Source organism: Scardinius erythrophthalmus, assembly GCF_964197995.2.
Source record: "Scardinius erythrophthalmus genome assembly, chromosome: 7".
NCBI classification, from domain to species: domain Eukaryota; kingdom Metazoa; phylum Chordata; class Actinopteri; order Cypriniformes; family Leuciscidae; genus Scardinius; species Scardinius erythrophthalmus.
Window position 1 is genome coordinate 28,330,206 of NC_138227.1, and position 144,179 is coordinate 28,474,384.

A 144,179-nucleotide genomic window follows, 5' to 3' on the forward strand; every position below is an offset into this window, starting at 1 on the left:
CACTGCTCTGCTGATTCCACTTCCAACAATTTGATCAATAAATTAGGCCTAACAGTTTTTGTTTCCGATGTTTATCTCCTGAGAACTCTCAGGTATTGAAGCCTATACTGCCCTAGAGAAAGATTAGGCTAGTGCATATGGGCAAATAACTTTTTTTTTGCCCTCTTCAGTTTGTCCAGTCCAGCATGGGTGTACAGGCAGGAGTTCTTCTCTGCTGGCTTCACGGTTAGATTTTAAATTTTCAAAAATTATATGAATTAATTATTTTTACATTTTGTGAGGTTACTTCTTTAAAACGATTAGTATTCATATGTTAACTTCTTTAAATGTAAATTCATATATATATATTTATTTTTAAGTTTATTATTTTTCAATTATTTTATCATTATTATTTTGCAGTTCTTTGTGCTGTCGTGTTTGGTGATGTTTGGAAGGTGGAGGTAGAGTCTAAAATTAACGCTCTGGTCTCATCTTGTGTCGTGTTGCCCTGTACATTCAAATACCCTGCTCAAGAACAGCCCTCCAGTCGTATTAAAGGCATGTGGCACATGAAGGACAAACGGGAGGATTACATCTATCACAATGATCCTACAAGGGTTCTAGACAATTTCAAGGGTCGTACAAGACTGATTGGTTCACTGGGTGATTTAAACTGCTCCTTGGAGATTGATGATGTCAAAAACCATGACAACGGCCCGTATTGTTTCAGGGTGGAATTAGAGACGTCTAAAATAGACAAGTTCTCCTTTGTGGATAACTGTGTGACAATTAAAATGATTGGTAAGTGTGCTTTTGAGCTGTCAACCTGTCATTACAAATAAGAAAGCAGACTAAAACATGGAAAGAGTCCAAATTATATTTTTGTAACTAAATAAATAATCTTGTTTTTGCTTTTATTTACTATGTGAAATATGTGTTTTGTAATTCAAAATATATGTACAGCGCAAGCATCAAAACCAGAGTTGCTGGCTGAGACGTCTGTGAAAGAGGGTCGACCTGCAACCTTCAAATGCTCTGCCCGTCACACCTGTCCGTCCCATCAGCCCACTCTCAGCTGGAACCACCCTGGAAAAACCATCATGATCTACAAGAACATTGATCATGGAAATTGGGAAGCAGAGTCAATCCTTACCTTCACCCCAACAAAAGAGGATGATCACTCCTCTGTCACATGCACAGTCAAGTACCACGGGAGTGTTGAGGGTGAAATGCAAGCCACTCACCAAATCTTTGTGAAAGGTATAACAATACTACTCTTCTGTGTGTACATATTGTGATAATTTGAAGTAAGTAAATGTTTTTTTTTTTTTTTTTTTTACTAGAACAAGCAACTCTTAGCCAGTTCATCATACCAACCATCTCTGGTCTTGGAGCTGCTCTTTTGGTTGGATTACTGTGTTTAATCGTTGTCATAAAATATAAGTGAGTCGGGATCTGACTACAAAATAAATATCAATGAGTAATATTATAGAAAACATTCCTGAAAACGGTTTGTAAAATTGCTATAAAAAAAAAACTGCACTTATGTGAGCATTTGAGAATACATTGTGACATTCTGGTATCTTTCAGTATTTTGTTTTAAATCACTAAAATCTTTCCCAGGAAGCGCATTGCAGATCTCCAATCCAGAAACGACAATACGTGAGTAAATCATAAGTTAGCATTTAGTTCAGCAGTTTTGAATCTACATGAGAACATTATTGTGCCTCAGTCTTTCTTTCTAATTATTTTTTTATACGTTTTGTGGCTTTGAATCCATTTCTGCAAACTTTGTCATCATCTATAAAGTAGTGTACCATTAAAAGGTGTATATATATCCCATAATGACTTCTTTTTTCAAGAACAATGTGTCAACTCATGAGAGAAAACAGATATGTTTAAAATATATAATAATTAGTGCTGTCAATTTATATATATATATTAAAAAAAAAAGAATTATTGCAAAATTTTCTTTAATTAATCGTGATTAATTGTATCTAACATTAAAGTTTTTAATTTGTGTCTGCAGTGTGTGTACACAACCACTGTGGTAAAAATCCACTCCATTTATTATTTTCCCCATAAATCTGAAAACGTGTCTCAAAATGAGACATTCAGGAATGTGCTCCAATGTGACGTCACATTGGAACTGGCCCCGCCAAGGATTGGCAACGGAATATGCCCTATTGGTGCATTCAAGTCCTCCTGAGAATTTGGGAAGTCATGTTTACAGCATCTGGTATGTTAAAATCACTCTCGTCAGAGCAAAATGGCGCCCTTTCTTAATTAACTTAATTTCTGAAGCCATTGTAAACTTTATTGTTACATATCATGTTGTTATATTACAATGCTATCATATTTTGAGCAGGCAATCAGCTTACTTCATAGTAAATAGAAAAGCCTGACACTATCACTGCTAAATATGTTTTATCGCCATGTTTCTCACTGACTCGCCCCCAACTCGTAAACATCAGTGCTTAAAGAAAATCCCAAGCTTCCCACTTATATAAACGACATTGTGGTGGCATTCATGTGCGTTCAACTTGTAAATACGATTAGGGGTGGGCGATATGACCAAAATATTATATCATGGTATGAGTAATTTAATTTCACGATAACGATATATTTTACAATATAGTTATTTTTGGTTTAAATAAGGTTTTTATGATATCAAAAATGTTGATACCATTGAAATTTCATTATTCTTATCACCATTTTTAATACAATAAAAAAAAACTAATTGGCTTCTAGCCTAAAAAATACTCTCAAGCTTACTGAAGACAATTAGAGGCAGGGTAGGTAGGATTTTTCTAAAAAACATTTCAAATTTGTTTAAACTGTCTTTATATACCAATACATAATTAAAATGTAAGTACTCTGAAAAAGAGAGTATAAAAATCGAGTGTCTGTAGACCTCTCACGACTGTTGTAAACACAGCTAATTATTTCCATTCACTCCACCCCCTCCCTTCTGAGCTCCTTCCAAAGCCACGCCCCCAAAACACATGAACGCGCGACGCCAAACGCTCAGGCTCAGCTGGAAGACGCATTTATTTACCTGAGACGAGTGGAGAGGAAGGAGCATGCAGTGACATCATGTCAGAATCACATGTAATAAAATACCTAACTTTATCACTATAAATATAAACAAATAAGATTTCTTTTAGTACTCACTATCAAGCTAGCATATCGATACTGGTAAAGTTTAAAATATACTTTGTTTGATTCGGTAACAAGCTATATTTATAGGTAACGAGCTATATTTATAAGGCAAAGCTAAAAACAGGTTGCATTGATACACGTTTGTCCATTACCATCAGTTAAACTGTGATAAAGGTGAATTTTGTGTAAGATTCATAACATATACGGTGTTTTGCGAGTTTCCATGATGAAAACATTGTTGACTCTAATGAGGACTACACTCCGGAGACAAGTACCGCTTCGTCGGTTCGAGGACAGGCCTGGGGTCGAGGGCGAAGCAGAGGAGGTAGTTCAAGAGTGCGGGCAACCAGGGTCCGAGGAAGTAGTTTTTGCCTTGTTTGCCTTCGCTGACTGAATATGCAGGTGCTTTGAATTTTGAATGCTCTTTCTCTGCCATAATTTTACTCTTCGTAGGTTCCGCGCCTCTCTTGCACTCCTCAAATCAAACGGATGCGCGCTCATATGGGCAGATCTAGCAACAGTGGTGGTAGCCATGGTTGTGACAGTCGCCCAAACCAATCAATTGTTTCGTCCCGAATGGAAATAATGAGCTGTGTTTATTGCAGATTAAAAGGTCTACAGTCACTCGATTTTTATACTCTCTTTTTTTCAGAGCACTTACATTTTAATTATGTATTGGTATATAAAGACAGTTTAAACAAATTTGAAAAAAACCTTTAAACAGTGATAAAGAAAGAGCAAAGAAAACAAACTACAATAAAACAAAGACTCTAAAGAAATGAACCTACCAGAAAAAACTTCAAGCACTAGAAATACTAGGCCTAAATAAAATGTATTAAAAAATCAAATGTATAAAAAAACAATGCATAGTCTTTACTGTGTAAATTAAATCTACATTTATTCTTATTAAAGTTACAAAAAGTGATTCAGTCAAGAGCAGTGAGAGATTTTCTCTCTTTTTTGTTGTTAAAAATAATGACAGCAGGTAAATTTGGATGCTGACACTTTAAGATGCAGTTTTTTTTTCCTCAACTGTTTATGTTCACTTAAAACATAAATTACTCTGTTTACTCTTGCAAATACATTGTCACTTTGACTCATAAGTATGTGTATTTAACCGCTCAAGCCCAATTAGGTGGCAAAAAGCATTCAGTTCAGTTCTAATACTGTATATTAAGCTGCTGTCACTTTAATACACAGATCTAATATACACATGTGATTTCTTTCCCTGCTGTTCGCATTCAGAGACATAACTGAATGTGTTTATGTGAACTTTGTTTGTTTTTGAAAACCTTGTGTTTACTTGACAGTTCTCTTACGAGAGGTTCTCTCGTATTGCGTAAGTTTAGCTTACGCTACAGGAAAGTTGTCTTTTCTCGAGATCTGAAGCCAACAAATTATCCTTAATTTTGTATTTATTGTCAACGCAGTGTGACGGCCGGCAGACCATGGCAAGCTACATAAGCGTGCTCACTGGCTGTCCAGCGGCAACTGCTCGAGCCTGCCAGTGAGCCCTATGTGACGTCACGCTCAATGAGGGCGCTTTGCGCCCCTCTTACCGTCAGGGTGGGCGTGGCTAGCGTGTATATAAGCAAGGGCTTGTAGGCTGAATATCTGATTTTCTTGTCTTCAGCGAAGCTCTTCGCATCGCTGGATCTTGAGAGCCGCCGCCGTTGAAACCAGCGACCAGCAAGCTTAGGAGTGCCTGAGGAAGCCGGCCGCCTTCGCCGCCTTCAGCCATCCGTGCCTGCTACGCCATCCGGCGACATATCCTTTTCATTGCTGTGTGTGCTCGCCCCTGCGTCACACACCTCTCTCACTCTCTAAAAGAGCATGAGGCGTTTTTCTCAAAATGCCTCGTTTTTCCTGTGCCTCGTGCCGCGCCCCGCTCAGCAACAGAGACCGCCACCTCATCTGCGCTCTCTGCCTGGGCCGCGAGCACGCCGCCACCGCACTCTCTACGGGCGGCTGCCCTGAGTGCGAAGAACTTTCAATGTCGACCCTGCGGGCTCGACTTGAAGTTTTTGCTCAACTGCCGGCTGTAACCGCCCGCGCCGCTGCCGTGTCAGGGGATGAAGTGGATGAGCTTGACGATGCCACCGCTGACAGCTGTTCCATCCTGGCTTCTGACAGCGAGAACTGGTCCACCGCTTCCTCGTCAGTCCAGGATTCCGGATTCCAGATAATACCCCGTCACAGGCCATTCTTGAGATTCGCCTTCGACGGTCAGGTATATCAATACACCGTCCTGCCGTTCGGCCTGTCTTTAGCACCCCGTACATTCACGAAGTGCATGGACACGGCTCTCGCTCCCCTGAGGGGTCAGGGAATGCGAATTCTGAACTATCTGGACGATTGGCTCATTCTAGTACAGTCAGAGGAAGAGCTTATCGCTCACAGAACAGTGCTTCTCAGCCACCTGGAAAGCCTGGGTCTCACGGTCAACTGGACCAAGAGCTCTTTACTGCCCAGTCAGTCAACCTCCTTCCTGGGTATGGAACTGGACTCTGTGGCAATGACGGTCCACCTGTCGACACAGCGCGCGCGCTGTATCCGACACCTGGCCGCGTCTTTCCAGTCGGGCAGCACCGCACCTCTCAAGACATTTCAGAGGATGCTGGGATGTATGGCTTCAGCTGCAGCAGTGCTTCAGCTGGGTCTACTGCATATGCGCCCGTTGCAATGCTGGTTGAACGCCCGAGTGCCTCACAGAGCATGGGCCTCCGGCAGCATTCGAATCAGAGTGACTCAGAGCTGCGTTTCAGCACTGAAGCCCTGGTTAGCGGCCGACTGGTACCAGCGGGGAGTGACAATGGGAGCCGTCTCGCACCGCAAAGTTATCTCGACGGACGCATCCAACTTAGGTTGGGGCGCTCTTTTCGGGGGCAAACCGGTCTTTGGCCTGTGGTCAGACCAGGAGAAATGCCTCCACATAAACTGTTTGGGGATGATTGCGGTCGAGAACGCGCTCAAGCTCTTCCTCCCACTCATACGGGATCACCACGTGCTAGTCCGTTCGAACAAAACATGTCCGTGGTGTCCTATGTGAACAGACAGGGCGGTGTCAGATCCAGGAACCTCTGCAAGCTGACAGAACGCCTTCTCGTGTGGGCTCATCACTCGTTGCGCTCACTGAGACCTGCGCACGTGCTGGACCACCTGAACGTCGGCCCAGACAGACTGTCCAGAGACAACATTCCCCGGGGAGAATGGTCTCTGCACCCTCAGACAGTCCAGTCACTCTGGCGCCTATTCGGCAGGGCGAAGGTCGACCTCTTTGCGTCAAAAGACAACGCCCACTGCCCGATGTTCTTCTCGAAAAGCGAGGACGTGCTGGCCCAGACCTGGCCCAGCCTCCCGCTGTATGCTTTCCCTCCGATCTTCCTGTTACCACAGGTCATCAAGAGGATCAGGGAAACGCGCCACCCAGTGCTGCTTATAGCCCCGCGATGGGAAAACCAAATCTTAGCCCCATGGCCGATCCCGCTGAGAAAGGATCTCCTCTCTCAAGCCGGTGGATCATTCTGGCATCCCCATCCAGAGCGCTGGTCTCTGCATGCGTGGTTAATCAACGGATACCCGTTGATCTACCAGAAGGAGTCATAAACACGATCACGCAGTCTAGAGCCCCTGCCACAAGAAGGCTCTATGCGTCTAAATGGTCTGTGTTCTCTGAATGGTGCGCTACTAAGTGCCTGGATCCACGTACATATGGGGTCCCACGGGTGCTCTCCTTCCTACAAGAGCTGTTGGACAAGGGCAGGTCCCCCTCCACGCTCAAAGTATATGCTGCAGCTATCGCAGCGTTCGCAGAGACGACGCGCGGCCGCGCAAAAGGAAGAGACGAGCTTATCATCCGCTTCCTCAGAGGAGCCAGACGGATGAATCCCCCGCGGCCCCCCTCGGTTCCTATTTGGGATCTGTCCTTGGTCCTGGAGGCCCTGAAGGCTTTTCCCTTTGAACCGCTTGAATCCGTGGATCTGAAATACCTCTCGTTCAAACCCGTTTTTCTGATAGCTCTGTCTTCAGTAAAACGCGTGGGGGATCTACACGCGCTGTCTGTTAGCCCCGCGTGTCTTGAGTTCGGACCTAATGACTCTAAAGTCATCCTCAAACCGAGATACGGTTACATCCCCAAAGCGATTGGTACTCCCTTTAGGGCGCAAATCATCTCCCTGTCGGCTCTGCCAGTACCCGATAGTGAGGACGGTGATAACCTCCTATGCCCCGTCAGGGCGCTGAGGGTTTACATCACGTGCTCCGCCGCCTTTAGGCGTTCTGAGCAGCTCTTTGTTTCGTTTGGTGGACGCACCAAGGGTCTCGCCGCCTCGAAACAGAGTTTGTCCAGGTGGATAGTGGACGCGATCGCGCCAGCTTACGCCTCCAAACACCTGCAGTGCCCTATGGGCATCAGAGCCCACTCCACTAGAGGCATGGCCTCGTCGTGGGCTTGGTCCAGGGGGATTTTTATTCACGATATTTGTATGGTGGCGGGCTGGGCCTCCCCATCTACATTTGTGAGGTTTTATAACCTGGAAGTTCCCGCTTTGCAGGCTAAACTGTTATCAGTATAAGTGATATGTATGTTCTGCCCAGTCACGCATGTGCAGACTACGTTCATGTACTGTTAATATATTTCTGGTAATGACACCAAGGGAAGAGCCTTTTGTACACAGACCGGCTGGGCCGCTCTGTCTTTTTTGCCCCCTTGTGCACACGTGTATTAGTGCGGGCCCGCGCTGCTGGCCGCCTATTCTTCACTCGGTTGCGCTGGGGATTATTCTCTCTATACATAGATCGGCGAGACCGCTCTATTTTCCCCTATAATGTGCTTATGTATTATGCTGGCCCGCGCTGCTGGCCACATCGAATGAATTGATATATAGACCGGCAGTGCCGCTCTATCTTATATGAAGTGCTTTTTACATGTGCTGGCCCGTCTCTCCGACTGGCCACCTGTTCTAGCATGTGATTTTCCCCGGTTCCCCTGGGACTCATGCACTGATGCCCATGCACTGATGCTCGGCGCACACGGCGTTGACAAGGGGTTCCCGTAGCGTAAGCTAAACTTACGCAATACGAGAGAACCTCTCGTAAGAGAACGTACTCGGTTACCTAATGTAACCTCGGTTCTCTCTAGAAGAGGAAACGAGTATTGCGTAACCTGCCGTGTTGTGCCACGAGCTTTTGTGCTTCAGACTGTGAAAACCAGATATTCAGCCTACGAGCCCTTGCTTATATACACTCTAGCCACGCCCACCCTGACGGTTAGAGGGGCGCGGAGTGTGACGTCACATAGGGCTCACTGGTAGGCTCGAGCAGTTGCCGCTGGACAGCCAATGAGCACGCTTATGTAGCTTGCCATGGTCTGCCGGTCGTCACACTGCGTTGACAATAAATACAAAATTACGACCATTTTATCTCCCGCGGGAATTTGGCCAGATTACGGTCATATTCACATATGTACGTGGGCCTAATTTCATGGCAGCAGGGGAGAGAATAGCGGAAAGCTACAATGATGCTCTTACTCGCTCTGCAGATCAACCTGTTCTAATTCTTGGGGATTTTAATTCATGTGATTTATTGGAATACTTGCCCACTCTCCAGCAGTATGTGGAATGCTCCACCCGTCTAAACCGGACTATTGATCGTTGCTATGGTAATATTCCCAATGCCTATAAAGCAGTATGTAGACCCCCCCTTGGGAAATCGGACCATAATGTAATACATCTTCTACCCAAATATAAGACTGTAGTGAAGAGGACAAAGCCTATTGTTAAGGAAACACAGGTGTGGACTGATAGGAGTAAAGAGCAACTAATGGACTGCTTTGAAGAAACCAACTGGGACATTTTCTTTCAATCTTGTCATGATGCTGATGAGCTCACAGATACCATTACGTCATATATTAACTTTTGTGAAGACATTGTGTCTGAAACTAAAACTGTTAAAATTTTTCCAAATAATAAGCCTTGGGTATCGAAAAAGCTGAAAAGCTGTCTCAATGAAAAGAAGGTTGCCTTTTGTTCTGGTAATACAGATTTACTGTGTGAGAAAAGGAGACAGTTAAGGGGAGACATTTTTAAAGCAAAAAATGATTATAAAAATAAGATAGAGGGAAAATTCTTAACTGGTGATATAAGACAGGCTTGGGAGGGATTAAATAGATTAATGGGTAGGTCAAATAAAAAGGATGATAATTGTGTAAGTAAAAGCTTTATTAATGATTTAAATAACTTTTATTGTAGATTTGACACTGTGGAAAGTAAGACTGAATGTGATGAGATATGTAATAATCTCCCTGCAGAAACATCAAAAGTTATCACTGAGGCCGATGTCATGGCAAGCCTTGGTAAACTAAGGCCAAATAAGACCACTGGCCCAGATGGTTTAAAAGCATGACTTCTTAAAGACTGCGCTCCTCAACTAAAAGGAGTTTTTGCAAGGTTGTTCCAACTACTTTTGGACACAGGTAAAGTGCCAAAATTATGGAAGTATTCAATAATTAGGCCTGTGCCAAAAAAGCCAAGGGCGAGTATGCCAAATGACTTCCGTCCCATTGCAATAACTTCTATATTGTGTAAAACTATGGAACGTGTTTTAACTAATCATCTAACTTCGACTGTTGCCTCTAGGTTAGATTCACTTCAGTTTGCATATAAGAGTAACAGAGGTACAGATGATGCTGTACTGACACTGCTTAATACAGTTACAAAACATCTCATGCATCCCAAAGCATATGTCAGGGTTTTATTCGTGGATTTTAGCTCGGCTTTTAATTCAATGAAGACACATATTCTCTTAACGAGACTGGTTGATCTTGATGTTAATACAGGTTTAGTCCGCTGGATTAGAAATTTTCTTTCTTGCCGTACACAAAGGGTTTGTGTTCGAGGGACTGTGTCTGATATGCTAACTTTAAGTACAGGTTGTCCACAAGGCTGTGTCCTTTCCCCTGTGCTCTTTTCTCTTTTTACTAACGAGTTTACAATTAAAGAAGAACATTTCAGATTATTCAAATATGCTGATGATATGGCCTTAGTGGGCCTATTGGACAAAACTAATTCTTTACATGATGTTGCCTATTTGGCTCACATTAAGGCCTTGGAGAATTGGTGTCACCTTAGCCAACTAGAAATTAACGTGGCAAAGACAAAATAATTGATTATTTGCCCAAAAGTAGATATGTCAATCCAGCCAATTTCACTTGTGGGTCAACAAGTTGAAATTGTGGAGAAGTTTAAATATTTAGGCTCAATTCTTGATTCGCACATAAATTTTGTTGATAATTCAGACTATCTTTTTAAAAAGTGTTCGCAACGGTTATTTCTTCTTAGACAACTTAGTGGCCTTGGAGTTAGTCAGCATATTTTAGAACTTGTGTACAAATCCATAGTAGAGAGTGTATTAACTTTTCATCTCACAGCCTGGTATGATCATTTAAACTGCAGATCTAAGAACAAACTTGCCAGAATTGTGACAATGGCAAGTAGAATAGTTGGCAGTCAACAGAGGCCATTAGTACAACTATATGCTGAAAGGGTGAAGAAGAAGGCAGGGATTATTCTTGCAGATTGTTCTCATCCTCTATTCAGTCAATTTGAGCCCATGAAATCAGGTAGACGCTATAGAATCCCTCTAGCAAATAAAAATGTGTTTAAGAGGTCTTTTATTCCAAATGCTGTTAAAATTCTCAACTCTGCAAGTAACTGATAATCCAAATGATTATAGTATGAAATTTGATTATTTATTTATTTCCTATGAAATGCGATCTGTCTGTTTTATGTTTCTGTTTTTTTTTTTTTTTTTTTTTGTTATTGTCTGTATATTTATTTGAATGGCTGGTGAGCCAAAGACAATTTTCCACCTCGGTGGACAATAAAGGTATTACAAGTATAATTTTTTGGCTTCAGATCTCGAGAAAAGACAAGTTTCCCGTAGCGTAAGCTAAACTTACGCAATACTCGTTCCCTCTTCTAGAGAGAACCGAGGTTACATTAGGTAACCGAGTACGTTTAAGCGCAATACGGGACACGCCATCTGACATTATGACGGAAAACTGCAATGCCACCTGAGCGTGACCATGATAGAGATGATAATCAAAACCAAACAGATGTTTTGTTTTTGGCAGAGTATCTGAGGCACACAGGCTCCGCGCTCTACTGGAAAGCAGGGTGGGGAGCAGCAGCTAATTTGCATTTAAAGATACATGCATGAAAACGGTATGTTTTTCCTTGTATTTACAAGATGGTATAATAAATTATCAGTGGGGTATTTTGAGCTGAAACTTCACAGACACATTCTGAGGACACCCAAGACTTATTTTACATCTTGTTTAAAGGGGCATGATAGGTCCCTTTAATATATTTTTTATATTGTAATATTTTCACATTGAATCTCCCCCCCAAAAAAATTTAGAAACAACATAAAGACAGTATATTTTAAAGTGATGGAAATCAAAGCATTTCATGTTGTTTATATGTCTATGTGGTTTGTTTAATATGCTTTTAAGACAAACCATGTGCAAATTCATAAGTCAGCACCATTTCTGAGTATTTTCTCCTTAACTCCAGTGAACCAAAGACAGTCTCAAAATCATGGTTGGTGTTTCTGACGTCACAAGCTACCATGTAACCAGTTACTTGTGGATCAGAGATTGGATATTTTAAGGCATGAATACATTTTTTTTTTTTTTATTTAAGTGAACTTAAAGCAGTCTACACATAAACCCATTGTAATAAATGTCACCTTTTGCTGGGCCTTTAATATATCAGGGCTCAATGCTTTGTCTTTTTTTCTTTGATTAACATTAATGACAGACAGCAGCAGGGTTTATGAGGCTATGCCATTAAAACATTCCTGTCCCATCAGCCGTTATACTGTGCTCACGGCGCGCACTCTTGAATTGCGTGCTGTATATCACTTCATTATAAATTAAGCACAAAAAAAAACTATGAGCATGCATCGTTGTAGTTATCTTGTAAATTAAGTCATGAAATGACCAAAAAATGCCTCAAAACTATGCATGCATGCATGTATTTGTTATATATTTGTGACATTATGACCCATAAAGGGTAAATGGTAACCAGGTGAAAGGTGGTAGTGCGGCTTTAATAAACAGGCACATTTTTTTTTATTCAAATAGTTCAACATGTCTGCACCGATAGCCTCGTGGACAAGTGCGCTGACATGTAGCACCGTTATGCTTCAGGCGACCCGAGTTCGAGTACTGGCTTGTGGACCGTTCCTGATCCTGTCCCCCCCTCTCTCTCCCACCTCACTTCCTGTCTAGCTACTGTCCTATCCTAATAAAACGGCAAGAATAAATAAAAAAAAAATAAAAAAAATAATAATAACAATGATTCAACATACTAAAAATGTAGCAGACCTTCAATGCAAACAAAATAAAAAAAATATTTAAGAAAACAAAAAACAACCCACGGATGGTCGCAGGTTAATATATAGTGAAGGAGTGCTCTCACCTCAATCAACCAAAAATTCTCAAATTCACTCAATATTACTTTATCTAATTCACTACTATCTCAATTACAATTAAGTACAAATTAATTGTATTCAGTGTTGAAGGCATTAAAATAGCCCAGTACTTTATAGTCAAATATTTATTTATTTATTTTTTTGAAAATGTTGAAATAGTTTGTAATAATTGTTTTTAATTGTTTTGAAATAACTGTTTTTAGATTATGGAATTTACTATCAAGAATGTCTCACAGGTAGTTATTATACTTTTGATTATTTTTTTTTATTTTTTTTATTATATTCAATTAACCTCCATCAGTTATGAATGAACTTGAACTAAATTAAACAAATCTCTCTCTCTCTCTCTGTGTGTGTGTGTGTGTGTGTGTGTGTGTGTGAGGTCCAGGTATAGAGAGCAGAGGCAAATACACAACAGCTTCTAATGCACTCTTCTGCAACAAACCAGGACAAAACAAATCCTCTAGTGGAAATATACAGAATCTATGGCATGTTTTTGTATTTTATTCGTGGTATATCGTGGTTCGTGGAGTGATCAGCATAAATTGAAGGTGCTTGATTGGATATTTGTAATCCATAATTTGTATAATAAATGCTGTGTGTGTCAAAAGTTTATGTAGGCCTAACAAGGAATTATTTTAGATGAATCTGTTATATATATATTAAATTTTATATATATATATATATATATATATATATATATATATATATATATATACTGTATACTGTATATATACTTTTGTTGTGTATTTACGAAACAAGAATTCATATTTCTGTTTTCTTACTCCCTCTTACTGTATGTTACGTTATGTGAGGGATAATAAACATCCAGCCGGTTATCGCAGAAAAAAAAACGACATGGTGATCAGGGTCTTGCATCAGCCTAAAGGGGTTTATTCTGCAATAACAACCGGCTGGATGTACATTATCAGCAACTGCTTTCTCCACAGAAGTTTTGTGTTTAAAGAGCTAATAAAATATTTAGAAAAATATTTCATGTTTAATTATTTACTTAGACTAATAATATTTGTCATTTTCACAGGCCCGTGTGAACTGGGATCGTTTTGACAATGGTGTTGTCTATGCGAAAACTGCAAAGGAAAAACGTTTCCGTTTTTAGTACATTGTTGTCATGTAAACTTACCATTAGTTATTGAAAAGGTAACCTACTGTTTCATATTAACACACTACTACCACTCTGATGCTTCAAAAAGTTCATTAAAAGATCGTAAAACTAATCCATATGAATTGAGCGGTTGAGCCAAATTTTCTGAAGAGACATAATTACGTTAAATGATGAACAGATTGAATTTATGCTTTTATTCGCATAGAACGAATTTTTGACAGTGTTTTTGCACCCCTGAAGGGCACTTTGGGAAGGGGCTGATCATTTGTAGGGCTGTTCCAAACGAAAGTGAACACCTGAGTCACTTCATGAAGGGCACTTTCACAAGTTCGTTAGTAAGGGTAAACGTGATGGTCACTTCAAGAAAGTAATTTTATCATTTATGGTCATGTGATGGCGAATCCTTGCGATTCATTTTAAAGCTAGATATGGCAGGAGTGTTCAAGTTAATGTATAGCCTAAACAGAATAATTCAAGTTTTTGTTTTTTTTTTTTTTTTTTATATATTACACACATTTTCATCATGCATTTCATAAGTAGTTTAAATATGTTTTATAGGTAAGAAATGTGTTTAATATTAGATATGTAGATAAATGTGACTATACTTGCAGGGTTCAAAGAAGAGATGGCATACATATATAAAGCATATATTAAAAACAATTATAAAATGTATATTTATTTGCAACATATTAACACTTATAACAAGTTATTCCTGTTGTCGCCATAGATGTGTAGATGAGTGTTGGCACTCACATTAAGAATAAATAAATACACAACATCAAACATTAAATTCCAGAAGACATGGGATAACCATTCACATGTGAGAATGTGTTGGTTTGTGTTTTTAGATGTATTAACTCAATATTACAGTGTCAAGGCTTGGCAGATAAAGGTAATTTCCAATGGTGATAAGTTTTAATAAAACAAGCAGGTTTAATAGAATGCAACAACTTGTCCACAAGATATGCATACACAAACAATAACCGACAGGGATTGAACTGAACCGGGAGAATACATATGGTAAACGAGGGAACTAACTAGCAGGTGGATGAAGGTTAACTAATCAGGGACTATCAAGAACAGGTGCAGACAAGACAGAACATAATTGTGACATACAGGTTTTTACCTATAGCTGATGCCTGATGCCTTCATCTTGTTCTATTGTGTTAGTTTAGCAAAATAATCTGCTCTCAAGTGTTCACGGACCGGTGTTGACCGTTCCAATATGGCAATATGGTTCCAATATAATCAAATAGATAACAAATAGATACCATCAGCGTTTTACATTACAGTATGTATGCCATTGCCACTCGTGATACTGTAAACAGATTACCATGGTAGAGACTGCCACCTTGCTGTAACTCACCCTTATAAAGGTCAACTACAGTATAGATTCAGCCATATGGTATACAGTGAGATACTGTATTGACAGCAATCAGAACCTCATGGCCATTTCATAACTTCATCACCTTTTGATAACACACCGAATAGATATGGATTTTGTTACGTAAGGTTTAATTGAATTTTCTAATGTGGCAACTGTAGCCTGTGTTACTATAATTAATTCAACAAAAAGGGTGATTTAAATAATCTATATCGCATGCACTGTAAAAAATCCAACTTGCAAATTGTTTACTCACCTTAAGATTATAAGTTGAGTGGGCAAATGTTTGAGCGCAATGTTGAGTTAACTTATAAAAATCTATTTAACTGCATGTTTACTACTATTTTTCCAATGAACACAAAAAAATAAGTTGAGAAAACTTAATGTTTTGATTTCTGCGCTGGAACGTTTAACTTCCCACCATCGCGCATGCGCAGTCTGTCTCTATGTACGTTACACGGGGTTTCCTCCTTCAACCACGCTATCGAAGGGACTGGATTCATCTCTGAGGTAAGTTTTATTTTGTTTTATGAATGAAAATAAGCTACATTGATTGCAGACATATGTTGGTAAAATATAGTATTATGTTAAAAGATATTTTCTGTGGAGACGATAAGTGTCTATTGTTAGAGATTATCCGCGTAGCACATGGCTAACTTACTTAACTATTGACACCTAGACTAACGTTAAAGCGAGGAAACATGCTTGAATGAGAAAAGACAAGAACGTGCACGAAGTTTAAAATGTTAAGCGCAGTAAGTCGTTAGAAAAAGACTCAAATCTGGTGCTTGCGCTGATTGAGACAGAAGAGAGCTGTTTATCTCAGACAGAATGTGAGTGCGAATTCAGTTATCTTTCACGGCTTATTGCTAATTAATAGTGAAATACACATAATTATTTAAAAAAAAACCACTGTGTGTGTAGTATTCATGTAATACAGTCGGCTATGTCTTAAGTGAACAAACAATGTTGTAAAATCCAGATGTTTCAGTATTAAATTTGTGCAATAGCTCTTAAAGTGACATTAGTCTATTCGATTTAAATTCAATTTCAAGTTTATTTGTTGTATGGCCTATATACAAATGTCAGTGACAATTTATACATGCTTAGGTTGAGGCTCAGGCATTCTACAGTAGTGCAATATAATTCAATATAATACAATTTAGAGGGGAAAAATATAGGCCTATATATGCAAAACAAATGTTATGTTAAAAATACGCATGTTTGCTTTGTATATTAAATAATGTTTAAAGTGAAAATATGTTATCTGCCGCTGTCAGTGTCCTTCCTGTTAATCAACGAAAGACAAAATCACTCACTGCTCTTTATAACTTTTGTATTTTTAAGGAAAAAATGAATAAATTTTTTTCACATTTGATTATTCCATTTCTGTAGTATTTTTACTATATGTAAATTAACCTACTGTAACTGTTTTTTTTGTTTTGTTTTTTTGTTTAATATGAATCTTTGTTATGTTGTATTTGTCCCTTTTAGACTAAAGAACATCAGTACAGCAACAAGAACCTCTGATGTGCTAAAACAGTGGCCTTTGTTTTTGAAAGATCAGGTGAGTTTATCATTTTTAGTTAGTAGAACTGAATTAACGTGTAGGCCTACACTTAATTCTTACTGTTTTAACAGTGTTTTTTTTTTTTTTTCAGGGTCTGTGCTGAGTATTACAGGTTTACACAAACTAATCAGAAGAGCACCTTTTTCTCTTAGTTAGATGAATACACATCTAATTGTACAAAACAAGTGGTGGAGTGTATCCGATGAGATGAAGATCCTCCTAGACCAACTTAATCATCAGGTAATTATTTTGCATGTGGTCATATCTCTCTGGTTAAAGGCTGAATTTTGCCATCTCCTTTTCAAGGTAATTCCCATGCTTCTCTTTGGATATAACATGCATAGATTGTTCCATATTTGTTTTCTGTCTTTCAGACACAGAAACTGCAATGTGCTGCAATATACACTCACACTTGATATAATTTCACCTGTTCACCAGATCCCCATGATGTTGTGCCACGTGTAACTATATTAAAGGAATAGTTCACCCAAAAATGAAAATTAGCCCATGATTTACTCACCCTGAAGTCATTAGGTGTATATGGCATTCTTCTTTCAGACAAATACATTTGGAGTTATATTAAAACGATTCCTGGCTCTTCCAAGCTTTATAAGGGCAGTGATATAGTGGCAGACTTGAGGGTGAGTAAATCATGGGCTAATTTTCATTTTTGGGTAAACTATCCCTTTAATACTGATATGGCATCTAACAGCACAGGTGCAGGAAATTGGGAGATGTATTCTGTTTATCAGTTTTAGTTCTATGGCTGAATTTGAACAAGCTTAAAAACATGACCACCTTTACTTTTCAAGTGAAGGTACATGAGCACATGTTTAGGGTCACTCTGTGGTTTAACAATTCAAAATAAAAAAAAGTTATGTCAATTTATTTTCTACTGCAGGACACAGAGCCAGAAGACATTCACAAGGGGAGAAGATGAGGATCTTAACTATCATTGAAGATGATGTTGCAACTGTTCCACTCCAACCCAATTATAAGGTGCCTCTCTGTAGTACTATAAGAGCAGATTGGGCTAGATAATGTGCAAGAACTTTGCCACAGCTGTTACTCTCATCTTTGGCTTGATTTATGCCCTCAATGTGAACTGTCCTAAACAATTAAAATGCATACAATACACTTTTGACTAAATTAAAAATTGTTTATTGGTCTTGACTTAAAGTGCTCAGCAAGAGTCCGGTCCTTCAAAAATATTTTTGTTCAAGTAGCTGCAATCCATATGGATAATTGTCAGATTGAGCATTTATTTGTTCCAGTTTGTACTCTTATTTAGTGCATAGTCTTTTTATGGCTTCATTTATTCTCTAGAACATAAATATATAAATGTAAACCATGTTTTATATAAATGTAACACATATGATTTAATCCATGTCTTCTGAATACAATCGGATATCAAGATTTAAAAAGAATTGTTAGTTTATTGTTTCTCCCAAAACTGTATTACTTCAGAAAATACAAATTACAGCTGCATGTCTTTGTGTCTTGCATAGAAGAAAATAGTCCTATGAGTTTGAGACAGAAAAAAGTAAATAATTATAATTTTGGGGTAATATATTCCTTTGAATAAAAAAAGAAAATTCTTGTCATGATGACAGCTAATTGAAATGACATTTTTATTTGCCTTCAACATGCTTCTGAATAAATGTTTTGTTAACATTGACTCACTGTTTTCAGTTTTTGACTTGGGCAAAGTTATTTTAGTTTCCAGTCTTAACATATTATTACTTAGTACCAATTTCCTTTAGGATTTTTTTGTTCACTCAACTTCAGACATTGAGACAATTTTTTTTGAATTGGCTCAACTTAAAAAGTTTTGTTAAAAAATAGTTGCACCTCTCCAGAAAACTAACAATCTTAAGTTAACCCAATAAAAAAAAAATTGTAAGACTTACAACTTAATTTCAGTCAGTCTAACTGTTATTTACAAAAGTTGAGTAAACGAAAAAAAGCTGAAGGAAATTAGTACTAAGATTTTTTTTGTTGTACTGGCTTAAAATTTTTTACAGTGTGCTTGCTATTGAATAAACTGATTGTTAAAAGTACTAAATCATAATCTGTTGTGTTTAGGTATAATCCAAATGTTCTCATTACATATTACAATAATCTTGTGTTTTGAAACAATGATTATGTAGAATGAAACTATGTACAACTAAATGAAAGCATGGGATCAGGAGGATTTTTGTTCTAAGAGTTTTGAAAATGTACACCTTACTTGTGAAAATATAGAGCGAATAAAAAAACAGTAAAAATAGTTTGACTAACTAGCAGTTGGGGAACTCACGCTACACACAGCCTACGATGTGTTCATGTAGGTGTCAGGCATGATGCACACCTTTTATATTTTTTATATTAATTCAAATAAATTGAAGTTTGCTATTGAAGTTAGAAACGTGTATACCAATGTCGTATGTAACTTTAGAGACGGTCCCTAACTGTGCGAATGTCCAACATCAAGCCAACTTATGCCAATATATCACTGTGTAATGACCCGTGCAATTAGGACGGGCTTGACGTGAACTTTTGCTGTTGGTAAAAAGGAAACCAGCCCCAGCCGACAGATCACCAAAGACAATTCTAAGTTCCACAAAAAGTATAATTTATTTAAGGTGTAAAAAGTAATTGAGTTAAGGAGCAATTGCTTCAGGGTGCCCCAAGGCAGAAATAATAAACAAAATAGACTTATAAACAAACATGTATAAATTACCATCAGGGAATAAATAAAATTACAATGAAACTTCCCTAACTCCCTAAAAATAAACAAATCACAAACAAAGTAAAAATAAATGGCAGGACACCCCTACGCTCCTAAAACATAAAACAGAACTGAATTAAATCGTCAATGTTGAATTTACTGTTGAATTTGAACCACTGAATTTGTGGAAGCGAAATAAAATGGACCGAAAATTGCCTGTTGAATATTATAGGTTGTATTTTTAAACAGTTTGAATATTTTGGAAGTGAAATATGAAAGGTGAATTTTTAATAATTAAAATGTGTTTGAAATGTTTTGAAATAATATATTCACAGCTTAAATATTCAACCATGTTAAATGTCAGCCAATAAAAAAATGCAAGTCCTAAAAATACAATGCATTAAAATGCAAGCTTGGTTAACGCAATGCATATTTTTTTCAAGTAGTGCAATTCAACAGGCTTTTTTGTTTCAAAAGCATTTAGCCATTATACAGCTGTTTCTTCAACAGGACCACAAAATGAGCAAGTTTCGTCAATATCAAGATATTTACACCTACAGTCAGGGTTCTAAATTAACACCCAATTAACAACAGGGTTCTAAAATAACAGGGTGTTAATAAAAATGTATAGCCAGTTTGGTCGGTGATGCATGAGACATTACATGCATGATACATAAGGCTCTGTTGCGCTCTGTTCTCGGTCATTTATCCTCCTGGCAGTACTTCCTACATTTCCCATGAACACTGTGCCGTAATTCTACGTGATGACGTTTCATACGCCCATTGGCTGCGCGCAGTTTGCAGTGAAACCAGCGCGAGAAACCATGGAAACGAACGGACACAGAAAACAAGAAATAAGACGAACGGAGTTGGCTAGTAAAGTAGGTTAATTTTAAACGAAATGCGGTGGTGGTTGGGACAGACTTCTGGGGGCGAGAAGAGGAACGAGGCAGGGGATGAGGAGAGTATCGACATAGAAACTAAGAAAAGAAAATTTAATGCCAAATGGCCTGGCGCGGATTACTGCACAGGCTTGCGTAGGCTGCAGCCTAGGGGCCCCACGTGTGCAGGGGCCTCGGATTGGCAGACAATTTTTTTCTTTTTTTATTATTTACTTAAGCGCGGATGGGCCAGACCAATTGTGGGTGGGCCTTAAATTAAAAACGTCAAAAACCTTATCCAATCACTGTTTAACCTAATAAAAATTACTGACTAATAGGTCTATACTGTTATCAGATTTTAATAGCTTGATGCTCTTTAAATATTTTGTTGCATTGTAAAAAGTTTTGGTGCATAGGACGGACCTATCCGCGATCGCTCTCCATGGTTCTGACCAAAGAAGAGCGCTTTGGAATCTCCATTACGCATCATACCTGGGCTGCGTTTCCCGATAACATTGTCTCTTAGCGCGCTACGAAGACTTTTAAGGTATAACTTAACTAAAGGTATACTACCACTAAAGGTATATCATTGCTAGGCGTCTTCAGGGATATCATACACTCGCGAGGCAGAGGCGCTGGCGCCCTCCTAGCAACGGCGCTGGTCGCGCTAGCACCCTGGGGTGGCAGAGACGAAGATATGATAAGTGATGTGGATCACAGCTCTTTTCATCTCCTGGTTTCAGCGATGAATTCGAGACTGTGCGTGTTTAAGGTTGCCTACCTAAACAACGACTGTTGCAACAGGGCTGAGGGCTGGGTTGGAAAATATGTGACGTCATTGTTTTTTCATTTAATCAATGTTAATTTTGAAAGTGAGCGTGCAGCATGAGAAAGATATGATACATCATGAGATGCGCAATATCGTCTGGAGACACAAGTCTGGCAAAACATGATTTTGACCACTTCATTGAGTTTTGTTTTGTTTTGTAGAAAGTCTCTTTTTAAAAGATTTGCGTTTTGTATAAATTGTATCTTAATTTTGATCAATGTTTTATCAACCAGTAAGCAAATATATAGCAGGCAATATAATAAGGCGCTGACACGATCACTTGCATTGCACGTGAACTGGAGGGCGCCGAAACTCAGCTTGTGCCTCACAGATTTGAGAAATATAGGCTATCTATTATAGAAAGCTTGAAATGTGTACTTTTAAACGAAAATATTCAAAACCAAAAGAAATAGGCTACTAGTCTGAATATGTAATGAAATGTGCATTTCTCTCTGGCGTTGGCGAGTCCGCATCGTCAACTTCATCTTGGCAGCGACACAGAAAACACCAGTTTATTAATAAATAATTCAATGTCTCCTTGCTATTTTAGACACATTCATAATCATTACTTTTACCGGTTCTTTGCGGCAAGCTTTATGCGTGCGTTCGTGCGCTTGAGTGCGGCTATATTACGAAACGCTCATTATCCTAGGGTATCCTAATTAAATTAATGTAAAGGGGCGATTTGTCCACAAATGGTTCAAATGAACAACTGCTAGTCGACTAGAAAAAAATTTAGTTTGAGGCAGCCCTTATTCCACACAACCTTATTCCGCGAGCGACCCTGCGGAATGAACTAAATGCGGAATATTCAGAAATGCGCTCTCTGCTCACGATCTCTAAATCGGAACAAACCCGAACCACTGTCTGCTGAACTTGCGCAGAAATATCCAAATAGACATATCTTTTTAAAATAGTTTTTAAAACTAAACATTTAGACTATTTTAGCACAAATTATGAGCTTATTGCCGATTTCTTTTAATTCTTGACAAAATTTTAATGTATTAAATTTTTTTTTTTTTTTTGAAGAAAAGTTTTGGGTGGCCCATAACGCCATGCCTGCCCCGAACAAAAAAAAGATAGATGTGGTAGATGTGAATTGGCCACCACTTGAAGGAATGTAAAGAAAACACTGTAGTGTTGTCTCAGTGTGTGTATCCCAGTTCACCGTAGTTGCGTGTGGACCATGTATGGCACTAAATAATTTTTAGGGGGGGCCTCACACAAAGAGCAGCCTGGGGGCCCCTGACCACCTTAAGCCGCCCCTGCAAATGGCTGACGGGTTGTGAATGGCTAACGGAAGGATTAAAACTGCCAAGACAGGTCGTATTGAAGAAGAAGAGCTCTGAAGACATGCGATTCAAATGATAGATAGATAGATCCCAAACTTGAAATTAAACGTTTGCACTTTCTGTGTATATTTTGTTGTATTGTACTTTGTGTTTTTCATGCCAGCAATTCTAATAAAATGATCAAATGCATTCAGTGGCACTCATAATTTGTCTTATTTTCACCTGAAAAAATTTGGCTAATGGATATTCTGATTGGCTGGTAACTTTAGAACGTTACCAGCCACATTGGCTGGTGATCAAAAAAGTTCATTTAGAACCCTGCTTACAGTTAGATGAGTTAAACCTGTCGCTCATATCTTTTAAGTTGTTGTGCTTGTGATAACATCCTAGGTCACATGAAAACGTCAACATGGCGGATGATGTATGACTCGCATTCATACTTAACGAGATCAGGCTATAAAGTACCTACTCTTTTAGCGCTTGTTAAGTAAGTACTTATTGAAATTAAGGAACTACTCAGTGAGTACACTGTAAAACCCAACAAGTTAACTCAACTCAAACCGATTGAGGAAACTGATTGCGGCAAACCATTTAAGTTTACAAATAAATACATATGAGTATTGTGAACTTATATATATATATATATATATATATATATATATATATATATAAGTTCACAAAACTCATATGTATTTATTTTTAAACTTAAATGGTTTACCGCAATCACTTTCCTCAATCGGTTTGAGTTGAGTTAACTTGTTGGGTTTTACAGTGATGTGGTTTCGGACGCAGCCCATGAGACTGTGCGTGTCCCATTTGTCACTTAGATTCAGAAGGGTGCTCGCAAGCACCCTTTTTGCTGTCGATATGCGCCCTTGATTAGCACTTTTCCACAGCAGACTTCTTGTGTGGATGCGTAGGAAGACCGTACGTGTTTAGGGTTCCATTTGGGACAGGGCCGCTGACAGGCAGGCTGGACATCGTATTGTGTTAGATGATTGATGATCATTGCAATGACTGGATGATTTTTTTTATCCTGAGACTTCCACAGAAGCTATATTTACATTTTTTTTATTTATTTATTTTTTATTTAGACCACTTCTTTTATTGAATGCTATCTGGGTGCAAAGACAGTTTCAACCAGAATAATATTAAGTGTTCATGAAAAAAATGCCTACCTTACCTTTAACCTTTAAGATCCACTGAGTGAAAGAGAAATACCAGTGAGAGATGAGTAGATCAACTAGCTTCTCACATAAGATGTGAGAGGGTGTTTTCCTGTGAGACTCACTGTATTGGTGTTAAAGTGCTAGCTAGATTGTGGCTTCTGCATTTTCATGCAGTTTTTTAAGATGCTTTGAGTGATGTTAATGTATCACGGTGGCTGCTATATTTTAGGTGGTTTCTAGGGGGTGGATTAAGTCTTTCTTTGTACATTTGTGGTATTTAACCCTGTTTTATTTGCTGTGGGTGCAATTACACACCAGAATTTAATACTAAGAGTCTGATGAAACCCTATTTGAGATACTGTATATATGATATATAACCCTATATGAGCAATAGTAATAGTGATGCGTATAAAACCAATGCGTATCTTTTTTTTTTTTGTCAATATGCACCACTAGTGGCCTGACTGTGACCATTATGTGGCATGAACTTGATCTCTTCATATGAACAGGATGTGGGTTATAAGTCTGACTTTAGCAAATGATATTCATAGGGATGACCTTTTACTTGGAAAAAGTGACACTTCATTATCATTATTTGTCGGTTAATTACTAAACATCTCGACTGCTAAAACAAACTTTGTAAGGTTTACTTATGAATTTGATCATGACCTCAATTTATCACCATTCATCTCCATTGTCTCCTGTGTTTGAGATACTGTGTAAAAGAAATGGAATATATTAGAGTCTAAAATTTTTACATTTATATTTTTGTTGTACTTGTTTATATATTATAGCAAAATATTAAACAAGTGACTTTTTTTTTAAGAAAGTTTTATGCAAAAAAATGCAAAAAAAAATACATTATCTTTTTAGAACTAACATCACTCAGGAAAGTTAGATGTGAGAAAATTCTAGCATCATGTGTATGCAGATACATGGTTTGATATGTAATTCATACCATTTTATGAATCTTTTTAAGATGATATTTTATTCACATTATACTTAGATATTATTTGATGTAATAGTTTTATACAAAAGCTGCATATTTGAAATTCTGCTTTGGCCTTGTGACAGACATAATTTGCAGTAATGCAGTTCATCAAAATTTATGGCTACTGCACTGAAAATGAAAAAAAAAGGGGAAGTTACATTTTAAGGACAAACAGGAACTACCCCGGAATGATTTAACCCTTTCATGCATGAATTATGATAACCTTAGTCAGGTTTTATTTTTTTTCCTATGTGTTTTTATTGCTCTTAGGGCATGAAAAACAAGAATTGATTTTTATTTTTTATTTTTTCCAAATTTTTCAAAGAGATCTTCAGATGTCTTGAGTGGACAGCATGCGGTTATGGTTTAAACTTAAGATATACTATATTAAATATAAGAAAATAATCAAACAGATAAAGTATGTGAATTTAACAAACTAATCAATACAATTATATCAAATCATGTGAAATTAGACAAATCATGTCAAATTTTATTGACTATAAAATATATAAAAAAATAAATGCAAAATATTGCAAAGGCTTCATACAACTTCATACAAGTTGCACTTCGCGTATCTATGATATCAGAACATGAGGACGTGATCCCATCAGAATTTTCTTCAGCCTGTCAAGGTACAACTGTGGAAACCACTCAGATGCTCCCTCCAGTGCACCAGAGTTGCAACTTGGCATGTCTGACTGACCCTTGGCCATCTTGGTTTGGAGGGGGAAAAAATTGAAACACAAAGGCTTGCCACTTGATTGCAAATTACAGGATGATGCACCAGGGTCCAATGAAGAGGATGATGTGCAACTTTGCCATAAAAACCCGTGCAAATTCAAGAAAATGCTTTTTTAATAGCTGTCCACTGTAGTGACCACTATGCGTGAAAGGGTTAAAGAAACAGACTATGTTATAAATCACACAAAGCTACAGTTTCAAGAGATCCTGACATTCTCCACTAGAAGTCAGTATACACATTGCTTTATGGTTTGTTCTCCTCCACAAAGACAGGGTTGCATATTTCCCAGTTCTGCACTGAAAATTGTTCCTGCTCAGGCTCCAGTGCTGACGGCAGATGGTAGTAACGGATGTGATTCCCTCTCGTAAGGTTTAGTTTTGCCACACTGAAGTCTTTCTTTGACAGTACTTTCCAATTCTTGTTTTTCCTCAGGGCATCCTTGTAAGGGACTTTGTTGTCTGGGAAATCCTCAGTGAGCTTTTCATTTCTCCAAATGTTTCTTCCTGGGTCCTGGGTCAACAGAGGCCTTGATATTCCATTGCCCATGATATATGTTGAGATGTGATGCACTAAAAAAAAAATGAAGACTTAAAAGTATAAAAGTATTATTATTTAAATTTAAGTTAAGTTTATGTACTTTCTAGAACAATAATTATAAAACCTGTAGCCTACATGCATAAACCATTCACTATGTTCACAGACACATTACATGCAAAAGTAAAAAAAAAGAAAAAAAGAAAAAAGAAAAGTATTCATTGACTTTACCTGAGTTGATTTTGAATGGGTCTCATTTGGTTTGAAACCCGATTTGGATTTAAATAGTGATGAGTGCCTGTGGTTGTCTCAGCTCTCAGAGAGTGGTATGAACAGCTATGTGTTAGATAGGTGTTTCTGTTCTTTGAATGGATTGTGGAAATTAGATGAGAAATAGGATTACTGAGCACAATGGATTCTCAGATCCTTGGTCAGTGATGAAACATTATTCTCACAACCCTTGATAGTAGGCTATCTAATTGAACTGATGTTGATTCAATAAGCTCCGTCTAAACACTGATTGCATCTGAATATCTTTCAAAGATTGATTTATTCAACATTTACTTGATCAAAAAGATTAGATCAAGAATAACTATAAAATAACTCCTTAAAATTATGCAAATAAATGTTTGCTAATATTTCATTGAATTGTACAATGCATTGGTTTTATATCAGGTCATACGTTACTCAAAAGATCATAGAAATGAAACTGAATGAAAACGCAAAATTGACCAATCTACACCAGATTATGCTGGTTTTTATAAGTTTTCACCTAGCCACTATGCTTGAACATAAAAAATAAAAAAATAAATAAAAAATATTCATCTCTTTTATATTTGGTTACAAGCCATATTCTTTTTTCAAACATTTCCTTTAAAATTATGATGCCTATAGCCTTAAACTTTTTAAGGTGATTTCTCGTTTCCATTATCACAAACTTATTTACAGTATATGGAGTTTAAATGGGCTTTTTAAAACGTTAAAACTACCGCTTTTAGTTATGGCGACGTAACGGGAAAAATCAGGTTTGTTGTCAATAAATGTACTTTTTGGTTTCCGTTTTTATTTCCATAAACTGGCCGCAGTGGCCCGTCAAAGTATCGTGAGAAATCGCTACCCTGATGGCACAAGTACATCTCGGAGATGCCTATTTGATGTCTGCATTTACATCTGCAAGATGTATTTTTTAGAGTGTTTGCTCATCTGCAATACATCTCTAGGACGTTTTCTGTTAGATGTCATATGGACATTTAAGATGTCTTTAAAGGTGCATTGTGTAATATTTAGGAGGATCTGTTGACAGAAATGCAATATCATTTACATAAATATGTTTTAGGTGTATAAAGACCTTACATAATGAACCGTTATGTTTTTATAACCACAGAATGAGCCATTTCTATCTACATACACTGCGTGTCCCCTTACATTGAAACAGTATCTTAACGGACAAAAGCGTTATGTTGTCCTTCGTGCAAAGACGCAAGCTTATGTCAGCGAATAAAACACAGACACAATGATGAACAAGTAGGCTAACAATAATATTCACAATAATATATATTTTTACTGAATAATTAAGTAAACATATTTTCTTAATTTATCTTTGTAAAGAAACCTCATTGCTTAACTGTCTCTGCTGTCTCAGCCGATGAAATCACTTGCTGTTGGTTGTAATTCACAACCTCACCATTAGATGCCGCTAAAAATCACACACTGCAGCTGTATTAGCTATAGATTGTCTTTTTCATCCATGATCTAAGTGGTTACATGTTTTCTGAATAAAAAATAATATATTTTCACAATTTCTTTTTTTCTCTCCACTTCAAGGTTTTTAACATCACAGGGAAATTTTATGAAGCAGTAATTTTCCATTGTATAAGATAACTTGTTAAATCTGTTCTGGTCAGTCAAAGTCTGCTCATTTTTACCACTTCATCTCCTGATTCCTGCTGTTTCTCTGTCTCTTGGCCTGTCAGAGGACTTAACATGATCATTCTCTTCTTCGTATGAACTTTTCCCTGATGCTCAGAATCCGACAAGGGATGCATGAGAAAATGAGAAATGAAATAAAGGTCTTAATGAATTCTCAGAAATCTGTGGGGAACAATATACTTCCTGTTGTTTTTTTTTTAGGTAGTGTATATCTCTGGTTTGCATTAGAATTCAGTCAGTCTTTCAGTCAGTAAAGGCACACCAGTCACACACTGAAAAATAAGGTAGGCTCCCTTTCTTTTTATATATACATATTATCATCGATAAATCATCATGATTAGAAGCATGGTGATAATATTTCGATCTAAAAACAAATGCCTGTGTATATGAAATTTTACGTGATGAATGAGAAAATTCCAAATATACATAAAAAGAGTTATTGCCTTGTATTACTTCATATATTTAATATGTTATTCTGTCAATATGTAAGTTAATTTCCATTATTATTTATTTCATATTTGACTGATCATTGCAAGATGTTTTATCTGTATGATTCATATTAGATGCATATGTAGCACAATATTATTTTTAATTTTATTTTTATTTTGCAGATGTAAAGGTCATTTTGCTCTTATAGTATAGAGAACTAAAAACAGGTCGTATTAACCTCAATAAAAAAAAAAAAAAAAAAAAAAAACCTTGCTTCCCCACCTAAGCGAGGCCCATCTATCTTAACTTTTTTTCAGTTTATCCACTGTTGCTTGTGATTGTGAACTAGTAAGCACAGGAAAATGTCATGATTAGAAAAATATTAGACTTGTGCATCGTTCTCTTCTGCTTGACTCTCTGAATTTCATATTGAAGCCTTTGCATTTTCTTCAAGTAATCATTGATTCAATTTGTTATTCCTTTATTAACAAATATCATTGTCCAACAACCTTGTCTTCGGATTCTACTTGCATAAATATGATCAATTAATTATACATTTTTATCTCCTGAGAACTATCAGGTTGATAATATATATATATATATATATATATATATAATGAACACTATAATTGAAGCCTATCCAGTGCCTTAGATAAAGATTGTTGTATGCAGTAACATTTTTTGATCAATTGCTATGTTTTTCCTCGTCAGTCCAGTCCAGCATGGGTGTACGGGCACGGGTTCTTCTCTGCTGGCTTCAGGGTATGACATTTTTCCATACATTATAAATAAATGATTAAATTTAATTTGTGAGATTATAAATATATATATATATATATATATATATATATATATATATATATATATATATATATATATATATAATTTAATTGTTTAATTAAAAAAAAAAGTTTATTAACTTTCACTTTTTTGTTAATATTTTGCAGTTCTTTGTGCTGTCGTGTTTGGTGATGTTTGGAAGGTGGAGGTAGAGTCTAAAATGGATGCTCTGGTCTCATCTTGTGTCGTGTTGCCCTGTACATTCAAATACCCTGCTCAAGAACAGCCCTCCAGTCGTATTAAAGGCATGTGGCACATGAAGGACAAATGGGAGGAGTACATCTATCACAATGATCAAACAAGGGTTCTAGACAATTTCAAGGGTCGTACAAGACTGATTGGTTCACTGGGTGAATTAAACTGCTCCTTGGAGATTGATGATGTCAAAAACCATGACAACGGCCCGTATTGTTTCAGGGTGGAATTAGAGACATCTAAAATAGACAAGTTCTCCTTTGTGGATAACTGTGTGACAATTAAAATGATTGGTAAGTGTGTATTTGAGCTGTCAACCTGTAATTTACAATAGGATACAAAACAAGAAAACATACAACAACAACAACAACAAAAAATGGAAAGATTCCAAATGATGTTTTTGTGACAAAATAATTAGTAAATAAGCTAGTTTTTACTATGGGAAATATGTGTTCTGTCATTCAAAATATATGTACAGAGAAAGCATCAAAACCAGAGTTGCTGGCTGAGACGTCTGTAGAAGAGGGTCAACCTGCAACCTTCAAATGCTCCGTCCGTCACACCTGTCCGTCCCATCAGCCCACTCTCAGTTGGAGCCAACCTGGAAAACCCATCATGATCTACAAGAACATTGGTCATGGAAATTGGGAAGTAGAGTCAATCCTTACCTTCACCCCAACAAAAGAGGATGATCACTCCTCTGTCACATGCACAGTCAAGTACCACGGGAGTGTTGAGGGTGAAATGCAAGCCACTCACCAAATCTTTGTGAAAGGTATAACAATAAGACTATACTGTGTATATATTGTTATACGTGATAATTTTTAGTAATTAAGTGATTTGTTTTTTTACCAGAACAAGCAACTCTCAACCACATTCTCATACCAACCATCTCTGGTCTTGGAGCTGCTCTTTTGGTTGGATTACTGTGTTTCTTCGTTATCAAGAGATACAAGTGAGTCTGGGTCTGAATTAAGCATAAGATCATTGACTAATAATAAGAAATGCATTCCTAAAAACATTTGATATTTGTGTAAATTACTTTTAATTTTATGTATAATTGGTTTATTTTAACACGCACACACACACACACACACACACACACACACACACACACACACACACACACACACACACACACACACACACACACACACACACACAAAGGAAACCGCACACCAAACAAATTCAAAGTTCAAGATACATTGAAAAGTAGAATTTTACTGAAGATCTTCATAAGTGACAAAATAAGCAGTTTTCTAATGTTTTTTAAGGCCCCGTTTACACGTACATGGTTATTTTGAAAAACGGAGACATTTCCCTTCGTTTGCGCCCTTCGTTTACACGCAAACGGAGGATTCGCCAATGAAACCGATTCTTTCTAAAAACTCCGGCCAGAGTGGAGATTTTGAAAATCTTCGTTTGCACGTTTGCATGTAAACAGAGAAAACCGGAGTTTTAGGTAGCGACGTCACAGAATGTGACTATTTTCGGGATTCTGATTGGCTAAGGTGGGCTTGAGCTTCTCGTTACACTGCCACCTACAGTTTTGGCATGCTCTTGACAGCATATACACAGGTTCGTGTGCACGATGTTATTTTTGAAAACGAAGAGGGGTGAAATATCCGTTTATGAAAATAGCCACCTACGTGTAAACGTAGCCTAAGATATAAGCACTGAAGATATTCAAAGACGAACTGAAAGTTTTGTTTTTTGCTTTGCTTTTTGTACAGTCACTTTTTTGTTAGTGTTTTTTAGTATTCTGTTGTCACTGTCTGTGAGTCTTCAGTAAAATACTAATTTTGAATTTGTTTGAATTTTGATTTTTCATGTTTTGTAAACTGAATCTATGCACCCAGAAAAAAAAATAAATAAATGTTGCAGGACTTTTTCTTATTCTTTTAAAACCCTGCACTTATTTGTGAGCATTTGAGAATGCATTATGACAGTATTACTCAACTCCAGTCCTCGGGACCCACATGCCAGAATGATTTAGATGTCTCCCTAGATGTTTAACACGCTAAGATGCTGATGAGTTGACTCATGTGTTTTAATTTGGTAGTTGAGTGAAGACATTGGAGGGCTGAGAAACACTGCATTAAGACATTCTGGTATCTTTCAGTAATAATTTGTTTTAAATCACTAAAATCTTTCCCAGAAAGCGCATTGCAGATCTCCAATCCAGAAACGACAATGGGTGAGTATTAACAGCAATTTTACCTCAGAACATTAATAGTGACTGATTTTACAATTTGTGGCTTTAAGTTTGTGGACTTTGAGTTATCTATAATAGTGTACTCTCAAAAGCTGAAAAACTTGTGGCATATATATATATAGACTTCATCAAGCCCTCATAAATCAGTACCACATTTGTTCGTCCCATACAACTTAATTTGCTTTTATGAGACAGCCAAACAGCTAACTTTTCCTGTCCGAAAATGAAATTGAGTATATGATAAATCTCCCTCTTATTATACTCCCTCTTACTTCATATATTTAGGTCCATAAATAAACAATTCAGATGTAAAAACCTAACCTCTGGCACCACCCACTAATAAGGTCAAAAAGAGGCATCAACCTACTACAATTGAGAAACAAATGAAAAACTGTCTCCTGTTGTTCACAGAAAGGACATCCCATCCCTACTAGTGGATCAAAATGTGCTCTGAATCTGTTTGTAGCTTTGATGCCATGTACAACTCGCCATTGCAGGTCTCCAGACCTTTTTTCAATGGGAGGTTTGTACAAGGTCTTACAGTTACCTTTTGGGGAAGAGTCTGGTCCAAAAAACTCTGTCCATTTAGACTCCTTTACAATTTCAAGGACATGAAGATGAACCTTTATACACAATGCATAAAATGCTTTTTTTCCCAACGTCTCTGAAATTCCCCAGTTGAAACATCTGAAGTGAGTGCCCAGAAAGCCATGAATACTGCATTGAATTCTCATTCAAACTTGAACTGATGAATTCACACAAAGTTATGTAAAAACGCCAGTCTTGGCGAGTATCCTAGTAAACATTGCTGGTAATGTCTTAAAGGTGCTGTATGTAGATTTTCTACCAAAACGAATCCTTTTTTTATTGCCTGTGTGTGAAGGGGTTGTAACTTATGACTTATGCAACTTATGACATGTCTGATAAAACTAAGAAACTACCTGCGCCCAGCAAAACACAGACTCCAACACAAACTCCACATATTGATAAAAAACTAAAAAAAAAAGTTTTTTTTCTGCTGAAGCTCGTAAGGCCAGACGTGAATCGGATGAACTTCGGGTAAAAAACACGGATCAACATCGGCAGGGCATTTGAATAATGGAGAAACCTTATCTACAAACCTAGAATGTACATTTCCTGAAGAAAATGTGAAGTGGTGCTTGCAGTGGCAAAATTCGGCACGGTTGATAGGGTTCCATACTTATCATGGTACTTATCATGGAGCATTAGTTCAACGTCAAGCTGATAAAAGTAGCCTATTATTTTAACATTGCAGTGGGAGTTTACCTGAGTTTCCAGCATGTTGTGGGATGCTTTGTGTGTTACGTCCGGTTGCGTCTCAGTCTGGCCGGTACCCACAGTGCTCGCTCATAAATTCGAGCACGCGTAAGAGCACGCGCTTGTAAACTTATTGGTTGCAATCTGAAACATCACCGCTAGAGGCCGCTAAAAACTACATACAGCACCTTTAAGTGAACGTATACGTCACCGTTCAGAAATGAAATGCATATAACTAGTATATTCGATACTTTCAATGTTTTTTGTATCTTAAAATACAATAATTATTAGCTACATGCAAAGTGACCCTCAGTTGGTTTTCAACCTTTGAGAATAAGTAAAATTCAACAATGTGAACATAGTCACACGGAGATCCCCATATCTCTGGGACTGAACCATATAGGCCCTTTAAGATTAAAATACCAAAAGAGAAGTTTATTAATAGCCAGTATCTTAAATGGTATTAAGATATCTTTAATACTTCTTGACTTACAGACAAGTAAGTCAAAGGAAAAACAATATAGTAGTCAGACAGGAATGTTCGACAAAGGGAAACAAGATACATTTCTAGTTTTAACATTATTTGTTCTTTTCAGTCATTTCACTTTAGAAGAAATATTTATCAGCTGTATGAAAAGTGACTCATATTTGGTTTTTGACCCCTGGAAATTTAACAAATTACTCATGGAGCCACATTGAAATCCCTAGATCTCGGGAAATTAAGCATATAGGGCATCAAGGATTAATATACCAAAAGAAAAGTTTAAGAACCAAAATCTAAAAGGGTATTAAGATATATTTAATACGTCTTGAGTAACAGGTATGCAGACTTTGGTGAAAAAAAAAACACAAGAAGTGCCTTTTCACATTTTTGACCTGTCGCCATTGGCCTATAATGCAGCAAAGATTGCTAAAGTCAACAGATTTTACTAATAGACTACTAATCTCCTGGTAAAAATAAAATAATGCTCAATTTTTCTAAAGTCATTTCTACCCCCCTTCAACTTGGCTCCAAATCTCAGGTGAAAATGGTCATTTTCACAATTTCACCCCCCTCTACAAAATACTGGACTACTCCGTATTAATATTTTAGCTTTCTTTTTCTTTTTCTGTTATGAAAAATAAAGAGAGGTTAAACTCTATGTCTGATCTGACTGGGTTGGAGAGGGGAAGTACATTGTGTTTAAAGATGCTTCCTGCTGATAAAAGCACACAGATCTGTTTCCAATCTAATAATACACTTACTAATTAGAATATGTTCAAATATAACAATAATAACCCAAACAATGTAACTGAAATTAAAAAGTCATCATAATTGTTATACTAAAGATGATAATCTTAAGTTTTAAATGTTTTTTTTAGAATATGGAATCGACTATCAAGAATGTCTCGCAGGTAATTAGTATACTTTCAAATCTATTTTTAACATCTGCATTGGATAATTCATCAACCTCCATCAGTTATGAATGAACTTGATCTCAATTAAATCCTTGACTTTGTGTGCGTGTGTGTGCGTGTGTGTGTGATCACCAGGTTTCGTTCAGGTGAAGGCAGCAGTGGTCCTGGTGGCAGAGAGCAGAGGCAAGTACACAACAGCTTCTAATGTCCTCTAGTGAAAATCATCTACTGAATCTGTGATTTGATTTGGATTATAGTTATGGTGTAGAGTTGGTTTTATGAATAGAGACTGAGTTATTCAGTAGGAATTTGAGGTGTGGGGTTGGATACTATCTGTAATCCATAATTTATACTACGACAATAAATAGACATTTTGACTGTATGTTCTCCTAGAGCTTTAACTCTACAGCCTCCAAGTACAGGTCAGACCTTCAGACTTTTCTGACTTGGGTTACTGTATCTTTTCAAATTGACCCGACTTATGGTTTTCCTAAAAATGAAGAATAAAAATCATAAAAAGCCCGTATAGACATTCATTGAGGGTGTCAAAAATGTAATACAATAACTGGAGTATTTAAGCTTTATCTACTACGTATCAATCACTAGCAAAGCCTAGCAACTAGCTCAGAACATGCTTGCAACATGCAGATTTTTGCTAGCAATATGCTAATTCACGCCAACAACATGCTAATTCATTCTAGCAACATGTTAATTTATGCCAACAAAATGCTTATTCCTGTTAACAAAATGCTATATATTTTTATCAACATGCTAATTCATGCTAACAACATGTTGAAACATTATCATCGTGTTAAAATCTGCTAATTCATATTAGCAAAACATGTTAATTCATGCTAATAGCATGCTAATTCACACTACCAACATGTTATTTCATGCTAGCAACATGTTAAATCATGCAAGCAAAATGCCAATTCATGTTAACAACATGCTAATTCAGACTACCAACATGTTAATTAATGGGAGCAACATGCTAATTCATGCTAAACATGCTAGCAACATTCTAATTCATGCTAGCAACCTGTTAAAAATGGCAGCAAAACATGCCTATTCATGCTAACAATTTGTTAAAACATCTTAATTCATGCTAACAATGTCTTTCAATGTTTCTCTTTCCACTTCACTGAATTTAAGGCTTATCAAACTTTAAAACTTTTATATGGCTTTTTCAAGCCAACATCAAAGTTTGTTTATGTTGTACATTTCTCACAATTTCTCCCTGTTTCTCAGTAGAGATCAGCACTGTCAGATAATTTGTCAAATATTCATTATGAATATTGACAAATACGTTATATGGTATGCAAATATGGTATATGGTATGCAGTGGATTTTTTTTTTTTTTGCTATTGGTAGTAAATAATGGCCCTAGTTACAGTAAGGGAAAGCTCCTAAAAAACTCAGATCAGTTTTACAACAACAACAAAAAACATTAAACTCTTTACCTTGACCTTACTGAACTCATAGCAGGTAGGTTATATATAAGAATATATATATATATATATATATATATATATATATATATATATATATATATATATATATATATATATATATATATATATATATATTCTTTGAGTATTTAATACACTTTTTACCGAAAAAAATTACTAAATTATTTGTGTCTTATAAAAAGAGTTAGAGATCAGGCAAAGAGTCAAATTGTATGGTGCTTATGTGTTATTTTTGGATCTGACTGGGGTAGAGAGGGGAAGTACAATGTGTTTAAAGATGTTTCCTGTTGATGAAAGGACACAGATCTGTTTATACAATCTAATACTACATTATATATTAGTTAATGTGTTAATTATTGCTATTATTATTTTTTCTTCTGTTTGACACATTCAAAATAGCCTATTTAATGCAATTAATGCAGCATCCATTTTTTTATTTTTTTATTTATTTTTTGGCATGCTTTTGCTAGCGTTACAGTATATGATCACACTCTCATTCATTCAAGTGCTTTTAAACCATTCGAGCATAATAAGATGCAAAAGATAACTCAATTCAGTACTGGTCTGTGATGCAGCTCTCTGTAAACAACATACATGCTTCTCAGTGCACCAGTACAGATTTTAATTCCCTTTTGTGTAGTATTGCTGCTGAACCGACTAAAACACGCAAAATTATGTCAAAATGCCCATTTTTTTTTAAATGACTAAAGAGTTGGGAGAAAATTGGATGTCAGATTCGCTTCATGTCTTAAAGCAGTGTAAACAAGCTGAAGTCTGTCATCAGTCCAACAAACAAAAAAAGGGAAAATCACACACTGCTCTTGACTGAATAATATTTTTTAGCTTTAATAATGATTAATCTGTATTTAATGTATACAGTAAAGACTGCAGTGCTATTTTACACATGATCAGTTGGTAACAATTTACAATAAGGTTCATTAGTTAACATTAGTTAACTACCTTATTTAACATGAACTAAGTATGAACAATACTTCTACAGCATTTATTCATCTTTTTAATTGAATTATCTAATACTAAGTTAATATTAATTTCAACATTTAATACATTATTAAAAAATATTGTATTTGTTAACAATAGTTAATGCATTGTGAACTAACATAAATTGTACAAATTCAAGCAGTCAGAAGCTGTAAGTGTTACTTATCTTTAGTTATTGAAAAAGTCCCCTAGCTGCTGTTTTTTTTTTTTTTTACATTTATATTCAGCACTGTTTTTGAGGAAGAATCGTCAGCATGTTCATCAGCCACTAACACAATGTTCATTTTTAAATTAAAAAGTTTCACTACCGTTTTGCAGCTTGTATCAGTTAATGTCTACACGGTCTTTCTGTGCAGTTGTGGGTGGCATGTCAAGCATTAATCTAAATGAAGATATGACAAGATACTATTTTCTCATTTGCATTTTTCTGTTCCTCTTTTAGGAGGTCTATTTGGAGTAGATTTTCAAGGTATCCACACACACTGCTTCTTTAGCCTGTTAAGGCCATCATCTTGCTTGTGTCCTTGCAAAGAATTAGGCTTCTATTTGAGCCTGGTTTCTATTTTTCTATAGCAAAATAAAAAGTTTTTAATGAACAAATTGAATTAATGTTATGCCATCAAAACACATATTATGGTAGGCTACTAGTTATGTTAATTAAATAAGTGAGGGAACCATAGATCTAAAACGTGGATAAGAGCAATGAAGGCCAGCGTTTTCATACCTGAAAAAAATGACTTAAACATGGAAATATATGTTCTGCTGATCTAATATCTGTTTTTACATTTTAAAGGAGAGGCCAAGGGCGTCAAATTGACAGGGATTTTGACAACAGGTAAGTATCTGCATGTTTAGTATGATTTTCTTTTTGAATTATATCATCATCAAGGTTTTTTTTTTATATAAATTTGAATTTAACATAGTGTATCATTAAATGGTGATAGCAATGCCAAAGTCATGAGTTAATTTTTCAGGGAATGCATGAACTGATAATTCCCCTGTGCTGTGGACAGTTACTTCAATATAGGCTATCTAAGTATTTTTGTCATGAGCAACTTTTACTATAGGGTCAATTTATATAAAGTTATCTTTTACTTAAGTATGATGGAGGTTTTTGAATCCTAACAGGGCAAACAATGTATGTACAGTGTCAGGAAACAAGCCTTTCGACAAACCTCGTATGCCATCACCAAAGAGGTACAGAGCATTTGAACTAAATATCAGTCTCTGAATAGATTCATAACATAACATAAACATAGTTGCTTAAATCAATTGTCAATAATTGGTTTGATTCATGCTTTAATCATTTTTTTTAAATTTTTTTTATTTAAAATTCTTTCTTTTTTACATGATTCACCGCAGTAAGGCCAAATGCTACTCTGTGAGTATATAATTTATTATTATGTGAACATATATTAACTGCTAAGTGTTTGATTTCTTGTCCTGTAGATCATACATTTTATCTCATAACTTTTGATTCATAGCATGTGCATATCTGATATGTGTTATTATTGCCTGTCTAATCTGACTTCTAAATCTCTGTTTTTAAAATCTTTCATTTCAAGGGTGATGATTTTGATGATGATTACACCAACACGGCAGACCTCAACTTGTATGGAAATATCTGATGAAAATGCCATGCCAAATGAACACAGTAGACTTCACATCAACATCTTCTGTCAGAGATCCTGAGAGCAGGCAATCCTGTTACATAATAATAATAAAAAAAAACTGTGTTGCATTTTAAGCCTGGCCTAACTACCTAAACATGTTTGCATATACTGTAGGACCATACTACTGTATTTACATATTTTGTTATGATGCTTACACCGCTTCTACACCGGACACATCGCGCCACAGCAGCTGTTAACACTGGACACGATAAAGCAACCATTGCAAATACTTTTGTCCTTCCTATGAGTATTGCAAGTGCTTTGAGTATGTCATAAATAGAACATAATAATAATGAGTTCGATTGTCTTTTGTTGCATCATTGCGCCACTTACGTCTGGTGTAGACACGGTGTTACTCTCTTATAAGAAAAAAAAGTTCTATGTAGGGTTCTGTCAGGCACTTCATACCTTTTAGAGGTTCCCAATGTAGGATAATGTATGGACTTGGTTTTAATTAATAAAAAAATAATAATTAAGGCAGTGGTTCTCAACTCCAGTCCTCGGGACCCGCTGCTCTGCATATTTTGTTTGTCTCCCTTATTTAACACACCTGAACCAGATCATCAGCACATTAGGAGAGACTCCATGAACTGAACTGAGTGTGTCAGATAAGAGAGACATACAAAATGTGCAGAGCAGCGGGTCCCGAGGACTGGAGTTGAGAACCACTGAATTAAGGCACTTGTAAATATACTTTATCACCATTGAAATAACCCATTAAACATTTTAGATGTTAACTTACTTAGAACTTTTTTGCCATTATGAGTTCTGTTATACATAAGCCCATTGAACCTTTTTTCTAAGAGTGTACATTGTAAAGGTATAAAAAAAACATTATTAATGTACATAAAAAGTCATATAGTACTAATATAGTGTTTAATGTGTGAGACACAGTGAAACATTTAGTTGAACTGTAGCTGGAAGTTAATACTGTATTTGTTTATTTTTCATTTTTGAGATATAATTTGCAGACCCCGTGTAACTTGACCCCCATTGACACTGTTTTAGTAACAAGCTGTTTTTTGTTGACTAAAAATACTCAAATGTAAATAGCATCTTGATGTTTAATTTGTATCATAGTTTATTAAAGCAACTTTTGCAGCGATTTTTGTGTGAGCATATCAGTGAACACCCCTGACCACTCGGTGAGTTTCACGTCTTTGTAAACGAAAGTTTAATGTGTTTTATGAAGGATTGTTCCAGTGCACCTATACACCCATTCTAGAGGTTTTGGGGAAAGCGAAAGAAACCTAAAATTCTCGGGACAGCAGCATGTGTCCAAATTTTAATCTTAAGCGTTCTATTTCATCAGAAACGATCTGTAAACAGGGCTTTAAGTGTAAAATACCGAACTTACCCTTTAAAATGATTTACAAAAATAGGCCCTAACTCACAAATAAGCCAATATCTCATTTCATGTTGGGGCCAATGTACAGTCAAACCAAAATTTACTTAGACACCTTTAACATTTCTCACATTATCACAATTTATTCCCTAAAGAAACTGAAATGGTAATAATATATGACAAGAATTTAAGAGTTGATATTTCACTGGTTTTGACCATCCTTCTGTTGGACTGTCTCATAAATGAATTAGGTTGAGTAGCTGTCAGCTGTTAAATTTAAGTACACAATTCGATGATACCAATATAGGTCAACCAATAACCAAGCAATGGTTAATTTTGTTCAGTCTGTGGCATACAAAGGTCACTTTAGCAATAAAAAAAAAACACTTAAAGGGACAATCCACCCATTTGCATTAAGCTTTGCATTGTTAGAAACCCAGTCATACTATTGAATGGTCGTGCAACACTCTCTCATTTTCCCCTGAGACGGGAGAAATCCGTTATTTACCTCTTAAGCCGCCTTTCCACTACACACGACAAACGATAGCCGTCGGACCGGAAGTCATTCATTTCCAATGGAGAGTCGTGCGGGAGCTGCGTAGAGTTCCGATCATATGCGTATGCGGAAAATTCGGATCCGATTTGAGCTTTGGATCCGTTGAAATATCTGAACTTCTGCGAATAGACCGTATGCGACCGGCCGACCAGATGTGATGTATTCCAATGTAGTCCAATCAAATCAGTGTGCGCAAGTTGAGAATTAATACTTTTTTTAAAAACTTGATCCGAAACACTTAATACTTTTAAAAAAGGAATGGTTATTCATAAATAAGTTTAAAAATATGATGAATTTAATAAATATATATTATTTCTTTTAATGTGTTCATTTTCCCTCCAAAATTATTGGCGGTCATTATTGATGTTTTCATTCATCATTCATTCATTCAACCATGGTAAATGCACGGAGAATAAAGGCTCTTGTTGTTGCACTCATTTACTGGAGACGCAAAAAGAAATACTCCAAATCAGTGTGGGTAAAACACTACCTGGCTCGGAGGAAACATCTCGGAGAGTATCACCGTTTAGTGCAAGAGATGCGTCTACACCAAAACGGGGAAGATTTCCGTGAGTACTTTCGTGTCTCACGAGAAGAATTTGATGAGATTCTCCAGGCTGTTGGCCCAAAAATTACCAGGGAGGATACTTCATTCCGGGAGTCCATCAGCCCAGCCGAGCGCCTGGCAATTTGTCTCAGGTACAAACTTAAATCAGTATATATATATATATATATATATATATATATATATATATATATATATATATATATATATATATATATATATATATATATATATAAATAAATGTAACCCCTAGGGGGCGCTCACACCGAAATTTGTGTAAATAAACTAGAAACCCCAAAAACCCACGCTCCCTTCTTAGATATTGAGGCAGGTGGTATCCATTGAAGGAAAGGACATGGGACTGATGTACTCAATTATAAATTTATTAAACAATCAATATGATAATTGGCAGTAAAAATGGACAAATATTCCCTCTAGGTAGCAGTAAGCAATTTTACAATAAATAGATCACAGTGAGTTAAAGCATCATAGTGCATGCATACAAGGTATAAAGTCTAACAATATCAAATCTACAGTGCATAAAGTCTAATAAATAAGTACTGCTCACAAAACACTCAAGCACTGCAAGAAACACTCCAAACCAATACTACCATACAGACATACACAACACAGCATTTCACACTTCACTAGTGAACATTACATTACAAAATGGATACTGTTTCCAAGTGAAATATTGCACAATGCCCATAGGCCGAATGTTAGAATGACTTAAGCCCAACTAAATCCAGGTCATCACTGGTGGTAGCCGCTCCTCAGGATGCACACATGCACACAAAAATAAAACAAATAAAACAATGATTAAGCTCAGGAAAAACAGTGGCTAGTGACCGACGTAGGCAATCCTCCTGTAAATCACAAGCATAAGTGGTTTATGATGCTATGACAATTTAAAACAATAACCAATCTATAATTGGAAAATTAAAACAGGACAAGGATCAAACTTACGTTTTTCTTTAAATCAACGCCGTATGCCCCGTAGCAATACGATTAAGTGGTGTGGATGACTAATAACTGTGCACACTCACATCAGTGTTGTTTCTATTCATAGGTAAAATTAACAAGAGAATAATCAGCGCTACACATTATACACTATCTAAAAGGAACAGAGTCAGTGAACTTACATTACTGCAACTCTTATAGGATCACCACTCGCTATATGAAAGCAAGTTTCTGTAAGCTCGTCACTGCTGGTACCATTTACTGGACACCATTAACCGCAGACGCCAGACCGAGCTACAAACAAACACACAATGAGCCGTGTTGAACGGTTCAATGAATTTAAAAACACATAGGCATGGACTTCCAAAAGACTTGCGTTACTTACGTTACTGCAAGACCTATGTAGGATTACTACTCGCTATATGAAAGCAAGTTTCTGTAAGCTCGTCACCGCTGGTACCATTTACTGGACACCATAACCGCGGACGCCCAACCGAGCTACAAGCAAAGAGCCGTGATGAGCGGTTCAATACTACCAACAAATAGACATAACCTCCCAAAAAGACTCACGTTCTCCCCGTCGCACAACCGATACACCAAGAGACTCACTCTTCACTCCTACCGCACCATTTTTCTGTTCATATCTCCCCACATTTAAAAGGACACGTCACTTACGCCACCTGATCCCAATAATCAGCAAACCGTAAAGGTACACTTCCCAAACTCACCACCTGACCCGCTACATTTACCGCCCCTAAAATGTCACCGTCTCGGTGACAGATGGCAAGTACTACAACCAGGGCCTAAAAACAACATTGTGGGAGCAAACGATTGAATGAGCTTCCCCATGCTCGTCTTCAGGTGATTGTTCAGTTAATGTACACGGGAGGTTAAAAGGGTTTGAATGATAACCGGCTGTTGTTCTATTGGTCTGCCTTGGCACAAACTCTCGCTCAGATATTGGCATTGGCGCTTCAGCTGCTGGAGCATATTCCACAGCCGAATCCTGCCAGGTCTGTTCCTGGTGCACCAATGTTGGAGGCGGCTGATCAACAGCCACAGTGGGGACATAACTAATCTGTCCCTCCAGGCAAGGGGTGAACCTCGGGTGGGCGTCAATGTAAGAGTGTGCACAGTCAAAAGTCTCCATTAATTTTAAAAAGATTCTCTCGGGGTCAGCCCTATCAGTCGCTGGACGAAGATTAATCTCCAATTTAACCTCCCTATCAAGAAGTTCATATACAAAATATGCCTGTTCACTAAGGGACATATGTCTAGCCTGTAAACATTTACGAACCTCTTCAACCCATTACTCCATGACCTATGATATTTGGGCAGAATAGAAAAACAGACAGTTTAATGAAGAGACAGTTAAATGTTAAACGCAACCCACTTATTGCTTATAGTGTCGTCGTCCCGGATCTCTCCTCAGCCACTGTTTTTCCTGTAATCAATATAACCTTGGTTATTAACAAAAAAACACACAAAAAAAAAGTACATAAACAAAATTCACAGATATTACACCAGTCCCATTACCCTGCCGACTACGCCAAATGTAACCCCTAGGGGGCGCTCACACCGAAATTTGTGTAAATAAACTAGAAACCCCAAAAACCCACGCTCCCTTCTTAGATATTGAGGCAGGTGGTATCCATTGAAGGAAAGGACATGGGACTGATGTACTCAATTATAAATTTATTAAACAATCAATATGATAATTGGCAGTAAAAATGGACAAATATTCCCTCTAGGTAGCAGTAAGCAATTTTACAATAAATAGATCACAGTGAGTTAAAGCATCATAGTGCATGCATACAAGGTATAAAGTCTAACAATATCAAATCTACAGTGCATAAAGTCTAATAAATAAGTACTGCTCACAAAACACTCAAGCACTGCAAGAAACACTCCAAACCAATACTACCATACAGACATACACAACACAGCATTTCACACTTCACTAGTGAACATTACATTACAAAATGGATACTGTTTCCAAGTGAAATATTGCACAATGCCCATAGGCCGAATGTTAGAATGACTTAAGCCCAACTAAATCCAGGTCATCACTGGTGGTAGCCGCTCCTCAGGATGCACACATGCACACAAAAATAAAACAAATAAAACAATGATTAAGCTCAGGAAAAACAGTGGCTAGTGACCGACGTAGGCAATCCTCCTGTAAATCACAAGCATAAGTGGTTTATGATGCTATGACAATTTAAAACAATAACCAATCTATAATTGGAAAATTAAAACAGGACAAGGATCAAACTTACGTTTTTCTTTAAATCAACGCCGTATGCCCCGTAGCAATACGATTAAGTGGTGTGGATGACTAATAACTGTGCACACTCACATCAGTGTTGTTTCTATTCATAGGTAAAATTAACAAGAGAATAATCAGCGCTACACATTATACACTATCTAAAAGGAACAGAGTCAGTGAACTTACATTACTGCAACTCTTATAGGATCACCACTCGCTATATGAAAGCAAGTTTCTGTAAGCTCGTCACTGCTGGTACCATTTACTGGACACCATTAACCGCAGACGCCAGACCGAGCTACAAACAAACACACAATGAGCCGTGTTGAACGGTTCAATGAATTTAAAAACACATAGGCATGGACTTCCAAAAGACTTGCGTTACTTACGTTACTGCAAGACCTATGTAGGATTACTACTCGCTATATGAAAGCAAGTTTCTGTAAGCTCGTCACCGCTGGTACCATTTACTGGACACCATAACCGCGGACGCCCAACCGAGCTACAAGCAAAGAGCCGTGATGAGCGGTTCAATACTACCAACAAATAGACATAACCTCCCAAAAAGACTCACGTTCTCCCCGTCGCACAACCGATACACCAAGAGACTCACTCTTCACTCCCACCGCACCATTTTTCCATTTATCTCCCCACATTTAAAGGGACACGTCACTTACGCCACCTGATCCCAATAATCAGCAAACCGTAAAGGTACACTTCCCAAACTCACCACCTGACCCGCTACATATATATATATATATATATATATATATATATATAGATAGTAATATCAGTAATATAGTACTATAATAATATAGTAAAATAGAAACATATAAATATGTATAAGCCTATGTGTGCATGTATATGTATGTGTACACACACACACACACACACACACACACACACACACACACACACACACATATATATATATATATACACATATACACACACACACACACACACACATATACACACACACATATATATATATATATATATATATATATATATATATATATATATATATATATATATATATATGTATAAGCCTATGTGTGTATGTATATGTATGTGTGTATATACCCACAATTTATATTTATACAATTTACATTTTTTACTGCCCACAATTGTGTTGTTGGTAAATTTGCTGTAGGCTATATGTAAATGACCACTGTACACAACCAAATCAAGTCTACATGAAATAGTATAACATGACAGGTCATCAAATAGGCCTATAACAGTTTCTTGTCTGAAAAAATATGTATATAATTGTAATTTATAATTATGTATTATTTGTAAATATAATTTATTCTCAATCAATATTATTTATAGCATTACCTGCATTTTTAAAATATAAATGTTTACCACCAACTTATCTTATGTCTTATATTTTCAGATACCTAGCCACTGGAGACTCATACCACTCACTGTCCTACCGCTTCCGAGTGGGCTGGTCTACAGTGTCCACCATTGTCCCTGATGTGGCAAAGGCTATCTGGGAGGGTCTGGTGCATCAGTACATGCCAGTGCCACAAGAAGAAGATTGGCAGACAATCGCCCAGGATTTTAATGTGCGCTGGAATTTCCCTAAATGTTTAGGGGCCATTGATGGTAAGCATGTGGTCATCCAAGCTCCACCCAACTCAGGCTCCCATTTCTACAATTATAAAGGAACCTATTCCATCGTATTACTTGCAGTAGTTGATGCGAACTACTGCTTTAGGGTGATAAATGTGGGTGCTTATGGCCGTGGAAGCGATGGTGGAACCTTGAGAGACTCTGCTTTTGGCAGGGCCCTTGAAGCCGGCACCCTGAAAATCCCGCCAGATAACCATCTACCAGGTGCTGAACATCTAGGCCCACTTCCTCATGCTTTTGTTGCGGACGAAGCTTTCCCACTTCGTCGCCATCTCCTGCGGCCCTATCCGGGAAAGAACCTGCAAAGATACCAACGCATTTTCAATTATCGTCTGTCCCGGGCCAGGCTAGTTGTGGAAAATGCATTTGGCATTCTTGCATCTAGGTTCAGGATGTACCACAGGGTCATGGGTCAGCACCCTCAAAATGTTGAAGCATGTGTGAAAGCGACATGTGTCCTCCACAATCTCCTGCGGAGAAGCAAAACCACTAACCCCTCTGCACCAATGGAGGTAACAAACAGCAGCATGCAAGGCATCGCCCGTCAAGGTGCTAACAATTCCTCGAGGGAGGCCGTCCATGTGAGGGAAACCTACGCATCTTACTTTTTCATTTCACTTTTTTCTTTATTTGCATCTAAAGGTTATGTCAAGTTTATCAAGAAAATACTGCTTCAAAACAAGATGCCAAATGTGTTACCTCAGTAACTTGAAGTAAGCTTGAAAAAGATGTATTGTAGGGTGTAGACTACAGTCTCTGTTGGCTAAGACTGCCCATAATTTGTTCACGTTGTAAGACTGTGTGCACGACTGCAAGAGACAGCCTTATTTGGAAGAAAATGTAAAAATATCCCTCTATATGTTCTTCTCTAAACCAGTATGAGAGTTCACGCCTACTCAGAATCATTCTCAGAAAACGAACAGTGCTTTTGTATTTCTCTCAGTCTCTCACATTTTTTCTTACAGTCCACTTCTTTTCTAATGAGACTGCATTAAGTAGGTAAGAATGGAAATCAAAGTATAATAAATATTGTATATATATTGTAATAAATGTAACAAGAATTAAGGTTTCATAATTTCCATTTAGCCCAGATTATTCTGGGTGGTCAATACTCCACTGATTTCTGTTGTTAATCTATTGGACAGAATATGTTCTTGTGCACAACAAAAAGTTGTTTGTTTTTACTTAAGGGCAAACCCAGGAACATGATGGGACCTCTGCTGCTTAAACTGCTTTTACAAGGTATATAATCTGTTTCCTTCTCTTCCTTTAGTTAGTGACATCTGTCTTGAGCATTTAAAAATACAGCAATTTGTGCTATCATACACACAATTACAGTTGGAAATCCGAATTCCCATATACAATGTCAATTTAAATCTTTGTAAACCCAGCCAATCTGCACAATGAAAGCGTCCACTTAATTTTTAAGTGCAAAAATCAACATATTTTAAACACTCCCCAAACATCACTAATTGCACTTGACAGCAATTAGATGCTGCCTGGCATTTTTTGTTTACAAGTTGAAAACAATGTCAAGCAAAAAGCATTTTGAAATGTGTGTATTTTATATAATCAGGGGAAGGGGTTTGTGTGGACGACTTTTGCCTTACCTGTGGGCCCCGTGATATCATGCACAATTCACCCCAGCAACGGGCACTGTCTAAATGTCATGGGGTGATTTTTTAATTCATTTATTCATTTATTCTTTACTATCTGACATATGGTATCCAGTCCTCACAAATTAGTGGAAAAGTCATTGAAATGTTTTGGTCAGAAAGTGTGGGAATGTTCTTTACATATCTATATTATACAAAATGTGTCAATAGATAAACCGGTTCCTTGTGTATTAGCATGAATTAGTTGACATCATTTAAAAAATATATATATATACATATAACCAGGGAGCGATTTGTGAAAAAAAGCAGAGGGGGGGATGTTTTGAAAAAATTGTATTCATAAAAATAAATCATGAGAACATGAACTTCATCACGGCATTTGCAGGAATTTTAAAATCTTTTTTCTTATTAACTCATGAAGTAGCCTAACGCAATATTTTTACTCTAATAAACGGTAAAATTGTAAAATATTTTTTTTCGTCATCACAGTAGAAACAGTTATACTGCTGCTGTTAAAGTAATAACGTGAACTTTACATTGTGATGCTGAGCTACAGTGAAGTGATAGAAAAGACAGATGCATTATCTGTGTTAATCAGTGGCATAGATCCGCCTGTTTGACTAAGGTGTATCTTAATGGTCCAGTGGTAGAATTTTCGCCACCCGTGTCAGAGGTTCTGGGTTCTAATCTGCACTCTTGAAGTTTTTTTTTCTCGTATAGTTTTTTTTTTTTTCATCAAAACCGATTATGTTCATCAGTGGTTGTATATCAAGCAGGGACACGTTTGTGTGCATTACATTTTGTTATTTCACCCGAAATAATAGAGAGTATCCGCAACGGATTGAAGCGCACGTCCGAGTGCACAGTGCGGCGTGTGTGCGAGTCACACGAGAAAACACTATATAAAATTGACTTTAATCAAACCATGGATCCGTGATAAGTTTTGTGATCCGTCTCGCCACTAGTGTAGTAGCACTGATCACTTTGAGGGGGGGATAAATTTATCCCGACCGGGATAAAAATAATTAAGCAGAGGCAGGGATACATTGACCAGAAAGGGGGAAATCCCACGCATCCCCCCGGCAAATCGCATCCTGCATATAACCTAAATATACAATACCATTTTGAGAGTCTTTATGCATTAAAGGGTTAGTTCACCCAAAAATGAAAATTCTGTCAGTAATTACTCACCCTCATGTTGTTCCAACCCCGTAAGACCTTTGTTCATCTTCGGAACACAAATTAAGATATTTTTTATGAAATCTGAGAGCTGATCACTCCTCCATAGGCTTCTAAGTGACTGAAACTTGCCGGCCCAGAAAAGTTATTAAAGAGATCGTTAATATAGTCCAAGTGACTCCAGTGGCTCAATCTTATGTTTATAAAGCGACGAGAATACTTTTTGTGCGCAAAAACAAACAAAAATAACAACTTTATTCCACTATTCATTTCCTTCTCTCTGGGCCTCGAGTGAATTCATGAATTCACGTAGTGTAACAGCGTAGCGCGTCTGTGTTGCATGTCACCACGTAAGCTCACTATTGGTCGACGCTTGTCACGTGTGTGATGCGTGGTGACGTGCAAGACACGCTACGCTTAAACACTAACATCTTAATTTATGTTCCGAAGATGAACGAAGGTCTTACGGGGTTGGAACAACATGAGGGTGAGTAATTAGTGACCGAATTTTACCCTTTAACACCAATATTTTTGAAAAATTACTTTATCTTCCATTCAGCTATTAATAATTTGCAGTCACGTGATATCTGGAGGGCAACAAACGCGGTTAGTGCATCCAATCGCACAACAACTTTCTGGCATGTCGTGTACACCTCAAAACACCAACTTTTGTATATTAAAACTGGCAACGTCCTGGCAAGATCCTTGATTAGTTTACTGGTTTTCGTTGCTAGAGAATGACTTCTTGCCCGCCAGCCAGTACAACTGACGTCACGTGCAAAGTATCAATTAATGTTCTCCAACTTTTGTCCCACAGCAGTTCTTCTGTATATTGCTTTAGCATGGGAAGTGAAAATGCCAAAAGACATTCACGGTCTCCAAGGTTCCTGTCTGGTTATACCATGTTCTTTCTCTTACACATCGTATCCACCCAAAGACCCACGTAGAGTTGTGTGGTATCAGTGGGTCTCTAGAGGTTATCCTTTAGTTTATGATCCATGGTATCCATATGATGTAATTGAGAAGTTCAGATGGAAAACGGATTTATATAGAACATCAATTTGGGATTGCAGTCTGCTGATCACAGACCTGGACCAGTCCCACCATGGAGAAAAAATATATGCATGGATTGACCCTGAAAATGTTGGATGGCGCACCTACATATTTTATGATGTCACTTCTACAATTCTTGTTGATGGTAAATATTCTTAGAATAATATTGTTCTAGTTTAATATTATGTGATTGTACAACTGTGGCTGGAAATGTTGGTCAATAATGTTCAATTACATTAGACAAAATATGCTTCTCTCAAACTGACTCGCTTTTAACTTTTTTTATTTCTTTTTTTTTAATTCTACTTCTAATGTATCTGTCAACTGTAGCAAGTCCACTGCAGCCCAGCATTATTATTTATGGAGGTGAAAGGACGGGTGACACCATCACAGTAATATGTTCGACTTTCCACACGTGTCCATACAGAAAACCAGACATCATGCTGAGCGGTACTGAAGGATCTGATCAATTACACAATGATCATTTTAAAGACGGCCTGTGGAAAATCACTCTGACACGCACAAGTGTCGTAAAAGCAGAAAGTTTAACTATTAAGTGTTCTGTAACATATTATGGTGGCAAAACAGTGACAACTACAAAGGACAAAAGCGCACAATGTAAGTGAACACAGATATGCTTTGTGCTGTTAGATATAAGTTCACTTTAAATGTCACCATTGGACCTATTTAATTTCAATTTCAGGTGTTCATCATAGAATAAAGATTGAGCCTGTAGTGGCAGATGTCACAGAGGGCGTCGCAAAGAACTTCACTTGTTCCGTCTATCACTCCTGCCAGAGAGAGACTCCAACCATCACATGGAACTATGAGAACATGCAGGTCTCAACGGGGAGCAACACACTCTCTGGTTTAAATCGGGTCACCTATTCCAACATAACCTTTCTGGGTTCAAAAGACGACCATGGGAAGAAATTGATTTGCACTGCAAAATTTTCTGGAGGAAACATTGAAGCTTCTGTTGTATTACATGTGCAGCGTGAGTAATTGGCATCTGTAATGTAACACTAACTTGAACAATAGGATATTGACTATTGTGGTTTTTGAATACTGAAGTATGTTTTTTAACCTCCAGGGGTTATTTCACCCAAAAGTTAAAATGATCCCATAATTTACTTACCCTCAAGCCTTCCTTGGTGTATATGACCAATCCCCTGGAGCCGTATGTATACTTTTATGATGGGCTTCAAAATCTCAGTTACTAATCACTCCCATTACAAAGCTTGGAAGAGCCAGGATATATATATATAACTCCAATTATATTAAAGAAGAAAGTCATTTACACCTAGGATGGCTTGAGGGTGAGTAAATTATGGGATCATTTTCATTTGTGGGTGAACTAACCCTTTAAGGCTCAAATGTAGCATTTATTGATTTTTACTGATTCTACTCTTACAGAGTATCAAAAACCAGCGAGTCCAATCCAGAATGAAAGTATGTTTTCTCACTATTCTCACATTTAAGCTAATGACAATGACATTTTTAGTTCTGTAATAATATTGATTAGTCCATTATATGATATCATTTTAGCTTATTTCCAATATAAGGCAGATGTGATGCCCAAGATCACAGCGTTGACTCGCTCCTGTGTGGTAATACCGTGCAGTTTCAAGATGGAAGAAGAATATGTCACTCGACTTCGCGTTCTTTGGGTCACCAAAAAAGGGGGCTTTATGTTCCACACTGACTCATATGACGTCTTAGACAACTTCAAAGGCCGCACAAGGCTCCTGGGAAACCCGGATGAACAGAACTGCACTGTGGAGATGGATAAAGTGCAAACTCATGACAACGGGCCATTCTGCTTCAAAGCAGAAAAAGAAAACGAGAAATACAGTTTCAACAACAGCTGTGTGTTCATTATAATGCGGGGTGAGGAAATATAACCACTCATTTATTGGTTATAAAAATGCTTTTAAAGATGCATCACATCTCATAATATAACATCTTTGTGTTTCTTGTTAAAAAGCTTCTCCTGACAAACCTGTGATGTCATCCCTCCCTGAAGACATCGATCCCGGGACACGCGTCACCATCAAATGCTCAGTCAACCACACATGCCCCTCTCACCCTCCCAAAATCAGCTGGAGCGTCCCAACAGCCCGAGAAACTATCAGCCACAATCACATGGGTGGAGGCGTCTGGGAAACAGTGTCTGATGTGACCTTCATTCCAACTGGATATGAAGAGAAAGATGAAATTGTCTGCAGTGCCAACTTTCGGGGTGGTAAAACACAGAGTCATACTGCCATCCTGAGTGTTAAGAGTGAGTATTGACTGATACAGTTACATTCAAGACATTTTGGAGGATCTCTGTATACATTAATGAGTTGGGCTTGTGCATGTTAGACTCTTTTGTCCATTTTTTAATGTGACTGGTCAAACAGAAACTGTCCTTCATGATGTGTGAGAGATGTGACTAATCCTTTTAACAATAATATCATCATAGGAGTTCAAGTGGTTGGATTTGGGCCTTATGTCATTGCTTCTTCACTTGTGTTCATCCTCATTTGCATACTTGCTGGAGTCTTCATTTATAAAAGGCGACTCAGGTTTGTATTTTTCTTTCTTTCTTTCCTTGTTTTTTGTTGCTTATACTGATTCTTCAAAATGTGTGGTTTCTGCTTATAACTTTAATTTTGTCATACTTTTTCAGACTATGTCTGGCAGCGATTATCAGATCACCCTAACATTTTCCCAAATTTGGCAATTAAATAATCTTGAGAGAGTCCTTGTCAAAAGTTACTTTTTTCGATATATTAAACCTGTACTCATGTAATGCATCAGCAAATCTAATGATGTGGTGGTCACCAAACCTGAAGTGATGCTGTATCTTAGCAGTATTTTAAGGGATTGAAACAAATCTTTGTATATGTCATCACCATCATGTCCTGATGGTACTTGAGAAGTTTGGGCACAGCAACACCTTCCAATCAGGAAGTCTTTTTCATTTAACTTTTGAAAGAATAATACTACTGGTATATTTGAATTCATGAAGACATATCAAGTACATGGATACCAATTCTATCTAGTTCAATTTATTTATAATGGATCTGCCACTGCTATGCTTAATTGCTGTTTTTATCAGTCAGCACTAACAACATCTCACTATCACACTGTCATTATTGATTGTAGAAAAACTCCTCATGATATCCAAGGGTCACGATCTGAACAAAGGTATGTAGGACATATTGCACTCATTTAATCAGTGTTCACATTAATTCATGTTAAAAGCTAAAATCCTCTGATTTCTAATACATTAACAATTTTAAACCTATTCTCTGATGCAGGAGATCAGTTTGGAACAGATTCTCAAGGTTGGAGATTTCTTTACTGAACTTATCTCTGTATCTTAGTATTTGTTCATAAGGCTAAATTAAAAATATCCAACCCCCCACCCCCCAGTCATTTTAATATGCCTGAAGGAAGAGCAGCTTGGAATAACAGGGGAAACCGGAGTGATATCGGGCAAGTAAAACGCAAAAAGCAAAAAAAAAAAAAAAAAAAAATGACTGGTCCAAATTTGTCCAAATCACTAACTAGTGCTGATAACTATCTACAGGTACACTGGAAATGCTCCTGAAAGACCACTGAGGCCTGAACAAAGGCAGGTTAAAATATAATTATAATATATATATATATATATATATATATATATATATATATATATATATATATATATAAAGGCATAATCTAAGCAAAAATTATTTTTGTTATCATGCTATTTAAACATTACATGACTATTTAAACGTCACTTCTCTCAACAGACGGAGCATCTGGAGCCGATTTTCTAGGTAATCAATATTCACATTTTCTGTTCATTTTGTGTCATGAGTTTCATTATTTAATGATAAAATCCTCCAAACTGGTAACAATATGATTCATTCTCTCTCTCTCTCTCTCTCTCTCTCTCTCTCTCTCTCTCTCTCTCTCTCTCTCTCTCTCTCTCTCTCTCTCTCTCTCTCTCTCTCTCTCTCTCTCTCTCTCTCTCTCTCTCTCTCTCTCTCTCTCTCTCTCTCTCTCTCTCTCTCTCTCTCTCTCTCTCTCTCTCTCTCTCTCTCTCTCTCTCTCTCTCTCTCTCTCTCTCTCTCTCTCTCTCTCTCTCTCTCTCTCTCTCTCTCAGACACCAATCACCAAGAACCAATGCAAATTTGAGAGCAGAATACAAGTCATTATTTTATTCTAAAAAGAAAAAAAATCTGTATACTTTTTTTTTAAACGTCTTACTATACAAAAAACCAAAGCGGCATCACTGATGAACCTTCTCTCTTCACAGGGTAAACAACACATGTACTGTGTCAGGAAACATGCCTTTCTCCAAACCTCATATTCCATCACCAAAGAGGTACAGTGCACCTGAACCACATATCAGTCCCTCAAGGTCATTTCATTATATTCACCATACACAGCAAAATAATCCTGTTGAATGCAATCAGTGACATAATGAAATTCCAGATGCCAAGATTCCTTTTCTTTTTTATAACAATGTGTTTCTCTCCTTTGCCATATGGCAGATGTGTTATAGTTATATTAGCAGTCTATTAAATACATTAGATTAACAGTTTATATGATCAATTCAAACATGTTCGGTTCACTTATTTTTGTCGTGGCCACAACATATAAACTCGTGGGAACGTGATATTAAGTCGTGGGAACGTCATAATATCTTGTGGGAACGTCATATTAAGTTGTGGCTAATTTTGAGACGGTCCCTAAATATGCGAATATCGAACGTCCAACGTCAAACCAACTTCATGCCATTGCAAAAGTGCGACAAAAAAGCCCATCCAATTTAATACTGCCAAAGACCGCACTATATCTTTTTATGACATTCCTAATTTAAAGTAAAATGTTATTTCTTCTGTCATCTCCATCTCTGCTGTAGCCCAGTCAATGCTATACAGTATTGGCCGCTGTGGCTCCCTCAACATAACTCGTGGCTACGACTTTGCATCGCGTGGCTACGACATAATGATGTCGTTACCTCAACAAAATGATCTTGTGGCCACGACTTAATACGACGTTCCCACGACTTAATATCACATTCCCACGAGTTTATATGTTGTGGCCACGACAAAAATAAGTGAACCGAACATGTCCCCTCCCGGTCACCGTATATATGTGATTCTACAATCTTTTTTCCCCTATGCATCTCAGTGAACCGAAAACCTACCACGTGAGTACATTTATCACTTCATCTAATTTCTTATAGCATGGGAAAACACAATCGATTTATGTGATTAATATGCCATTGACTGATCTTTGTTTCTCTTTAAATTTTCCTCTTAGGGTAATGATTATGATGATGGCCTGTATGGAAATGTATGATGAAAATGTTAAATCAACAGGGCTGTACCCTAGAAGTTAGAACATGCGCTCTGAATTTGAGTCCAGTTTGCATCATTTCCCCATCCTGTTCCTTCTATTTTTTCTCTCACTCTGTTCAACATTTTTTTTTTTAAATGGCAACAATGTAAAACTGATGTACATTGATGTAACAATATGTATATATATATATATATATATATATATATATATATATATATATATATATATATATACAGTATATATAAAAAGTTTCTGAATTTAACAAAAAAAGTTATAAAAAGTTATAGGCTTCAGGAAGAGTTTATTTTAGAAAATGAAATGCATAAAGTTTCTGAGTCTGTAGTTTGTATTTACTTTAACATAATTTTAACATTATTACACAACTTAAGCACTTAATCAATCCACAGACCATACCTTTTGAATTAAAGCCAAATGAAAGTTTTTGTGAAATGTATTGCTTGAAAATGTAATTATGCTTATGCTATCTTTAAAATAATGAAAAATACATGTGGCTTAAGTGTTCACAGTATTTTACTGTCTCAGATCTCGATTGCATACACGTATTATTCCCATATTTGTCTGGTAGAAATTTAAATTGTTAAGATATCTAAAGAGGCATCTTCATCATTAGGATGTGCTTTTGACAGAACACTGTATTTCAACATTTCATATTGCTTCATCAGCAATAAAGTTCCAAAAACTAGGGATGTCCAAATGTAGTTTTTTTTTTCTTCAGAATACTTGCTGATGTTGAGTTGAATTGAATTGAGTCTTAAGACAGCTAGTTAAGAGAGGGAGTGAGGGATAATGTCCTATGTATTTTTGATCAAATATGGTATGAAAGGAGCAGTAAGTGACTTGTAGCCAATCAGCAGCACAGGGCGTATACACCCATAATGGGGGAGGAAAGAGCAAGAGGAAGATTTAACACTGTGTCCTAACCAGGTGCGATGTGATAAGATTCCAGCGACAAGCAATTTGCCTGTCCACACCAGAAGTGACGTGACTGCGATATGTGTCAAAATCAATCAAAACCCACAGCCAATCAGAACAAGTGCACGACACCAGAGAGTAATCTTGACGGCACTCGCAAGAAAATGGATAAGCAGACTACATGATCAAATTCACAGATATAACACAATTTAAACATTATTTAAAATACATGATGAGTTACTAAAACAATATTTGTCAAAGAATAGACTTGTTTGTTCACAGTTCTTGTTTCCATTTGTTTAATTTCAAGATCTGAGGTGAATTATCCATTGTTGCTGTTACAGCTACAAAGCTGGATAACTAAATGATATTCAAAGTCACTTTACACGCTTTTAACATTAAATAAAGCACATAAACATAACCTGATATTATCATTGCCACACTTTGTGTTTGTTGTTCGACGTAGCAGAAAAATAGAAACCGTTTCTAAAATAGAATCGTCGCGTGTCGCCGTCGCGCCTGGTTAGGACAAAAACTCTGATTAACATGGAAAATATACCTTTTATCGCGTGTCGCGGCACGTGTAGTTAGGACACGGTGTAAGAAAAACTAGAAAGTGAGATGTCTGAGAGACATTACAGGTCAGAGGAATATAACTGGAAAAAGAAGGGGTATGAGCTGGCAAGAACAGGGGTGTCCAAACCTGATCCTGGAGGGCCACTGAGTTTTGCTCCAACTTGCCTAAACACACCTGTCTGGAAGTTTCTAAGAGCTAAATTAGCTGGTTCATGTGTGTTTAATTGGAGTTGGAGCTAAACTTTGCAGGAAAGTGGCCCTCCAGGAGTAGACACCCCTGCAGGCAAGAGCTTTTCCTGCGTTAATATTAGAAAAGCATTTCAGCGCTAGAGAGACATAACCGGGAAAGCCTGAAAACACATGCTGAGGTTGCATGCTTCTGCTCCATATGTGAGTAACATTGGTTTTGACAATTGGCGATTGACAATTAGCATACAGTTTGTATTCGCGGTATGGCTCTGTTCTGGGCAAGAACTCCCAGCGCATCCATGCAGCCTAGCATGGATAAGAGCAGGGAGAGCAACAATAACCTCCCTTAGGGTAAACAGAACAGAACCAACATGAATGTATTGCAGATATCATTAAAGGGTTAGTTCACCCAAAAATGAAAATTCTGTCAGTAATTACTCACCCTTGTTCCAACCCCGTAAGACCTTCATTCATCTTCGGAACACAAATTAAGATATTTTTGATGAAATCTGAGAGCTGATCACTCCTCCATAGGCTTCTAAGTGATTGAAACTTGCTGGCCCGGAAAAGTTATTAAAGAGATCGTTAATATAGTCCAAGTGACTACAGTGTCTCAATCTTAAGTTTATCTAGCGACGAGAATACTTTTTGTGCGCAAAAACAAACAAAAATAACGACTTTATTCTACTATTCATTTCCTTCTCTCTAGAAATATTTAACGCAATAATGCAGCAATCTTTGGCTAGCGTTACATTATATGATCGTGCTCAAATTCATGCAAATGCTTTTTTCTATTCAGCGCGGCAGAATAGAGTTCTCTTTCGCGTTTGAACGGGCAATAACACAAACACAATTATGCCAAAATGTCAGTTTTGTTAAGTATCCGCATAAGAGCAGTCTTAAATTAGTTAAGTTATATAATTGATTCTATAAACAACTATAAGAGATCATTTTCGGCTTTCTCCGGCTCCCTGCACCATGCAGGCGTAACGTGAAACCGGAAGTCTCTACCCCCACACTGGCTGATCGGAAATCCTACATGGTGGCTACGTGCAACTAGCCTATTCTGTCATCATTTACTCCCTCAAGTTGTTTCAAACCTGTATAAATTTCTTTCTTCTGCCGAACACAAAAGAAGATACAGTATTTTGAAGAATGGTGGTAAGCTGACAGTTGATGTTCCCCATTGACTTCCATAGTAGAAAAACAAATACTATGGAAGTCAGTGGGGTCACCGACATTCTTCAAAATATCTTCTTTTGTGTTCAGCAGAAGAAAGAAACTCTTTGAGGTGGAGTCAATTATGACAGAATTTTCATTTTGAAGTGAACTATTCCTTTAATCGCAGTTATCACAGAAAATAAAAAGTGTATATATATATATATATGTGTTACGGTTGTGTGTGTGGAAGGAGGCGAGGATGACAGAGCACTTCAATCCAGGAGTTTATTTTACAAAAGGAATCCAGAACACAGGGAAAACACGGGTAGAACTCACACTTGACCTAACCATACATAAACGTAATATAAACGAGAACCGACCCTGGAGACTGAAACACACAGGGCTTAAATACACAGGAGAACAGATCAGGGAAACAAGACACAGCTGACTAGACTAACGAGGGCAGAACAGGTGACGCAGATGAACTGATTACAAAAAACCATGGAAACAAAGGACTAGACCAAAATCAACAGAGAACAGGGGAAAACGGATCACAGAAACAGAACTCAGAAACACCATACATGTAACAATATGAAGAGTTCAGATGCACAAGCCTTTAAGTGCCATCTGAAATTTTCTTCTAGAATGATATATATATATATATATATATATATATATATATATATATATATATATATATATATATATATATTAGTACTCATAGTCTTTAAAGAAAGAAGTCAATCAGAAGAAGGCCCACAACTATACATAATGTTCTTATTATGTATACCCAGAGCCATAGAGAGAAAGAGTTGCGACACTCTTTGATGTCGCGGCTATGGCTGTCACGTGGTTCATGTAAGCCCCAATAGTTCCAAAACACACGCTGGCTGTCATGTTCTTCTATGGGACAGACAGCAGCGATTGCACTATTGAACGGTAAATATAAAATAAAACACACCACGAATACTTTTTCAGCTGTTATTGCATTTTGTTAATGTCAGTTTTGTATTTGGAGATAAGTTTTAGGCTATATTTTTGGAGGGGAAAGCTTAGTGTTCATGTTCGCATGGGTAGTAGCACTGGCTTTAGCGGCTCTAACTTAACTTTTCCATATCATTCATCTGATGATGGACGTCTCATGATATTTATTTTAGCACAACTGGGCTGTATTAGGCTATTGATTCCCGTGATTTTGCTTATAAATTTTGATTCAGCCATTAGCCTACCTCCGTGATCACGCAAAGAGGTCTGCCGTGGCGGTCCGTTCAGAGTTCGCTTAAGCTAGCTCACTTCTTCTGAAAGTGGCCACCCCAGGACCACAACGTGAAACATTATCATGTTAAGACTAAGAATATTATTTTAATATTAAGCCATACACATTATCAAAACTATAACAGATTAAAAACGAATTTAAGCATTGCTGATACAAAAGAAGGTTTTCAAATAAACTATTTTTATTAAACAATGACAGACAACAAAAAATGTGTGCTTGTGTGAGTGTGTGTGAACAAGAAAAGCAAAAATCAGGGGCATGTGATCCATGAAACAGACAGGACTGGTGATAGCCATAATCCTAGAGGTCCAGCATTGTTCTCACAAGCCGCTTCACTCAAGACAATAAAACATAATGAAAAGTTAGTATATCCCAAAAAATTACATTAAATAAAAGTTGCTATAAAGGTGGCAGCGATTCATTACCGAACTCTTAACTGACGAAGTCGCGCTAGCTAACTAGCTAAGTTAGCAGGCAGTCCTTGAAAATAGGTTGAAACAACTAACATAAAATATAAATAATTAAGCTGTGCATGTACAAATGAAGACCAGTATAAGCATCGCAAAGGGCCTCTTATACAAAATAGACAGTTGACAATTCAAAAGAGGTCGATATTTCAACAACTTAACTCTGGAACAACTCGACGCGCAGCAATGTAAGTGAATGGGGTCCAACGCCAAAATGACAGTGTTTGGAACTATTCCGCTCTTCAAATCCCGGAAGTAGGCGGTTAAAAGCGCCGCCATTATTTACAACGGAGGTCTATGGGAGTGTTCCAACTCTTTCTCTCTATGGCTCTGTGTATACCCATATATCATAAGATGCTATAAAACACTACCAATTCAGTTCGTTTCAATTTAGTCTGACCCATTTAATTTCAAACTGTCACCCCTTGAACCTTTGGTGCGAACCTGAGCCCATTTAAGATCCTTGAGGCGACCACATACATGAGTCCTTTATATCAGATTGTGTGCACTAACCCACTGCCCTCTATCAACTGAAGATCTTACTTTCCAAATGTCCAATTATGCTGTCTGTAGTGAATGATCTAAGAATGTAATCTTACTTGAGTTCCATAATAGCAAGCCTATGTGTGTGCGGCTTCAAGAGAGCAAACAGAGTAAATCTGTATTGTAGGCTACTTTTAGGCTACAGTAATTTTCCATTGTATAAGATAACTTGTTAAATCTGTTCTGGTCAGACAAAGTCTGCTCATTTTTACCACTTCATCTCCTGATTCCTGCTGTTTCTCTGTCTCTTGGCCTGCCAGAGGACTTAACATGATTGGGTTTGAATGTCAGAGAAGATTCAGTGTTGACTGGTTCTAGATGCCAGATACAATTGATATCTTAATGGGAGGTCTAGTAAAGCAGCTGGAGAAATTCTGCTTAGTTGGTGAACCCACCTAAAGCTGCAAGTTGCTGTTTGTTTTTGATAAAGTCATAAACATGCATTATCTTGAACTTCGCTCTGATGCTCAGCGATCAAGGGATGCATGAAAAAATGATAAATTAAATAAAGGTCTGAATTCTCAGAAATGTCACACTATACTTCCTGTTTTTTTTTTTTTTGTTTGTTTTTTTAGGCAGCATATATATCTCTGGTCTGCGTCAGAATTCAGTCAGTCTTTCAGTCAGTAAAGACACATCAGTCACACGGTGAAAAATAAGGTAGGCTCACTTTATTTTTGATATATTATTATCATTTTAAAATAAATGAAAAATATTCCATGTTCAGTTGTAAGTCATTTATAAGTGGTTAGTTAATGATGAACTAATCATTTACAGAACATTCATAAATGAGTAGCAAGTGATATGCTAACATTTTATGTATGTTTTGTAAATTCCGTTACAAGTCATTTACTAGTGATTAGTAAATGATTAACTAATTATTTACGAAACATGACTATGCGTTCATAAATTATTAATAAGTGATATATTAATTATTGTATGTATGTTTTGTAGATTCAGTTATAAGTCATTTACAATTGATTAGTAAATGATTGATCATATACAAAACATGAATATGCGTTTCATAAATCTTTAATAAATAATGTAATTTTTTTTTGTATGTATGTATGTATCAATTAGAGGGTGCAGAAAGTGTTGTAAATACCTTGAATACATGTACAGATCATTTGTAACAGGTATGTGTAACATATTTACAAGTGATGAATAGTTTACACTTTAGATTAGGGGATGCAGAAAGTGTTGTAAATGATTTATAACACATTCTGCATCCCCTAATCTAAAGTGTAAACTATTCATCACTTGTAAATGTGTTACATATACATTCGTAGATAACATTCGTAGATCTTATGCCTTTTTGATTCTTGAAGTGGTAATCTACAAATGAATTGTAAAACATTTACAAGTGATGAATAGTTTACACTTTAGATTAGGGGACGCAGAAAGTGTTGTAAATGATTTATTCATGCGTTTACACATCTATAACAGGTGTTGAACACAGTAGTGTGTACTGCAGTGTAAGTGCTGAGTCTGCTGACTGGTGAGGGTATAGACAGCTGTCCTCTGTAGTGTGTAGTGTAGTGTGTAGTATGTAGTGTGTACTGCAGTGTAAGTGCTGACTGGTGAGGGTATAGACAGCTGTCTTCTCTGCAACACATGGAGTCTAACCACTGTGCACCTGATGTGAGCAAAACATACAAAAAATGTAACATCATTTATTCAAAAATTATGAAACGCATAGTCATGTTTTGTAAATGATTAGTTAATCATTAACTAATCAATTGTAAATGACATAACTGAATCTACAAAACATACATAAAATAATGAACATATCACTAATTAATCATTTATGAATGATTAGTCATGTTTTGTAAATGATTAGTTAATCATTAACTAATCAATTGTAAATGACTTGTAACACAATTCACAAAACATACATAAAATGTTAGTATATCACTTGCTAATCATTTATGAATGTTCTGTAAATGATTAGTTCATCATTAACTAACCACTTATAATTGACTTACAACTGAACGTTATTATAAAGTGTTACCAGTTAGGTTCCACTATTAAACTTAATTTTCATTACTTATCATGTTTGATTGCTTATTGATTATTGCAAGATGTTTTATCTAGTGTATGATTCATATTAGAATCATATGTATCAAATTATTATTTTTTATCTTATTTTGCAGATGTAAAGGACCTTTCACTCTTAAAGTATAATTTACTCACTTGCATATTTCTAGAGAACAGAAATGTATTAACCCCAATAACTTTTATTTAAGTCACGCTTGACCTCCTAAGCAAGACCCATATCTATCTGTAACTTTTTTCTCTTTGTCCACTATTGCTTGTGACCTAGTAAGCACAGGCTTGTTAGACTTGTGCATGCTTCTCTTCTGTCTTGACTCCCTGACTTCTGAAATCTCATATTCTCTTTGTATTTGATTCAAGTAATCATCACATTTGTTATTCCTTTATAGACACAATATCATTGTCCAGCAACCTCGTCAACTGATTCTACTTGCATCAATATGATCACTAAATTCTATATTTTTTTTTTGTTTACTGTGTTTTTCCTTTTCAGTTTCTAGAGTCCAGTTAAGCATGGGTGTATGGGCACGAGCTCTTCTCTGCTGGCTTCAGGGTAGGATTTAAAGCATTATTTCCACACATTATATGAATAAACATATTTTTGTGTGATTATATAAAGATTCTATTAAAGATTTCTATTAAAAATTTAATTGTTAATTTAAATGATTTTATTATTATTATTTTGCAGTGCTTTGTGCTGTCGTGTTCGGTGATGTTTGGAAGGTGGAGGAAGAGTCTAAAATGGATGCTCTGGTCTCATCTTGTGTCGTGTTGCCCTGTGCATTCAAATACCCTGCTCAAGAACAGCCCTCCAGTCGTATTAAAGGCATGTGGCACATGAAGGACAAATGGGAGGAGTACATCTATAACAATGATCCTCCAAGGGTTTTAGACAATTTCAAGGGTCGTACAAGACTGATTGGTTCACTGGGTGATTTGAACTGCTCCTTGGAGATTGATGATGTCAAAAACCATGACAACGGCCCGTACTGTTTCAGGGTGGAATTAGAGACGTCTAAAAAAGACAAGTACTCCTTTGATGGTAACTGTGTGACAATTAAAATGATTGGTAAGTGTGCTTTTGAGCTGTCAACCTGTAATTTACAACCCCTACAGGATACAAAACAAGAAAACATGCAAAAAATAAAATAAATAAATAAATAAATGGAAAAAAAATGGAAAGATTCCAAATTATGTTTTTGTGACAAAATAATTTTAAATAAGCTAGTCTCTACTATGGTAAATATGTGTTCTGTCATTCAAAATATATGTACAGAGCAAGCATCAAAACCAGAGTTGCTGGCTGAGATGTCTGTGAAAGAGGGTCAACCTGTAATCTTCAAATGCTCCGTCCGTCACACCTGTCCGTCCCATCAGCCCACTCTCAGCTGGAGCCACGCTGGAACAACCCTCATGAGCTACAAGGACATTGGTCATGGAAACTGGGAAGCAGAGTCAATCCTTACCTTCACCCCAACAAAAGAGGATGATCACTCCTCTGTCACATGCACAGTCAAGTACCACGGGAGTGTTAAGGGGGAAATGCAAGCCACTCACCAAATCATTGTGAAAGGTATAACAATAAGACTATACTGTGTATATATTGTTATAAGTGATTTAATTTTTTTGTAATTAAGTGATTTGTTTTTTTTTACCAGAACAAGCAACTCTCAGGGACATTCTCATACCAACCATCTCTGGTCTTGGAGCTGCTCTTTTGGTTGGATTACTGTGTTTCTTCATTGTCAAGAGATACAAGTGAGTCTGGATCTGATTTAAGCACAATATCACTGACTATGAGGAATGTATTCCTAAAAAAATTATATTTTTGGAAATTCCTTAATTTGATATATCATTGGTTTCTTTTAAAACGCACACACAATAAAAGGAAACAGCACACCAAATAAATGAATGAAGATTCTCATATTAAGAGACAAAAGAAGTAGTTGTTTAATGTTAAGATTTAAGCAGTAAAGATAGTCCAAGACGAACTTCTTTTTGTGCACATTCACTTTTTTGTTAATTCTCTTCGGTATTCTGTTTTCACTTTATATGAGAGTCTTCACTAAAATACAAATTTTCTTAACTATGCATTTGTTTGGTGTGCGGTTTCTTTCTTCTTCTTCTTCTTCTTTTTCATGTTTTGAAAACTGAATTTATGCACCCAGAAAATACTTTTCATGTACAAATTGGTGCAGGACTGATATAGATATTATATATATATATATATATATATATATATATATATATATATATATATATATATATATATATATATATATATATACTGTATATTCCTATAAACCCTGCACTTATCTGTGAGCATTTGAGAAAGCATTATGACAGTATTACTCAACTCCAGTCCTCGGGACCCACATGCCAGAATGATTTAGACGTCTTCCTGTTTAACACACCAAGAAGCTGATGAGTTGAATCAGGTGTTTTAATTAGTAAGACATTTAAAGTATTCTGGTAGTTGGCTCCCGAAGACTGGAGTTGAGAAACACTGCATTACAAAATTCTAATATCTTTCTATAATAATTTGTTTTAAATCACTCAAATCTTTCACAGGAATCGCATTGCAGAACTCCAATCCAGAAACGACAATGGGTGAGTGGAACATTATAGTGCCTCAGTCTGATTTTAATATATGTGGCTTTGAATCCGTGAATTTTGAGTTAGGCTATCAATACTAGTGTTCTCGAAAACTTTTAGCATATATATTGATATTGTTCTGGTTCTCAAATCTAATGAGAGCCTTTTCCAGCCGTGTGATACATGTATGCGTTTAGCACTGGAACCGTTCCACCATTTGTATCATTTGTATCACTCCGCTTGCAACATTTTTCACAGAGAGTGACATGGTGGACGAGCAAACCACTATAATTTTACAAATACTACTGTTGTTGTGTCACAGATTGTAGTTTTAAGAGGATTTTTTTTTTTAGGTAAATGGAGTTATTTAGACCTCAAATATGCAACTTATATTAACGTAGAGCATATTTGACAATTTGTTTCGACTTTTTTCGGATATTGAGGTTCAGACCATCAGCGGCCATTCAGCGCTCATGCACTTGGCCGTGAACAGCTTTATCTTAGCCAGTCCTTTGGGAATTTGCCACTGACTCTTGTGTAGATGGTGTTTAAACCTGAGGTGTATATATATATATATATATATATTGTGGAAAATTTATTGGGATAAGGGTATAGTTTCATAACTTCATATTTTTATTCCTGAAAGCTACTATAACCAGTGCTGTTTTTGTACTTTTAACTGAATTTAAAAGTTAAACTGTATTTAAACAATATGGCTATATATCAGCACGCCGTGAAACCCTACTCGTGTGATATTGCTCATATACAGTAATGCTTAAAAGTTTACATGCACCTTGCAGAATTTGCTAAATATTAATTATTTTAACAAAATAAGAGGGATCATACAAAATACATGTTATTTTTTATTTAGTACTGTCCTGAATAAGATATTCAACATAAAATATGTTTATATGTAGTCAACAAGAAAAAAAAATGGCTGAATTTATCAAAATTGCACCCTTCAAAAGTTTACATATTTGATTAATAATACTGTGTGTCATTACCGAGATGATCCACAAGTTTTTTTTTTTGTTGTTGTTTTTTTATTTTATTTTTTTGTGTGTTTTTTTTTTTTTTTTTTTTTTATCAGAAAAACCTTCAGGGCCTGCAATTCTTCAGTTTTCCAGTATATTTTGCAAATTTGAACCCTTTCCAGCAGTGACAGTATGATTTTGAGATCTTTGTATGATCTTTTTCTATATGACATCATCAATGACCATACCAAATTTTGTGCATATCGGACAAACTTCATCCTGACCACAGCCTGCATTTGCAACACAGGCTCATTGGAAAAACATACCTGTGGCAAAACGCAAAATACATACCAATACATATCAATGCAGTTTCTAAAAGAAATGAACACTAGAGGCAATAAAACAGCAATCACTTGTAATCATTTTCACACACAATTATGATTACAGGATAATGGATTAATAAAGACTTGTTTTCACGCGGCTCCTTGCACAATTATGTTATGACCTCAAAACACTTTTTACCATAGTGCATGATTTGTAAACTAATATATTTTGGAGTTTGCATTACTTTACCAGCTCCATATGATCAGTTTTACTGACTTACTAAGCTTGCTCAGTAGCTCAGCTGGTACAGAATTGTACTTGTGATACGGAGAGCTCGAATACGAATCCTGTGAAAGACAAGACATGATACAAGAACTCAAAGTTCAAAAGCAAGCAAAATTGCAATGTTTATGATTACGTTTTTATGTCGCATTTGCTTTTGTTAACACTTTCAGGTAGGTTTAGGGTTTAGTGTAGGTGTATGTTATTTTAAAACGTGATTAAACATTAATCTTTCAGAACTTTAATGTTTTGGGTAATTTCAAGGCAACTGTGAACAACGGGCAATATGCATTTAAAGCGGCTAAACGTAAAAAAAGACTACTTGAATACTCCACATTTACTGCAGCCAGCTGGTGCCACTATGACCGTGAACCACAACAGCCACATCCATGAGATCATTTAAATTTAGATGAACTGCATGTGACAGGATGTCATAGTTCAGTTTTAAATGATTGTAAATGTATCATTTGCATCACAAAATTTTGTACTTTCAGAAGTATTTTGTCACAGTGTCTGGTTGTGTTTCCCTGGGGTTCACTAGAGGTCCTCGTTCTCACGGTGTCATTCACATTAGACTACATTTCCCAGCATTCTGTTCTGTCACTTATCTGATTATTGCACTCAGCTGGTTCCCATCACCTTGTTAGTTCTGTGTGTAAATATGCCCTGTCTGTGTTAATGTTTGTTACGGAGTCCTTGTTATGTCTCACACTTCTTGGTTTGTTCCTGCTTGTTCCTTGTGTTCATTGTTCTCGTATTGATTGCTTGTATGGTATTTGACACTTGCCTGGACTGGATTACGTTTCACGGATTACCCAATAAATATCTCACTGCACTTGGATCTACTGTCTCCCTCATGTGTGTCGTGACAGAAGGACTCCGTCACAATGAATAGATCCAGCAGTTCGGGATTCCGTAACCCTTCTTCTGTGTATGGGGAAGGAAGGGGACCACAGAGAGGAGGTTCGCAGGTCGGGGAGGAAGCGCCTCGACTAAACATTTTTCAATGTTTTGCCTTATGGGCCCAGCAGACTGAGGAAGCAGCAGCGGCTAAGGCTTCAGCGAACTCGTCCATCAGAAATGGTGAGTCGTTTCTGGGGACTCGTCTGGCGAAGTTCTCCGGAACTCGGGGAGGTTGCAGGGGAGGAGGTGGTCGACAAATTCCACGACACCGTCCTCCACCTTGCCATTCTTCTGATCCGGAGCCGCCGGACTGGTCTAGTACAAGATCCTCGCCGCTGGTTCCGTCCAGCACAAGATCCTCACCGCTGGTTTCGTCCAGCTCAAGGTCCTCACCGCTGGTCCGGTCCAGTTCAAAGTCCTCGCCGCTGGTCTCGTCTAGTACTGAGGCTGCACCTCGCCATCAAGGACGGAGGAGGAGAAGGGCCTCTTATCTCCCCAACGCCCCGGTGGTCGTCCCTGTGCAGCATGCGGTCATTTCAGAGGCCGTCCCTGTGCAGAGTGCGGTCATTTTGGAGGCCGTCCCTGTGCAGCATGCGGTCATTTCAGAGGCCGTCCCTGTGCAGCGTGCGGTCGTTTTGGAGGCTGTCCCTGTACAGCATGCGGTTGTTTCAGAAGCCGTCCCAGTGCAGTCCGCTGTTATCCCAGAGACCATCCCAGAACTACCCGTCATCTCTCCTGCCACGGTCAAGAAGGTAGTCTTCCTTTTCTACTCATTGACGGTGTTACATGCTTGGAGGAGGTTCAAGATGGCCGCCGCCGAGCCTGTTCACGTCACGCCTGCCGAGCCTGTGTCCCCTGACAAGATGGCCGCCTTCGACAATGTGTCTGTTCCTGAGCCGGTGGTGTCTGTTCCTGAGCCTAAGGCCGGTGGTGCCAGTTCCAGTGCCTGAGCCGGTGGTGCCAGTTCCAGTGCCTGAGTCGGTGGTGCCAGTTCCAGTGCCTGAGCCGGTGGTGCCAGTTCCAGTGCCTGAGCCATTGGTGCCAGTTCCGGTAGTGCCAGTTCCGGTGGTGCCAGTTCCAGTGGTGCCAGTTCCAGTGCCTGAGCCGGTGATGCCAGTTCAAGTGCCGGAGCCGGTGGTGCCAGTTCCAGTGCCAGTTCCGGTGGTGCCAGTTCCAGTGCCAGTTCCAGTGCCTGAGCCGTTGGTGCCAGTTCCAGTGCCAGTTCCGGTGGTGCCAGTTCCAGTGCCAGTTCCGGTGGTGCCAGTTCCAGTGCCTGAGTCGGTGGTGCCAGTTCCAGTGCCTGAGTCGGTGGTGCCAGTTCCAGTGCCTGAGTCGATGGTGCCAGTTCCTGTTTCTGAGTCGGTGGTGCCAGTTCCTGTTTCTGAGTCGGTGGTGCCAGTTCCAGTGCCTGAGCCGGTGGTGTCTGTTCCTGAGCCGGTGGTGTCTGTTCCGGTGCCATGGCCGCCCGAGGGGTCGTCTCCGCCCTGGCCGCCCGAGGGAGAGTCTCCGCCCTGGCCGCCCGAGGGAGAGTCTCCGCCCTGGCCGCCCGAGGGAGAGTCTCCGCCCTGGCCGCCCGAGGGAAAGTCTCCGCCCTGGCCGCCCGAGGGAAATTCTCCGCCGTGGCCGCCCGAGTGGTCGTCTGCTTCGCCTGGGCTGCCCGATGAGCTGTCTGCTTCGTCCTGGCCGCCGGCTAAGCCATCACCCCCTGTTCCTGTTCCCCTGCATGGTCCTGGCCCTCCCATCCCTCCCTCGGATTTTTCACGTTCCACCTTCCTCTTGGACTCTTGTGTTGTCTTGTTTGCTGTCATGGAGCGTCTGGTAGCCGCTCCGTAGAGGGGAGGTTCTGTCACAGTGTCTGGTTGTGTTTCCCTGGGGTTCACTAGAGGTCCTCGTTCTCACGGTGTCATTCACATTAGACTACATTTCCCAGCATTCTGTTCTGTCACTTATCTGATTATTGCACTCAGCTGGTTCCCATCACCTTGTTAGTTCTGTGTGTAAATATGCCCTGTCTGTGTTAATGTTTGTTACGGAGTCCTTGTTATGTCTCACACTTCTTGGTTTGTTCCTGCTTGTTCCTTGTGTTCATTGTTCTCGTTTTGATTGCTTGTATGGTATTTGACACTTGCCTGGACTGGATTATGTTTCACGGATTACCCAATAAATATCTCACTGCACTTGGATCTACTGTCTTCCTCATGTGTGTCGTGACATATTTATGTTAAAGTCATTTTATATTTTATTAACCCTTATAAATAAAGTAATTATATAAAACTATCCTATCAGGGCACCACAAATGATCTGGTTATATGCCTTTGATTTGTTATTCAAACTGATATTAAAGAATATTTCTTATGCTGTAATGCAGACAACTGCAGACAGCAATGAATGATTTAAACTCTAAACCAGCAAGAGTGTAAAATAGATAGGGGAAAGATACTGAGAGATGTATTATCCTGTAATGCAGGCAACACTACACAGCAATGAAAGTAAAATAGACACGCACAAAAACACTGAGAATGACAAAACTGACTAAAACTGAACATGTCTGAATATATATCCAAATGCAAAGGAAGTCATTATATCTGAACAGTTTTGTTGCAACAATAAGAGTTTGCTCAACCCTGTTTAAAAATTGGCATATGCCATCTAGTGGTTATAATATCTATTAAATTAAATTATTTTTTAAATTTATTTCAACCAGATAGCACTAAACTGCTTATAAATCTATGCCTAACTTATTATAGCTAACTTCCTGTTGGGCTACAGAGACCATCAAAAATTACCATATAAAATGATCTGCTTCAAAGCCCCAAAGTATCCAGTACAAATTTCAAACGGGTCTAATCACTTACATTAGATAACGTTACATAAAGCACCATCACTTCAAAAGTATTATACCTGAACCCCAGTAAAGTAATAATGGAAATATTATTTTAAAATACAGCAACACCTCCCCCTTTGCCATTCGGACAAGACTCATGTTTATAACAGTTATCTTGGGGGGTAAACTAATTTAAAGTATAATCATCTGATTTTAGCTAGGTCATGAATACATCTAGGTCATCATGATCATATCACTTAAAAAAGGGCTTTTGTAGAAAGGGGTCTAATATTCAACAAACCAAGCTTTATAATTTTTTAAATCTGTAATTGTTAAACATCAATTCAATTTTTTGTATTTCCTAGTTCGGGGAACAGACATAATCTCTATATTGATCGAGTAGTTGCCACTAAGGGAAAATCCAATGCAACATTGAGGGGACCAAGAGAAACAGGCTTATGTATTTCTGGTCAGCTAGCGAAATTGGACATCAACCACACGCAAATGCTAATACTTTTTCATATACTGTCCACTTCTTTGTATAACAGTTCTATTTAATAACGTATTAGACAGGACTGTTAAACAGATTGTAAACTAATGAATACGGAGAATAGAAGCACTATGTGCTCAGGCTCTGGTGTTCTCAGTGCCATCAAAATAAATGTTCACTGCGCCGTTAAAATACAAGTCACAACAAGCGTGGCATACTTCACTTCAGAGTTCCTAATGGTGGTGCAAATGCAACCAGGAAAATGGGAACATTTAGTCCCCAGGGACCCACCCTGGTGGCTAGTTCCTATAACTAAGTTCTACCCAGTGTGAAAGGGGCTATAGTTCACCCTGGGCAATTCTAAACCCCAAGTAAATGGAATCCTGGGCTATCTTATTTTAGGTTTCACACTGCTCATACTGTGCTCAGAGTTAACAATTAATCCTGGTTATTCATAATCTGATATCACACTTTAAATTCTTAAACCCATGGTTTACTTATTTGCATAGGCCTACATGCGGTAGGCCTATATACGTTAAAATATAACAATAACCCATTAAGTAAACAATGTAATTGAAAGTACAAAGTCATCAACTGTTTTACTAAGGCTGATAATCTCAAATGTTAAATGTTTTTTTTTTTTTTTTTTTTTTTAGAATGTGGAGTAGACTATCAAGAATGTCTCGCAGGTAATTACTAAACTTTTGAGTCTATTTTTAACATCTACATTGAATAATTCATCAACCTCTATCAGTTATGAATTAACTTGAACTTAATTAAATCCTTGACTTTCGTGTGTGTGTGTGTGTGTGTGTGTGTGTGTGTGTGTGTGTGTGTGTGTGTGTGTGATCACCAGGTTTCGTTCAGGTGAAGGCAGCAGTGGTCCTGGTGGCAGAGAGCAGGGGCAAGAACCCAAAAGCTTCTAATGCGCTCTTCTGCAATAAACCAGGACATAACAAATCTAATGGAAATTTACTGAATCTGTGATTTTAATTGGATTTTAGTTATATTTAGGTATGGAGTTGTTTTATGAATATCTACTTCATTATCAGCAGGAATTGGAGGTCTTGGATTGGATACTATCTGTATTGCATAATGTTTTGGACAATTAATAGATAAAAGTTTATGTATCAATGATTAATTTTAGATTAATCTGTAAAGCCTGTTCTGATGCAATGTTGTACTTTTCTCACAAAATGTATTTTATCCCTGTTTCTCAGTAGTAATCAATCCAATAACGATCAGATCAGTTGTTTTACAGATTGTGTGATGATTGTTGTAAAAGAAAATATAAGAACTATTGTACACAAACACAAACACAAACACACACACACACACACATATATGTATATATATATATATATATATATATATATATATATATATATATATATATATATATATATATGCTGTCACAAATTAACATGTTAACTTTTGTGATTTATATTATTATACTTTTTTTTTTAGGTTTAACACTTTCAAAATAGCCAATAATAGCATTTTTTTTTTTTTTTTGCATGCTTTGGCTAGCATTATAGTATATGATCGCGCTCTCATTCAACAAGAAAACTCAATTCGATACTGTTCTGTGAAGTGGCTCTCTGTAAACAACCCTAAACGCGTAACACAGAAAGCCGCATTTGAATTCTCTTTTGCAAACCTGAACCAACAAAACACACAAAATTACGTTAAAAAGCCAATTTTCTTAAATGACAAAAAGAGTTGGGAGAAATTAGGATGTGTCAGTGACAGCAGCCTAATAAACAAGCTGAAGTCTGTCATAAATGTTAATCCAACAAACGAAAAAGGGGAAATCAAACACTGTTCTTGACTGAATAACATTTGTATCTTTAATAATGATTCATCTGTATTTAATTTATATAGTGAAGACTGTGCATTGTTATTTTACATTTGATTAGTTTATTCAATTTCTGTATAGTTCCTACCTGAATATTACTGTTAGACCTAAAAATCTTAAAGCACTTTTTACAAGGACTTTACATGGTTCAGGAGCAAGGGGGAAACAAGTTTACAGGAATAAAAGCCTATTAAATGTTTAAAAAATGTATTTGTTTTAACAAAATATGCCATTAATTGCTTTTAACTTTGACTTGTTTGGAATTTTGAGAAGTATTAGCACTTAAATTTGTATGTGTCATGTCTTAAATCAATCCATTATTATTGTAATTTTCACTGTATTATGAACACAGCAGTAATGTTTGTAACTTTTGGTGTCTAAATTGTAAACAAAACTGCTTATATAGCACAAAAGATTGTTTTATCATTAAATTTGACAATTCAAACAGTCAAAAGCTGTTGTGTGTTACTTATCTTTAGTTACTGAAAGAGTCCCCACAGTAGCAACTGTTATTTTTATTTTATTTTTATTTTTAATCTTTATCCAGCACTGTTGTTGAGACAGAATCTTCAGTATGCTTATGGTCCGTGTACCTTCGGAAAATTTGTTTTCTCATTTTACTCTTCTAAATGGAAAAACAAAGAAACCGTGCATTTATCAAGTATTCAACCATTCTCATGATTTTTTTTTTTTTCATATTTTTACTTTTGTTTTCATCACACTTTGTTCTAATCTGCCAAATGGATAAACCAAAATGGATAAACAACTTGAATATTCCACATGATCTCTACATGGGCGGGAATAAAACGCCCCTTTCCGCTGATTAGTCAACCAAAGATCAAGCCGTGCTGTCATCAGTTCTTACTCAGCTCCGCGCAACAGAATAATAGTCATATGATACAGTTGTACGGATTATTACAGAGTTAATTGCAACAACATTTAATATCTTTCTCATTAAACAGCCAGACTAATAAATGGCCCGACACAAACTGTATACCGGGGCAGAGCCTAGACAGAGGTTTCTTCTGTGTACACATACATTTGCATGCTGTCAAATAATAAGTTATCGTATTAAATATTAATTTACGTGGCATCTGCTCTCACAAGTAATAAATAAATATTTGGCACACACTGTTTTATAGCAGACAAATCACAAAATCTGTGTGCTGAAGCTGCAGGCAGGTTGTTGAGCCAGTTAGCCATGTAGAGTAAGTTATCATGGCAATGAAACCTGCTAAAGACGAATCCATCTTCATGAGCCTGAAAAAACACAGTTTGCTCAAACTAATCTCAAACTTACCTGGGTAGCAACTGAAACTGGCTTAATGCAACAGGCCAAAGATGTAGTTTTTTTTTTTTTTTTGATTGTTTCAGTGGGAACAGCTATTTAATAGTAATTCAGGAATATGAATGATTACCTGATTAAGCAGTAATCAGGGAGCAGGAGTTGAGGCACAAGATAGCATCAAATCCAAGGTCAGGTGATTATGCTGTAGACTACAAATGTATAATCAATGTCAGCATTATCAGGAGGGTGCTTTTCATTTTTTTTTTTATTGTCAATCCCCATTTGCCTTCACTAAAGGAAAGAAGGCAAGGTTCTCTGCAAGCATTGAGTAATAGATGCAATACGTGGGTAGTCTGCCTATCACCAGACGAAGCTCAATCTTTTAAGATTGAACATTAGTCTGGGGAGTCTGCTCTGAATTTTCTACTACTCAAGAGGCATGATCAATGGGCATAGTTCAAATGACTCTGTACACAATTGGATAGTCCTTCAACCAATCAGACCAATGATCCGGGTGACGTACTTTAAGTGACGCGAAAACGCCAGGAAGGAAACGTGTCAACAAACGTGTTTGTTTGTAGCATTGATCAGCAGTTTTCTGAAGCAGCAATGGCATCGAGTGATTTTTGCAGGTTGTGCAAAAAAAAAAAAAAAAAAAAAAAAATGTAAGTGAGTGGTATTTACACCCACTCGAGCGATTTGTTTGCTTAACTAAATTGTCTGGTAGGAAGGGGAGGTCCACCTGCACCCGAAAGGTATATTTTTTTAACCTAGTTTTTTGTAATCCTTAAGGTGTCTAGTAAAGGAATTTTGATGTTCCCCACGCAAATTATTGTCCCATATGTGATTTTTTGTATCATCTTTTGTATCCGTGCTTGATTTTCGGCTGTGAAAAATGAAAACTTTAAATCTACATAGAATCTGAACAATACATCCTACAGACACAATCCACCCCATTTTCTGTCTTTGCGTGAGGAATTGATAGATATGAGGATTGTCATGATTAGATGATGTATGCTGCATTAAAACTCAAATAAACGCAAAAAATGTAAAAAAATCGGTGACATTGGATCACTGGAACTCCTCCCCTATGGACCCTATTGATATATGTTTTCTAACTTTTTTTTTATAGTCTTTATGATGTCTAATAAGCAAATGTTGATGATCCCTACTTGAAAAATTGTCACATGTTGGTCCAAATGAACATCTCCTATAATAAGGAGTTACTATTCAAACCGTTATATTGGTATTATATTTATTGAAACAAAACAGAAAAAACACTCATAGGGCCCTATCTTGCACCCAGCGCAATTGACTTTGTACACCAACGCATATACCATTCCTATTTTGCACCCGCGCAAAGCGCGCTTTTCCCTCCACAGAAGCACGTCGCTAAACTAGGGAATGAACTTGCGCTCCCTGAGCGGTTCAGCGCAAAAAAGGAGGCGTGTTCCAGCACAAACGTTCCCTCATGCTATTTTGTAGGTTTAGAAAACAATTGCGCCACTAACCAGGAAAAAATAGTTTAAAGTCAGTGGCGCGTTGCGCATGTTATTCATATGCTATTTTAAGGGCGCATGCTTGGACATAATCAATGTAGCGTGTGCACAACGCGCATACAGTTTGATTCTCTCATATACACAGAAGCAGCAGTTTTCATTTTTGCAAATCATACATTATTACGATAGATAGATATATAGATAGATAGATAGATAGACAATTTATTATAAAAGCATACATCTAGCTTACACGTTTACCCAAATTATCATACGCCTTTTTAACCAAAGTTAATTTGGGTGTGTTTCTCCATCCCCAACGTCCCTGACGAGAGCGTTGCTCTCCTTGGCTGTGAACCGCTCCTGGCGCGCGCCTGGCAAATCCGCCGTTATAATAGGAATCCGCTTTAGAACAAAGCGCGCCTGCTCTTAAAGGGAATGTGAGATGACGCTCTGATTGGTTTATTTCACGTTACCAGTGTTGTATAAAGTACTAGAAAGCAATACTTGAGTAAAAGTACAAGTATCATACTAGAAAAAGACTTTGGTAGAAGTGAAAGTTACCTTTTAGAATATTACTTAAGTAAAAGTCTTAAGGTATCTGATATATACTGTACTTAATTAATTGAAGTAGATGTAAAAGTAATTTTTTTTTTTTTTTTTTTTTGCAAACGGTTAGAACTTTGATTGTGAACTTTATTGTGGGGTGGGTGGCGAAGTTGTTGGGATGTAAAAAAATAATAATCTTGCATCACAATATGCAATATTGACTAATTTGGATAAATATTAGATAGGCATTAATTTTTCTCAAGAAAAAAAATCTCACCTAATGCTGTAAACATACAGAGAGCCCTGTCAGATATAAATATAATGCATTTTTTATCATAATAACAACTTTATTTAATGATATAAGTAAAAATATAATAAATATGTAATATAGTACACATTTAGCTAAATACTCTCTATAGCTCTTTTTTTCTAGCCAACTAACGTGCTATAGCCTATATTATGGTCATCAAATGGCTTTCCTGAGGTAAATGTTATGTGACATAATTGTTCTCCAGCTGTTGTACTGACCCTTTCCGCAGTTGAAAAACACTGATTGATCGATATTATGTATGATGAATATACATTTCGGTAAGTTGTACTGTTTCTTTTAACATTGTTCATTCGTGTTTATTTACTATTAGCTAGTATGATCGGTTCACGTGCCCTAGGGATCTGTCACGTCACATTTACAAGTGCCAAAACGGTATTTATTGTTTGAATTTCATAATAAAAAGCTGAGATTTTTTTTCTATCATAACTAACCTGCTCTGTCTAGTCTGTCGGTCTCCGTGTCCTCTTTGCTTCGCGATTTTTCTGTGCGTGAGAAAATGGATGTGTGGCGTGAAAGCGTGTGAAAAGTGTCAATTGCGTGTGTCTCACGGTGAATGCGTGAGAGTTGGCAGCTCTGTGTCAGGCTGGTCGTCTACGATAACGGGAGGTCCTCCAGTAGGTGCTTGTGCTTCCATGGCGGTTTCATTTGTGCTTCCTCCTCCTTTGTCATGGCAACAAACAACCATTACCCTGAAATAGAGCGCGCGCCGTGCGGAGCGTGCGTAATGCAATCTAGGAGCAGTGATTCGCCAAACCTCCCTTATTGCAGTCGCACACATTTCTTCTGATTTTATTTTGTAGTAACGAGTAACGAAGATGCTTTGTGGAAATATATCGGAGTTAAAGTATACATTTTATCTAGGAAATGTAGTGGAGTAAAAGTGAAAGTTGAAATAAATTTAAATAGCGAAGTAAAGTACAGATACGTGAAATTTCTACTTAAGTACAGTAACGAAGTATTTGTACTCCGTTACATTACAACACTGCACGTTACGCCCAAACCACACCTATGAATAATGAAGCTCTTCAGACCAACCCATTTTAGATTTGCGGCTGGCGCAAGAGTCATTTATCCCGCTGGGAAAATAGCAACAGCGCCAAGACCCGCCCACAAAGTTACTTGCGCTTTGCGCTTTGACACTTGCGTTTCAGATCGTTAAAATAGGGCCCATATAGTCAAATGTGTGTATATATAGGGTATAACAAATCCCCATTAGAATAAACTGAAATAGAAAAAAGTGATTCTAATCAAAGGTCAAAAGGTCAAGGGCAATGATGTCTATTCATCATACAGCAGGTCTTCATAATCGACCTCTTGCTCCTCGTCTTCTTCACCATCTCCATCCATCTCCTCGACTGTTTCCTCCAGCAAATTAGTGAGTAAAGTGGGGAGGATAGGTCCACAAGACCACACTGGTTCCAGGGTACCCTCTTCATTCTTTTCCCAGCCTTGGCCAGGATCATGGGGCTTGGGACACCAGAATATCGGTGTGGCTGCTCTCTTGTAGTTGGCCAGACGGTGGTCGACACGGTTGATGTGTGGGACCAGGTTGTCTCTCCTGGGCGGGAGCCGGGACAAATCTACCTTGAATCTGGTGGTAAGCGTCTCTGTTAGGACGAATTAATCTGTGTTCGTTTGGTAACGCCTCACTGCATGTTAAGGTTGCAGCTGTTTTGGTCTGAAATGTTTGGTTCCGGTTTGTCCAAAAAGTAAAGAGAGTTGCATGCATAAATCTCTCGTCCAGCATCCTTTTTTATACACAACAATTGGCGACGAGGATGGCTGAATTTTCTCTTCCTCCTCCACCTCCTTTCCTCGCACTTCCCGGTGAGCCAACAATACCGTGGAATCACTGGCATCAGTCTTTTGAAACATACATACAAGCTACGGGACTAGCTGACGTGAGTGCAGTTCGGAAAACAGCATTGCTGAGGCACTGTTTAGGAGTCGAGGGACAAACGGTACTGGAGACGTTAACTGGCAACGGGACAAATACAGACTATGCAGGGACAGTGAAACTTTTGAAAGACCAGTTTGCTGCCCCACAGAGTGCTTTATTGAGACGGTTTATGTTTAGACAACGACACCAATTACCAGGGGAGTCCATCCATCAGTATGTCTCCAACCTAAAAGGTTTAGCCAGCCATTGTAAATTCAGCGCATTGACAGACGAGATGATACACGATCAGCTGATTGAGCACACTACACAGGCTAAAATCAGGGAGACGTTGCTACTCGAATCAGACGACTTAACACTAGCTAAGGCTGTTGCCATTGCATTCCAAATTGAAAGTGCAGCGGAATGTGCAGCTAAATTAACACAGACAGAATCATCATAAGCCAAGCAGTATGCATAAGAGCACAGTCACATGACCAGCAACAGCAGCAGCCAACTAGCTCTGGTTTGGATGTCCCAGACACAGCCCCAGACCCAGTCATGCATCTCACAAGACAACAAGAGCCGCGTCAGCGTCAAAGGCAGTTTTCCTGCGGTAACTGTGGATCAAACACGCATGCCACCAGAGCCTGGCACTGTCAAGCTAATGACCACACATGTCGAAACTGTGGCAGGAAAAATCACTTTGCAAAAATGTGACGCTCTGCCCCCTCCAGGTCGGATGCACATACTCCCCGTGGTTCACCCACCATAATTCGCCATGTAACATCGGGGCCCATGCAATTCAAGTCATGTACAGTGAATATAAACACAGTGTGTATTCCCCTGCTGCTAGACACAGGTGCAAGTGTCTCCCTTCTGAATGCCAGTACATACCATATGTTCTTTCATTACTGTCCACTGTCCACGCCCACTGCTGTCCTACATGGGTATGGTAACTCAAATATTGACTTGTTGAGGTCCATCACAGTGACTGTTAGCTATGGCACTAGGGTCTTGCCCTCCTTTGTCTTCAATGTGGCCCGACGAGGGGTGAATTTAATGGGGCTGGATCTGTTCATGGCATTGGGATTTTCACTCATTGACACAGGGGGGGGCTGCCATTATGACTGCCGCTGCCGGACCACATCAGAAGTGGTCATCACTGTTTGAAGGGCTGGGCTATCTGTCTACTTTTGCCCATCAACCCCTCATTGACTCCTCGGTGACACCAGTCTTCGAGCCACTGCGCCGTATTCCACTGGCCCTGAAGGGATGGAGTGTCTGTTGAGCTACAGCGGCTGCTGGATGCCAGTATCATTGAGCCGGTTGAGCCGGTTGCAGCTTCACCATGGATTTCAAATTTGGTTGTGGTAAGAAAGAAAACAGGGGCTCTGCGAGTCTGTGTGGACCTCCGCGTAGTAAATAAAGCAGTCATCCCAGACAGATACCCATTGCCCACGTCGGAGGAGCTTACGGCACAATTTCACGGCTCCACTGTCTTTTCGAAACTGGATCTCAGAGAGGGCTATCTCCAGGTGCCCCTCAACCCTGAAAGCAGAAACCTGATGGCCTTCATTACACACCTCTGTGTTTTCCGCTACACGAGGATGCCGTTTGGCCTAAGCTTCACCCCCTCCTGCTTTCAAAAGGTCATGACCTCAGTACTGGCAGGTATACCAGGTGTTGTTATTTACCTTGATGATGTGGTGGTACATGGTGCTACTACGGCTATCCATGACAGTCGCCTGCAGAGTGTGTTCGAAGCCCTCACCAAGCACAGTTTAACCCTCAATGGCAGCAAATGTGTTTTTGCTGTGCCGGCCATTGAATATGTAGGCTTCCGACTTTCCACTGAGGACATCTCTCCCCTTCAATCTAATGTGGAGGCCATCCTCTCCGTTCCTGAATCGACCTCGGCTGCCCAGCTCGCTTCATTCCTGGGCATGACGGGCTACTACATGAAGTTCATGCCTCACTATTCAGCCATAACAGCCCCACTGCGCCAGCTGCTTTGGAGATATGAGCCGTGGGTCTGGTCGTTAGAATGCACCAAGGCAGTGCAAACTCTTAAAGCTCAACTTACCTCACCTCCAGTGTTGGAACATTTTGACATATCCAGTCACACCCTGGTCACCTGTGACACCTCGGCCATGGTGATAGGGGCTGTACTGTCACAAGTACAGAATGGCGTGGAGAGGCCTGTTGCATTCGCCTCCTGAACTCTGATCCAAACCGAACAAAGATACTCAGTTGGCCGAACAAAGATACTCAGTTGGGGAGCGGGAGGCACTCGCTTGTATGTGGGCTTGTGAGAGATGGCACCTCTACCTTTATGGCCGCCAGTTTACGCTGAGAACAAACAACCAGGCCTTGACAGCTCTGCTTTCCTCTACTGGCACCAGGCACAGGCCGCTGAAACTGCATCGTTGGTATGACCGCCTCCGCCAATACAACTATACTCTACAGTTTACCCCGGGCCGGGATAATGTCGTTGCGGACCTTCTCTCTCGGTCAGTTCCAGAGGGCCACCTGGGAATAGTGAAACTTAAACAGAGATGCCGCGACCTGGTGTGGTGGCCAGGCATAGACAAAGACATTGAGGCCCTTGTTAAAGAATGCCCAGCATGTCTTGTAAGTGGAAAGACTGGTCGTCGACCCCCGCCACCCCTGCAACCCCTGACCTGGCCCTCAAAACTATGGGAGCATCTGCAATTAGACATATGTGGCGAGATCCACGGTGCCCCCCACTATCAGCGGTTCTTGGTCATAGTGTATGGTTTACACTCCAAATGGCCTGAGCTGACCACTACCGCCTCCGTCACCTCCCAGGTCATTGTGGACTTTCTGGAGTCTCTCTTCTCCCACTGGGGCCTTCCGCAGACCATTACCAACGACAATGGTCCACAGTTTATATCTGTGGAGTTTACTTCATACCTGGAGAACAGGGGGATTCGACACATCAGTACAGCCCTGTATCACCCACAGGCAAACGGCAGGGGGGAACGCTTCCATCAATCCCTAAAAAATGACATCAGAGCACATCAGGCCCAGGGCTGTTCCTTTAAACAAGCCATACGTCTAAGGCTGCATCTCATTTCTCTGTCTTACCCCTTACTCTTACCCCTTCCCCTCGGTTTTGCGCGTTCATGTGAGGGGAAGTGGTGTCCCAATTCTCATTTTGACTAAGGGCTAGGGCCAAGGCGTAGGGCTATATAGCCCTTGAAACGAAGTCTGCGGAGGACCACACTTGAAAGAGAGGGGTAGGAATTTCTCAGAAGTGAGCCGCACAAATGTATGTATTTTCAGCAGTTTAATGACACTCGTGTTTTATGATACCTTTAATAAAACGTTCAAGCGGTTTTAATTGTAATGTTTTTGTTTTGAATCACTAGTTAACCGCTAGCTAGCAGCTATGCGCTATTTGCCGTTTGCTAATGTTTTGCTTATGATGTCACCGGCGCCGCCGTTAAATACAATGAAACAATGTCTTTGACTGATGGCACACAAGCGTGCAAAGATAAAGGGAGACCAGGCAATCGATATCACAACCCGAGACGACGGCATCTTCGTTTGTTTATGTCAACGCGTATCGCCTCTGTTGACGTAGCAGCCAGCTAGCGGAAAGGGAAGATGACGCAAACGGTAATCGAGTGGTGTCTCATTTCTTAGAGAAACGTTCTTCCCTCTACCCTCCTTCACTCGGTATCGAAGGGCAAGGGGAAGACGCAGACAAAGGGGTAGGGGAAGGGGAAGGGGTAAGACAGAGAAATGAGATTGGCCCTAACACTGCTACACTACCATGCTACCCAGCATTCAACCACAGAGGTTTCCCCAGCCTCGCACATGCTGGGTAGGGAGTTACACCTACCACTGGACAGGCTCCACCCCACCGCAGTCCAGAACACACTCACACCAGTCAAAGCCTCAGTCACCCGCTGTCCGAAGCGGATGAAACAGTGGTTTTACAAGAAAAAGGATACCAGATATCGCTGTGGCAGACTGGGTGAGAGCTCCCCAACCGCACAGGGAAAACAAGATGGGATCATTTTTGTCCACTCCACAGCAAGTGGTCCGCCGACTGGGACCAGCCACATACCTCCTAGATGATGGCACCCGCTGGCACGCCAGCTGCCTTCAGAAGGTGCCAGCACCTCCTGCAATGTTAACTCAGAACAGCGGGGACATAATGCCACCCAGAGCGGAGCAGGAGGACTCCATACCACAAGCAGCCGCACAGCCTGAAGATACTCCCTCGTTGTCACACCCAGTGCCCCCATCATTATTGTCGCTGCCCCTTTCCCCAGCCTCCCTACCACTGTTCGCCTCACCTTCAGCTGTGTGTTCTCCACAGCCAGTGCATGGCCCGATTACCTGAAGGACTTTGTGTCTACTTTTCATAGTTAAACCCCCCAGAGAGGGGGAAATGTTATGTCCGCTCAGGACGAATTAATCTGTGTTCGTTTGGTAACACCTCGCTGCATGTTTAGGTTGCAGCTGTTTTGGTTTGAAATGTTTGGTTCCAGTTTGTCCGAAAAGTAAAGAGAGTTGCATGCATAAATCTCTCGTCCAGCGTCCTTTTTTATACACAATAGTCTCATCCTCTCCAATAATATTTTTCAGCATGATGCTGCGCACGTTGTTCACAGATTTTTCGTGGGCCTGGCCATACATTACACATGTAAATGCCTCAATGTCCTCCACCACATCTGGCTCCACAGACCACTGATCACCAAGTTTTGTATTGCAAAGTCACAATGTATCAATACCTATGTTAAGCATTAATTGCCATTACATGCTACAGGATATCTGACTAAAAATACACACTTGAAGGCTGCATGGTACTTTGGATTACTCTGCAGCTTTTTCAGAGGCCCAACCTTCCCTTTGCCTCTAAAGGTACTTGTAATGTCTTCTCCTGTGAAGACATATAGGCAAAGTATTGTTGTGCAGTAGTCTGCCCCCTTACATTCTGCCAGTTCGCTGACATTTAGGATCCGCCTGTGCTTTCCGGTCCCAATGTTGACGTACTAATTATTTATATCCTCAGAAAACTTGGTGATCAGTGCTCTGTGGAGCCAGATGTGGTGGAGGACATTGAGGTATTTACATGTGTAATGTATGGCCAGGCCCGCGAAAAATCTGTGAACAACGTGCGCAGCATCATGCTGAAAAAAATGATTGGAGAGGATGAGACGCTTACCACCAGATTCAAGGTGGATTTATCCCGGCTCCCGCCCAGATGAGACAACCTTGGTCCCACACATCAACCGTGTCGACCACCGTCTGGCCAACTATAAGAGAGCAGCCACACCGATATTCTGGTGTCCCAAGCCCCATGATCCTGGCCAAGGCTGGGAAAAGACTGAACAGGGTACCCTGGAACCAGTGTGGTCTTGTGGACCTATCCTCCCCACTTTACTCACTAATTTGCTGGAGGAAACAGTCGAGGAGATGGATGGAGATGGTGAAGAAGACGAGGAGCAAGAGGTCGATTATGAAGACCTGCTGTATGATGAATAGACATCATTGCCCTTGATCTTTTGACCTTTGATTAGAATCACTTTTTTGTATTTCAGTTTATTCTAATGGGGATTTGTTATACCCTATATATACACACATTTGACTATATGAGTGGTTTTCTGTTTTGTTTCAATAAATATAATACCAATATAACGGTTTGAATAGTAACTCCTTATTATAGGAGATGTTCATTTGGACCAACATGTGACAATTTTTCAAGTAGGGATCATCAACATTTGCTAATTAGACATCATAAAGACTATAAAAATACAAAAGTTAGAAAAATATATATCAATAGGGTCCATAGGGGAGGAGTTCCAGTGATCCAATGTCACTGATTTTTTTACATTTATTTGCGTTTATTTGAGTTTTAATGCAGCATACATCATCTAATCATGACAATCCTCATATCTATCAATTCCTCATGCAAAGACGAATAGAAAATGGGGTGGATTGTGTCTGTAGGATGTATTGTTCAGATTCTATGTAGATTTAAAGTTTTCATTTTTCACAGCCGAAAATCAAGCACGGACACAAAAGATGATAAAAAAAAAATCACATATGGGACAATAATTTGCATGGGGAACATCAAAATTCCTTTACTAGACACCTTAAGGATTACAAAAAACTAGGTTAAAAAAATATACCTTTCGGGTGCAGGTGAACCCCCCCTTCCTACCCTACTAAAAGAAGCCAATGAGCATCGTCGAGAGGTTAGAAGGAATTGGATTGGATTAAACCCGCCAATAGCGCACCAGGTGGATAAGCCAGTTTGTGATTGGTTCCCGCAAATTTGTAACGGAAGCAGGATAGAGGAATTTACAGGTTTCCAGCCTGAGCTGCAGGGCGAAATCAAATCGCCAGCAGATCGGGCTGGGTTTACCCAGTCTAATACGTGGGCTGACATTCTTGCTCAAGTTCATGTCACTTGCACTTCAAGAAATCTGGGGCATGTTCAAGTTCAAAACGGTGCGCAACGTTTTGCTACGGTTTCCGGGTTGAACGTCATGTTTCCTGGAAACGGCGTGCACCGGTGTGCAACTGGGTTTGAGATACGTTTTCTCTTGTTTGGTGGGTGTGTCAGAACTGCAGTCCAATCAGCAGCAACAAAAGCATGCGGTATTAAAGTGAACTCGCACAATGGGTTCAATTAAAGTAATTTACAAATGTTTTCGATGCAACAACTGAGGATATTAGAAGACATGTTTGTCGTAAGTTTTATTGTAAAAATATAGGATATCAACATAATGATGTAGTTGTTTATATTTTTAGCTTCATTGCAAGTGTATGACATTTGGTATAGAAATAAACAATGGTAATTAAGTGCTTTTCCTAAAAATGCAGGGTATTAAAACAGTATGAACTACAAATAAAGTCAGTATGTGAGGCTAAATAGATGTGTTTTAGTCTGAATTAGGTAAGATGTGTGCTTCCATTTCAGTTTCAGCAATCCCTTCACTCGATTGGGATGTTCTCTTTTGTTCTGGGCGGCAAGTGCAGTAACTGTAACATCGGGCATATTTTGTAGTATTAAACACATATTTATATACCGACTTCATCAGGCTCCGAAAATTCTTCACAAAGAACACAAAGAATGGCCTTCTCAGCTGCCATAGTTGCAACTCTTGCGTCATCAGAACAGTGTGTTCAACGCATCACCGTTTCTGTTTAAAAAAACGTTGTGCAACGTTTTGTCGGGGCTGAACGCAGCCCTGTTGTTAGAACTTTAATAAGGAAATTCCTAATAAACAAACTAAAGCAGGATGCATTTAAGAATGTAGAAAAATAGATGGTTTATTCAAACACTTTAGTAGCTTTTTTAATTAATGTATCTCATTACATTGCCGTGGAACAAAGTAACAGAGAAATAGTAAGGTAGAGGCAGCATTGTTTAAAGTATGTCAGGTGGTTCTGTTCCACTCTAATGAGAAAACATCAATTAGACTTCTGCAAAGTCTATTGTTTTTCAAACATTTTTCAACAGACTTGCTAAAATCATGAAGGCCCACCCCTAAACAAAACCCCCAGTGGATTAGAGCAAATCGGGTAAAGTGGTTGAAAATGCCCCACTGATTGGGAAACACCTACTAGAGTTCTGCAGAGATACATACCTGCATGGATCTTGTGGTCATCAACTGTTAGTTCAATGTCATTGTCTCAACCCATGTGTGCTGTTGGCTTTCCTAAAAACTTCAATGCTGATCCAACACACTTTAAACATTGAAATGTCAGTCTCAACCAAAATAATGGTTTGGATCAAAACTCAACATTGTATCAATAGTCGCATTTCCATTACAGATTTGCGTAAAACTTTCGCGATATTTTCTAAATGTCGAGAAAAAACTATTGCGAAATGACAGTGTTTCCATTAATGATGTTTGCGACTAAAACAAAAAATGTTCCCTATCGAAATAAGTAATTCCAAAAATTATGCCAATGGATGTACATGTAACGTCACGTGTGTAAAGACCACCCATTGGCCCAACGACGGCAGTCCAACGGTATGGGTGAAGGGATAATGAGTGTATGTCTTTTCAGCGCTCCAGTGAAGTTCACTTAATTTATTGCAATTTAGTTTAAATTTTACTTTATCTTTTGTGACGATGCGGCTGAAGCAGATGCAGAAGCAGAATCCAAGTGCAGCAGAATTTATTAAAGTAACTAAAAAGATAAACAAACTCAGACAGAGACTCGGTAACAGGAACAGCCAACATACAACATCAAAGTGCTACAGCAAACTGTAAGACATACAAGAACTCACAAAAACAAGGCTGAAACACAGGGTTTAAATAATCAGGGACAAACGAGCTAGACAAGATAACAAGGGGGCGTGGTAAATCAGAGACACCTGGGGATACTAATAAACTAGAAAAACTACAAAGGACTACAAAACATGACACAGAACAGGAAATAACTAAAGTCCACACAAGACAAAACACCCACACCGTGACATTACCCCCTCCCTACGGAGCGGCTACCAGACGCTCCATAAGACCAGAGCGGGACGGGAGGGACAGACCAGGGCGAAGACGACCCTTCAGGTGGCCAGGGCGGAGCAGACAGTCCATCTGGCAGCCAGGGTGGAGCAGACAGTCCATCTGGCGGCCAGGGACGGAGCAGACAGTCCATCTGGCGGCCAGGGCGGAGCAGACAGTCCATCTGGCGGCCACGGCGGAGACTCTCCCTCGGACGGCCACGGCGGAGACGACCCGTCGGGCGGCCATGGCGGAGACTTCCCCTCAGGCGGCCAGGGCGGAGACTTCCCCTCGGCCGACCATGGCACAGGAACAGACACCAACTCAGGCACTGGAACAGAAATCACCGGCTCAGGAACTGGAGCAGACACCACCGGCTCAGGAACTGGAGCAGACACCACCGGCTCAGGAACTGGAGCAGACACCACCGGCTCAGGCACAGGAACAGACACCACCGGCTCAGGCACTGGAACAGACACCACCGGCTCAGGCACTGGAACAGACACCACCGGCTCAGGCACTGGAACAGACACCACCGGCTCAGGCACTGGAACAGACACCACCGGCTCAGGCACTGGAACAGACACCACCGGCTCAGGCACTGGAACAGACACCACCGGCTCAGGCTCAGGAACAGACACCACCGGATCAGGTTCAGGAACAGACACCACCAGCTCAGGCTCAGGAACAGACACCACCAGCTTGGGAACAGGAACAGACACCACCGGCTCAGGAGCAGACACCACCGGCTCGGGAACAGACACCACCGGCTCAGGCTCGGGAACAGGAACAGACACCACCAGCTCAAGAACTGACAACACAGGCTCAGGAACAGACAACACAGGCTCAGGCTCAGGAACAGACACAGATACAGACTCAGGCTCAGGAACAGACACAGATACAGGCTCAGGCTGGGCAAACGTGACGTGAACAGTCTCTGGATCGACAGACGTGTCAGGTCGCCTGGGTGGCGCGGGCGAAGCAAAACGCCTGGGCGGCGCAGGCAGCGCAAGACGCCTGGGCGGCGCGGGCAGAGCAGGGCGCCTTGGTGGCGCGGGCAGAGCAGGGCGCCTGGGAGGCGCGGGCAGAGCAGGGCGCCTGAGAGATGTGTCAGGGATGACATTCACCTCCGGGATAGTCTCCATGTTAGGAGCCACCAGACAATCAGCTGAAGAGGCCCCTTTCCTCCTTCATCTCCGGACCACCGGAACAGGGACCACTGGAACTGGGACCACCAGAACAGGGACCACCGGAACAGGGACCACCGGAACAGGCATGGAGGAAGTCTTCCTTCTCCTCCGTTTAGGGACCACCGGAACAGGCTCTGTGCTGGACGGAACCAGTGGCGAATGGGGCCCTGGGCTGGACATCACCAACCCAGGGTCGAAGAGGGGCCAGAGTGGAGAGTGGTGTCGGGACTCCTCTCGACCACCTCCTCTACTGCGGCCTCCATGGGTCCCACGAAATATGACCAACCAGGTTCCCACAAAAGATTGTCCTCTCTCCCGCTCAGTGGCTGGGGAAGAGACACTGGTGAACATGCTGCTGGATTCAGTGTAGGTGAGTTCTTCTGTGACGATGCGGCTGAAGCAGATGCAGAAGCAGAATCCAAGTGAAGGAGATTTTATTAAAGTAACTAAAAAGATAAACAAACTCAGAAAGAGACTCGGTAACAGGAACAGCCTACATACAACATCAAAGTGCTACAGCAAACTGTAAGACATACAAGAACTCACAAAAACAAGGCTGAAACACAGGGTTTAAATAATCAGGGACAAACGAGCTAGACAAGATAACAAGGGGGCGTGGTAAATCAGAGACACCTGGGGATACTAATAAACTAGAAAAACTACAAAGGACTACAAAACATGACACAGAACAGGAAATAACGAGTCCACACAAGACACAACACCCACACCGTGACATCTTTACGCTTAATCTGACTCAAATTTCAAATGAATCAAATTTAGATTGTGTTTCTTATTAGAAAATAATCATACATATTGATTATGAAGTAATTTAGATCTTTGATCACTCTGGGTATCCCATCATTTCAAATATCTGTTCATTAGGGACCCGGTGTCGCTTTGAGGCGTCACGTCGCGAATGTGCGCTCACGATCACAAACTAGCCAGTTCTGAAATAGTCAGATGGTGCAGTGCAACTATTTTACCCTAAGCGGCTGCTCACTGCTAAACAGTCGGAAGGTCTCCTTAATGACGTACCCCATACTCCATTCATTAGTGCCTTCGGTTTGATCTGTCCTGGACAGAGATTTGCGGAAACACCAGACTGCACATTACTCTACTAGGAAAAATGATTTCAGAATACTTCAGAATAAATCAAGATGTAACATTTATTTTTCAGGTAAAAATATATCATGCCAATTACACAAGTGTAGGATTGAGTGCGAAACAAACACAAATGAATCTTCCAGGTGAATTGTTCAAACATAATTTCTCACAGAACTGAACATTCCAGTCACCAAATCACCAACCCCAGAGCCATAAAAGAAGGCTCCAGCCAGCCAGTCTCCGTTGACCAACGAAAACCCCCAGCTAAGAACTTTATGGCCATGCAAGCTTCAAAGAAGATGAGCCCAACTAAAGAAAGAACTGGTCAATGTAAGATAGCTTGGAAAAGAATGATTGGCTCAGAGATAGCACAATTCAGCCCGATCAAGATAACAGCAGAAGCTGCTCGAGCCCACAACATTCCAGACTCCCCCCTCCGTAAGGACCTCTGATAGACCTCAGGGTGTAAAATCGTTTCAAACCACAGAGCTGAGATTTTACCTATAACATAAATAAAATCATTCAAGAACAATTTTCAATGGACTTATAGATCAAGCATCATGCAACGACATGATTCTATATTGTTCCTACAATAGATGGGTGTATCTGATATGCTTAGATGCCATACAATTCATGTAATTGTTATAATTGTTAGATTTTTGAATGAAAATGTGTTGTGTTTCATATCGATGTGATCATATGTTCTTAATTCAAAGGATGGCTTGATTGAAATCTGTGGAAAATGTTTCGGATTCTTATAATAGTAATAATGTCTTAGCTGTGGCCTCTGTACTCTTTGCTAGAGCTTAGAGAGTAAGGAGAGCACAGATAAGCTTGATTTATGATAAGAAGTGAAGAGAACGCCACCTCCTAAACAAAGACAGTGTCTAATTGGTTAGAACTGATCCAGGAGGCTGGGCGGACATTTGAGTTTAAAATCTTAACACCAGAACAATGTTTAGAGTTTTTCAGTGCAGAACCAAAAATGCAGCGGGAGATGAAGATCTAAGACAGACCAGTAACCATGTAAAACGCGCAGACGAAATAACCCGAATCAAGATCTGAAGAACATGGGTTAAACAGCTTCATTCAAGCCATCATCTACTCTTCTCAATTTCCTTTCTTTTCTTAGTTTCCTTTCTTTTCCGTTGTGAGTCTCGGTTCTAAGTTAAGTTTTGCGACAAGATTTCGAGCCACGTTTCTTCTGCAAAGCCAGCTTCAAACAAAGACTTTCATTTTGCCAGCACGCCACGTGACTGACCACGTGACCCAGACATCAGGCACGGAGACCAGCCAACGAACGGACCGGGAAAACCCTTTACACGCAACAAAAAGGGAATCCCCAAAAGCAAAGACAAGCAAGTACTGCCTCCAGACTCTTAAACTGAACTGGTGTATTTGATACTGATTTAATAACCTAGGAAACGATAAAAGGGTTAAACTAATGATTGATGGTTCATTCAGGTTGTGTTTTATAAGTGCATAGAAACGCCTCGGTTACGACTGTAACCTCGGTTCCCTGAAGAGGGAACGAGCGTTGCGTCGAGATTGACGCTATGGGAACGCATTGCGTGATTGCATCATGAAGCACTTGTAAAATCAGTCCAATGGCGTATAGGCGGGTGACGTCATGGCAGGAAGCTATAAAGCGCACCCAGACCAAACATTGTCAACTTCTGATAGGTCGAAGCAAGTCGGTCACAGGCGCACCGGAAGTATGGCAAGGTGACGCAACGCTCGTTCCCTCTTCAGGGAACCGAGGTTACAGTCGTAACCGAGGCGTTCCCTTTCAAGGGAACTCGCGTTGCGTCGAGATTGACGCTATGGGAACGTCTATACCAACGCCACCATAGTGACCAGTGCCTGTCCTGTGTGAAATCAAGCGAGCACAACAAAGACAGAATAAACTGGGACACAGGAGTGAAGCCCAAAAGTAGGTATTAAACCCCATGAGTGTGTGCGGAAAGGAACCGCCCGCCGCATCTAGCACCTCTTGTAGGGATACCCCTAATACAAGGCTACAAAGCCGCCATACTGCTCCTGCTTCAACGCACCATGGAGGAAACCGGTTTGTTTCCTGTGCAGGGAGCTCTAGAGAGATTGTGGCCTCAACAACCTCAGTTGAGAGACCCGAGTCTATGAGTTGGGCCCCCCTCAGGGGCCAAACCCATACTCCCATAACTCTGTTCTCCAGAACTCCCGGAAGTAGAACAATCAGGGAACCATATGAGCTCCACCGCCTCGGGGTGGAGTCTCCCTCCCCTGGGCCTCAGCCCCTGCCTCGACAGGATGTCTGCTTCCTGAATCTAGTGCCCAGGGACGTAGAGCCTGAGCCATCATCACCAGGTGATTAAGTGCCAGGTGAGATGGTGACCCGTCCACGGGCACCGAGCGACCATCCATGATCGCACCCCAGCCCGTGAGGGAAGCATCCATCGTAAGCGTAAGCGACGACAATGAGCTCCCAGCACAGGATCCTGGGGACAAGAACCAAGGCTTTTTCCACATAACTAGGGCACGTAAGCATTGCCGCGTGACCCTGATCATGCGAAAGGGGTTTCCCCTCGGGGAAACTCTTTGGTCCTGAGCCACCACTGCAGGGGTCTCATGTACAACAGGCCAAAAGGTATCACGTTGGACACTGCTGCCATCAGACCCCACAGTCTCTGAAACTGTTTCACAGTGAGTGACTGGCCTAGCTTTATTCTCTTCACAGCTGACAGGATGTACTCTATGCGTGCAGGTGAGAGGCATGCCTGCATCAACATTAAGTCCCAACCACGCCTAGAAAAAGTGGTCCTCTGTAGTGGAGAAAGCACACTATTTTTGGCGTTTAGCTGTAACCGCAACTCTTTCCTGTGGGCGAGATCGACATCTCGATGCCGAACTGCCAACCGATATTGGTATGCTTTGCCCCCAAAAGCAAACCTCAGGAACTTCCTGTGATATGGAAGGATGGAAATGTGGAAGTATGCGTCCTTGAGATCTATCGTGACAAACCAGTCCTCGGATCTGATCTGTGGCATGATTTGTCTCAGTGTTAACATTTTGAACTTGAGCTGAATGACTGACTCGTTCAGAACAATCAGATCAAAAATGGGACACAACCCCCCATCCTTCTTTGGAACGATGAAATACCGACTGTAAAACCCGGTGTCCCTGCTGGAGGGAGGTACATATTCTATGGCCCCTTTCTCCAACAGGGTTTTCACTTCTTGTTCCATTACCAGAACCTGCTTGAGGCCCACCACGGTGGATAGGACCCACATAAACCTGGGTGGGCGAGACCCGATGGTCTGCAGGACCCAACAAGAAATATTTGGCAGCATCTTCCACGCTGTAAAATATTCTAGCAGAGGTACCAGCCTCTCGAGACTGGCTTCTGGATTTAGTTGGTGTTGAACAGTCAGTCCTACGCCCTGTAACGCGAACCGGCAGGGAACGACTGAACTGACTGCTCTGGGACCCTCCTCGGAGGGGGCAAGCATCCCAGGACCACTACGTTTCCGGGTGGACCCTGAGATATGTGCTCGCCGGAGACCACTGCTCCCCGAAACACACAAGGTGGCGGGGTTAGCATAAAGGTCCCCTGAGGGCACCGAAGGGCAGCGGGCACCGTATAATGAGGTGTTAACCGCTTTAATTCGGGGGAGACTGCCCTCGTTGGCCTGACCCCTCAGGCGTCAGGACCTTTTCCCCACAGCCTTCTTGGAAATAATGATGGTCCTCAGATCTATCTTACTCCTTAAAGGCTGTGGTTAAGAGTGCCAGCCCGAACCCCAGTCCTTTAGTGGGGGCTCGGGAGCAGATCCACTGCTACTGTTAAGATATGTTTGGCAGAAGTTTCCACACTGCCAAAAAATCTACTAAGAGAACCAGTCTCTCAAGACTGGTGTAGGTGTTACTTGAGCGACCAATTCGGTGCCCTGTACGGCGAACCGGCAGGGAGCGATCGAACTGACTGCTCTGGAACCCTCCTTGGAGGGGGCGGGCATCCCAGGACCACTACGTTTCCGGGTGGACCCTGAGATATGTGCTCGCCGGAGACCGCTGCGCCCCGAAACACACAAGGTGGCGGGGTTAGCATAACTGTCCCCTGAGGGCACCGAAGGGCAGCGGGCACCGTATAATGAGGTGTTAACCGCTTTCCTTCAGAGGAGATTGCCCTCATTGGCCTGACCCCTCAGGCGTCAGGACCTTTTCTCCACAGCCTTCTTGGAAATAATAACGGTCCTCAGATCCGCCTTACCCCTTGAAGGCTGCAGTTGAGAGTTCCAACCCAACCCCAGTCTTTTATCGGGGGATCAGGAGCAAACACTGTTTCTGTTGAGATATGTTTGGCAGAAGTTCCCACGCTGCCAAAAAATCTACTAAGAGAACCAGGCTCTCCAGACTGTTCTAGGTGTTTCTCAAGCAACCAATTCGGTGCCCTGTACGGCGAACCGGCAGGGAACAACCGAACTGACTGCTCTGAGACCCTCATCAGAGGGGGCGAACATCCCAGTGCTGCTACGTTTCCGGGCAGACACGGAGATGTGGGCTCGTCAGAGACCGTTGCGCCCCGAGGCACACGAGGTGGCGGGGTTGGCAGAACGGCCCCCCCAAAGACATCGAAGGGAAATGGGCTCCGTATAGTGAGGTGTTAACCACTTCCCACCGGAAATTAAGAGAACCAGCCTCTCGAGACTGGTCTCTGGTATTACTCAAGCGACCAATTCGCTGCCCTGAAGCGGCGCACCGGCAGGGAACAGCCAAAATGATTGCTCTGAGACCCTCCTCGGAGGGGGCAAGCATCCCAGCGCCGCTACGTTTACGGGCGGACAGTGAGATAAAGGCTCGTCTGAGACTAGAATTCACTGTAATTAATTTCCCCACAGGAATTTCACCATTTATTTCCTCAGAATTAAATGCAGCCAAAGACCAACCAGACAAGTCAACACGGTCTGGATGAAAGGCTGAATAGTATATTAATACCGAAATCTAACTCCTCAGACATCAGATAAGTACATAGCCTATTTAATTTCCTCAAAAATTAAATGCAACCAAATGTCAACCAGACAAGTAGAAACGGTCTGGATGAAAGGCTGAATACTATATTAATATAGAAATAACTCCTCAGAGATCAGATGAGGACATATTTAATTCTCTCAAAAATTAAATGCAGCCAATATCAACCAGACAAGTAAACACGGTCTGGATGAAAGGCTGAATACTACATTAATATAGACCTTGGTCTGGATGAAAAATAGAATATATTATTTTCATACATCATCTTTTAAAGCCAGACAAATATTTAATTTCTCCGAATTAAATTCATATTATATTCTCAAACAAAAATAACCACAATAATAGTTTACAAACACATAATAGTTTGCAAACAATCATAATAGAGAAAGAGAGAAAAGGAAATTCCCGTCTGCTCAGTTCCCTGTGTGTATAAATATATCGGACCTATTATCTACACGTTGCCTCGGCAAACGCGCGATCTGAGCCACTAGATTCTTATTGCAGAGATGCAGACTCATAATCTACGCGCTGCCTCGGCAAACGCGCGATCTGAGCCACTAGATTCTTAATGCAGAGATGCAGACTCATAATCTACGCGCTGCCTCGGCAAACGCGCGATCTGAGCCATTAGATTCTTATTGCAGCCCCGTAATCTACGCGCTGCCTCAGCACACGCGAGATCCGAGATCGAGTCACAGAATCTTTATTGCAGACCCGTAGCCTATCTACGCGCTGCCTCGGCGAACGCGAGATCCAAAGAATCTTTCTCGACTTTCTTCCCTCGAGAAGAAAGCCAACAGGAGCAGAGCCAAAACTCTCGAAGTGCATATGTTACACGTCAGGAATTATGAATGGACACTGTCAGCCCCATTTTACTAGAGCTGACCGTGCATGCTCTACTCCCAAACAAACAACACATAAATCGCATGTATCCCCACTCGTAATGAAGCGAGAGCGGGGAGGAACACGCGATCCAAAATGCTGTTTGCTCGCCATTATATTCCTGTCTAGATATATAATATGCTTGAGGACAAACAACAATAAATAGACAGAGACAGATTTCACAGAGAGCGCTTGCTGAAGACACAGAAGCTGACAATGTTTGGTCTGGGTGCGCTTTATAGCTTCCTGCCATGACGTCACCCGCCTATACGCCATTGGACTGATTTTACAAGTGCTTCATGATGCAATCACGCAATGCGTTCCCATAGCGTCAATCTCGACGCAACGCGAGTTCCCTTGAAAGGGAACTTGGGATTACATCATCTCACTCTTAAACTCACTCTTAAAACTTAATCTTTCCTTACTCTCTTTCTTTCTGCAATGCGTATGAATGTGTGTGTCTGTGTTAGATATTAGTTGTATGTGTTAGAATAATCAATAAAGTCTTGTTTGTATTTTAAAGAGAAATATTACTTGTGTTATTGTGCTTACAAATTTAATGTCTTAAACTTCTGATCTAAGTTACCTTGCTAACTATATAGTGTTTCACTATAGTTCGGATATTTATATCCGTTGCAGAGTTGATAATTGCAGCCAGTTCAAATGAACCGCGAACGAGTCATTTGTTCGGTTGTAATAAGTGACTCTTTTGAATTCCCTATAAATTAATTAATAATTCCTTTGAGCTAAATTGTAATCACTACAAATTACAAATATCTTACACAAGTGATTAAAAGTCAATTCAGAAATAATAAATACATGACATCAATTACTCAAAGATGACCCTAAAAGTAACCAATGCATTCCTGACATTCCTGGTTGGGGGTCAATTTGGGGTTTTTATGAATGCACTGACAGGGACCCCTGGACAAAGTTTTGCTTAGGGCTCCAATAAGTATAGGACCTGCACTGCTCAACATTATCTTTCTGCACAGTTGTGGGTGGCATGTCATTAATCGGTAAATGAAGATATGACAAGATTATTTTTTCTCATTTGCATTTTTCTGTTCCTCTTTTTGATAAAGGAGGTCTATTTGGAGTATATTTTCAAGATATCCACACACTGCCTCTTAAGTATGTAAAGGTCATCATCCTGCTTGTATTTTTGAGCCTGGTTTCTGCTTCTAGTAAAATAAAAAACAAAATGAATTAAATTTTTGTTATGTCCTCAAAACAAATATTATGGTACTTATGTTAATTTAATAAGTTAGGAAACCACAGATGTGTCACGAAACGTGGTTGAATAAACTGGACAGAGACATGCAGTGGTGTGTGAGTGTGTTCCAAGTTTCTAAGTTATTGTGCCCTTTAAGGTGACCCTGATTGTTTGATGTTTCTCGTAGGTTGTGGTTAACTGATTGCAATCTTCCCATTCTCTTTTCTTCTCTTTCTTTCTTCACTTTTCTTTACTTTCTTGATTCCGTATACAATATTTGCTTAGTTTAGTTGTGTGCGTAGCCTACCATAGTTTCGTTTATTAAACCATTATAATCAAGCTTTATTGTCTCTGTGTTTGCCACTCACAAAAAAGATCAAAGTCACTTAAACATCTTGATCTAGTGATACCTATTACCCTGCTAGTACTTTATTTTCTTTATAGTTGGAAAAGGTTACTCTTTCTTGGCCAGGAATACAATTTATTTCCTAGAATTGATAAATGATTATGCTTTCTGTTCATTGGATGAACTGATTAAATAATTGTACTATTAATTATGCTACAGTCAATTATAAAAATAATTAAAATATTTATAATTAATTATAATTTGTTATGATTAGTTATATATATATATATCTTTTGAGCTAATTTGCTACATATTTATATTACATCTTGAGAAAAGGGGCATGATATGTCACCTTTAAATGTGTTTAGTTATCTCTTTAGTTAACATAAACAGCTGGGAAAATAATTGAGTGCTTGTCAGTGTATTAGGTCTGTGAATTTGGTCTTAAATTGACACCAGCCTAATAAACCCGCTGCTCTCTCTGTCATTTAATGTTATTTAAACAACAAAAGAAAGTGAGAGAATCATTCACTGCTCTTTGCTGAATAAATGTAGTAACTGTAATAAGAATCAATGTATATTTAAATTATACAGTGAAATAAATGATTCAATTTATTTTAATTGTATTCTTCATTTGGTTACTTTATTCAATTTTTGTATAGTAGGCTATTATTAGTAGTAGGCTAAACAGGTTATTTCATTCAGATCATTTTTTTTCCTCTTGTATTTGTCCTGTTTATATATATATATATATATATATATATATATATATATACACACCGGTATATATATATACACTTTTTTTTCTTTCTTTTTTTGAACATTTCAGCTTACTGTGAAGAAGTGTTGTTGGTTGGGGGTCAATTTGGGTTTTTTTATGAATGCACTGACAGGGGCCCCTGGACAAAGTTTTGCTTTGGGCTCCAATAAGTATAGGACCTGCACTGCTTAACATTATCTTTCTGCACAGTTGTGGGTGGCATGTCAGACATTAATCTGTAAATGAGGATATGACAAGATTACATTTTCTTATTTGCATTTTCTGTTCCTCTTTTTGATTAAGGAGGTCTATTTAGAGTATATTTTCAAGATATCCACACACTGCCTCTTAAGTATGTTAAGGTCATCATCCTGCTTGTATTTTTGAGCCTGGTTTCTGCTTCTAGTAAAATAAAAAACAAAATGAATTAAATTATTACATCAAATCGATAGGAATTCTGACAACAATTTATTTTAATTTAACAGTGTAACATGCAGTTGTTTAAGTCTGATGCTACTAAATGTTTTTGTTCTGTAAAACAGTAGATTATGGTGATAGCAGCACCAAAGTCATGGGTTCATTTTTCAGGGAACGCATGAACTGATAATTCCCCTGTGTTGTGGAAAGTCACTTCAATATACCCAAGTATTTCTGTCATGAGCAAATTTTACAATAGGGTCAATAAAGCTGTATTTTCATGACAAAGGTTTTTAAATCTTAACCGGGCAAACAATGTACAGTGTCAGGAAACAAGCCTTTGAATACAAAAAAGGTGCAAGGCCTGGTTGAGCTGCATTAGAGAAGACTTGTTGCTATTTCAAAGAGATGCTGTTTTGTCCACCCATGTTTCCAAAACCTAAGATTGTACAATGCAGGCAATGCACAAAAATTTATCCTGAAATGGAGCAGTTCTCACTTTGTCAGGACAATCTGTTGTTTGTGGATCACAAACTATAAGTATGTCTTATCTTTTGTAGTTGTGTTTGTGATCAATTACTGTTTGTATTACCATAGTTTTACGACAAGTATTATGATTAAATTGTGTATAACGTCGCATCTAAAATGTATAAAAGAAATAAAAAATAAAAAAACATACCACTCTGAAACGTCCTGTGATATCCGTGCTTGCAAAGTCTGTGCATAACATCCTCTTGTTTGTTAACATTGTTAAGTCTGAATCAGGCTGGAATTGGTTTGAAATTGACACCATCCTGTTTTTCGAAAACAATCAAGCATGAAGGGATATTCTAGTACAGCCCAAAAACAAAATCAAGACTTCATAAAAGGGCATAATAGGACCCCTATGGGACATGGGACATTCATTTCAATGGATAATTAAACTGGCCCATGCATTTAAAGGGGACCTATTATGCAAAATTCACTTTTACATTCACAGTCCGCCTCGTTAGGATTTAACAGCAGCATTTAAGAAAGAAATGTATTCTTATTAAAGCTAATAACGTTATTTCAATCAAGAGCAGTAAGTGACTTTCTGTTTTTCTTTAGTTTTATTCATATTAACAGTAGGCTATATATAGCAGTAGTTACTGTATATTACACTGCCCTCACTTTAATACACAATATTAAATACAGATCTAATATATACAGATCTAATATACACATGATTCTTTATTTGCTGTTTACGTTCACAGACATAACCGACTGTGTTTATGTGAACTTAACTGTGTTTATGTGAACTGTTTGACAGCTTTGTTTGGTTTAACAGGATGCGCAGTCTGACATCCAACTGTCTGTGCACGTGCTTTGGGTGTGTGCTCAGAAAACATCTCAGTTGCGTATGTAACCCTCGTTCCCTGAAGGAGGGAACGGGGAGACGTTATGTCGACGTGACAACAAAATTGGGATTGCCTTGAGAGACCAATCTACTTCAAGTGTATTAAAACGAGCCACTGTATATTGGCATGCAATAATCGCAGTGAGCTGATCGTGGAAGAATGCACATATGGGATCGCTGCAGGGATCACAACATATGGAACCCAGCCTAGCACAAGTTACACAAGCATAAGAGCACTAGGCCTGGCGTCGGACGCTCCGCAACGTCAGACTGTCAAAGGGGTGCGGAGGAACTCTACAGAGTTCGCCAAATGGGTCCATAGGTCCATCATGCGTATAGGTTCATCATGCGTATAACTCACACTATACGCAGAAGTAGCCCTTTTCTGGTGCACCAGAAGAAGAACTAGATCGGGGCATAGGCGAGGGGACTCCACCTCGTTTGAGACACTTGACTTGAGTCTCGACGGCACATCTAGAGCGCCGAACACGCTGTCAGCCGGCAGCTCGATGGCACATGGCGTGCTAATTTCTTAAACCTTAATGAAAACACAAGACGAACAATGTGCCGACGTGGTCATGCTCTCAAGAGAGAATATAACCACCCACGAGCGCATCCAGAAACACACGGTTTGAATGACATCTTGAAAAAGACGCAGTCTCAAACCAAGTATGTTCTTTCAGGAAACTGCTCTCTCTGGTACTGAAGCACCCAAGGATGGCCGCGGTTACACAAAAAGGACGATAGTGCAAGACTGATGTGAGTGCTCACATTCTTATTGAAGGTGCAACATTCGGAGCTTTGAAAACAGCTGTTTTGCAGGCTCTCTGTGAGATCGCGGCCAGCGTTGTCTGCGCTGTAATGCCACCAGCTTTGAAGAGGCGTTGTTCTGAAGAAGCAGACTCGTTTCCTTCTTTTGAAGTTTAACACTGTCAGAAGATTGTAGAACAGGAACAGTAGAACCGCTCGGCTCCGAAGTGAAAGACAAATTATGCGACGCACCTGCTGCTCGTTATACTCGCGCTGCAAGCGGAGCAGCTGATGCAATTATCGCATGCCAATGTGCATTGGCTCATTTTAATACACTCGAAGAATATTGGTCTCTCAAAGCGTTCCCAATTACGTTGTAACGTCGAATGTGAGCGACTGAAAGGGAACCATATATCAGAAGTTTTCACTGATATGGCTTTAAAACGCATGCAGATAATAAACTTTCATGAAGAACTGCAATGTCACATGAGTGTGAATGAGATGCTTACCAAAACTTATCTGGCAGAGTATCAGTGGCATGAGCAGGCTCCACCCTCTTCTGGAAAGAAGGGTGGGGAACAGAAGCTCATTTGCATTTAAACATACATGCACAAAAAATAGCATGTTTTTCCTTTGACTCAAAAAGTGGCATTTACAAGATGGTATAGTAAATGATCTGTGGGGTATTTTGAGATGAAACTTCACAGATAACTGGACAACTAAGCCTTTATATATATATATATATATATATATATATATATATATATATATATATATATATATATATATATATATATATATATATATATATATTAATGAGCATAATGGGTCTCCTTTAAGTAAAACTGTAAGCATTTTCTTTGCAACACTAGTGAATCATAGGCAGATATGTGTTTGCAAAATTAAAGGCGAATGAAGCAACAAAGTGCCAGCACGGGCACTTTACATAAATAATAGTAACAGTTAATTTTGCTGAAATACCTAATACATGGAACTATATTGATTGTTTTTGTTGCTAAGGATGGTTGCGAAGGGTGTTGCAGTGATACACAGGACCGTTGGTTGAATCAGTCATAGTCGTGCTTTATCGCAAAAAAAAAAAACAGCTATTGACCAATCAGAATCAAGGACTGGAACTAACCATTTTATAATTTTCAAGCTTTATTTTGCTTTGCTTCAGCTATGATAAAGACACATCCACTCTTGCATTGCATTTTCATGAATTTTGGGGGCGGAGCAATGAAGGGATTGGTGTTTTTGTTTGGGTTGATTTCGAATATCAACAGTGTTTCTCAGAAATTGCTTTCTGTACCTTTAATTAATTTCACTTTTGACATGTTATTTTCAAAATGAATAGCAGGTAAAGTTTAATGTTTTGTTTCATGTCTAAAGAATCAATTGAACATTTTTAGTGTGTTTTACTTGTATTATGAACAGTAAATTGTGTGTCTTATTTCAGGGGAAAAGCCTCTAAGGCATCAATAATTGTTTTTGTTTTATCATTAAATGACACCTCTCTAGAAGAGGGAACGAGTATTGCGTAAGTAGCTTACGCTGCGGGGAAAGTCTTCTTTTCTCGAGATATGAAGCCAAAAAAATTCTTATCCTTAATTTTTATAATTTTTATCAACGCAGTGCAGCTTCATGCGTCATGCGTGGCTAGCGTATATAAGCGAGGCTCAGAGGCTGCTTCACTGGTTTCTGTCGCTGAAGCGAATGAGCTGGCGCGAGCACGGCGGGTTACGCAATACTCGTTCCCTCTTCTAGAGAGAACAGAGGTTACGTTAGGTAACCGATTACGTTCTCTTAGGAGAGGTTCTCTCGTATTGCGTAAGTAGCTTACGCTGCGGGAACTCCCTTGTCAACGCCGTGCGCGCCCAGAATCCACTGAATGAGTCCCAGGGGAGGCCAGGGGAACGCGATGAGTGGGAACCGGGCGGCCAATAGAATGGCTAGCGCAGTACATAAGCACACACTAGGGTGCTCAGAGCAGCACGGCCGGTCTGAGCTGATAACCCTGTATAATGCAACCGCAGTAGCCCGCGCACAGATAGTGGGCCGGCCTACGCGTGACTTAGACTGATAAAACTTTCGCCTGCAAGGCGGGAACTTCCAGGTTGTAAAACCTAACAAATGTCGAGGGGGAGGCCCAGCCCGCCGCCGTACAAATGTCATGAATGGAAATTCCGCTGGACCAAGCCCACGAAGAGGCCATGCCTCTGGTGGAGTGAGCCTTGATGCCCAGAGGACACTGCAGGTTTTTAGACGCATAAGCAGCTGCGATAGCGTCCACTATCCATCTGGACAGGCTGTGTTTCGAGGCGGCGAGACCTTTGGTGCACCCACCAAACGAAACGAAAAGCTGCTCCGATCGCCTGATAGCGGCGGAGCGTGTGATGTAATTTCTCAGCGCTCTGACCGGGCAGAGGAGATTACTATCGACCTCGCTGCCAGAAGGCAGCAGGGTTGAGAGAGAAATGACCTGTGCTCTGAAGGGAGTGGCCAATATTTTGGGGACATAACCATGCCTCGGTTTGAGAATGACTTTCGAGTCATTAGGTCCGAACTCGAGGCACGCAGCGTTAACGGATAACGCGTGAAGGTCTCCCACACGTTTGACTGAAGACAGAGTTATCAGAAAAATGGTTTTGAGCGTGAGGAATTGGAGAAAGTGCCTGAGCGCTTTCTCGACCGCGAGCATCTTTAGACAGTCTATGTGAAGGAGATTCTCCTGGTCTGACCAGCGGCCATAGATCGGTCTGCCTTCGAAGAGCGCTCCCCAACCTTGGTTGGAAGCATCTGTCGAGACAACCTTCCGGTGCGAGATTGCTCCCATCGTCACTCCAGTGCGATACCATTCGGCTGCCAGCCAGGGCTGCAGGGCTGAAATGCAGCCTTGATTCACCCTGACTCGCGAGCTGCCGGCCGCCCAGGCTCGGTGAGGCACGCGCGCTTTCAGCCAGCGTTGAAGCGGGCGCATGCGCAGTAAGCCCAGCTGAAGCACTGCTGCAGCTGAGGCCATATGCCCTGGGATTCGCTGGAATGTCCTCAGCAGAGCCTGGCTGCCCTCCTGGAAGGATGCGACGAGATGACGGATGTGGCGCGCGCTGCTCCGATAATCTGGCTGTCATAGCCACCGAGTCCAGTTCTATCCCAAGAAAGGAGATTGACTGGCGGGGCGATAATGAGCTCTTGGTCCAGTTGACCGAGAGACCCAGGCTTTCCAGGTGGCTGAGAAGCGCTGTTCTGTGAGACACAAGCTCTGTCTCTGACTGCGCCAGAATAAGCCAGTCGTCCAGATATTCAGTATACGCATTCCCCTTCTTCTGAGGGGAGTGAGAGCCGTGTCCATGCACTTCGTAAATGTACGGAGTGCCAAAGAAAGGCCGAACGGCAGGACTGTGTATTAATATACCCGATCGTCGAAGGCGAATCTCAAGAATGGCCTGTGACGGGGTGTTATCTGGATCTGAAAGTAGGCGTCCTTCAGATCGAGAGAGATAAACCAGTCTCCTGGGCGAATTTGCGCGAGGATCTGTCTGGTTGTGATCTTTTTGAACGGCCATCTCATGAGGGCTTTAGGGCTGTCACTTTACGTTCGAAAATCGATTGCACAATCGATCGGACCAACCAACACAAGTTTCGAAAACGAAAATAGGGAATCGATTTTAACAGTCTTTTCTCGGAACGCGTCCAGCTCGTCACGATACGCCCGCAGCGAACGCGTATCACACAGCAACTCTGACACACACACATTATACTTCTGCATAATGTTTCTATTTTTACTACAAAAATGTGAATTCTGCCGGTATTCAGACAGTCTCATGCATACAGATACAGATTCAGGCTACGGTCTACAATCGCCTACGTAGGCGAAATTTGTTTGACATTTCTAACTGTAAACACAGCCATGTTGAAGACTGCAGTAATGTTTTTCATTGATGTTATGGCAGTCCACTCTGCTTATTGCTTTTCGGGAATGTTGCACTCCTGTTTGTCATAGTGCACGAAACTTCACGCCAATAAATGAACAGGAATATTGCTGACTTGTGCGCGTCTCAAGCGCCCTCTTTATGTTTGTCCTAATGCCTGTTAGTTGTCCATGGATTTGCCCATATTTGGCGTTTAAAATGGAAACATCTTTAGACATCGAAAATCGATTTTACAATCGATTCAATGAACACATGTCTCAAAAATCGAACAGGATTTTTTCACAAAAGTGACAGCCCTAGAGGGCTTTGTTCAAATGTCTCAGATCTAAAATAGGTCTTAGCGCTCCGTCCTTCTTGGGTACGAGGAAGTAACGGCTGTAAAAGCCTGACTCGCTCAGAGAAGGATGAACCTGTTCTATAGCCCCTTTGCACAGCAGCTTTGTAATTTCTGCTTGAAGCAGATGCGCTGCTTCTGCATTCACTTTTGTCTCCGTCCGTGCTAGAAAGCGCTGGGGACAACGAGCGAATTGAAGCGAATAGCCGTGTTTTGTGGTATTCAGCACCCATTCTGACACGCCCTGGATAGCTTCCCATGCTTTCGCACGCATAACTAGGGGTCGAATGGTCTCTGGGTTCAGATCGCCGCACTGCGCGGGATGGGAAACCTGTATCAGAGAAGATGGGGCGGCGCGTGCGCCGCCGGTGCTTGAACATGGGGGCTGGTAGACAGTGGCGACTGGCTGTACAGCATATGACGGCTCGATCCTTATGGATGGGGCACATTTCGCTGTGAAAAACCCATGTCATGAGAGCGGCCTGAGGGGTATCATGTTTGTTAGTAAGTGCGCGCACTCGTGAGCGGGCGCAGGGCTTACATTTGTCATTTGCATTTGGTGGCCTCTGGGAGCGGCGTTTCTTCTTACGCGGCCCGATGGAGTCAGACGGAGAGACAGCGGAAGCGTCGAACGTGGCGAGTCAAACCCCACAGGGTCGACATCGGCAGTTCTTCGCAGAGCACGCAGCCGCCTGAGGGCGAGGGCTGCGCGGAGGAATTGCGAGGCATTTTGCAACAAACGCATTGCGCTCTTTTAGACAAAGTGTGTCGCGGGGCGAGCACACAAACACATCAATACAGAGCAGTAAAGGATATAATCGCCGGATAGCGAAGCAGGCAGGGATGGCTGAAGGCGGCGAAGACGGCCGGCTTCCTCAGGCTTATCCTCGGTGTGCAGGTCGCTTGATTCGACGGCGGCGGCTTCCTCAGAGTCCAGCGATGCGTAGAGCTTTGCTGAAGAGACAGAAATCAGTGAAGCAGCCTCTGAGCCTCGCTTATATACGCTAGCCACACCCCCTCTTTCGCAGGCTGTGACGCATAAAGCGTGCCTAGCGCGCTCATTGGACGTGACATCACGTCCACTATCCAGTGAGACAACCTTTGCTTGGAGAGAGCCTTTCCCTTCAGCTTCCCACCATGACAGACAAAGAGCTGGTCTGAGGTCCTGAAACACTGCGTTCTGTCTACGTAAGCACGGAGTGCGCGTACTGGACAGAGCAGTGCCAAGGCTGGGTCTGCCTCCTCCAAAGGCAGCGCTTGCAGGTTCACCACCTGGTCTCGAAAGGGTGTGGTGGGAACCTTGGGCACATATCCGGGCCAGGGTCTCAGGATTACGTGAGAGTTAGCCGGTCCGAATTCCAGGCACGCTTCGTCAACCGAAAATGCCTGCAGGTCCCCTACCCTCTTGATGGAGGCCAATGCAACCAGGAGCGCTGTCTTCATTGACAGGAACTTAAGCTCCACTGATTGCAGAGGCTCAAAGGGAGCACTCTGCAGGGCAGTTAAAACCACTGAGAGGTCCCAGGAGGGTACGAGGGGAGGACGAGGAGGATTCAGTCTCCTGGCTCCCCTCAGGAACCTGATGATCAGGTCGTGCTTTCCTAAGGACTTACCATCAACTGGGTTGTGATGTGCAGCAATGGCCTTCGCTCTAACCCTTCTTGCAGGAAGGAAAGCACGACACTGATGGGGCATTTCGTGGGTTCTAGATTTTTAGAAGAACACCAGTTGACGAAGAGGTTCCACTTCAACGCATAGGCATGTCTCGTGGACAATGCTCTAGCGGAAGTGCTGGTAGCCACCACCGCTGGTGGTAGGGTACTCAAACCTGCCTCATCCCATCCATGAGCCACCCGTGGAGGTTCCAAAGATCGGGACGAGGGTGTCATAAGGTGCCCCGTCCCTGAGAAAGCAGGTCCTTCCTCAGAGGAATTGGCCAGGGAGGTGCTGTCGCGAGGAGTACTAGTTCTGAGAACCAGGTGCGGTTGGGCCAATATGGGGCAACCAAAATTACCTGCTCCTCGTCCTCCCTGATCTTGCGCAAGGTCTGCGCAAGAAGGCTCACTGGGGGAAACGCATACTTGTGGAGGCCCCGCGGCCAGCTGTGCGCCAGTGCATCCGTGCCGAGCGTGCCCTCGGTCAGGGAATAATACAGGTCGCAGTGGGACGAGTCGTGGGAGGCAAACAGGTCTACCTGTGCGTCCCCGAACTGATCCCAAATCAGCTGAACCGTCTGGGGATGGAGTCGCCAATCTCCAGCGAGAGGCCGAAGCCGAGACAGCTCGTCGGCCGCCGGGTTCAGGTCTCCCGGGAAATAAATGGCACGAAGCGACCTCAGATGCTTCTGACTCCATATGAGGAGGTGGCAGGTGAGTTGTGACATACGGCGGGAGCGCAGACCACCTTGACGGTTGATGTACGCTACAGTCGCGGTATTGTCCGATCGGACCAGTACGTGTTGACCCCTGAGCAACGCATGGAAGCCGTGCAGGCCAAGACGTACAGCCAACAACTCGAGGCAATTGACATGCCAAAGGCGCTGGGGTCCTGTCCAGGAGCCCGCGGCAGCATGTCCATTGCACATGGCGCCCCAGCCCATGGTGGAGGCATATGTTGACACAACAACATGCCTGGACACTCGTTCCAAGGGCACTCCGGCCCGAAGAAAACTGAGGTTCGACCACGGGGTGAAGGTCTGACGGCAGGTCGGAGTCACTGGAACTCGGAGCGTGCCGTGGTGCCATGCCCACCTCGGAACTCGATCGCGAAGCCAAAGCTGAAGTGGTAAGTCAGCAGTGATTGCACGCGCTCGCTCGTAAGCTGCGCGCACATGGCGACCGAGTCGATCTCCATACCGAGAAAAGAGATCCTCTGCACGGGGCAAAGTTCGCTCTTCTCCCAGTTGACCCGAAGGCCCAGACGAGCTAGGTGCCGGAGCACAAGGTCCTTGTGTTCGCAAACCTGGTCTCGAGAGTGAGCTAGGATCAGCCAGTCGTCGAGATAGTTCAGGATGCGAACCCCGTGTTCCCGAAGGGGAACAAGGGCTGCCTCGACGACCTTCGTAAAGACGCGAGGAGACAGGGCTAGCCCAAAAGGGAGAACCGCGTACTGGTATGCCTGCCCCTCAAAAGCAAACCGTAGAAACGGTCTGTGTCGAGGAAGAATGGAGACATGAAAGTAGGCGTCCTTCAGGTCGATCGCTGCAAACCAATCCTGCGGCCGTATGCACTCAAAAATGCGCTTGGCCGTGAGCATCTTGAACGGCATCCTGTGAAGGGAGCGGTTCAAGACGTGCAAGTCGAGGATTGGCTGTAACCCACCGGATTTCTTCGGTACAATGAAGTAAGGGCTGTAAAAGCCGGACCTCATTTCGGCTGGAGGGACAGTCTCGATCGCACCCTTCGCCAGTAAGGTCGCGACCTCCGCTCTCATAACCGGGGCATTGCCACCGACCATAGTGAAGCGGACTCCCCTGAAGCGGGGAGGAGACCACGCAAACTGAATCGCGTAGCCGAGCCTGATGGTCCTCGCGACCCAGCGGGACAGCCTGGGAAGCTCTAACCAGGCTTCCAGGAACTGTACCAGGGGGGTCATACGGACCACAGACGTACCCTCGGTGGTGCAGCGAGGCGGAATGACCGGCCCAGGCGTGGGTGGCATAGCGGCCCGGTGCGGGGGCACGGTCATTAGCCGCGTCCTGCCAGAGGAGGCCAGGGGAGGACCAGCGTCCCACTGGGGCGTGCTCTGGCAGGGAACTGGCGACAGAGGGGGACGAGAGTGGCGAGGCTCGTGAGCGGCGCGCACTGTCATCCGGACACTCTGTGTGCTCAGAGATGGGGGAGTGAGTTCTTTCTTTGACCACAAAAGGGTGCTGCCCGTCGTGGGACGAGCAGCGGGGTGGGGAAAACCAAGGATTCTCCCCCGGCCCTCCACCGGGGGAAGGAGCGGCCCTGCTACCGGCTCCTGGGAAGAACTCAACGCCATCTCTGAGCAGCCCGTCTCAGGAGCGCCGCTTGGCCTGGCGTTTAGCGGGGCACGGGGCGGGAGAGGGCTGTGGCGCCTTCCTACGGCGTCCTCCACGACGCGACCCGGATGGAGGCTGCTGCTGGGGCCGTGCGGGAGGGGCGGGAGCCGTAGAAGGGCGCCCTCGGCGGCGAGCAGACTGAGGCACCTGTGCCGACGGCTGGGTGGAGGAAGCAGCTGGCCGTCGGGGCAGGACATGTCTGAGAGCCTCAGTCTGCTTCTGGGCGGTCGAGAACTGCTGGGCAAAGTCCTCAACCGCTCCGCCGAAGAGGCCAGCCTGGGATATGGGAGTGTCGGGAACCGGGTCCGCTCGGCCTCACGCATATCGGCCAGGTTGAGCCACAGATGTCTCTCCTGGACCACGCAAGTGGACATCACCTGACCCAGGGAGCGTGCGGTCACCTTCGTCGCTCGGAGAGCAAGGTCGGTGGCGGCACGCAGCTCATCAAAGAGCGCTGGGTCAGTCCTCCCCTCGTGCATGTCATGCAACATCTGGGCCTGGTAGACCTGGAGTGTCGCCATGGCATGCAGTGAGGAGGCCGCCAGCCCCGCAGCTCTATAGGCCTTCGCCACAAGCGTGGAAGAGAACCTACAGGCTTTGGAGGGGTGCTTTGGGTCACCACGGGAAGAAGCACTCTGAGGACACAGTTGCATCGCAACAGAGCGTTCAATCTGGGGAACCCCAGTGTACCCTTTGGCGGCCGCCTGATCGAGAGGAGGCAGGGCGGAGGAGGTCGCCGAGCGATCACAAGAAGACAATGGTGCCTTCCAGGACCTCGTGACCTCCTCATGCACATCCGGGAAGAAAGGCATTGGGTACGCACGCTGACGAGGATCAGTGGCAGCACCCAAAAAACAATCATCCAGCCGCGAGCGCACCGGACCAGGTGGCGGGGACCACTCAAGCCCAATGGCCGCGGCTGCCCGGGATAGCATGGCAGTCATTTCGGGATCAGACTCGGGCAATGCTGGCACACCCGAAGGTGGCAGCACAGCCGAATCCTCACTTCCCAAGGACTCTTGCCCACCCTGTGATGCAGTGATCGACATCGAATCTTCCTCTGGAGCACCAAATGAGACCCGCCGCAAGTCAGAGGACTGTACTGCGGGCTCATTTGAACCACTCGCGGGTTGCACGGCGCTAGAGGACGGTGTGGAGCGTGGAATAGTCGGCGCTTTGTCCCACACCATAATCCTCAGGTCACCCTGGCCGCCAGCCGAAGTACTAGCTCTCGCGGAGCCCGTAGATCGGGGTGCGGATGAGGGGACTCTACCATGAAGGTCATTGAGTCTAGACCGCAACCGTGCGATGGGCATGTTCCCGCAATGGGAACATGACTCATCCACAAACGCTGCCTTAGCGTGCTCGATGCCCAGACACACAAGACAGCGATTGTGCCCATCAGAGTCAGAAACGAGAAGACCGCAACCGAACTATATTTAGCGCTGCTGTGCAGAATCTTCAATATCGTAACAGTCCACTGGAGACAAGCTTGAAGAAACCAAGTGCAGTTTTTATTTAAACAAAACAAATTAAAAACTTAAACTAAACAATTAACATAACCAGGAGTAGGAGGGTCTAAGCAAGATGGCTGATAGTACTAGACACCGTAAGAAAGACGCCGACAGCGACCACGTGGCTTTAATGAATGAACTACGTGCGCTTAGCGCAAAAATGGACAGTATGCAGACTACAATTGAAAAACAAATGAATGACAAAATGGAAAGTCTACGTGAGTCCATGGAAAAACTTATTAGTGAGAGTAAAGAAGCATTCAAGCGTGAGGTGGCTAAAGCAGTCAAGGAGATGCAACACGCATTGGATCTGGAAGTGGGAATTCTCTGTTCCAGAATGGATCAGATTGAAACTAAAATGAATGAGAAAAAAGCTAAGGGTAAGCAGTTTGATCCTGACGTGTCGTTGGTAATTGTGGGACTGTCGCAAATGGAGGGAGAAGATGTTGAGGCCAAAGTAAAAACTCTGCTGTGCGAGGGAATGGACTGCGAGCCGGTGCCAAAAATTGTGGCCGTGGAGCGCATGAGGGCGCTAGGGCGAAATCCGGGACTCATCAGAGTGGAACTCGAGACAACGCTGGAGAAGGTGGCTGTGCTTCGGCGGCGGCCTAAACTCAAGGACAATGAAAGTTACCGAAGGGTGTATGTTTCGTCAGCGAAATCACACGCTGAGCGTCTCATGGAATTCAATCTTAGGACTCTGCTTAGAGAGATCCCAGCTGGTGAAGACTACTACTTGGCCAACAACGGACGGCTAGTAAAGCGTGGTCAAGCCAGGGGCACGGCGGGATCGACATCACAGCCTTCGGTTTGAAGACTTCATGCCCAGCCTGTAAGTACGGATTATATTGCCTTAGTTCATTGGAACGTTAATGGATGGACGCTTGCAAATAGTAAGTTAAGAGCGCAACTGCTTCTTTCGTTTGAGCCAGGAATTATTTCATTAAATGAGACTCATTTGTCCGCTCTGATACCTGAGCTTTATGGATACACTTGGATTGGACATAATCGTGTTGCTCATAAAAGAGCTGTTAAAGCTTCTGGGGGTGTGGGTGTATTTGTCAAAAAAACAATTTTGGACAACTTTTCTGTAACGATTGAGGACAAGACTTATGACGGAATTCTGTGTTTACGGTTCGAGCACACTAGCTCACAATATTCATTTATTTTGATTTCATGTTATTTGTCTCCTGAAAATTCGACATGGGGCCGTAATGCTGACCTTTTTTATGCACACTTATTGTCTTTGATTTTTACGATTGAGGCTGATTCTGTTTACATTTGTGGGGATCTGAATAGTCGTGTTGCGCACCACAGAGACTATGTCGACGAGGATGATATTAGTCCTAGAGTGGTGTTGGACTCGGGTCTGAACAAGCATGGGGAAAGTTTGATTGATTTCCTTAAAGAGTCGAAATGCTGTGTGGTTAATGGAAGAATAAACCCGGAGTATGATAATTTTACATCTATTTCTGTTAGGGGTAAGGCGGTAGTTGATTATATTGTGACGAGACATGAAGATTTAAGAACATGTAGTGAATTTAAAGTATTCACTCCATTTGAATTATTGGAAAGAACTGGGTCCCGAGGGCTAATAGATGAGAGGAGTAGACCCCCTGATCACTCCATGCTTTATTTACGTTTTCAAACAGCAGAGATGTTTATAAATAGTGCTGACATTACACTACTTTGTAAACAACCAATAAGAAAGCTAAAGGACAATTTTCTCAGTTCTGAATCCTCTGATGGAGCCCTAAAAAATGTTATAGTACAACTGGACAAAGGCGGGGAAGCACAGGATAATGTTGATTGTTGCTATGAACTTTTCTGTGGGGTTTTACATGGGGAAATGAGTCAATATGTGTCAAAACTGTATGGAAAACGGGCCCACAAGAAATGGTATCGAATTAAACAACCTTTTTGGAATAATGAATTACATAATATTTGGTCAAATCTCCGTGTGACAGAGAAAAGATATTTAAAATGTAAGGAGCCTGTTTTAAGGAAGAACTTGCACGATATATTTAAAACCTGTCAATATGATTTTGATAAAAAACTTAGACTGTATAAAAGGCGTTATAGGAGAGGTAAAGCTCTGGAAATGAAGCTTTTTCAAAATACTGATCCACAGCATTTCTGGAAAGAAATAAACAAGCTTGGTCCAAAGAGAAATAAATTAATTCCACTTGAAATAGTCACAGAAAGTGGGGGGTCTGTATTCGAGACAGATAAAATATTGGACAGATGGGAGAAAGATTACAGAGACTTGTACACTTGTTCTAGCTCTCATCAGTTTAATGATGCATTTCTAGCTGAGATATGTAAATTAAAACATCTACTTGAAGTTGGATCTGTTACGATGGAAACACCCTATTTTAGTAGTGTGCTAAACAATGATATTTCCTTAGAAGAAGTTCAGAAGGCAATTGATAGAACCAAACCTTATAAAGCTGTAGGTGTGGATGAACTTTCTAATGAGGTTCTTAAATGCCCCAAGCTGTTAAATACTCTGCACATGTTTTCCAATATTGCTTTAAGAGTGGGACTGTTCCCTCGGTGTGGTATAGTTCGATCATCAAGCCTATCCCAAAGACCACACAGGCTGACCCAAGAGTACCTTTGAATTATAGAGGAATAAGTTTGCTAAGTACAGCATGTAAAGTGTTTTCTGGTATTCTTAACAACCGACTAAGTGAATATATTGAGACTAATGGAATTTTGGTGGATGAACAGAATGGGTTTAGAAAACACAGAGCATGTATTGATCATATTAATGTTTTATCATCTGTCATTAGAGCAAGGTTGCAGGAAAACAAAAGTAATTTTGTTTGTTTTGTTGATTTAAAAAAAGCTTTTGATTGGGTTAACAGAGATCTTTTGAAATATAAGTTACTTTCTATTGGTATTACAGGTCACCTGTAGAATTCCATCAGAGCTCTGTACAAGGCTCCAGTGGCCTGTGTGCAGATTAATGACATGAGGACAGGATGTTTTCCCACTCCATTTGGGGTCAAGCAGGAAGATGTTCTTTCACCCACTATTTTTGCGCTTTTTGTGAATGATCTGGCTCAAGAGATAAAGTTAGCAAATTTGGGTATAGACATTGATGGCTTTAACCTCAGCATTTTATTATATGCAGATGATATTGTTGTTTGCACAGATGAAGAAACTAAACTACAAAGAATGTTGGGCATTATGAAGGATTGGTGCAATAAATGGAGACTTTCTATAAATGTGGATAAAACACAAGTAGTCCATTTTAGAAAACCATCTGTGTCACGCAGTGAATTTGATTTCTTTTTTGGACAAACACAGCTTATGTACTCCAGAACTTATAAATATCTTGGTTTTCTTTTTCACGAAAATATGACATTTTCAGAAGGGAGAAGGGTTTTGTCTGAGTCTGCAGGGAGGGCCCTGGGAGCCGTTATTAATAGGATGAAGCTTTGCCCTGAAATAAGTTTTTTAACATTTACCCAGCTGTTTGACAGTATGGTGGGATCTGTTTTGTTCTATGCAGCTGGGGTCTGGGGCTTCGAAGATGCTCCTGAATGTAATAGATTGCAGAGCAGGGCCATGAGATGTTTCCTTGGAGTGCACAGGTTCACTACTAGAGCTGCGCTAGAGGGTGATATGGGTTGGGAGCCTTGTATGGTGAAACAAAAGGCGGAAGTAACAAGATTATGGAATCATCTTATTAGATTACCTGAAGATAGACTTACTCGGAAAATTTTCAATTGGGATAAAGCTCACAACTATCCTTGGTCAATGGAGGTCCTTGGAATACTCTCATCAGCAAAAGCACAGTATATACAAATAATTTACAATGTAATATATCTCAGGTCAGACAGTTTTTGTTTAATTCCTATAAAGCGCAATGGCAATGGCAGATGTTAAATAAGCCCAAATTGAGAAGCTATGCTCACTTTAAAAATGATTACTCCACAGAGCCTTATGTCAAATGCTGGTTAACCAGATTACAGAGGCCTTTGTGTGCCCAGCTCAGAGCAGGGGTGTTGCCTTTGCAGATCGAGGTGGGGCGCTATAAAGGTGTCCCAGAAGAGGACAGATTATGTGTTTTGTGTGATTTAAGGGTCGTTGAGGATGAATGGCATTTTTTTTTTTTTTTTTTGTCCTGTATATCATGATTTAAGAATGGGTATGTTTGAGAGAATTCAACATAAAAAGCCTGATTTGTTTTGGATGACGGATGGGGATATGTTGAGCTGGCTCTTTGAAAATGAAATTTATAGTTTGGCTGGATATGTGGAAAAGGCGTGGAAACTTAGGCAAAGGAATTTATATCCTGACCTAAATTGACAGTGTTTTGTTTGTTTATATTGTGAAAATGATGGTAATGTACTCTGTATGATGGTCATCTTCCTATTTACTTTGTATGTTGGTCATCTTTCTATGTTATGTATGTTTTATGTCAATAGTGTCTTTTAAGCCTATTTGGGCTGGGCACGCAAGTGCAAGACACTTTAATAAAAATTAAAAAAAAAAAAAAAAAAAAAAACATAAACTGACCATGACCATGACCAACAGAGGTTACAGGAATAAGCTAGACAAAAGACAATGGTAACAACATGAGGGTATATATACACAAAAACTGATGACTAAACAAGACACATGTAACCCTGGGATTTTCCCCTCAAAGTTAAACGGGAGTATTTAAGAACCTTTCTAATAATGTTTCTTGGGTACTGAGTTCTTATATCTTTACAATGTGTATATGGGTATCTACCCCTTTAAGCGCATCGTTCTGTGGTAGAGTTTGGTTGTAATTTACATGTGCAAAATGTGTGTTTTACAAACAAGTTATTGTTTGTCATTTATTCATTGGTGTATAATTTACTAAGCCCGCCTGATATGTAATGTGATGTATGATTGGTTCTTGGAATTTGGAATAAAAAGGGCAGAAGGAGAGAGGAGGCGAATGGCGGAAGGTGTCTGTTTGAAGCGCACCACTGTATGTGTGAAAGAATCGTGATTAATCCGACCAGGATTGGTTGATTTTATTTCTTTGACTAACGAAAAGTGTTGAAATAGTTTATTCAGCAGAACATTTTTTGTTTTCGCAAGGTTCGCCGACTGTAAGTGGAAAGTTGAGTTATTTTTCAGTTTGTCGCTATACTTGTGTGAGTTCCAGACGAGTTAGTGCTAACTACAAACAAAATAGTGACTGAGTATCTAAAAACTAAAGTGTACTTTTAATATCAACATGAATAACGGTGATAAGGAGCTTCACGATTGGACATCCAGGTAGCGTCCTGAATCACAGAGAGGGTTGCCAGATGCCAGCAAGGTTTTCCAGCCCAAAACCTCGTCAAAAACTGCGAGAATGCACAAAAAAAAACACCCAAAATAGTTTTGGCTTGTTTCTCGTTTAAAACACATTGAAATCATTAACAAGCTTTAAAATTACCCATTTTTCGACTTAGCCTATCCGATTTCAGAAACAATATTCAATCAAATGAACGCAAAAGTAGGCTACACTGAGCTCAGTCAGACTATTCTACTTTTAAATTAGAAGCTTATGTTACAGAAAATAATGCAATCAACTTAGGCGATCAATGAGTCTGTTTAATGATGTTTTATTAACAAAGTTCGGGAGGAGCACGTTCAAATAATCAAGTAATCAATCAACCCATCAAACAATTACCATGTCTATCCTATCAGCATGAGAGGAAGCATATATATATATTCACTCTGTCAACTCATCTAACTTCCTTGACAGTTTTCAGCATCCCTCCACCACCCCGACTCCTCACTCTTGGCTTGTTCTTTCACAGCCAGGAATACGGGGGGAGTACTCTGGGTTCGGGCCGAATACCGAGCCCGGAGCCCTCTCCTCGGACAGCACGCCAAATACGCATTTATTCTATCTGACTTATTTGTAAGTGTGAACTTGTGAATTGCCAATAAAAGTCGCTTGGAACAAAAGTATTCAGTAACATAAAAACATTGAGTGGACATAGAAAATAACTCACTTTAACATTTCAATTATTTCAAATAGCAACATGAAACATGCATATTCATGAATAGCATTACATGAAAATTGCGTTGATTATAGAACAGGGGTTTCGACTCTTTGCAGAGGCACACTGTTCATGCCTGGCAGGCCAACTCTAGGCTACACAAAAAATATTTTATATTGAATATTTTCATCAACAGCATTAATGGCCGTGTTGCATGCGTTGCTATCCGCAGTTCTCGTCGTTTCTGGACATTGCTGTCAAGGTTACTGGACTCACCCACTCTGCTAACTGTAAATGGTCTGACCGTTGGCTGGCACCTTGCCTTGCTTCTTGGTGGCTGCATGATCTTTGAGATCTTTTAAATGAGCACGGATATCAGCGTTGAAGTATTTGCAGTGTGCCTTTCCTTCTTCTGCACCCGGTGCAATCCATGACTTTAAGTCTTAATCTCTTTCCTATTTAAACTTTTTTTAAATATTTTGCCCACTTTGGCATATTGGCAGTGTTAGTCAGCTAGCTAAGTTTGAAAACCCCGCGATCTAGTGTGTTTGAGGGGCAGGCGGTGCCGGTGTGCGTGACGTGAGCTGAAGGTGGTGGAAGGGAGTAGGCTTGTTTGAGATGAGCAAAATCTGCGCAGAACTGATCACCGGTGACCAGCGCGAGATGCATGCCGGTTAGAAATGGTGCAGTCCGCCTTGCTCTGATGTCATTCTGACATATGTCAAAAAACTCTCGCGAGTGCAAGGCAGACGTGTCAAATCCTGCAGTCTAGCGCAGTTGCTCTCCACCGACTGCACTGATCAAAAGCATGATAGGAAACGACTTGCTGACGATACAGCTTAAAGGAGCATTGCGTAGGTTTTTACTTAAAAAAAAATCTTTAAGATAGAGTTTTCATTTGTACATGTTTGAGCCAACCATGATGTAATAAAAAGAATGACACCTCGACTGTCCACCACGGTTGCCTCTATCAGCCTGTAGTCAATCGTGTGTGGAGGAGTCGGGCCCGAATCGGCGCGAAAATTCACAAAATATGACGTCATGCACGTTCTCGTCTACTTGGGCTTACAACCGTACGGCACGGCAGCCATTATAGTAAGCAGCGGCAATCAGTGTTTTCAAATGGACTCTGCGGATGGAAAGAAGCGACCAGCCCCCAGCACAACTCAGACACCCACGGACACTCCTCGGAAGTGTAAAAAAAAAAAAAACGATTTACTATGACAAGTGTTTTTAGTGCAAAATTTCATGTAGTATTCTGAATGAAAATAAAGCATGACAAGCTCATACATCAAGGTTAGAGTTCCTTAACTTTTAATACCATAATGTTATTGCTATTCTACAAAATAGTATAGTAGTACAACTATAATAGTAATTGTACTGTATCTAAAAATAAGCATAACGTCTTCAACTCATTTATATAATTTAGCGTTACTCTACAATAGTCAAAATAAGGGGTCTGTGAGTGCTGGGAGTGTGTGTTACAGTGTTGTGTTAAAATACTTTTAGAAGTAGACTTTAGTTGATAATATAAAGCAGCACTGCAACATTTTACTAAAATATGGTCTGTCAAACAATAACCTTACAGTACTGTAACTTTTCTTACCTCAAACATTATGCTGGTGAGTGGTGAATCTCGATGAGCCGTCAGTGGTTGCCGCGGCAACCCTGGTTGATGTGGTCGTGCTCGTATGAGCGTGCGCACTGAGAACGAGCATGAGACTGGCTGCAGTTCCTCTAACGGCCACTGGTGTCAGTAAAGGCCCTTTCACACCGGATGCGTAACGAAAAAGCGAATAGTTCGTGTGCGAATAGTTCACGTCAAAACAAATGTAGTTTAGCCTGCTAGCCTACACAGCACAGGACTATACAACAACTAAAACTATCACACAACATACTCACAGTCGTGATAACCGAGTTGGTTGGCAATGCTACGCCACACAATCATTGTCCTTGTAGTATATGTGTGGCAGAAGTCTTTTCTGTCGCTGCAAAAGAAAAAAAAAATCGACATCGAAACATCGATATATGTCTATATATATGTATATATATATATATTTATACTACAGGGCCGTTGAATGCTTGAATCTGATTGGTTGACGAACGTTCTAAGGTGTGCATTATTTTCAGGGAAACGCACAGCTAAAGTAGTTCCAGGCAGGTCTTGACCGCATTACAGTTCCATATCACTTCGCGTAGTTAACGGTAATAACGGAAAATAGGATACAATTCATAACAAGAAAAAACATTTAGCGCATGCGCTTGATCTGGAATTTTCAATGTCTAGCTTCACAATCAATGGAAACATGCAGTTTAATTTGAATAAATAAAGTATATAGTCCTATCTATAATCAATAGAAAATTAAACTGAATATAGGCTAAATAAATGGATAATCCTGCAGCATGGATTATTATTGCAGATAATATAACAAATAAATAATTATTGATACCCTTACAGAAAAAAACACATGAATTTCACATGTTATCACATGTTTTCCACATGTGATTACATGTGACCTCATGTGATCACATGTGTTCTCATGTGAACAACATGTCACCACATGTGAACAACGTTTCACCACATGTGAACAACATGTCACCACATGTGAACATAATGGAGCATGTGGCACATGTGGAAAACACATGTTCATTTTTAACATGTGAATCATCCCAGCTAACAATGACCTGGCGGTCCACCAGCATTTTTTGGGCGGCACAAAGTCAGCGGTTTGACACGGTCGGACCTCCGGCGGCACACCATTGGCAACCCGACCAATCTGAAAATCCCGTCGGTCTGCCAGCGTTTTTCGGGTGGCACGCCACCAGCGGTTTTCCGCGGCTGGGCCACCGTCGGCACACCAGTGGCAAGCCGATAGTCGGTCCATGTGTTTCGAGGCCTACTTATTAAAAGGGCTTTGGGTTTCATTTATTTGGCTAGTCCGTCATCTGTCAATAATAGAAAAAAAAATGAATTCAAATTAATTAAAAGGAATTGAATTAATAAATAAATAATAATATTGACGCACATGCTTTTCTGTCTCATTATTGCAACATCTTTCTCTCTAATAACTGCATTAATAACTAGGGACACACTTTAAGGCCGGTTATGAATGTAATTTGATACGTATGACTGATCATGCCCTAACGCGTGTTCAGCGTGTTCAGTCTGTGTTCAAAGTCGGTGTTTAAAATCTGCTGCAGTCGATGAAAACAGTCAGAGAATGTGTCAGCTAGTCGTGTGTCCCGAGCATTAGTCTGCTATCAGTGGCTCAAACCTCCGTTACTAACTCTAAAATGACGTTTTGGAATTAGCAACGGAGGCATTGGATTAGATGCGTAAGTCCTACATACAAGAGCGTTTTAATGACAAACACTTTACAAACGTCTTGAAATAGGCTACATAATCTGAACAATGTTTCGAGGTGTGGTAACTGTAGTATAAGCGGAATAATTGACTTCAGGCCGTTGAATTATTAGAAAAATAATGCACACCCGAGGTGGTAATGCGGTCACGACGCGAAGCGGAGTCAATTATTCCTTACACACATATATATATAGGCAAGGCAAGGCAAGGCAAGGCAAGGCAAGTTTATTTATATAGCACATTTCATACACAATGGCAATTCAAAGTGCTTTACATAGAAGAAATTAAAATAATAACAAGAAATAAGAATAATTAAAACAGTTAAGAAGAATAAAAAATAAAATAAAATACAGTACACAGTCGGACGAACATTGGCACAGTGCTCATTCATTAAATGCATAGCTAAAGAGATGTGTTTTGAGTCTGGATTTGAAAGTGACTATTGTAGGAGCACGTCTGATCTCCTCTGGAAGCTGGTTCCAGCTGCGGCTGGCATAATAGCTAAAAGCGGACTCACCATGCTTAGAGTGAACCCTTGGTGTTTCTAGCTGATATGATCCTAGTGATCTGAGTGATCTGCTGGGTTTATATTCAGTGAGCATATCTGCAATGTATTTAGGTCCTAGGCCATTGAATGATTTATATACCAGTAATAATACTTTAAAATCAATCCTAAATCTAACTGGGAGCCAGTGTAAAGACCTGAGGACTGGTGTGATACTGTATGTTCATATTTTCTGGTTCTGCTCAGAATCCTGGAAGGCCAGTGAGGAGTCCATTACAATAATCCACCCTGCTGGTGATGAAAGCATGAACAAGTTTCTCTAAGTCTTGTCTGGAAACAAAGCATCTAATTCTTGCAATATTTTTCAGATGATAGTATGCTGATTTAGTTATTGCTTTGACATGACTACTGAAACTAAGGTCTGACTCTAGTGTCACACCAAGATTCCTGACTTGATTTTTAGTTGTTTGACCCCTAGAGTGAAGGTATGCGTTCACCTTGAGAACTTCATCTTTGTTTCCAAACGCAATGACTTCAGTTTTGTCTTTGTTTAACTGAAGAAAGTTTTGACACATCCAACTGTTGACTTCATCGATGCATTGGCACAGGGAGTCAATGGGGCTGTAATCGTTAGGCGATAGGGCTAAGTAGAGCTGTGTGTCGTCTGCATAGCTGTGGTAAGCAATTTGGTTCTTTCTCATTATTTGGCTCATTGGGAGCATATACAGGTTGAACAGGAGTGGCGCAAGAATTGAGCCTTGAGGGACTCCGCATGTCATGGATGTCCACTCAGACTTATGATCTCCTATACTCACATAATAACCTCTCCCATCTACAATACAATACAACAATACAATACACTTTATTGTCCCCTTAGGGAAATTTGTCTTGGGCACAATGTGAATGCTGCATTTTTAAATCACACACACTAATACGTAATAAACAGTATAAAATAAAATAAACAGTGTTAACCAGTAACGCTCACATTTACTCAGACTTAAAACTTATCGTTCAGGATTCTAATGGAGGCAGGCAAAAAAGAGTATTTAAATCGGTTAAGTCGACATTTGGGAACTCTATATCTTCTGCCTGAAGGCAGAAGAACATACTCAGAATAAAGAATGTGGGAGGGATCCGCCAGTATTCTGTGAGCCCCTCGATACACAGACTGCTCGTACAGTGTTTGAAGCGATGGATGGTCTTTCCATTCCACAATTTTCATGGCAGTTTTAATAGTGTATGAAAGTCTGTTTTTTAACTGTACAGAAAGGTTACCGTACCAGGCTTGGATCCCATACCTGATTAGGCTCTCCAGCACGGCCTGGTAAAATACAGTCATAATTTTTTTACTGACACCATACAGCCTGAGTCTCCTCAGGAAGTAAAGTCTTTGTTGAAGTTTAGTGCATAAATTATCAACATGAACCTGCCATGTGAGCGTGTTATTAATGTAAATGCCAAGATACTTATATGAGCACACCTGTTTAATTTGAGTATCATGGATAACAACAGGACTGTGGTCGCCGACTGCTCTAGGGTCAAACACTATTTCTTCTGTTTTTTTAACGTTTAAAATCAATTTGCTGGAATCGCACCACTGTTCAAAGTTCTTAATCTCAGAGTGATAGAGAGATAGATCAGAGTCTTTGAACAGTAGGCTCAAGATGGCTGTGTCATCTGAAAATTTAAAAATGTAATTTCCAGTGTATAAACTCACACAGTCATTAGTATAGATTGTAAAAAGAACAGGCGAACTCAAACAGCCCTGAGGAGCACCTATGTGTGTTAATTTAGAATCTGATAGGGTGTTATTGACCCTTACAACCTGGGTACGGCTGGTTAAAAAGGAGTGGTACCATTTAATCAAAAAAGGGTTAACATTCAACTGACTCATCTTCTGAATCAGGAGATGAGGTTGGACCGTGTTAAAAGCAGAACTAAAATCTACAAAGAGCAAGCGTGCATAAGCTTTGCTGTCCTCTAGGTGTTTTAAAATCAAATGCGTAATACTGTTAACCGCATCATCTGTACCTTTCCTGTACCTGTACGCAAACTGTAAAGGATCCTGCAGGGGGTCAGTATCGGCTCTAAGCAGAGGAACTAGAATTTTTTCCAAACATTTCATTACAACAGATGTTAACGCTATTGGTCTGTAGTCGTTATCATCCGTTGGGCATGATTTTTTTGGAATAGGTGTAATAATAGATTTTTTCCACAGGCTGGGAACAGTGTGTGTGCATACAGATTGTTGAAAAACAGGCCACCAGGCTGGGGTCAATTCATTTGAAAAAGTTTTTAACAGGAATGCTGAAATGCCATCCGGGCCAGTTGACTTTTTGGCACACACCTGTTTAAAGACAGACTGTACCATATGTTTTTCTATGTTAGGTTTGTTCTCTGGATCACATCGTATAGACCCCAGCAAGGAGTTACACTCCTGAGAATGGTCCTCCGTTTCAAACCTGCAGTAAAATTAATTTAGTTCATTCGCTTTATGGTGTTCGTCCGTAAGAATAAAAGGTCTCATGCTAGTTCTCATGTTGGTAATAGCTTTCACTGAATCCCACAGTCTATTGGAGTTTGATGCAGCAAAACTTTCCTCTATAATATTTTTTTGTCGCCTTCGGGCCACCCTTAGCAGCTGATTAAGTTCTAGTTGTACAGTCTTCAATTGCAACCGATCACTGTTCCTGAAGGCAGTTTTTTTCCTGTTAATCTAAGTATGACCTGAACCATTGTAGGACTATCCCAGAAAGCCCCACCCAGTTTTCCAGCCTGTCCAGAAGTATGTTATGATCGACAGTGTCAAATGCAGCACTGAGGTCGAGTAGTACCAGCATTGATAATTTGCCTGAATCAGTATTTAAGCGAATATCGTTTATTATCTTTATGAGCGCTGTCTCTGTGCTGTGGTGCGGTCGGAAACCAGATTGAAAATAGTCAAAGTATCCATTTGAGCATAAGAATTTGTTCAGCTGATTGAAGACAACTTTTTCAATGATCTTGCCTATGAAAGGAAGATTTGAGATTGGCCTATAGTTGCTTAATATGGTCTTATCCAGATTGTTCTTTTTCAGGAGGGGTTTGACAACTGCAGTTTTCAGGGAGTTTGGAAAGAGAGAAGTGAGGCATTTACCACTTCTAGAAGATCTGCTTCTAAACTGTTTAACACACTTTTGAAAAATGCTGTGGGAAGTGTGTCAAGAGCGCAGGTTGATGTTTTAAGGTACTGTACAGTTTCTTCCAAAATTTTGGCATCAATTTCTTTGAAATCAGACATAGTAACTACTTTCTCAGGTGGTCTGATCTGACTGACCCCAGAGCAACTCAAGGATGTGCTGATCACCTTTCTGATATTATTGATATTCTCAGAGAAAGAAGCAAACTCACTGCACTTGTTGTCTGAGAGCATTTCACTGGGAATCTGGCTTGGGGGGTTTGTCAGTCTCTCTACTAGTGTTGTCACGATACTAGAATTTCTAACTTCGATACGATACCTTAAAAAATATCGATATTCGATACCATTTTAGATACCACGGAGAAAAACTGCCACAATATTAAGGGGGTATTTTTTTTTTTTTAAAGCTGAATATAACAAGTCTAGAACATGACAATGAGGTATATTTTACAAAAATGTCCTGAGTTCTATCTGTTAATATTTTTTCTTTGGACCAGAGCTATATGAGCTGTTGAATTTTTTTTGCCTACTGTTATCAAAGAATAAAATATACTGTAACAAATGCATTATTTATCGGTCATAAATGCTGGTTAATACATTAATGTTATTATTTGATGAATAGATTTAAACACAAACGTGCATGCATCACACGCGAAAACAATGTTCACTGGATCGACATGAAGTCAAGTTACCTTTATTTATATAGTGCTTTTAACAATAAAGATTGTGTCAAAGCACTTAACAGTATCACATTGGAGAATAGAGTGTCAGTAATGTATAATAATAGGATTAAACATTCAATTTTCAGTTAAAGGTATTTCATTATTGAATTCAGTGATGTCATTGTCTAGCTCAGTAATCGCTAATGAAGGCAAATTGCAGAATTAAATAATATTTTTTTGAATAAAGTTAAATAGGCACAAGTTAATTTACATTTGACCACAGTTAAAATATTTACTTTTAAGATTCCTCAGTCAGATTAGGCCTATATTAACTTTAAGAATTACAGTGGAAAAACGAGACAACACACTCATAACAACAATACTAGGCCATCTTGGTTAATGTTTCAGAAAAGTTAAAATGAGAAGTTACAGGGGAGTTACAGTTAGTTATAGGGGAATTCAGAAAGAGGTGACCCATTGATGCTGAGTAGCATACAGGTACATGCTCCTAAATGGTCCCCCTGGAGCTTGTTCGTTTAATTAAGTCTGTTTTCAGAATTTAAAAAAATGAGTGATGTGAGGGATATTGATAGCCAAACAATCTTTTGGGTGCCCGCAGCCCGCTCGCAGTGTGAAGCGCGTGTCCACGCTATTCTCCGACATGCCCGCTCACGGTGCGTTTTTTAACGCGTGTCCGCGCTATTCTCCGACATGCCCGCTCGCGGTGTGTAGCGCCAACCTGGTCTCACAGGATTCCGTGAAATGTCCACGGGCCCTTAACTCAAAATCCGTGGAGCCATCACGGAATCGCCCCAAATTCCGTGAGGCGGCCACGGATATAACTCCAACGCAAGTCAATGACACTGACCTTCCGTGGTCCACACACGGATACCCGTTTCAATGACGGAGTACAGATCTCACTCAATCGACGTGCTTTCTCATTTGGAAACGCAACATTTGAAGTATTTGTGAACTTTTCCAACATCAAATGTCATAATGACGTTACCCTGACTGTTATTGAAGCTATTGCATTGTCCTGTCATCATAAAATTTCGGTTTGTTTCAGTTAGCCTAACCAAAGTCCCGTGATGGCACCACGGACCTCAACAACCTGACCTCACTCATGGACGTTGTAATGTTGCTGGCTTGTTTAGGAACTTATAAGCTTTAGGTCGACTGTGTTGCAATGGCATGTAATTAACTTGACATTTTGTCTCGTCCTGTCATCATCAAATCCAGTTTGATGGCGTTTTACACCTATTGCTCGCTTGGCTATAGTCAGATCTAAAATCTGTGGTAGGAGCACGGATTGAGTCTGTGGTGAGACCACGGATAACTCCAACGTTCGTGGTATGGTCACGTAATTTAATCTATTGATTCGTGCCACGGACACGTTTATTTCGTAATTTTTCGTCTTTCGAGATCACAGCTCGATTATTTCTGCCTGTCGGCTGCAGCAGAGAAGCTGTTTAATCAACATTTATTCACAAGATCTTATCGTGGTTTATGTATTTTTTTAATGTTATTATTTCGGTCTTATTGCCAGGGAAGCTGGATTGCTTTGCTGTTTATTGATATTTTTAAAATGATATTTTATTAGTAGGAAATCGCGCTGAAGAAGTCTTGTTCCGAACACATCGCGATATTTGGCATCAGTTCACGTGTGTCAGCTGTTGGTAAGTAGCCTAGTAAATAAATACCTAAATACGCTGTCCTAATAATGTGTGAAATAATGTCTTTTCTGTTTGTCCATATTAATCTGCCATTATATCTGCCATTTCCACGGAGACTTTGCGTTTCATTGCTTTCTAAATATAAACACTGCCTGTCACGTGACGTGCTATAGGCTTAGATATTCATATCAGATTAAAAATAGTAGCCTACAATTAGTTCCAAAGTTGTATTTGTAGTAGAAGCACAGTAAAAACAACACTTACCATGCTTTTACCACAGTAACATTAGTTTTACTGTGATAAGTGTAGTAAAAAGACAGTAATCACAAAACTTACCATGCTTTTACCACAATATTGGTAGTTTTAATGTGATACTTATTGTAAATGCACAGTAACCACAACACTTACCATGCTTTTACCACAGTAACCCTAGTTTTACTGTGATAGGGTGTGGTAAAAGGACAGTAACCACAAAACTTAACATGCTTTTACCTCTGTATTGGTAGTTTTAAAGTGATATTTGTTGTAAATGCATATTAACCACAACACTTGCCATGCTTTTAATGCTTTATAATGTAACATCCAACATTTGTAAGGTAAATCAGTACTTTTTCCTTTAAATAATCCTATATATTATACATAATGATATTTTCTTTTCTCGTTTTTCAGCTGAAAAGACCAAAAGGGCCTTTCGGACTCAGTCAGCCCATTATTGTTTGAGGAGAAGTAAACGGAGGAGACGGAAAGCTGCAAAGGCAAATATTCACAATGGTATGTATGTGTTGGTTTTAACCCTAAATCAAACATTTTATCAAGCATTTGTTGTTTCTTAAAACTTTTCTCACAAAACCCATAGCCCAATCAGTACAAACATAGTCTGAATGTCTTAATAATTCACAAGATTTAACAAGTTGTCAAATTCGTACGATACTCGTACATATTTGTATACTCATACACAATCCTGCAGCTTTTACTCCTAGTGCTGTCATTGGCTACTGCCTCAATTCCTGTACATATTTATCGCGATATTTGTAAATCAGTTGCGCCACTTCTTGGAAAGTTGTCGGATGTCACACACACTGTCAGAAAGTTTATATTAATTGCAAATTGGTCCCCGTCTGTTAATGTTCCAGTGATACATGATGTCTCTCCACACCTCATAACCTACCTCTGTTTGCAAGAGTGGAAAAGCTTATCTGACTTGTCACATGACGTCAAATACTCGATTATTTTGTCATAATCAGATCAGTTACACTGCTGATAACTGTCCCGTTTGCATGTAAATCATTTTCATATGATTATTGCTTGCTATTAAAGACATACTTTTATTCATAGAAATGCCCACATATCAGTGAACTTATAAAATAAAAATGCTTTTAACATTTAATTATGCAACACTCTTTACAGAAAACATATCATACAGTTATAAACTGACTATTTGCAAGTAATGTATTAAAATGACCTTCCTTTCTGTTTTGCAGGATTACTTAGTCCTTTTTTTAAAGCTCTACAATATCAAACTCAACAGCTCTTTTAAGAGCCAACCATTACAAGAGCTACTAGTGAGTCGCAGCGAATCTTGCCGTGATCAGCCCTTCCCAGGTGAAGTTTTTAGAATATTGCAATCAGTATTTACTCATCAAATGTTCTCTCCTGAATCATATGGTAAATTAACTTATTTAATACTGTCTTAATTTATGTTTCAGGAACAATAGTAATTGCACATAGAGTAAGTCGAGACTTTCTTGTTTTACAGCAGAGAAGGAAGACCAGTCCTTATATCAACGCAAGCTAATCGAATAAGTCCTTTGTTTCGGGTGAGGAAGGAACATCTGGTGCCCAAAGAAGACAGAAAAGTGAGCGAGTCCATTGGTATGTATTGTATTGAAACAATGCTGTAAAATGTAGTAAATAATTTGATGTTGACAATTTTACATTGTACAGCAGGGGTGTCAAACTCATTTTCACTGAGGGCCACTTCAGCATTATGGCTGCCATCAAAGGGCCGGTTGTAACTGTAAGACTTTTGGATTTCTCGGACCTACATATGTGCATTTTAAGGTGTTTAAAGGCCAAAAAATTGTGATAACAATAGCTTTAAAAGCATGTCAGTGGGCAGTAGCATAAATTATTTGTCAAGATAACAGATTCTTAAAAATGAGAATGAGGATAAATATTGCAATAAATGATCCAGACTACAAAATGGATATGCAGAATGTTTCTGCTTATTGTTGACAATACACAATCACATATTCCAAACAGGAATGGCCTTAAATGAGAAATCTTTCAAGGATTATTTTGCATAGATGTTACATTTCAATCGAACACCAGTGCAATCTTTTTGTGTCCAGAGGCAAATGAGCAATTTATATTAGCATTAAAGATTGGTTTCAGCAACTTGTTTCTTTCCTGAGTTAATCAATGTTTTTGGCACTAATCAGTTTTAAGTTCAATTGTTCACTCATAAAGACAGTCACTTGTCGCCACCTACTGGCTTAATGATGCAAGTGTCGCAAACACAGATAAGCGGAGTGATCCAAATGGTGCAAAGGTTAATACTGGTACCTACAGTATTTTAAAATAATATAAAATATCAATATATTATTCTTCAATCAGTTCTATGCAGCAGAATCAGATTTAACAGATTTATTTTTTGACCAATTGTCAAAATAAAGTATAGTCCTACAAAGCTATTTTTAATCAAAGCATGAGCAGAGCAGGGAGAGGACCAGTGAACGAGAGTAATTTTACCAGTGTTGCCCAGCACGGCTATACACACCATGATACACATGTTACAGCACAGTAGTGCTATTGCAAAAAGAAACAAGTCCAGAGAAATTTCATGTCGGCTCGTTTTTTTAGCGGACTTTGCCTTTCCGGTGAGCGTGAGCAGAGCTCGCAACACACACACACACACACACACACACACACACGCGGAGGTTGCTTGCCGAACATTGAGCAGAACGCGCTGTGAACACGGAGCGGAGAGCACAGCGCACACACATAGCGGAACGCGCTTAGAAGTTATGCATCTTCGGAAGCGGACTCGCACGCAAAGTCATAAAACACGTTGAGCCAGAGTCAAACCATCGCCGAACACGGAGGGGCGCGGCGGCAGGGGCGTGTCTAGAGCATTTTCAGTGGGGGGGCCATGCTGGGGCACTGCCTCCAAACGGGGTGGCCGCCAGTGACCAAAAAAAAAAAAGAAGCTAAATTCTACAGTAGCCTATATTACGTAAATCCTATTGATTTTATTATTTTTTTAACTTGAATAAAGTTACTTGTAAACAAATGTAGTAATAAAGCACATTTTTGATTAATTTAGTTTTTTGTTATCCCTATATATCCATTAAGTTGAATTTGAGAGCCAGTGTTTATTATTTTTAGTGTTTCCATAAAACTAACAAGTTTATAAAATAAAAGCAATTTTAATAATGAGCAATTTTAAAATCCCAGAAGCAGAAACGATGTCAATTATTTTCTTTTAATAAGTAGTTTGGCCATTACAATATACAGTAGTTTTATTCACAATCTCTTTCAAATAATAAATAAATAAATAAAGAAAAATAAAGAAAAAATCCCCCCACTGTAATAATTCAAATGGTTTGGCCAAAACATCATAGTGTTTCATTCAACATTTTTTTCAGATTAATTTACAAAAAAGCTGAGTAACACAGAGTTAAAGTTTTAGCACTGTAACACTTCAAATGAAAACACCACAGTTTAAAAATAAAATATGGAACCATTACATTTGTGCTCTACTAATATATTAAAGAACAGTCTTTAGTCTAGAAACAATAATAGCTGCCAACTTTTTTAGTTTAGCTTGGAGTGTATTGTGATTGTCACTAACATTTTAGTAATTAAACTGAATTTTATTAGGTTTAGTGACATGTTACAATGTTTTGGTACAATTTCTGGTAAACTACACTTTTTTATTATTTCAATTCAATTATTGTGATTTGATTTAATATTGACTCATTTGGATAAATATTAGGTAGGCTACACAAGATAGGCGTTTTTTTCTAAAGAAAAAAACAACTCACCTGATGCTGTAAACATACAGAGAGCCCTATCAGCTGGTAGTAGGCTATTATTTAAGGTTAAAAATAACTCAAATTAAATATAATGCGTACATTTTTTAAAAAATTATAATAACTTTAATTAATGATATAAGTAAAATTATAATATGTAATATAGAACACATATTTAACTAATACTCTCTATAGCTATTTTTTTCTTGCCAATGTACTATAGCCTATTATATTAATTAAATGGCTTTCCTGAGGTAAATGGGACATAATTGTTCTCCAGCTGTGTTATTGACCTCTTCACACTTATGAAAAACACTGATTGATCGATATTATGTATGAGGAATATACATTTCGGTAAGTTTTAGCTGTATCTTCAGTGTTCATTCATGTTTTTTTACTATTAGCTAGTAGAGATGATCGGTTCACGTGCGCTAGGGATCTGTCACGTAACATTTAACGTTACAAGCGCCAAAACGTTTGAATTTCGTAATAAAATTGACAGAATATGAGAGCTGAGATTTTTTTTTATGTCATAAGTAACCTGCTCTGTCTAGTCTGGCGGTCTCCGTGTCCTCTTTGCTTCGCGATTTTTCTGTGCGTGAGAAAATGGATGTGGCGTGAGAGAGTGTGAAAATTGCGTGTGTCTCACGGTGAATGTGTGAGAGTTGGCAGCTCTGGAGTAACAGTAGCAGAAAGAGAGGAAAACAGTCGAAAAAGAAGGAAGGCAGACCTCAACTAAAACAGCTGAAACTTCTGGAACTAAAACTTCTGTTTCGGTGGTGATGACTGGCAGCTCTTTGTTTGGTGTCTTGACTTCCCCACTCTTGATTGATAAGGACAGTAAAAGTCCAAGTCCGCGATGACCGTTGTTTTTCTGGCGCTGCACTTTTTGAATCGCGAACTTCAGTAGAGTCTATAAACTGATTGGCCGTAAAATGAACCAATCACAAGACATCTTATAGGGGGGGCACCTGGGGTGGCCAACCGAATTTCAGGGGGGGCCGGTGCCCCCCCTGGCCACCACGTAGACCCGCCCCTGCGCGGCGGCTTTTTAGTATCTTTCGGTCAAAAAACGAAAATGTTATTTTCGGCCGCCTAAATTTCCATATGCTCTCGCGGGCCATATAAAATAATGTGGCAGGCCGGATTTGGCCCGCGGGCCTTGAGTTTGACACATGTGTTGTACAGGTTTTCCCTTGGTTTTTGATCATGTGAAGCTCTTGAAACAATTGACAGAAGAGTATGTTGTCTGGAAAGAAATCAAGCATCACTGGCAAAGGCTCAAAAGAGACCATGCCTTTCTTAAAGATCTTTTAAAATAGGTTGCAGTTGATATGGGTAAAACTGTTTTTGTTCAGTACTTAGCTTATATTATGTGCTCCTATATATATATATATATATATATATATATATATATATATATATATATATATATATATATATATACTTCAATGTGTATATTATATAATGTACTGACTGCTGCTTTGTAAATTTATGTAAGGAACAGGCAACTCTGGCCCTTTGCATTCTACTTTTTGAGGTTAATTAAGAGTTAACCTCCAACCCTAATCGAGCACATCTGAAAATTTTAACCAAAGTCTTCAGGTTTACTTCTAGACAATAGGCAGGAGGGTTTGAGTTCGGAGCTAAACCTGCAGGACAGTGGACGCTGAGGGCCAGAGTAGCCCATCACTGCTTTAAATAACGCAGAACATAAGCTGACCCGACTGGCCATTAAACAACTTTATTTGAATGGTTTCTGTTTTCTGTTTTACTTTCAGACCAGGACTGGAGAACGCCTGACAATGGGATGTTGAGACTTCTTCTTCTAGTTGAGAAAAAGCTACACCACATCAGTGATCACATCTTCTGTTCTTCAACTGAACAAACTGTTTAGACGAGGAAGAAGAACATGAACACGATAGAGACATGTTCAGGGAAGAGCAAGAAACCAGTTTAGCTGTGATAATGAATCATTATTTTCCAACACAATATCAAATCTGTTTTCTGTAGGTGACTGAATATGATTCTCTGGCACTAATTTTATGGCTTCAGCAGCTGTGAATGGACTATTATGATGTTAATGTATTTTTGAAGACACATTTTTATTTATCTTGAATCTCATTTGTCTTTATGCTACTTTATCAACTTTATTCTGTGTCCTCCAATAAAGTGTTGTTTAATAAAGTATGGTGACTATTGTGTATTGAAAGTGGTGTTTTTAGTACAGTAAATAGACATTTTTATTTGAGAAATTTTAATTTCTTATTTCTTTAGTTTAATTAATTAAAAAATAACTAGGCCTACATATAATTAATAACTTATAAATTACTACATATAATTAATGACCATGATTCTTTTACTTGGGACATAAAAAATGTAGATCTGGTTAATGATATTTGGGACAACAATGCAACAAAAGTTGCACATACTTGCATGTATGCCAGTTTGCAGTGAAATAAAAGGAAGCTATGTGAATAACAAGAGGCTGCAGTGGCTATCTTGCTATAAATACTTAACGCTTAATTGAAGATGATCCATGTTGATCATTCTAGTACATCTACAACTGCTTTTCGAATGAAAGCATATATCACTGATGTCAGGCATATAAGCAGCAATCAGAGGGGGTGAAAAGGAAATGTTGGCACTGTTTTTTTGTTGTTTTACTGAATGGTGCATTACCCTTGTGTAATAGTAATAGTGTGTGTAGATCTGTGTAGATTGTATGGCCCAGCAATTGCCCCCAGAAGAGCAAACAAATGCACATTTCAAATGGCTGTAACTCGAAGTCCGGTTAGTGTATCAAAGAGAAAATCGGCAGGACGACTGCTTATGCTATGTATAATAAATAATGTTAGCCACAGTTTTCAGATATATATGGAAAGCTGGCATAAAAGGTTATTTTTAAAGTGCTCACAGTAAAATATCAAATTTCAGCCTGTCCCTCATATATGTCATAAAGGTTTGCGCAATGAAGATATCCAGTTGTCCATTAAATATATAATTTATTTAACATTTATTGTTTTATTACTAAACGTTTTATACTACATTACCCACATCTCTCTGTCATTCTATCAGTGGAACAGGAAGCATTGTTCTGTAGTTCATTGAAATGTGCAGACATGCTTAGGGTTAGGGTTAGGATCTCGGTAAAGGAGTAATTTCTCACATTATAGAGACACTTTATAGTTAGCTTAATGTTTAACTAATGTAATAATAACACCAAACCATACTTTGTAACATGAAGCGCCAGTTTATATGGGTTAAACGATTGTCCAATCACAGCGAGTTCTGCGATAAAGTCACAGCCAATACAAACCCAGCTGAACAAATGCGTCACACTTACATGCCCATTTATGGCAAATGATGACAGATCTCTTCTGGTTCCGGCTGCAGGGATAGATACCTTAAATATTTAATATTTAGGCTGTTAAACATGTATTATTTCTAATTAAATTATAAAACTCATATTTAAAAACAAAAGACTCTTTGTGTGGTTACCGTCCAAAAACGAGTTCACATGATCAATGACACAAATTTGCTTATTTTATTAGACTGATGCATAAATACATTTGAAAGAGAAACTTTTTTCTAAGCAATGGCCTACAGCAGGGTAGTTTTGCAGTATTTTAATTAAAGATAATTGCATGTAGGCCTACTAAAGTGCTTCTAACATTTACAGTGTATGTATAGTCAAACATATATCAATTATATTCAAATAAATGTAACAAAAGCACAATGAATGGACACAATTTTGAAAGCTTATTCCAATATTTAATGTCAAACTGTTTAAAGACAAATGTAGCGCCAAAACTACTGCACAACAGTATACAAATCAGTTAATTTAAAATATCCAGATACAGGGGCAATCTATTATAGTGACACATACATTAACGTTAAAAAAATTGCTATGATAAAGTTATATATTTACAAACCAAAAGATGAGATTCAACTTTGTTATGTGAAAATACATTTGTTTCGTCGCTTTAAAGAACAAATAGGCAAAAACATAAGCACAACATTTTACATTCTCAACTTTCATTCTATATCCTTGTGATTATTGGTCACTTTTATTGTAACTATGCAATAAATATGTCCTTTAGCAAAACACCTGATGAGCACTGACCCTTTTTTATAAAGGCATTAGGCAGAAATCAAGTACAGTTTATGAAGCTGAAAAGAGAAAACAAAATGCTTTAACAATATGGAAAGTGATAAATCACTATATTCAATATTGGTTCTGCATATATCAAAGAGATCACGAGGAGGAGTGGGACTCCACATGAAGACTTTCAGAAACTGAGACAGAGCAAAGGGTGCACCTCGCTGGACACATCCTACGCATGCCCAAACAACAACACCCAAACACAGTGATGAAGTGGACACTGGACACCGCCAGGAGGATGCAGGAGACAGGGAAGACCAAGGAAGACACGGAGACAGATGTTTCACGAAGATCTGAAGAATGTCAGTGTCCCATGGGAAGATGTGAAGAACTTGGCCACGGATCGAATACATTGGAGGACACTTGTTGACCAATGTGCACAGCACAGAACTTGATGATGACGTTGTGAGTTTATCCATAACCGTGGGATATGTTTTCTGTAAAGAGTGTTGCATAATTAAATGTTAAAAGCATTTTTATTTTATAAGTTCACTGATATGTGGGCATTTCTATGAATAAAAGTATGTCTTTAATAGCAAGCAATAATCATATGAAAATGATTTACATGCAAACGGGACAGTTATCAGCAGTGTAACTGATCTGATTATGACAAAATAATCGAGTATCTGACGTCATGTGACAAGTCAGATAAGCTTTTCCACTCTTGCAAACAGAGGTAGGTTATGAGGTGTGGAGAGACATCATGTATCACTGGAACATTAACAGACGGGGACCAATTTGCAATTAATATAAACTTTCTGACAGTGTGTGTGACATCCGACAACTTTCCAAGAAGTGGCGCAACTGATTTACAAATATCGCGATAAATATGTACAGGAATTGAGGCAGTAGCCAATGACAGCACTAGGAGTAAAAGCTGCAGGATTGTGTATGAGTATACAAATATGTACGAGTATCGTACGAATTTGACAACTTGTTAAATCTTGTGAATTATTAAGACATTCAGACTATGTTTGTACTGATTGGGCTATGGGTTTTGTGAGAAAAGTTTTAAGAAACAACAAATGCTTGATAAAATGTTTGATTTAGGGTTAAAACCAACACATACATACCATTGTGAATATTTGCCTTTGCAGCTTTCCGTCTCCTCCGTTTACTTCTCCTCAAACAATAATGGGCTGACTGAGTCCGAAAGGCCCTTTTGGTCTTTTCAGCTGAAAAACGAGAAAAGAAAATATCATTATGTATAATATATAGGATTATTTAAAGGAAAAGGTACTGATTTACCTTACAAATGTTGGATGTTACATTATAAAGCATTAAAAGCATGGCAAGTGTTGTGGTTAATATGCATTTACAACAAATATCACTTTAAAACTACCAATACAGAGGTAAAAGCATGGTAAGTTTTGTGGTTACTGTCCTTTTACCACACCCTATCACAGTAAAACTAGGGTTACTGTGGTAAAAGCATGGTAAGTGTTGTGGTTACTGTGCATTCACAATAAGTATCACATTAAAACTACCAATATTGTGGTAAAAGCATGGTAAGTTTTGTGATTACTGTCTTTTTACTACACTTATCACAGTAAAACTAATGTTACTGTGGTAAAAGCATGGTAAGTGTTGTTTTTACTGTGCTTCTACTACAAATACAACTTTGGAACTAATTGTAGGCTACTATTTTTAATCTGATATGAATATCTAAGCCTATAGCACGTCACGTGACAGGCAGTGTTTATATTTAGAAAGCAATGAAACGCAAAGTCTCCGTGGAAATGGCAGATATAATGGCAGATTAATATGGACAAACAGAAAAGACATTATTTCACACATTATTAGGACAGCGTATTTAGGTATTTATTTACTAGGCTACTTACCAACAGCTGACACACGTGAACTGATGCCAAATATCGCGATGTGTTCGGAACGAGACTTCTTCAGCGCGATTTCCTACTAATAAAATATCATTTTAAAAATATCAATAAACAGCAAAGCAATCCAGCTTCCCTGGCAATAAGACCGAAATAATAACATTAAAAAAATACATAAACCACGATAAGATCTTGTGAATAAATGTTGATTAAACAGCTTCTCTGCTGCAGCCGACAGGCAGAAATAATCGAGCTGTGATCTCGAAAGACGAAAAATTACGAAATAAACGTGTCCGTGGCACGAATCAATAGATTAAATTACGTGGCCATACCACGAACGTTGGAGTTATCCGTGGTCTCACCACAGACTCAATCCGTGCTCCTACCACAGATTTTAGATCTGACTATAGCCAAGCGAGCAATAGGTGTAAAACGCCATCAAACTGGATTTGATGATGACAGGACGAGACAAAATGTCAAGTTAATTACATGCCATTGCAACACAGTCGACCTAAAGCTTATAAGTTCCTAAACAAGCCAGCAACATTACAACGTCCATGAGTGAGGTCAGGTTGTTGAGGTCCGTGGTGCCATCACGGGACTTTGGTTAGGCTAACTGAAACAAACCGAAATTTTATGATGACAGGACAATGCAATAGCTTCAATAACAGTCAGGGTAACGTCATTATGACATTTGATGTTGGAAAAGTTCACAAATACTTCAAATGTTGCGTTTCCAAATGAGAAAGCACGTCGATTGAGTGAGATCTGTACTCCGTCATTGAAACGGGTATCCGTGTGGACCACGGAAGGTCAGTGTCATTGACTTGCGTTGGAGTTATATCCGTGGCCGCCTCACGGAATTTGGGGCGATTCCGTGATGGCTCCACGGATTTTGAGTTAAGGGCCCGTGGACATTTCACGGAATCCTGTGAGACCAGGTTGGTAGCGCGTGTCCGCGCTATTCTCCGACATGCCCGCTCGCGGTGTTCTTTATCAACCAAAGGTGGTCGCGAGGGCGCCGCACTCGCTATCTTTCCATTTACTTCACTTTTGCTATTTAAACAGAGCGAATGAGACGACTGACTTTCACAGAAGCAATATCATCAATTACACTTTTAACTTTTGAGTTAAAAGAATCAAGGAGAAAATCAACAGAGTCAGCAGATATACTTGGTGTTAAGGATATAACCTTCATAAATAGTACACTAGTGTTCTCATTTAAGCATCTCTTCTTGACAGACACAGATCTAGCTTCAGTGGCAGGAGAGATCAATATATCAAAGAAAATACAGAAATGATCAGACAGTGCTACATCCTTAATAACAATTGATGAAATGTTTAGACCCTTACTGATAAGTAAATCTAGAGTGTGTCCACGATTGTGTGTGGGTCCATGTATATGTTGAGTCAGATCAAAAGTTTTTAAAACACTTTTGATTTCTTTCGCCATATTATTCTCTGCACTATTTATGTGGATGTTACAATCTCCAGCAATGGCAAAACAGTCAAACTCTGATGTAATTGTTGATAACAGCTCTGTAAAGTCCTCAGCAAAGGCTGGAGAGTATTTTGGAGGCCTGTAAATAATGATAAGTAAAATGCGTGGAGCACCTTTTAACACAATACCCAGATATTCGAAAGAAAGGTAATTCCCAAATGATATTTGCTTACATTGATAGATATCTTTAAAAAGAGCAGCAAGACCCCCACCTCTCTTAACAGCTCTGCAGACACTCATAAAAGTAAAGTTAGGAGGGGCTGCTTCATTGAGGATTGTTGCACTGCAGCTGTCTTCTAGCCAGGTTTCATTCAGAAGCATAAAATCCAGATTGTTTGTGGTTATTAAGTCATTGACAAGAAGTGATTTATTTTTAAGTGAGCAGATGTTAAAGAGTGCTAACTTAACAGTCTTACTTTTCCCCACAGCAATATTAGTTTGACGTGTAATAGGCACCAGATTAGTTAGTTTGCTGTACGGCTATTGAAGGCCTTAGACTTTCTATCTTGTAATAGAACAGCAATAGAGAAAGATACAGGCACACTGGGTTCCCGTTTGTTCTGTAAACATTTTAGAAAGTTACTGTTATCAAAACGGGGACCCGACACATATCACTGAGAGCTGGTATCAGTTGTTTTCGGTTCACCTCGAGCAGATGGAGGAGGGTGTGGGCCCTGGCGTTGTGGCAGAGGCCGAATAGCTCTCACAGGAGGAGGGGGAGGGTGAGCTGGGCCCGCAGGCTTTGGTGCGGGTGGTTGAGTTGCCTGTCGTTTTTTGGTTGGTATCCGGGGGCTTGCAGCAAAAGAGTGGGATAGTCTGGTTCCAGCATACACCAGTTCTTCCATTTTCTGTGAGAAGCACAGGAGTGGAGTTGCTGGAGAGAGGGATAACGTGTCTGGTGAAAGGGGCTGTTGCTCTGGTGTTATCGGAGGCTGTAATAAGATGTCCTGGCTTCCCTGGCTGTTTTCCAGGAAGTCGTCCTTGGGTGCTGAATCTTCGAGCAGTTCTGATATGTCTGTCTGTGGTGAGCTCTGTGGGCAGGGCTCAGCTGAGATTGTGTCCGTGAGCACAGGTTGTTGTGGCGGAGTGGTGTTATCATGTCCATTTTGCTGTAGTGAAGTCCCGTGGTCATTCATACTGTGTCCAGGTGTGTGTGTGCCGTTCAGATTGAGTTGACTGGCACACACTGCAGAAGGATAATTGAGGGAGAAGTAGATATTGTCCTTTAACACTCTTGAACCAAGTTTGTTTGGGTGATGGCCATCCCGATGAAAAAGTTGTCTCTGACTCCAGAAAAGATTGAAATTGTCAATGAAGTTCACTCCTTTTAAATTGCAGGTTTTTTGCAGCCATGTATTAAGCCCAAGTAACCGTGAGAACCTGTTTGTTCCTCTTGCTGGGAGAGGTCCACTGATGAATGTTTGAACTGTCAGTCTTTTAAGTGTTTCAAAAAGTTCATGGAAATCCTTCTTAAGGAGTTCTGACTGCTCTTTATGAATATCATTCTTCCCCACATGAATGATGAGTCGATTTGCAGTCTTATGTTTCATCAGAATGTTCTGAAGTTCCCTGTTTACATCAGAAGTTGTTGCTTGTGGAAGGCAGCACGTAGTTATATCCCTGCTGCTAATGTTTCTGATTATGGAGTCCCCCACTATCAGAGTCCTGGGCTCGGCAGCACTCTGAGCTGAGTGCCGCTGTCTGTTCGACCTTGAGCGCCAGTTAGCATCAGTGTTAGCTACTGCCCCATTCAGTCTGTGTTCGATCACATTCATCACATTTGGGGATTCCTCATTTACATTCATTAGCACTTCAAATCTGTTCTCAAGATGTATAGGCGGTGGTTGGAGACCAGTGTTTGCAATCCTTGTCAGAGCTGTATCTGGGGTAGAGGATTCTACTGCGGCAATATGTGATGCTCGTGACAATCTGATGTCTCGAGTGCCTTTGGGTCTCGCTCCCTGTGTGTGCCATCGATTAGTAAGTCGATCGGCTTGTTTCTCTATCTGTCGAGGAGCACTAGTTTCATGGGACTCACCGGTATGCTGAGGGTGTCCATGAAGAAGCTCTGTTGTGTGCTTCGTCTGGTTTGGTGGTCCCGTAAGTAACTTTGTTTCAAGAACTGCAATCCTTTGTAAAAGTCTGTGGCAGTTAGTGCAGCAAGAAGATTCCAGAAGAGGCATTTTCTCTTATCCTTGTAGGCAGTTGTGTTTTCCTTTCCCGGAATGTAAGCTGGTCGGGTAAAAGAATTCTCAGTTTTTGTAGTAATCCAAATTTTGTCGCATGAGCACTGTGCTGATTTTCTGAAGTTAAAATTAGGTGATAAAATAAAATAAAGGAAATAAAATATAATAAAATAGGAGATGTAATGTAAAATGTAAAAGCGATAGAGCAAAGCGCGGAGCAGTAAGCAAGAGCGTCCGAACAGTAGCTGAGCAGGAAGTGAAAATGCTCAGAAAATGCCCTAATATATATATATATATATATATATATATATATATATATATATATATATATATATATATATATATATATATATTAGGGCTGGGTATTGACACAGATTTCACAATTCGATTCGATTAAATATCGATTATTTTGGATATCAGGTACAATACACTGCAAATTTTCTCAAGGAAAACTGGAAAAAAAGGGGAAAAAATATTGTAAACTATGGGAGTCAGTTGTAGCCTATAGGCTTCATTAGCCTACTATAATATTGAAGGTAAAAATGAACTGATTTGTATACAAACACTTTTATTTTAATAATAATAAAGTTATATGAAATTATATACGAATTGAAATGGTGGCTGTCATAAAAACGATCCAGATTTATTCAAACATGCATTAAATATTGAAGGACATTAAAAATTATAATGAATATGTAATATGGTGCATATATTTAACTAAATTCTCCTCTTTTTTAATTTTTCTAGCTGACTAACGAGTTTATGGTCACTGGATATGTTTTTTCTGAGGTAAATGTGACGTTACATGACATTGTTTACTAACGTCTTTCCACGGTTGAAACACTGAGCGATTCCATGTGACATGATACGGACTTTGATAAGTTGTACTCTACCTTTTAACACACTTTCAGATGCTCATTCATGTTTATTTCGTGCTGTAACTGGTATTATTAAGGCGGAAGAGAAGGTCATGTGCGCTCCGCGCTGCTGTTTCTCTAGAGCTGAGCTGCGCCAGAGCGATCTCACGCCACAGTGCCAAAATGGTAATTATGTTTTTGAATTTCGTAAGAAAATGGACGTAATTTGAAATCTGAGACTTTGTTTCATATCAATAATAACAAAGCACAAATATTATTGCGATTTATTGGATGGGATGCGCACAACAATGTTCCATTAATTCATCAACTGAAAACAGGATGACTAATCGATTATTGGGATTTAAGAATCGATATCGTTTCGTAAAAATGAGAATCGATTAAAATCGAGAAATCGATATTTTTTACCCAGCCCTAATATATATATATATATATATATATATATATATATATATATATACAAATAACATGTCTGTAATTAGAGTAAAAATGATTGATAAACATGTCTTTGGTATGTAATTAAATGGTCTTGTTCATTATAATTATTTTCATATAAAAGCAACAGAACTTAAATTTCATCCAGTTTATTAGCAACACTCTGCACGAGCGTGAATCCCGCGATATCCATCTTTGATCTTGCAGGTGTCAGATCCACTGCGAGAAGAGAGAACTGTCCGTCTTGCCTTCACATTTTTCACTCCTCCCCTCACTGCAGCCGCCTACTCTCGCATACATTTCAGGCATGGCTAGACGCATCTCAAACAAGCCTATTGTCTGTTGTGAGTTTAGGGGGCACGTCAGCCAGAGCTGTAGTGTGTGTGTGTGTGTGTGTGTGTGTGTGTGTGTGTGTGTGTGTGTGTGTTAACCAGTCATTAACAGATGCTTTAGCAGTGTGTAGTTACAGCACAAAACTGATCATCCTCATTTTTGGCAGTTTAGGACATGTGCACAGACTATGTGTCAGAGGCTTGAAAATCGCTGGACTGAGTAAAAAGACCTCTAAGCAAATAGCCAAATACTGTTCTGTGTCAGCAATCATAGGCAGTCTGCATGTTTGGAGAAGGCGATGCCACCTCTATCCTTAACATGCATAGCCTATTTATTTATTTATTCATGTGGTTGTGTCTATTAGCATTGTTTGTATTGTCAGGTGAAACATAACAGGCTCTTTGTGAATATTTGGATGTTGTGTTGTTTTAATCAGTATAGACCCTTTTACAGTTGGTAAACATGGTGACGGATTTGTGTGGTCGGGGCTTAGCTGGAGGCAGAAAGATCCCTCTGGCCGCTTCACTAACGCTAGTTTGCAAGTTTTGTTAGCTTGTTTTTTAACAATGACTGAAGAAAATCCGATTTTTTCTTAATGTGCAAGGTCACTCACTGTCCAGGACCGCGATTGTTATTTGCAAAAGTTAATTTTAACGGACGGAACCAGATGACCGTACACGCTCAGTCAATGGACGAACTGACAGGATTAACGCTACCCCCGGTTGAGTGGCCTGACTTCTACACCTACCCGATAGAGAAACCGAGGGTAAAGAGAAACTGAGGACATATAAATATATTTAGATGCCTATAACTATGTGCTGAAAGGTCATGTAAAGACGATCCGCAGTTCTGCCTAGCCAGCGCCAAGAAGACAACAATGTAAAGAGTGACACTACAGTGCAATTTTAATGATATGAATATTTTCTAGAAATAAAAATTCCAGATACAGCATACTCATTTTTAATCGATTCTTGCACCCAACAACACAACAAGATAACATTTAATAATAAAAATAATAATTTAAGCTCATTATCATGTAGCCGAATCTGTGCTGGTTTGTATTGGCCGCCTCCAGTTTTCCGTTTGTTTTGCCTCCAGCTAACGCCGTGAGCCGTGACGTAACTGTGACGTCGGCGCAAAAGGGGTCTGTTGGTCATTCCAAATAAAATAATCATGTGTGAGTGAGTGAGTGAGTGAGTGAGTGAGTGAGTGAGTGAGACTGCTGCCTGCTGAACAGAGGGTCACAGGAGGATCTAAAGTGCTGGTGTTTCGGCTACAAAAACCCGCCGAACTGATCCGAAACCAGCCCAATTTTTATACACCCGCCCAAACCCATTTTTGCCTGCAAAATAGATTGGGAAACCGCCCAATTGAGCAGGAAACGGCCCAATCTGGCAACCCTTCATGGTTCCCCTGGCAACGAGGGATCACGAGGAGGCCAGGACGCGCATACAGGGCCAGGGACAGACTGACAATCTGTGACTGTGCGTTCTGGAAAAGTCCAGAACGGCCGTCCAACCGAGGGCCGTCGGCACAAAAAAAAAAAAAAAAAAAAAGTAGGCCTATAATAAAGCAATATGAACAGCCAACAGCAGGGGCACTAATATGATCACTTATATGCTACGTGTAGCCTAAAAAACAACAACTGAGGTAGAAGAGTCGGCCTATAGCCACTGATAGAAAGTTAGTTTTATAAGGCTGCACTTTTAAATTTGCTTACATTATATTTGAATAGCAGTGGTCTCAAACGTGGTTTCTGTGAGTTGCCCGCTAAACACATTCTATAAATAGCCCCAACTTGCAGTCGGGGTTCCAGACTTCGAATGGTAGCCTATAATTTTGCGACCTTTTCAACTAAACGTTTCAATTTGAACTTTTGCCTCTACAAAATTACCCAACTCTCTTTGATTATAGGCTACGCTGTCATTTGCGTTGCGTATGAGAAACATCAAATGGCAAACGCTCAAAAAGCGGAACAAAACTTGTTTGACCTGAGCAGCGCATTATCAGCTCGGCCCAAAAAACAGCGATCGCGGCCAAAGCAGCTGTGCGGGCTGATCTCGATCACGTGAACATTAGGCTATTACACAGAGCTGCGCGATCCACTGAGAAGCAGTTCAATTCAGCGCAGAATTCTCTATCTCTATTATAAACCCACAAATGTGATTTAATGTGATTAATGTAACTATGTGATTTAACCTTGTAAAAAGCCAAATGAAACAGTGCTGAAATTCTCAACATATTGACGCAAAAAAAAACAAAAAAAAACAGGCGAAACATTGTTACGAGAACAAACCAGCTAGAAGACATTTCACACCAAAACTTATGAATTAACTTTAGTAAAACAAACTTTTTTGGCAGAAATGTGCCTGTATTCATATTTAAAATGCTGTTATATTAATATAGTCATAAATGTATTAAATGTAGGCCTAATGCATTAATGTTTTGTTAGAAGTTATGGCAGTTTATTTTTATTTTTATTTTCATTTATATTTATACTAAATGTTTGGGCAACTGTTTCTGATAACACACACAATAGGTTTATAGAAAATCAACAAAAAAATCCATAAATATTTTCATAATTTTTCAGGATTTTTTATTTTTTTTTTTACGATTTTAAGTCTGAACCAGAATATCAAGATATTTTATTATTTCCCATATGATGGTGAAAAGTAAAAAAGCTTCACTATGTTATGTATAATAAATATTGGAGTAGGCCTATACCAAATAAAAATTCCTTCTAGATTATTTTATCCCCTGAGGTAGCCCTCACACACAAAAAGGTTGGAGACCCCTGTATAGTAACTATATGTTTTGTAATTACAAGTTTGTGTAATTTGGGGTTTCTGTAGCCATTAACATTTCATTATTTGTATTTTATGGCATTGTACATTTTGTGTTTTTATTTGAAGGCTGAGGCTTCATTAATAAACACAACCCCAATAACCATCATTGTTTTTGAGATGTTACTTGCTGTGAACCCAGCTAGCAGGGAACGTTCTCAGAACTTTCGCTAACATTCCCTACAAGTTTGGTTAATGTTCTAAAGAAAACATTTGAATGTAATGTTTACCGAACATTTTAAGGATGTTTTCTCATTTTAAAAAATGTTCCTATAACGTTATATGAAAACTAAGATATAACATTTTAACTGCAACATTCAAAAGATGTTTTGGGAATGTTTCTGAAATAACAAGTTGTACTATGATCTCAAAATATCATTGTCCCTATGTTTCATTATAACGAAAGAAGAACGTTCTCTCTGTCACGTTAGGAAAACGTTTTGAGGATATCATTGAGAGATGAGATGTTGAATGTTCTTTATAAAACGTTATTTTAATGTGACGAGTTAACAAAATTATAACATTTTATTTGCAACATTTTGAGAATATTTTGGGAATGTGTTTAAAGTTAAAGTTTGTACAATGATCTCAATATAACATTGTCCCAATGTTTCATAAAAACAAAAGAAGAACATTCTCTCTGTCACATTTGTAGAATATTTTGAGGATATCATTGAGAGATGATATGTTGAATGTTCTTTATAAAACGTTCTTCTAATGTGACGAGTTAACACAATTAGAACATTTTACCTGCAACATTTTGAGCATATTTTGGGAATGTTGTTAAAGTTAAAGTTTGTACAATGATCTCAATATAACATTGTCCCAATGTTTCATGATAACAAAAGAAGAACATTCTACTTGCAACATTTTGAGCATATTTTGGGAATGTTGTTAAAGTTAAAGTTTGTACAATGATCTCAAAATAACATTGTCCCAATGTTTCATAAAAACAAAAGAGGAATATTCTCTCTGTCACATTAGGAAAATGTTTTGAGGATATCATTGAGAGATGAGAGGTTGAATGTTCTTTATAAAACGTTATTTTAATGTGACGAGTTAACACTATTAGAACATTTTACTTGCAAAATTTTTAGCATATTTTGGGAATGTTGTTAAAGTTAAAGTTTGTACAATGATCTCAAAATAACGTTGTCTTAATGTTTTGTCATAACAAAAGAAGAACGTTCTCTCTGTCACGTTAGGAAAATGTTTTGAGGATATCATTGAGAGATGAGATGTTGAATGTTCTTTATAAAACGTTCTTCTAATGTGACGAGTTAACACAATTAGAACATTTTACTTGCAACATTTTGAGCATATTTTGGGAATGTTGTTAAAGTTAAAGTTTGTACAATGATCTCAATATAACATTGTCTTAATGTTTTGTCATAACAAAAGAAGAACGTTCTCTCTGTCACATTTGTAGAATGTTTTGAGGATATCAT

The 144,179-nt window shown here is 39.8% G+C and overlaps 4 protein-coding genes and 3 long non-coding RNA genes across 7 annotated transcripts; 6 read left to right on the top strand and 1 right to left on the bottom strand.

The window, feature by feature from the left end:
- Nucleotides 1-185: 185 nt before the first annotated feature.
- Nucleotides 186-8,789, top strand: LOC308693785 (sialic acid-binding Ig-like lectin 14; the record flags this gene model as incomplete). Its single annotated transcript, XM_081370880.1, has 5 exons — nt 186-225; nt 400-780; nt 943-1,239; nt 5,511-5,765; nt 8,752-8,789. The coding sequence occupies 5 exons, from the start codon at nt 186-188 to the stop codon at nt 8,787-8,789; spliced, it is 1,011 nt and encodes a 336-aa protein (XP_081227006.1).
- Nucleotides 8,790-28,030: 19,241 nt separating this feature from the next.
- Nucleotides 28,031-39,392, top strand: LOC308693060 (sialic acid-binding Ig-like lectin 14). The gene is made up of 9 exons (XM_081369768.1): nt 28,031-28,077; nt 28,934-28,984; nt 29,170-29,550; nt 29,736-30,032; nt 30,113-30,212; nt 31,416-31,454; nt 34,113-34,145; nt 34,284-34,718; nt 38,948-39,392. Exons 2-8 carry the CDS (start codon nt 28,945-28,947, stop codon nt 34,351-34,353), a joined length of 960 nt encoding a protein of 319 aa, XP_081225894.1. The 5' UTR covers nt 28,031-28,077; nt 28,934-28,944; the 3' UTR covers nt 34,354-34,718; nt 38,948-39,392.
- A 7,427-nt stretch (nt 39,393-46,819) lies between these two features.
- On the top strand, nt 46,820-53,114 carry LOC308693787 (uncharacterized protein; the record flags this gene model as incomplete). The annotated part of the gene is made up of 12 exons (XM_081370885.1): nt 46,820-46,867; nt 49,238-49,618; nt 49,804-50,091; nt 50,177-50,470; nt 50,890-50,925; nt 51,022-51,363; nt 51,461-51,757; nt 51,941-52,043; nt 52,627-52,668; nt 52,782-52,808; nt 52,897-52,959; nt 53,054-53,114. Exons 1-12 carry the CDS (start codon nt 46,831-46,833, stop codon nt 53,112-53,114), a joined length of 1,971 nt encoding a protein of 656 aa, XP_081227011.1. The 5' UTR covers nt 46,820-46,830.
- Nucleotides 53,115-53,256: 142 nt separating this feature from the next.
- Nucleotides 53,257-54,906, top strand: LOC308693521. Its single transcript, XR_014030464.1, has 5 exons — nt 53,257-53,285; nt 53,615-53,659; nt 53,768-53,836; nt 54,649-54,667; nt 54,781-54,906. It is a non-coding gene; the product is annotated as an uncharacterized lncRNA (long non-coding RNA).
- A 5,682-nt stretch (nt 54,907-60,588) lies between these two features.
- LOC308693465 (sialic acid-binding Ig-like lectin 14) lies at nt 60,589-71,738 on the top strand. The gene is made up of 8 exons (XM_081370372.1): nt 60,589-60,624; nt 62,513-62,572; nt 62,708-63,088; nt 63,296-63,592; nt 63,678-63,777; nt 64,591-64,629; nt 71,068-71,100; nt 71,268-71,738. The coding sequence occupies exons 2-8, from the start codon at nt 62,533-62,535 to the stop codon at nt 71,335-71,337; spliced, it is 960 nt and encodes a 319-aa protein (XP_081226498.1). The 5' UTR covers nt 60,589-60,624; nt 62,513-62,532; the 3' UTR covers nt 71,338-71,738.
- Nucleotides 71,739-123,716: 51,978 nt separating this feature from the next.
- Nucleotides 123,717-130,766, top strand: LOC308694277. The gene is made up of 6 exons (XR_014030573.1): nt 123,717-123,813; nt 124,452-124,527; nt 125,194-125,295; nt 126,006-126,126; nt 126,284-126,396; nt 130,340-130,766. It is a non-coding gene; the product is annotated as an uncharacterized lncRNA (long non-coding RNA).
- Nucleotides 130,767-132,087: 1,321 nt separating this feature from the next.
- Nucleotides 132,088-135,503, bottom strand: LOC308694072. Its single transcript, XR_014030551.1, has 3 exons — nt 134,565-135,503; nt 133,797-133,898; nt 132,088-133,160 (listed from the first exon to the last, which is right to left on the bottom strand). It is a non-coding gene; the product is annotated as an uncharacterized lncRNA (long non-coding RNA).
- Between the last annotated feature and the right edge of the window lie 8,676 nt (nt 135,504-144,179).

Bases quoted from the DNA above. Each gene is read 5' to 3' on its own strand.
- LOC308693060 (XM_081369768.1), top strand. From the start codon at position 28,945: ATGGGTGTACGGGCACGGGTTCTTCTCTGCTGGCTTCAGG. The intron at 29,551-29,735 runs GTAAGTGTGTAT...ATATATGTACAG, and splicing joins TGTGACAATTAAAATGATTG to AGAAAGCATCAAAACCAGAG. The intron at 34,146-34,283 runs GTAATTAGTATA...TGTGATCACCAG, and splicing joins CTATCAAGAATGTCTCGCAG to GTTTCGTTCAGGTGAAGGCA.
- LOC308693465 (XM_081370372.1), top strand. From the start codon at position 62,533: ATGGGTGTATGGGCACGAGCTCTTCTCTGCTGGCTTCAGG. The intron at 63,593-63,677 runs GTATAACAATAA...TTTTTTTACCAG, and splicing joins TCACCAAATCATTGTGAAAG to AACAAGCAACTCTCAGGGAC. The intron at 63,778-64,590 runs GTGAGTCTGGAT...AATCTTTCACAG, and splicing joins TTCATTGTCAAGAGATACAA to GAATCGCATTGCAGAACTCC.